Genomic DNA, 119192 nt, shown 5'->3' with positions numbered 1-119192 from the left:
GAAAAAAATCCATATCTTCAATATGAAAGGTCAAAATTTTCAATTGACCATCGGCTTTTCCTCCCTGCTACATACACTTTAAGAATATGTCATTAGATTTATATAATTTACTTCGAGGACTGTTATATATCAAAAATTTGAAAAATATCAAATTTTTATAATTTGTCATAAAATTTATATTATATTGTGATTTTCAAAAATGAAAATTATTTGATATCAGAAAGACATGCTTCAGTATTCAGAATGCAATTCGATAGGTCTGAGGTGCTCTCATGTCTCACAAAAAATACTGTCGAAACGCAATAAACACTCATTTTAGATCCCTTAAGTTACTTATTGGTGTTCTAATATCAGCAGATAAAATTGTCCTGGCTAGCTGATTTTGTAACACTTGCAGCCTTGCTTGAGATTCACAAGAAAAATTACTCCATACAGAACTACCATAATCAAATTAAGGCATAACAAGTGCATTTGATAACATAACAATGGTTTGACGAGGCAGGAACTATTTAACACGCCTAATGACACCAATTTTTTTAGAAACATTTTTACATAAATAATCTACATGAGCTGACCAAGAAAGTTTAGAATCAAGTTTCACTCCAAGATATTTAAACTCGTGAACTCGTTCAATAATAAAAGTATCCTCATATATGTTAGATTTATATCATTAAACTTTCAAGCATTTTCAAGCATAATTACAGTTTCATTGTATTATCATGCGAATTGCCCTGTGGTACCTTCCGGATGCCTGAATTTTTTTTTTAAAGGAGGATGACACTGTTTAAATGGCAAGAAAAGTATAAGCTTACTTACCAAAATCACTGTGAAGTATTCCATCCATCAAATGCTTATAATCACATGAAAAGTTCAAACATCAAAACTTAATTCAAGTTTCATCAAAGTTAAAAGTTTCATGGGCAATCCAACACCAAATTTCAATACAAATGGTAAAAGCAATTCCAACTTTTAAAGTCAAGTCCCAATGAGTGGTAACATATTTACAAAGTACAAAGTAGGTTTAGGTCTATTCCTATTTACTTGTTAGAAATGTTTGAACACCCAGTGCTGGAAGTTATACTGTGTTGTGTTCTCTTCCATTTGACTGTTAGTGGTGATGATGTTGAGTGGAATTGTCATGGGTTGGGGAGAATTGCTAATAACTGGTTTGTCAAACACACACACTTTCTTGTAGATGGCTTTTGCAGGATGTGTGTCCAGTGCTTACTTAGCTTCTGGAAACCTGCCTGTAAGACTTTGTGGAAGGCTGAAATATGCTCATTGCCCGGCCATGCTCTCAGCATCGCGTCCATCGAGTCTCCAAAAGTGATCTTGTGGCAGCCATTGAGTAAGAAGGTGCTGCAATCCTCAAAAAAAAGTTGTAGGCCTTGGTCGCTATCGTCATTTGCGTGGCTTCCATGGAGGTCTCACTGGTCTATGTTTGCATTAACTTTGGGCACGTATCTGCTATGAAGCTCATGTACAGATTGATGGTGTTGTATTTAATTTCGCGCTCCAATAGGTCTATCATCCGCAGGACACTCTGGGTTCACTCTCTTCTGCCATGGAAAACCTGTAGTAGTGCTGGATATGGGTTGAGTGTTACAACACTGCGGCAAACCAGGCAAGCAACACGATGCTATGTGCACTGGTCATAGCGTCGGAGACTCGAACCATGCTCTGCCAAGTATTGCTTGTACCTGAAATTAAAAGATAATAAGATGTAAAATAAACAGTGTCTACATGGCTGGTTTCTCTTCTGTCAGTTGTTTCCCCACCTGCCATACCGTTGCTTTGGCAGCTGCTTCTGCTAAATCTTCTCTTCTAGGATGCAGTTTAAGCAAACTTGCCAGGCGACCATGTTCTGTAGATGATTTTGCTGCTGTTCCTTTTTAAAGTTTTCTTAAGTTGAAATTTATTAAGTCTTAATGCCAATAGCTGTGTCTGCAAAATTGTTTCCACTACTAACATGAAACTTTTGCCCTTTCACCTCCACGCACGACTTGCAGGTCATTGCCCCCTTTTCATAGTATAACCACAGGAACGCCTCTTACCATTTTTGAAGATATTTATCTTGCTTTGGCTGCGACAATTCAGACTACCTAGTACCTCTCACCCTCGCTCTGCTACTGGATGGTTGGTATGGTGGTGTCCTTTGCTGATTACTACTCAGTTCCTCCTTGATGCTGTTTTGACCCACCTTGAGCATCTCTTTGTCTTCATTCTTAAAAGTCTTCAAGGTGGTCCACCTTCAGTGTTGCTGCCTTTTTCTGTGGTTGATACTCTACAGCACTAACCTTGGCATTCTGCTTCTTCTGTCGTTCTCTTTGCATCTTCACAATTTGATTCATCTTGTCCATCAAGGCTTGGTCAGATGGAGCTGACTTCAGATCTCGGCGCGAATGCCATCATCTGTTAACCCAGTCAGAAGTGGGTGGCAAAACATGTTGCTTATCAGGGGCGGATCATATTTCATTTGATTATCCTGACCAGATGCGATCAATTACAGACAATACTTTCTGACGCAGGTCCAAAGTTCTCATCAGGAAATCAGATGCTGTTTCTTTTGAATCTTGCACTGCCATGTATGGATTATGGTGTATTCTCACTGAGACATACCGCTCACAAACCCCACTCCTGTCCTGTAGCTGACATTTAAAGCAAAACCAATGGTGAAATAACTAAAGTAATGTTGTCATTGAATAAAGCTGGTAACAAAAATATCAAAGACTTTCCATATCCTGTTGGTAGAATGCCACAAACATCTTTCCCTTCGAAAATAGCATTCAACACTTCTTCTTCTTTATGTTTTAACTCATCAGGAGACATCGCTGAGACATACGGATCGCACATCCCACTCCTGTAACTGACATTGTTGACTTAACATAAGCGAAACCAATGGTGAAATAACTAAAGTAATGTTGTCATTGAATAAAGCTGGTAACAAAAATATCAAAGACTTTCCATATCCTGTTGGTAGAATGCCACAAACATCTTTCCTTCGAAAATAGCATTCAACACTTCTTCTTCTATTTATGTTTTAACTCATCAGGAGACATCGCTGAGACATACGGATCGCACATCCCACTCCTGTAACTGATATTGTTGACTTAACATAAGCGAAACCAATGGTGAAATAACTAAAGTAATGTTGTCATTGAATAAAGCTGATAACAAAAAGGTCAAAGACTTTCCATAACATGTTGGTAGAATGGCACAGACATCTTTCCCTTCAAAAATAGCATTCAACACTTCTTCTTCTTTATGTTTTAACTCATCAGGAGACATCGCTGAGACATACGGATCGCACATCCCACTCCTGTAACTGATATTGTTGACTTAACATAAGCGAAACCAATGGTGAAATAACTAAAGTAATGTTGTCATTGAATAAAGCTGATAACAAAAAGGTCAAAGACTTTCCAAACATGTTGGTAGAATGCCACAAACATCTTTCCCTTCGAAAATAGCATTCAACACTTCTTCTTCTTTATGTTTTAACTCATCAGGAGACATCGCTGAGACATACGGATCGCACATCCCACTCCTGTAACTGATATTGTTGACTTAACATAAGCGAAACCAATGGTGAAATAACTAAAGTAATGTTGTCATTGAATAAAGCTGGTAACAAAAAGATCAAAGACTTTCCATATCCTGTTGGTAGAATGGCACAAACATCTTTCCCTTCGAAAATAGCATTCAACACTTCTTGCTTAGGTTTTAAGACATCAGGAGACATTGCTGAGACATACGGATCGCACATCCCACTCCTGTAACTGATATTGTTGACTTAACATAAGCGAAACCAATGGTGAAATAACTAAAGTAATGTTGTCATTGAATAAAGCTGATAACAAAAAGGTCAAAGAGTTAACATAACATGTTGGTAGAATGGCACAGACATCTTTCCCTTGAAAATAGCATTCAACACTTCTTCTTCTTTATGTTTTAACTCATCAGGAGACATCGCTGAGACATACGGATCGCACATCCCACTCCTGTAACTGATATTGTTGACTTAACATAAGCGAAACCAATGGTGAAATAACTAAAGTAATGTTGTCATTGAATAAAGCTGATAACAAAAAGGTCAAAGACTTTCCATAACATGTTGGTAGAATGCCACAAACATCTTTCCCTTCGAAAATAGCATTCAACACTTCTTCTTCTTTATGTTTTAACTCATCAGGAGACATCGCTGAGACATACGGATCGCACATCCCACTCCTGTAACTGATATTGTTGACTTAACATAAGCGAAACCAATGGTGAAATAACTAAAGTAATGTTGTCATTGAATAAAGCTGATAACAAAAAGGTCAAAGACTTTCCATAACATGTTGGTAGAATGGCACAGACATCTTTCCCTTCGAAAATAGCATTCAACACTTCTTCTTCTTTATGTTTTAACTCATCAGGAGACATCGCTGAGACATACGGATCGCACATCCCACTCCTGTAACTGATATTGTTGACTTAACATAAGCGAAACCAATGGTGAAATAACTAAAGTAATGTTGTCATTGAATAAAGCTGATAACAAAAGGTCAAAGACTTTCCATAACATGTTGGTAGAATGCCACAAACATCTTTCCCTTCGAAAATAGCATTCAACACTTCTTCTTCTTTATGTTTTAACTCATCAGGAGACATCGCTGAGACATACGGATCGCACATCCCACTCCTGTAACTGATATTGTTGACTTAACATAAGCGAAACCAATGGTGAAATAACTAAAGTAATGTTGTCATTGAATAAAGCTGATAACAAAAAGGTCAAAGACTTTCCATAACATGTTGGTAGAATGGCACAGACATCTTTCCCTTCGAAAATAGCATTCAACACTTCTTCTTCTTTATGTTTTAACTCATCAGGAGACATCGCTGAGACATACGGATCGCACATCCCACTCCTGTAACTGATATTGTTGACTTAACATAAGCGAAACCATTGGTGAAATAACTAAAGTTATGTTGTCATTGAATAAAGCTGGTAACAAAAAGATCAAAGACTTTCCATATCCTGTTGGTAGAATGGCACAAACATCTTTCCCTTCGAAAATAGCATTCAACACTTCTTGCTTAGGTTTTAAGACATCAGGAGACATTGCTGAGACATACGGATCGCACATCCCACTCCTGTAACTGATATTGTTGACTTAACATAAGCGAAACCAATGGTGAAATAACTAAAGTAATGTTGTCATTGAATAAAGCTGGTAACAAAAAGATCAAAGACTTTCCATATCCTGTTGGTAGAATGGCACAAACATCTTTCCCTTCGAAAATAGCATTCAACACTTCTTGCTTAGGTTTTAAGACATCAGGAGACATTGCTGAGACATACGGATCGCACATCCCACTCCTGTAACTGATATTGTTGACTTAACATAAGTTTTAAACCAATGGTGAAATAACTAAAGTAATGTTGTCATTGAATAAAGCTGATAACAAAAAGGTCAAAGACTTTCCATAACATGTTGGTAGAATGGCACAGACATCTTTCCCTTCGAAAATAGCATTCAACACTTCTTCTTGCTTAGGTTTTAATACATCAGGAGACATCGCTGAGACATATGGATCGCACACCCCACTCCTGTAACTGATATTGTTGACTTAACATAAGCGAAACCATTGGTGAAATAACTAAAGTAATGTTGTCATTGAATAAAGCTGGTAACAAAAAGATCAAAGACTTTCCATATCCTGTTGGTAGAATGCCACAAACATCTTTCCCTTCGAAAATAGCATTCAACACTTCTTCTTGCTTAGGTTTTAGACATCGGGAGACATTGCTGAGACATACGGATCGCACACCCCACTCCTGTAACTGATATTGTTGACTTAACATAAGCGAAACCAATGGTGAAATATCTAAAGTAATGTTGTCATTGAATAAAGCTGGTAACAAAAAGATCAAAGACTTTTCATATCCTGTTGGTAGAATGCCATAAACATCTTTCCCTTCGAAAATAGCATTCAACACTTCTTCTTGCTTAGGTTTTAAGACATCAGGAGACATCGCTCAGATTCTACCATCCCTATCCTATTGGTAGAATGGCACATTTAATACTTTTTACAATATACCTTGGGGATATCTCCTTTCTGAACTTAAGCTTGTTTGATCTGCTGGGAACTTTCTTCAGCTGAACTAAGTTTGTGGGCTGGAGATATATTAGATCTTGACCTCCCCAAATCAGTAATTCGGTCTGATCACCCACATTTACCGGCAGCATGGTTGCACTATGGAGTGGGTGTAATGTTTCTCCTGAAATGAAATAAGAAAAAACAAAAATCAAATCACTTAAAAGGTTCAAGAAAATCGAAACATTTTTCAAAAGTTAGTTAGTAATTTCATATTAATTTATAATGAATGTTAATAAATTGAAGCAGTCTTACCTTTTGTATTACATTCCTGGATGACCAAATCATGTGGAGCCACCTCCAGCGACAGCTGGACAAGTTGAGCTGCAAATGGCCAAGTAGCTTCTTCTGTATGTCATGCACTGCCGTAAAAGATGTATTCCTTTATTATGTTACCTAAATTAAAAATCTCATTAAAAAAATCCAATACCATGCAGCTCAAGCTCGTGTTTTTTTGCACTTATTTTCCATGAACATGAAACATGTTATTTTACCTTTTCTGAACTTTGGATGCTTTCTTCTTCTTCATCCAACAACGATACCACGGTCTCAATAAGGACCCCTTCCTTTTCCGTTAAGATTATTACCTCGTCATGTCTGTTAGGCCTTCATCACATGGGTCTGGGAGGTAGTTGATGTTGTAAAACATTTCTCCAGTTTCTCGAGTTTTGTTAGCTTATTCTAATATAGTTGCCTTCTTCTTCCAAATAACATGTTATTTTACCTTGTCTGAACTTTGGATGCTTTCTTCTTCTTCATCCAGCAACGATACCACGGTCTCAATAAGGACCCCTTCCTTTTCCGTTAAGATTATTACCTCGTCATGTCTGTTAGGCCTTCATCACATGGGTCTGGGAGGTAGTTGATGTTGTAAAACATTTCTCCAGTTTCTCGAGTTTTGTTAGCTTATTCTAATATAGTTGCCTTCTTCTTCCAAATAACATGTTATTTTACCTTGTCTGAACTTTGGATGCTTTCTTCTTCTTCATCCAACAACAATACCACGGTCTCCTTAAGGACCCCTTCTTCTTCCGTTAAGATTATTACCTCATCATGTCTGTTAGGCCTTCGTCATATGGGTCTGGGAGGTAGTCAATGTCGTAAAACATTTCTCCAGTTTCTCGAGTTTTGTTGGCTTGTTCCAACCTGGCTGCCTTTTCTTTCCAAATTTTTAGTTGTTATTGTGCTAAGTCAGTGTGAACTGTCTGGGTGCCCTATGGGTAAGGAATGTGGAGGGAATAATTATATAATTACAATTTATTCTCCATAAACTTTATTAAAGATAAAGTTGAGCATGGGATGAGAAAATCAATCTTCACCATCTTCTAGGATTTAAAGTGTTACAACATAATGTTGATGGAGCCATTTGCAGTAAAATGGCTAACAACAAATGCCAAATCGATCAAAACTGTCTATCAGTTAACCCTCTTTTTAAAAGAAAAAATGCCAATGCTTAATAAATAAAAAGACCTGTGATCAGTACTACATTGTACGCATACAAATTTTGGGCATTTTATGTTATTATAAATCAAGGCAATACATACCACTTGTCAACTCTTTCATGGCATCTCTGCAATCTCATTAGTATTCTGGCGTATACCGGTTGGAGCATGGCCCACCTTCAAAATATTTACATTAATTTTACATTGATGTCTTTCATCAGCCTCCAACTCTAGCTTTCAACTGTTGGGTCCTCATACTGGTGAGCATTTTTAAATACATGCTGCTGAGGAAGTGGAACGTCTCCACCGCCATTCGCCATGAGTGGCTGGACGACAACTTCAACATGCTCTTCTTCATTATCAGATATGTCCATATCTTCCACCATGTCCACTGCATTTAGGGTTTGTTCATGTTGTTGAACGTTGTTGACATCTTCAAGGTCAAATTCATTGTTATCGTCTTCATTTTCTTCGTCCGAAGAGTCATCAGCTGGCGACACAAAGTAAGTTTCCACAAGTTGTTGCAGTTCAGCTTCGTCAGCAATCCTACCAAGATTCGCATCTTGAATAAACCCCAACACTTCAGCAACTTCTGCCGCATGATTAGATTTCGACATGCTATCGTTTAGCAACAACAAACTTTAAAAAACTTCATAGAAATTTGACTCCAAACACTAGCGTGATGTCAACAATGAAAACACAAAATTTCTGACAAGGACAAGGTTTCTGAATTTTGAACCGCACGAATGTACTGCACCATACGAACAGGCTATGTTTTTTTTAACCTTAAGTGACATGTTGGCAGAGGACTCCAGGTTTTTGTATGTTACGCCTGTCTTTGGGAATACTCTGTCACCATGATGTTGGTACACTCATAGTTTTACCTTCGATGTTGGCTGGTAAGGTGCCATTCCAGATTTTGATGTAGTCTTGGCCATTGAAAAGATGAAGAGTGAGGACTCACATCTTCACTGTATGGGTGAAGAACTGATCAAAAGGAATCAGGATGAGCTCAGTTATGCACAAGACACTAGGAAACACAAATTACATCAGAAATGAGACCAAGAATCTGTAAGGCTATCTTGGAATTATGAACTCATAGTTCACAGTTAACCAGATCTCCAAGCTTGCTGAAGAAAAGAATGCATCCACGCTCTGCATGCATAGTCAGTGTTCCTTTTCCGGACAACTGGCACCTCTCTATCATGTCACTACGTACACTCTGAAACAGACTCTCTTGTGTTCTAATATCTAGATATAAATCTAGTCGTAATAGAATTGCAGCATTCTCAGCTTGGCATGGATAGATGGGTGGGTAGATTATGCTTGATTTTGGATTTGGCCATCTCCACTTTGTAACATTCATCTGAAACGGGGGTAAGATTGCAGAAAAGAGTTTCGTTGACCAGTTTGCTGGCTTGAGGAAAATCAACAAGTTTGATATTGTGATGCTTGGATTTGTTTGAAATGGTTTTCCCGTAGGAAGAATTTCCCATTAACTTCATGGTGTCAGCAATAATAGATATTGAAGAATCCGAATCTCCGGCTCTTCGAGCATCCAACACATTATCAACAAATTTGGAAAAACAGGGTATGGGAGTGTATTCAGCTATTTTGTACACATGGGTTATCTCTAAACCATGTGCTAGATACCACTTTACCAGTGGTGTAGCCAAGAATATCTTCTCCCCAAACATGATGCCAATTAAACTCTTTCTGGGGGTACCCATAATGTTGTGCTTTTCCGCGTAGGCTTTCATAGAAGGGACAATATTTTGGGGAGAAATTTCTACATTGTTAAAAATTTGTGGCATATTTTCGGCAAAGTACGACTTCAGATGCTCGGGTACACTAATGTCGCACTCTATGCATCCGAATAACTGGTCTGATTTAATTGCATCTATTATTTCACTTAGAGTCAATTTGGACTTGTAATCTAAGGGGTGTCTTCTATCATGTAGGAACCTTTGAAGTTCTTTGTTTGATCTCTTCATCTCATTGAACTGACATTCCCACATTTCTACAAATTTGTACCCCAAGTCCTCAATGTATTCTTGTTTTTCTAAAGTTTTCTAGTACCGTATTTGCATTTCTTCCTCTTCAATGACTTTCCATCCAAAGTCACTTTTGTCTGCCAGCTTGATATGTTTATTCCTAGTATATCTTTCACTGCCGCCTCCAGCTCAGCTACTGCGAAAACTCCTTTTTTATTTTTGACTATAGCTTTGTCTATAAGCTCTTTGACTCCAGTGTTAAACTCAAACTGTATCTTGTTTGCTTTGTATTTGATCCCAGTTTGGGTAGACTCCAACACAAGTATACGGGTGACTGTGATACCAACAGCCTTGCATCTCAAACACCGTGTCTCCATAGAAACCATCCACTGGAAACATTCATGGACCTATTCTTTTCTCCGTATTATTTCCCTCGTGTCTTATAGGAATACCTCTTTGGTGGGCTTCCCAATCGAGCCATTCTTGAGCGATAACAGAGAAATGCTTGGGCTCCTTTTTGAAACCAGAAGTCTCTTTTCTACAAGTTGGAAATCTGGTTGGCATGTCTTGCTTGAGAGCGCAGAGATACCAGGCATTGGCATCAAAGCCTACAATTTTTTCCACATCTTACTAGTGTTGGTATCGGCAAGCATTTTCATTGTTGACAATCGACAAAATTATAAAGCCGATGTCAACAACTTTCGACAATCAGGCCTAATTAATAACCCCCAAAATCGTCCCACAAACCTGGCAAATATTGAGACTATCCGGGTGCAAAATTCGGCAACCTCCACAGCACCACATGCTGCGGGAATAGTACCATGAAAGCGATACGAATTACGAACTGACGTTATTTCATTTTAATGAGTTAAATATGCTCGATTTTAAGCTGAAATATAAAAAAGTGTGCCTATCTGTGATACCAAACATGATCCGCAAATCCGATGATTTCCCGTCCCTTCATTCACTTTTTTCAGTCAATTTAAAATGTAAACATCAGAAAGAAAGAAGTGCCGAATCACAAATTTGTTATTACCGATATTAATCAGCTTCAACGCGCAACTTGCTCCGAACTCCGCCCCATTTCCCCAAATATGGAGAGCGTGTGCATTATTCCGAGCACGTGACTGTTTTTGAGTTGAAAAATACTTTTGTATTCATCTGTCATGTCACGGTGTTAACAGGCTAACAGCCAATCACTGCACTGCAGCGCTGCATGTTGCTTATAAATTATTATTTGCATGTGACGTGAGGTGAATGACTGACTCGAGTGAGAGAAAATCTGCCGGGGAAATATGTGGAATGTGGACTCACTGGACTGGGATAATGGATTACATCAAATATCGTACAACAAGTAGAAGTAACAACATTCAATCAGCATGATCAGCATTGATATAAAATGAAAATGTATTTTCTTTTTCTATGCTATTCCTTCAACATCAAGTAAGGCCAAGAAAAAAATGTTTGCTTGCTCTCAAATGAATTTACCGATTGGGTCGGTCAGTCTGATTTTTTTTCTTTGTATATGGCATTTTTACCACCTTTCCTGCTTTTAAGCAAATCTTGCAAATTGTGTTGTTATTATCAACATGCCGCCCCTGTTCGTCAGATTTCATGGGAAACCACAATGTTGCCAAACCCAGCTTTTTTTCCCCTTTCCGCTGGGGGATATATTCTTTAACTGTAATTTCTCCCGGGTCTTCTCTAGGGTTTTCTTTTTCTCCCCTTGCGGCTGTAGAAGTTGATGGGACGTCCATGTTGAAACAATACAATGCCTCTTATGCCTAATTACCCACAATATACCCTTTTTGTCAATGCCCATCCAGACATCCTAGCTTCTCCTTTGCCACAGGATCTCCCATGGATGACTAACAGTAGCACTATTGCTGCAATCACTTCTGGAGTTAGCCAGTACAATTGCAATCAAATATGTACCCATTTTGCCAATACCCATCCAGACGTTGTAACCTTTTCCTTTCCATGGCATTTTCCAAAGATAACTCACAGCAAACACATCACTGCAACCACTTTTGGAGTTAAAACCAGTATAATTACAATCAAATATATACCCTTTTTGTCAATGCCCATCCAGACATCGTAGCTTCTCCTTTGCCACATGATCTCCCATGGATGACTAACAGTAGCACTATTGCTGCAATCACTTCTGGAGTTAGCCAGTACAATTGCAATCAAATGTGTACCCATTTTGTCAACGCCCATCCAGATTTTGTAACCCTCTAATTGAATTGGCATCTCCCATGGATGACTCATGGCCACACAACCACTGCAATCACATCTGGAGTTAGCCAGTACAATTACAATCAAATGTACTTATTTTGCCAATGCCCATCCAGACGTTGTAACCTTTTTCCTTTCCATGACATCTCCCAAAGATATGGCTCACAGCAACATCGTTGCTGCAATCACTTCAAGAGTTAGCCATTACAATCAAATGTGTATCCATATTGTCAATGCCCATCCAGACATCATAGCTTTTCCTTTGCCACAGGACCTCCCATGGATGACTTACAGTCATACTATTGCTGCAATCACTTCTGGAATTAGCCAGTACAATTGCAATCAAATACCATTTTGTCAAGATCCATCCAGACGGTTCCTTTCCCACTTTGAATGCGCATCCCACTGATAACTGATCATGATGTAATGTGATACTAAACATTTCATTCATGAGCTCATTATCTTATCTTGTGCCAAAACTGGTTAGTTTTACCTGCAATAAATGCTGTTAAGTTTCACTGATGACCCTGAAGACGATATTATGTCATTCCTTGTATCTTTTTTGGAGCATTTAAATTGTTCCCGGAAATAGCCAGCTTCACAGGCAAAATTCTCAGCTTGCTGTGAAGTAGGGGGCCTGAGACAGGTTATGTCTTGTAGTTTTTTGACAACATTTGTTCAATGGCTGAGAATGGATTTGTTTGCACCTCTTGTGCTTTGAGTGGAATCCATATGAGTCATGTGCCTCAAGAATTTTCTCCCTGCTCTTGAGTAACATGATCAGCATACTTGAAGCTAATTTTCACTGATATCCATGTTTTCTGTTATCAGTGCTCAGTGCTGTTGGTTAGTTGTTCTTTGCTTTTTTCCCCCATCCACTACACTTTTCACCTTAAACAGCAGCTCCCATGGATGACTCACTGCCACACGATCACTGCAGTTGCTTCTGGGGTTGGCCAGTACAATTACAATAAAATATGTGCCCATTTTGTCATCATCCATCCATGTGTCGAGCCCTTGATGTTTTGATCGCCCTCTGCTGATGGTCCCACTGATAGCTTATCATGATGTGAGAAGCCCATGCTAAAAAGATGTTCATGAGCTCATCATCTTATCTGCTAAGAAGTGACAAAACATGCTCATTTTACCTGCAATAAATGTCAGTTGTGAAGTCAGTAAGAACTAAGATGAAGCCACTCCTCCAGCCTGGGAGTCATTTCACTTTCTTGAGCTGCTTGTTCCTCACCACTGATGACCCTGAAGAGGATATTTTGTTATTCCTTGCATCTTATTAACCATCCATTAAAGCATTTAAATTGTTCCTGGGAATAGCCAGCTTCATAGGCAAAAGTCTCAGCTTGCTGTTGAAGTATGTATGTATGTAAGTAGGTGACCTGATACAGGTTATGCCTTGAGCAGTTTTTCTGAAGAAATCAATGGATGCACACTGTTTCTGTAGTTTAGCCAGTACAATTACAATGAAACATGTACCCATTTCGTCACCGTCCATCCAGACATTGTAACCGTTGCGTTTTGGTTCCATTGATAGCTTATCATGACGTGAGGAGCCCATGCTTACAATGATATTCATGAGCCCATTGTCTGATCTTGTAACAGGTGCCTGTTTTACCTCCAAATAAATGTCAGTTGTAAAGTCAGTAAGACTTGTCCTTTTCTTTAACTGCAGCTCCTGTGAGTCACAGCCACACTATCACTCTGATGCTCTTTGATCGCCCTCTGCTGACGATCCCACTGGTAACTTACCATGAGGTATGAAGCCCATATGGTAAAAAGACTTTCATAAGCTCATCATCCTGGAGTAAGCCAGTGCAATTACAATCATATATGTACCCATTTTGTCAATGCCCATCAGACTTTGTAGCCTTTGTGCTTTGATTGCCCTCTGCTGACGACCCCAGTTGTAGCTTATCATGAGGTATGACCTGCAATAAATGTCAGTAAAGAACTCTGTGAAGCCACTCCTCCAGCCAGGGAGTCATTTCACCTTGCACTGCCTGCTCTTCACCACTGATGACCCTGACGATGATGTTGTGTCATTCCTTGCATTTTGTTAACCACCGAACTTTGATCACTCTCTGCTGACGATCCCACTGGTAACTTACCATGAGGTATGAAGCCCATATGGTAAAAAGACTTTCATAAGCTCATCATCCTGGAGTTAGCCAGTGCAATTACAATCATATATGTACCTATTTTGTCAACACTTATCCAGACTTTGTAGCCTTTGTGCTTTGATTGCCGTCTGCTGACGATCCCAGTTGTAACTTATCATGAGGTATGACCTGTTTTACCTGCAGTAAATGTTAGTAAAGAACTCTGTGAAGCCACGCCTCCAGCCAGGGAGTCATTTCACCTTGCACTGCCTGCTCTTCACCACTGATGACCCTGACGATGATGTTGTGTCATTCCTTGCATTTTGTTAACCACTGAACTTTGATCGCTCTGCTGACGATCCCATTGATAATTTATCATGAGGTATACCGTATATGTGTAATAAAGTGATTATCCCCCTCATTTTGTCACCATCCATCCAGGTATTGTAACCGTTGCGTTTTGGTTCCATTGATAGCCGATCATGATATGAGGAGCCCATGCTAACAACGTTATTCATGAGCCCATCATCTGATCTTGTAAGTGGTGCCAAAACAGGCATGTTTTACCAGCAATAAATGTTGTCCGTGTGTAAAGTCAGTAAGACTTGTCCTTCTCTTTAATTGCAGCTCCCATGATGACTCATGGCCACACTATCTCTTCTGGAGTAGACAGTGCAATTATAATAAAATATGTACCCATTTTGTCAACATCCATCCATGTATTGAACCCTTTGTACTTTGATCATTCTTTCCTGGCCATCCCATTGGTAACTTATCATGAGGTATGGTGTAATAAGTGATTATTCCCCCCTTATATAAATACATGTGTAATTAATGATTATAAGATTCATGACATATCTTTGATGCTGGTTTTACTTGAATGATTTGTTTCTGTTGTTTTCTAAAACATTTGGCACCTGTTGCACCCATTAACTGTCTTTGAGCACCCTCAATGTATCTGGAGGCAGCCCCTTCCTGTGATTCGAGCTTTGTCAGCTGGTATCAATTTTGCTGTGGTGACCATAGAGCTTTTTATTCAAAAATTTGGTTGGTCCTGGTTGTCTTTACCTCACTTTGGGGAATGTCACAGTAGTCTAGCAATCTCCCCCTACCATCTCTCTTAGTCATTTGTAGTTAAGCTTAACTGCCAGCTTTCTCTCTGCTGCTGATGACTCTTTTACTCCACCTTTTGGGGCCATAAAAGGGCCATATTATTTCTTTCCATTACTCTGCTTTTAATAAACTGCTCAAATTGTAAACTTACCTGAATTGTTGTGTGGTTAGTTGTGTTCAAAGACAATGCTTTGTGAAACTTTTTATATCTCGCCAACATATGTGTCATGATGACACTCTCCCCTGTCTTTATCAGGCTGTGTGCTGCTTCATTCCATAATGCCACAGGCATCTCGCCTGTAGCATCTTGTATTGTTATATTCTGTACTTTTTTGTCAGGTAATGCCAAATAGTTCTGGCATCACCTGAGAAAAAGCATAGTGTAAAGATGATGATAGAGAAAAGCAAAATGATTATAGCTTACTTCGTTAACTAGTGGTAATTTGTCATCATGGCATCACAGCAATTTTGGACTGTATTTTACAATATTTGACAATTCATTTCTTTTGTATCAGTTGATAGACTATTTCATGGCATTGACTTGTAAGTGATGTACAATCATTTGGTTCTTATTACATGTATGTTCAAACACTGCGCTCAATTCTGTAGAAATTAACTAGCCATGCAAGTTAATATGAAACATTAGTAAAAACAAATTATTAAAACTTGTTGAAACTTTCTTGTTTGCATTGGAATTTTGTGATTGTTTGGGATTATGAAATGTATGGTAAAATTGAGTAGACCTAAGAAGACATCACATTCCTCTTCACCTTGTAGAAGGCAGAATTCTTCAATATTTGAAAGAAAAGCCTTGATTCATCTTTTTCAGATAATCTTCATTCTTCACTTCCCTCAAACATTTGTATGGCACGCATGCCCATTTCGTCTTTTCTTTGGACTGGTTTGTTGCCGTATCAACAAGTAGCAAGGTCTTCAATGCTGACAAGCTGAACAGCTCACTACACCCAGCACCATCATATTTACATCTGACAACAATGTTGTTTTTTACTTTCTTTGCCCCTGGACATGTTGGTATCTTATAGCCAGGCTTATGACCAGGGTTGTGACCAGCATCGTGAGTCACAGCCAGGGGTCCAGGGGCCGTTGGTACATGCAGTGAGACCAGGAAGTTTGTTTAGATATTTCATATCACCGACAAGGAAATATTTAAGTTCTATCTCTTGATTTGAAATAGTAACATGCTAGGGACGTTCTTGTATGATAGGTGCAAACATATCCTTGAGGGGATCATATCCAGGGCCCCAAAAAATGTTGACTCTTTCTGGGACCTTAAATTGTAATGGCAAATATTTTCTGTCAAATATAAAGTGCTTGAAAGCCTTTATCACGAGCGCCAGAAGCGCTAAGTCCCCACGTCCGGGTCCAGGGCCCGCCTTAGGGCCCTGGAAGCCAAAGGTATTTTGATGCTCTCTGGTGCGATCTGGGCCTAGTTTTGGACCATTTTGGAAATGTTTAGGACTTTAAATTTCAAAACACATTAACACATATAGCATAAAATGACCTGCTATTGATAAAAATTGTGTGAAAATATGTAATGTTGCACCTTTAAATGGGTACCTTTTGTATTATTACAGTATGATATGAGTATAGTATTAGTAATACATAACAAATTTTATATAAATTATACATGAATGGATGGTCACCTGCACCATCACACTGTAATGACATTCAGACATTGTGTCACAATTTGTGTGATTATGTCCTCCTATGTTAATAACTTATAAAATTTGTCAGTCAATTGACTGATTGAGGCAATAAATAAAACATGCCAACTGGCAAGTAGTATCAATCCTGTGTGTAAAATGTGTATTTATTACCCGTCTAGCATTAGTAGCATAGTTGTGTGTGAACAGTGTTATGCTGTCATAATCATCTCAACTCAATATCTCATACTTTGTAATATTACAATATTAATTTACTGTATTCATGTACAATGAATGAAGTACAATGAACTTAAGAAAATTTAACATGTCTATTGTGATGTATTAAGTATGAGATAATGAGACAGTGAGACTACAATTATACCAACATTGACTAAATGTAGTATATACTCATTATACTGACTACTACTAGTACTCACCAGGGACACCAGATTTAATTAGATAAACTGATCCGCTATGGTGCTACTGGCTACTGCTACTGACGCGCTTGATCCAGAAACGGAAGTTTTGAGTTTTGTGAGGCAAGTCTTGTAAACACCTTACTAGAATCAAAGTACTTCAGATGTTCTTTAATAATGGATCCTGTGCATTTTAGAAAATGCCACGAGCTGTCCTTCTTGCTCCCCCAGTATTTGTCCATTGCCTTCTTGACAACGCCACTGCACTGAGCCAAGCAGGGTCCATTGATAGCAATTTCCATCTCCGCTTGAGCCATCTCCTCACCAAGTGTCCGTGATCTATTGAAGTGGTCTTCATACACACTTATTAGTGATTCAACAACTGACTCCACCGAATACTTTACTGCTGCAACAGATATAGCCTGTAGGATCATCTCCATGTCTTTGAACAGGCCACCGTCAGTGGCAAATAGTTTCATGATGAGAAATCTGGAAATGGAGAGATTGGACTTGGACCCTGGCCGTTGTGAATCGGAATGAGGCAGTTGGATTTTAAGTAAGTTGTGAAGAAGTAATTTGAATTGTGATGCCAGAACTTCATCACTGACTTCTTCTAAGCTGCGGACAGGTAGTTTTCTGAGAGCAGCAAGGTAGGTTTCTGTTTTTGTTGCAGCGGCTTTAATTGGTCCCTCTGACTTTGCTGCTTCTCGCAGTTTCTCCAAGTTGCATAATATCTTGCATATGTCCATGAGCTCTTTATCATCTTCTTCGAATACTTCTTCCTGCATCCTATCACTTAGATCTTGTACTAAACTTTTTAGTTGAGTCTCCACCATTTCCTTAACATCCCAGTTATTGTCCTCTGCTTCCTGTGCTGTTTGTGCCCTTGTTGCATTAGCTCCTACAGCTGCCCTGCTGCTGTGGGCATCGATGACGATAACTCCATGTATCTCTGACTTCTCGCTGAATGACTCCAGTGCCTGATGGTAATAAGGCCAGTAACAAGATTCTCCACAGGTCTCATGGTTCATGCTTTCAGCCATACTGGCCATATGCTGTACTGCACGTTGAAACTTCTCAAGTCTTTCATGGGGCAGTAAGTTCACGGTTTGCAGAATGTTAATAATGATACCATATTGGTTGTAGATATCTGCTTCTCCACTCAGACGTAACATGAATTTCACATTGTGTATCTTTCCTTTAAGTGCTGCTGCTTCAGATGCTTTTTGTCTCTCCTTTGACTTTGCTCCTGCCTTCTGACCCTCTTGGTGGGCCCTTTCCAACGTGCTAAGTATTACTTGTATATCTTTCAAGAAATTGATAAAAACAAATCTCTTACTATTGGCAAATCTGGTGTCAGAGGTTTTGGTGAGAGTATATAATTTTTGATCTTGGTTTGCAGCTGCAGCAAGCAGCTTCTCGTAATTTTGCCCCCAATTGTAAAGTCTGTAGATTTCCATACAGATGTCAACATCATCAGAGAGCCACTTGTATAGTCCAGTCTTCATTAAATGACTGTCCACCAGCCCACTTCTGTGCATTGGGTCCCACCCAAATCTAATGGCCCCATGCGGCAATCTGTACAATTCTTCAAGGTGTTCCTCTACATGTAGGTGAAGATATTGTCCATCCACACTCGCTCCTTCAACTTGCCGCCCATCTACCTTTCTTGCATCTAGTTCATGCTTCCAATTCTTGGCAATTTCTACCCCTTCATGCTTCTCAACTACTGGTTGGCCAATAAATATTACTTGGAACAATTGAGATGAATCTGGCACAATTGTTGTTGCTGTCGCAAACTGTCTTGTCCTATGCTTATAAGTCGCTTTATCTGCCTGTATATTTAGCATTGGCCTATGTCCTGTTTGCTGTAATGGAGTCTCAATGAATGCATTCACCTGCTCTCTCACTGTCTGAGCAACATACGGCATGAATGACCTTGCAAATTCTCTGCTGTGGTTCATGTGCCCTACGTCTACACCATTCATGGACTGAAGATATAATAATTCTTCAAAATCCTCAAAGGGTCTCCCTTTCTTAAACAACATGTAGGCTGTCCTTCCAATATTCATTCCTATTTGGTATTGTCTTAGCAGTTCTGCTACTGTTTTTGCTTCATTAGCTTCTTTTTCAAGCACCTTTTCTTGATGAGCTTTTCTTTGCAAGTGCCTTCGTAAGTGTTTTTTTAAATTCCTAAATTGTGGTGGTACAATTTCACCCTTATTGAAACAAACACCACATTTCTTATCATAACTAAATACACCATTGAGCCCAGAACTTCCATAAGTTTGTGCAATAGGTGTACTATCTACATTTACACAAAGTTTGCAGCAGATTATCATTTCTCCACCTGTGCAACGTACATCAAATGAACCTTCATTTTCTATGTCTTGGATTGACCTGACATTTTCTAGTGGTCCTGGTAGTGGACTTTCTTCCATTTCTTTGTCATTTTCATTATCTAACTCACTTTCTGTTATCACTTCTAATTCTTTGCCATATTTTGTGTTACTGATTTTTTTTGATTGTCTATTAACTCCACTTCCTTCTTTGTTTGTGTTTGCCTGTTTTGGATAGTTTTCTGGATTTTCTCCATGTTCTTTAGAGTTAAGTTTCAGTTCTTTAATATGTTGTTCGAGTCCTTCAATTTTTTTCAGTATCACATCTACTTTTTCTTCAACATAAGCATTTTTAGCATCTTGGGGAACTTGGGGAAGTATGGGACCTCTTGCTTGTGCCTGCTCAGATATAGTTTCTAATTCAGGGGCAGGGCCTGGGGATCCAGATGTAGTCTCTAGCTCTGAGTCAGTTTCCAGGTCCGACTCTGGAATTGGGCTATTTGGTCGAGTAGTTTTGGCAGATGACTTTTCTGTAGCATCACTGGCAGCAGTACGTCGTTTCTGTGCTTGTTTGTTTAAAAGTTCAGCCAAGGTTTGCTGTTCAGCAGGATTTAAGTTAGAAGAATCTTCAGCAGGGTGTTGACTTTGCAAGTGTGCTTTATAGTTTTTTCTTAGCAGACTTTCTTTGCAAACCCTGCAGCGAACTTTCCCTACAGCGCTGATGTATGACATGGTTGTTGTCCTTGTTGAATGTTGAGTTCCTGCAATCAGTGAAATGGGAAGAAATGAAATGAAAGTAAAAAGGCGGTTCTCGAACCATTTAGTCTCGCTTGCTTTCGCAACAACCTGCTTTTGTGATTACTTTTGGTTGAGGTAAATGAATTTGGCGGTTATCGGCTAGGCACAATTATCTGGCTGATGGTGACTGTGCCCACCAAGTTTCATGCCCATGCAACAGTTTTTACTAATTTGACCCCTGGTGACCCTGAAATTACCTTTCAAAACATTGGCTCTAAATGTTGACTGTATCCACTAAGTTTCATACCCACACGACAGTTTTTACTAATTTGACCTCGGATGACCCCTGGTGACCCCGAAATGACCTTCCAAAAATTTGGCTTTAAATGTTGACTGTACCCACCAAGTTTCATGCCCATCCGACAGTTTATACTAATTTGACCTCAGATGACCCCTGGTGACCTTGAAATGACCTTCAAAAAATTTGGCTTGAAATGTTGACTGTACCTACCAAGTTTCATGCCCATCCAACAGTTTATACTAATTTGACCTCAGATGACCCTGGTGACCTTGAAATGACCTTCAAAAATTTGGCTTTAAATGTTGACTGTACCTACCAAGTTTCATGCCCATCCGACAGTTTTTACTAATTTGACCTCAGATGACCTCTAGAGGTCCTCAGTGACCTTGACCCACTAACCAATACAAACCGGTTTTGTCTCGGGTCAAGATGCACCCACCCACCAAGTTTGAGAAACGTGCAACTCCTAGTCTCCGAGAAAAAGCAAAACTTTAATCAAATTTGTCACACACGCACACACGCACCCCCACACACACACCCCCACACCCCTACATACGGAAAAGTGATTATATAGTCTCCTGCCTTATCAGGCGTGACAAAAAAATAATGTTAGAAAAAAAAAAAAAATTTATGCATCATGTAAATTAAGTAATACAATACAATAATACAGGATCATGTTTTTTTTTTTTTTTTTCATTGTTCAACTTCAAATAAATAAGTTTCTGTAGCAATATTTTACTTAAGTTTACTAAAATATTAGTTATTACTGAATTACCTGAAAATGATTTTAAAGTGGATACACTATACAGCCTCCCAGGATAAGAGTTCAACTACTTGAGCTTGATAAAAGTTGCCAACAATGCCTCACCACTGTATAAATAGGGAAAACAAAGTAGGAAAAAATAGGACATAGATAATATATCAAGTTAAACATGAGAAAAAAATAGATCTTTTATCATCTTTAACTATAACTATAGCATGATTAGACTTTATAGTTTTAATAAATAAATTGGATAAATAAATAAATAAATAAATAAATAAATAAATAAATAAATAAATAAATAAATAAAACAGACATAAACTTTGGTCAGTGCTCAAAAATCAACTTTCCTGTAGGCTGCTTGCAAGTCACATTATTGCATTTTTCCTTTCTTTTGTATTTTTTCTCTTCATTCTTTTTCTTCCATTTTTTTCATTCTTTCTTTTATTTCTTTCTTTATTTGTTTGTTTATTTAAATTAAATAAAATTTTATTGCAGCTCACATTTTCAGAGGCATCCCCGTCACTGACCAATCAGAGGACTGGAAACTTACGTCACCACCAATGACGTCACGGAAGCGTCGGAAGGATTCCCCATTCCCGCATATGATTACGATCACTGCGTGACTGCGACAGGCCAGGACGCCGGGTTTTACTCATCAAATGACGAACTGAAAAGTCAAAGAATACGAAGATGCTACACCTTAATCACCCATCTTCTTGTCACATTACAATGAAAATAATAAATCATACTACAACAAAACTGTTTATCATTTGCATCTGATTTCTTCATGAGTTTCTGCAAAATTCGGCAGCCATGCCAGCCATACCAATGCATACAGGCCCGGTCCCATCGTTGAATATTGTTGAATACGGCCAGTTTGAAAGTTGTTATTTGATGGAATCAAGTTCAGTAATATCCAGAAAATGATAGATAAATAATGAAATCATTCACTCACCTTGGTACGTGATCAATCATTCGATCCGTGACAATATAATATGACACTGACAGCATGCCTTCCGGCTGTGTTTACGTTTATTTTCGTTTCACGAGTCAGCATTGCCTCGTTCAGTAAAATAGCTTGACAATAAAACCCTTTTTTTTTCAAAAAGGACTTAAAAGTTGATACTAAGGCAGAAACAAAATGAGAAATATTTCTTGATGCTGGGAATACCATTTTCATACGAAATTCATACCAAACAATAATTAAATTAAGCAAGATAATTATGTCTAAAAATAGCGTGTTGGGTGTCTGTCATTTAATACTGGTCTCTTCCGCATGCATCGTATTGTGTCAATCCGGTTACTTGTTGTACGTGGGCGAAGTAGTCTCACAAAGACTGTACAAAAGACTAACGTTGTCCTTGCAGAATTTTAATGAGCACCGAAGTCGCTGACGACGGCCACGACGCACTGAGTTTATTTTATGGATAATAATGACTGAAATTGAACATGGAGATAGGGAACGGAAGGGAAAATGGACAAAGAGGCATATAATAAGGTGGAAAACAATAAATAATAAATCTTGAAGTTGAGTTTGAGAGTTTGAAACTTACAATTTTTGCGATTTTTTTTTTGTTTTTTTTTTTTCATTTTTTTTTTCTTTTTTTTCTTGGCTTAAAAAATTTTCTGCAGCTGTTAATTTCTTTCTGGGACCGCCGGTCCCGCGGTCCCGTGGATTTTGTGGGCCTGATCATATCGCTCAGGAGCATGTGCCGTCCCCAAAATAAATTGTTCACTGTGATATTCACCATATATATATCACATGTACAGTGATATTCACCACATGGCTTCTTTTCCCAATCTATGTTCCATCTCCACTCAGTTTGATACATATGTGTGGAGGAATGGGCTCATTTGGGAATTTTGATTTCATGTATTTCACTGTAGACTCAACTCTATGATATTGCTATCAATGTTGAGGGTAAAACATTCCATGCTCACAGAGACTCCCTTGCAGCTTTGTGCGACTATTTCTCAGCCATGTTAATGTCTGGATTCAAAGAACAACTCTAGAGTGAAATAACAATAGATGGCAGTGCTGCAGCTTTTGAGGTGCTGCTGGACTTCATTTACAGTGGAAAAGTGAATGCACCAATCATATGTTTTCATAAGTCCTAATTGAAATTTTTTCATTTGCATCTCTTTCTAACCTCTTTCAGTAATGGGAGTTTCTCAAATTTCTGGCAAGTGCACAATATGTTGGGTCTGATATGGAAAGTGTATTCAGCCTTGTCAATAGAAATTTTTTTTACCGTTTTATGTCCCACTTTCCCTTTCACAACGACCTTATTTCCAAACTCATCTCCGAGACGCAATGTATCAACTGAAATACCCAGAACCTTCAACAACTCAACTGTGGCTTTTCCAGTTTCATTTAAAGTTTGCCTGTACTTATATTTTGACTGTTTGGACTGGCTGCCCCCTGATTTTGGATTAGATTTCTCTCGGAGTCTTGTTTTGTTCAGTAATCGTTTGACAATGTTATTACATTCCCTTTCCAACTTCCGTTGCTCTTCTTTTACTCTGTCCTCGTACAGTTTCCTTTTCTTACGCTCTTGCTCTAGCTCTTTTTCAAGTTAACGTTTTTCTCTCCCAAGTTTGATTTTAACAAAATCCGATTGTCATTTTCAATCTTTTTTATAATAGCCAATCCCGAGCGCTTAGGCCAAAAACAATTAATTGTTCGCTTGCCCACAGGGCCTCTTCAAGTGGAAGGGTCGATAGGTCGGATATGTTTTTTTTTTTGCAGTTGCGAAGCCAAGGTTTTTCTCTCAGAAAAATTTAACCGCATCATCAAACATCTCATCCTTGGTAGAGTAGCAGTGTCACTACCAGCACTGTTCTTCAGCAGGGATAGCTGTTGTGATGCTTGTACTTGAACTTGTAGGCCATTGACATAATTGATAGACTCACATTTGGTTTGGCTCCTTTTGTACTTCATGGCTAGTACACCAGATCGTGATGTACTTAATATTAAAAGACAGCATTTCCAATCTTGTTTCCGATTCCACACAATGCAGAGATGCCAACCCTCCCTATTTATTAGGGAGGTTCCCTATTTTTGTGAACATTTTTATCCATTTTCGCACCCAAATTTGGTAACCTCCCTATTTGTGACAAGTTTTGTGCCATTGAAGTTGCATGTAATTTTGAAAACCTCCCTATGTTTTGTTTGAAAAAAACTGAATCCTCCCTATTTTCTGGATGCTGATGTTGGCATCTCGGACAATGCCATGGCCCTTTCTCTTTCGACGAAACCTCAATCCTTGACAAGTCCATTTGTCTGGTACACCACCTTTGCTTTTTACTGTTAAATATTTCCTGAAGAGATTGCAATTGATCGTAGTTGCTGATGTTGTCGGAATAAATTGTATATACTGCCATGTCAGCAGCACACCGCCACTGGAACAGAAGCCATGGCATTGTTGAAACAACATGAAAAGGTTTTCTAGACCTCTCAATTGTATCAGATGGAGCTGTCAGATACCAATCATATGACAAGAGAGAGTTAATTGCCATTTCTTCATATATTTCACCTGGATCATTGTTGGAAAGCAATTGTTACAACACTGTTTTTCCACCTGGAAGACCTAGAAATTCATACTTGGAATGAGATGAACTTAACTGTACTTTCCTTTATAAATTCATATAAACAAGCTTGTTTACTTGTAAGACCCAACCATAATGATCAACTGGATGATTGGCAACAATGGTGAGTGCTAGATAAACTACATATAGTACTGCCAATACAGAAGCGCACTTACATGCCATTATGTTCATCAAGTCTGTTCTATTTCCCATATCCTTAAAACAAAGGTAAAAACCAAGATGTGTATGAGTTTTTTCTTAATTAAATCACCACAAATCACAAAATTTGTCAAAGGATGGCACTTAACAAATCTGAATTTAAAAGTGTTCCAGTTCACCCTAGCAAAGTCTCCAGCCTGGTGCCTGATTTATAATCTGTGTATTCCAATCTTTTCCTAGGGAGTTGTCAAGTATCTCTTTGGTTCGGACTCTGTGATATCCTTTACACTCCTCCAAACCCCATAGGTCCTTGAGAAGATCGAAAGTCTCCTTCTGGATTGGTACCTTTATACGAACATTGCTGTCAACTTTCCTCCATTCATGCAGCTGCTCTTTAATCTGTAAATATATGACACCTTTCAAGCCCGGTTCCCCCAATATTAATTCATAGAGCTCAGACAAATATGGACATGATTTCTGAAGATTTCCAGAGAAGTTGTCAGTGTCTATGCTGGATATCTTGATTCTTCGTTGTTAAAGGGGACCAAGTTTTTGATAATGTAAAGTTGGAGAAATTAACCTTTTAAATTGGTTAGGTCTTTTTGGACCACCCTGTATTGGCCAATTCTTCCTGCATAAACTCCCTCCTTACTGCCGTCAACTCCTTCTGCAAAACATCTTGGCTACCCCCTCCTTCATCTTGCCCCTCTCAAGCTCCATCTCCCCACAAGGACTCACACGTACACACTAGGGTATTCATGTTGGGTCACCACCCCAGAATTGGAGTGGCGGCCATGTGTCTCACATACCCTCCGCCTCAAGTACTGCTGGTCGATGCCATTGACCAGTTCTGCCTGTCTTGTCCCTTTACATCTTCTGTGCGCAGCCCATGCTCTTTCAATTTTGCTACTAGTTCAATATGATTAATATGTGCTATGTGGCCACCAAGGTTTAAAGTTTTGGCGGAGCTCTCCAGAGCGCATGTGAGCTTCTTCCCACAATGAATATAATCCTGATTGTTCACTTGAAGAGCTGTGGGGATATCTGTGTTTGTGTTTTTGATAACTCGACCTGACAAAGTTAACTGAGCATCCTCATTTTCCCCTTAATCCGTATCCCCAACCCATTTGCCAGCTTATCAAAGGTGAAAACAAGGTCAATCAATCCATTAAGCAACACTAACGCCAGACTTCTCTTTTCTGATGTGTTCTGTACTTTCCTTTCAAAAAGCGCCAACTGGAGCTGATCAACATAACTGCGTGTGTTGCATCGATCATTGGATCTGTGTCCAAAAATGGTTCTTTGATAAGTAAGATCCCCTCTGATAAGATGCTGTGAATTGTCGATATAATTCTTGCTGTTGAACATACAGTTCTCATGTTTTCGTGTTATGGGATACATTTGCCCACATTTGCCCGTTCTCTGCTTAACACACAATGTGCAAAACCAAGTATTCCTTCGCCATGCGTAACAGTTTAGTACATAGTCCCATAAAAAGAAAATGTAAATGATATATTTCCGATCAGCAGGTGTTTTATGTCTCTTTTGACAGTTTCAAGGAGGTTTGTTATTCCCTCATCAATTTCTATCGCAATGTCTTTGAATGATACAGCCAAAGCTTCATCATAGAAGTACCGATGACCGCTTACATTTGGTGGATCCATTTCTGGGATTGCTGGGAACCGGGGGGGGGTTCTCAGTACAAATGACCATACGGGGACGTGCCGCAAATATGGGTAGCATTTTCAGCCTTTTGGTATATCAATGACCCCTTTTTCAAAGACTATTTTGGTATATAAATGGGTCCTTTTTTCAAAATTTTCTCAATTTTTTAGGAAAATAGCCCAATTTTTCCTTAATCTAGCCAAAATATTCAAAATTTTCCCAAAATTTTGGGAAAATTTGTAAAAACTAAGACAATTTGGGTTAAATTGGGCCGAAAATTTAGACTTTTGGTATATAAATGGGTCCAAATTTCTTGAAAAATTGGTATATTTATGGGTCCACTTTCAAATTCTCATGATACGTCCCTACCAAAACCAAACTTGAGTACCCCGGGGCAGGAAATCCAGTATATAACCTCATTGGCCCCAGTTTGTGTCCTTGTGGCAAATCTTTCAATCCGCGCCTCGAATGTATATGCAACACTTACTGGTAAATTCTTCTTTTCCATGTCAGACAGCTGTGTCAGCGGTACAAATATTATAGTGCCACATGAAGTGTTTACTGTTCTGTAAATCTTTTTATATTGGGCACAAGATGTAAATGTGTTGATACGTATGAAAACTAAACACCCACTCCGTGAAACCTATATTATCATGCACATTTATCTTTGTAGAGCCATGAAAACTTGTCAGATTTCAGACAAAACTGCTGTTAAAATAATAAATAACAATAAAATTCATACCTTTAAATGGTGATTTTGATGTCTGGTTTGGTTTCAACAAACAGGGCAATTTTCAAAATGCATGTCAAACTTGAGCTGCCGATAGGAATCCTCATCACTGAATACATGGTAAATATCCAAGTGATCTCCCACATCCCTAAAGTTCTAATGCACAGCAGGGAGAGCCTTTTTTGGTGGGTCTAAAACATGCAGTGCATCCTCATGCATGTCTTTTAACTCAATGACTTCTTCATTTCTGTCCTGTGCAGATATACTAGCTCTAGACTCCACAGTCTCAACATTCATTTTTTAGGCCTAGCTAATTCATGTTTGTTTTTCGTCTTACGTGAACACTTCCTCAAAAGAGACAGCAAGCATTACATACATATGGTGGGAAAACATGTTAAGAGTCATTGCTGATATCATTCTTAATCCACCCAAAATTGCTTTCTTGAAATTTCTTTTATATGGCTAATTACTTACAGTCTGAAAGTTTTGCCTTTTCCTCTCCACACAACCTACAAAACTTCCTCATATTTTCGCCGATTGACTCAAGAAGTGACCTGTTCACTTTAATACTATTTGGATTGATTGACATGTGTACACAGTGGCAGTTTAGTCCTTCAAGAATGACTATCGACAAATGTCACAGCAGTTGTGCTTCTCGCTTTCAAAATCCAAAATGTCATCCGTAGTTGAGAAGTGTCGTAAGATTTGTTGTCGCCGACAAACATCACTGTTCTTCGCAAAGTTCTTCATGCCATCATTAGCCTTGCTGTCCTTGAACATCCCCGGATATGAACAGCTCAGCTCAGCTTTCCGTCGCGTCCTGCACGGCCACTCTCCTGGACAAAGGATTCTATATCAGAAGGGATGCCAAGATGAATAATGTTGTGCAGGCCTTTGACGTCCACTCCCATGCCAAAGGCGATTGTTTAAAATAAGACTCTAATTTCACCATCTTCTTGGGCAAAAGAAGCGACAACTTCTTTTTGAATGTCAGGAATTATCTCACTGTGGTACATGGCAAATGGCTTTGGATGGACATGCACCTCTGCATCTAAATAAGCATATAGTTCTCTGCACTGTGTGAGAGTTCTACAGTACACAATGAGTCTATCTGCAGTAGACCCTTTCTGGTTGAGGTAACTTGGCAGCCAGTGGAATACTTCCTCGTAGTCCCTGGTGGATACTCTCATACAACTGTATTTTATATTTGGGCGATTCTGTCACATATGGGATGTTGTACATCGCAAGCATTGCCACGCCGATAGACTTGTCGAATTTCTCCATAAATATCAAGTTTGAATCAAATTCAAAGTAATTTCAAACAAACCCAGATGACTAGATAGATAAAATACTCTAATGCTGCTGAAGTTGTAGTTTGAATACCAAGACATGAAATGCCAATTGAGTATGAATGAATGAATGAACTACATACTAGTGAGTCAGTTAATCGATAACCTTGACCACAAGTCGGGTTGTTACGTTGATTTACAGCATGAAGCTTGTTACCATGGTCACCCCCGGTTTTGTGGAAATATGAACGGGGGCTTTTATGTCATTGTGATACCGATCGATGTCACTTTTGTCTGGGAGGAAAAGTCAAAGCTGATTGGTTGAATAGTGGTAGACCAGTTAGTGGTTTCTTATTACACTTGCGTCGACTTTTCAAGGCATGGTTTGATGCAAGTTGAAGGACCTCGGCCTTGCGGCCTCGCTTCTCGGCCTTCGGCCTCGTGCAGTCTTATCCCTACCTTCTGCAACAATGTTTATTATGTCAAAGCCGACAGAAGGCTCTGAGACTTATTTGTTCAACCATGTTTATGGGCTTTCAGTTTCTTCGGGCATCCTCCATATCTTTATTTCCTACTACATCTTCCTTTGCATAGTGACTGGGCAAGTTAGAAATGATAACAAGATGAAAGGATCTTTCTACTTTGGATAATAACTCAATTTTCAAAATTTCTGACTTACGTCAGGGTGTACCATAATCATATCATTTTTTACAGCACAATTTTGACCTGCCTTAATATTTTTTCTTTATATTTTAGTATTAATCACAATTTTTTTACAATTTTATCATTATTTTTTTTAGCATTCATGTCTAGGTGCATAACAACAAAATATATAAAGCATATTGGAGGGAATGTTGGTTCCAAAAAAAGGGTACAATTTTCATTCAATTTTTCAAATTGATCAAATTTCATGGAAGTGGGGAAATTAATTTCTGCTCATGAAATGACACATTTTGCCTGATTACACCACATTTATGTGAAAGAAGTGAAGCATAAATACAAACAATTCTGTTATTGATATTCTATTCAGTTTGAAGTTAATTGTCATTTATGCCAAAATATACTGTGCATCACTGCATTGAGTGGGTAATTGTATGTCATATAGTGTAATGCAAATACAACTCTACCAGCGGTTGACTACTGGTTCCATCCAGTTTCTATTATTCTAAACAATGGAAACCGGATGGAGCCGGGCGAAACCACCGGTCAAGTTTTGATTTTATTCCTAATGGTCCTATTATAACAAAAAGTACTACTTGTATGTCTCTTGTAATGAACAAATAGAATGACAATTTGTAAAATGAGTAATATGTCATCAACTAACATTGTTCATTCATTTATATCACATTGTTTTCCAATTGTACCGATTATTAAGGGATCTAGAATGAGCGTTTATTATGCGTTTCGACAGTATTTTTTGTGGGACATGAGAGCACCTCAGACCTATCGAATTGCATTCTGAATACGAAGCATGTCTTTCTGATATCAAATAATTTTCATTTTTGAAAATCACAATATAATACAAATTTTATGACAAATTATAAAAATTTGATATTTTCAAATTTTGATATATAACAGTCCTCAAGTAAATTATATAAATCTAATGATATATTCTTAAAGTGTATGTAGCTGGGAGGAAAAGCCGACGGTCAATTGAAAATTTTGACCTTTCATATTGAAGATATGGATTTTTTCCCAAAAGACCTAATTTTTTTTTGGTGTTTTGGGAAAAAAATCCATATCTCCAATACAAAAGGTCAAAATTGTCAATTGATCGTCGGCTTTTCATCCCACCTACATACACTTTAAGTATAAATCATCAGATTTGTAAAGTTTACTTCAAGTACTGTTAAATATCAAAAATATCAATTTTTAATGATTTGCCATAAAAAGTGTATTAAATTGCAAATTTCAAAAATCTAAATTATTTGATATCAGAAGGACATTCTTCGTATTCAGAATGCAATTCGATATGTCTGATGTGCTCTAATGTCCCAAAATAAATACTGTCCAAACGTTCATACCCTTCCCTTAAGTTCAATAAATTTGGATCATGATTGGAGATAAAATTGTTTATGATACTATAGTATCGCAACGTGATGAAATTGAAACAATTCAATATCTTCTTTTATTCCTGACTTGTATCATATTTAAATACAGGTTATATGCAGGTTAAACTGACTACCAGCACGACAAATTCAACTTCACAAATTTTCTTCATTAGAAGCAGTCCTATGATGTTGTGATGGACTTCTTTCGAATAAGGGTGTTTTATAAGGTTGGCAATTCCTGTCCTTGATTGCGATTTAGTTCTGGTGATTTCTTCTTGATCTGGATGGCCTCCCGCACTAAAACGCCAACCTTTAGCCTTATACAGTGCCCGCATTCGACCAAAAGTCGCCAGTGGTCAACAAAAGGCCAAGTCCGTCACAACATCATAAGACCTCTTCTGATGAAGATGTGTGTCACACATTAGTTGAATTGGTTGTGCTGAAGTGAAAGTCAGTTTGAACTGTTAGAAATTGTTTATCACCAGCATGTATGAACTTATATTGAGGTTATATGCATGTAATATTATTGAACTGCATAAACTCGTATTAAGGGATTTATTGAACTAGTAGAAGTAGTATTATTATCAAACACAATGAGTCAAGATATTGTGATAAACAGATCTCTTTTCCATAAGCATTGAATTGAGCAACCTAAAGATTGCTGTATCTCAGGAATTGAAGTCCAATCTTGTTAATATGACTTTCAGAATTATGTTGCCTGTGGCAAGGGCAAGTAATTCAATTAATGAAAAAAAAAACCTCACTTGACTAATTTTGTTTATGTGTCTTTCATATTATAATTATTTTGTACATATCTATATCATGTATTGCCAAGCTAATGATTTAAGGCGCTATCTGATTATGTGTTTTATGATGAAATTATTTATTATTATGAAATAAAACTTGATTTTACATTAAAAAATAATTGTTTGTGTTGTTATTTGAATTTTAAAGCTTAACATTAATTTTAAAAAAAACAGCAAATACCACTTACCTTGAGCTGCAAATAAGGAGGATGTTCTGATCTGCCATCATTCACACCCTGTCAAACTAAGAATTTGGTGAACTTTGAGTAATTTGCTCATTTTCTAGATTCTTTTGGTGTCTTAATTTTTTTATTTTGCTTCTCATGACAACCAATTTCAAAAAGTGTATTTATTGGCCCTTATTTGCTTGGGCCAATTTGAGTTTATACAGAGGTTGAAACTCAAAAATACTCAAATGTTGTTTAAAAGAAGTATAGTTAAAAGAAGTATAGTTTTACCTATTTGTAATGTACCATTGTGGAGTTTTAGGCAGAAAGGTCAAAGGTTAGAGTTTGGACCCCACATGGGACAAAACTGAAAATGCTCCTATCTTCACCAAAATAGTCTCAACTGAATTGTTCATGGAAATTCTGAAAAAACTAGTTTGGGTAGCGTTGCAATTGCAAACTAGGACGATGTCTACCGGGGATGTCTAGACATTTTTCACCATGTTACCAAAGTAATGTAACATTCTATGGAAAACAATTCTAGACTATTTTGATGATAATCAGTGCATAATTCAGGTTTTGGCCTTTGACCTTTAACTCCAGAGCAGTACATCACAGATATATGTGATGTGATCAAGCAAAATGAGTCGGATGTCGGGAATATTGATTTTGAGATATAGTCAATAATAATGTTCAACTTCCTTTGTATTTTATTGTTCTGAGCAACACTAAAATGGCCATATCTTTGAAACCGTAAGTTGAATTATGATGAGGTTTTTAGCAAAACAAAGCTCTGTGAATGGCCAATGTAATGACATTGAAAACTGAATTCTGATTTTGATCGACATCAGATTCATTTTGCTTGATCGCATCACATATGAAGAGCTTTGTTTCAAAACCCCTTACATCCACTTTTGGCCGAAATTGACTTAATATTGACATGACATTATAGTGTGGGTAAAAATACACATTTTGGTGGTTGTTTGACCTTCATACCACCTTCCCTTCCGGAAATATCGTATATTTCTCGTTGGGGAAATCTTAGGAAATTTCCGGAAATCTGAACATAAAATGAACATAAAATTTCAGGAAAATTATTTTCTGATGTATAATGATAGCCTTGAATGTTCTTCAACTATTAAAACCAAAAGGAATTGTTTTGGGGTCACTATGGTTGAAAAAAATCATTGTAATTAACGAAAGCTGTAGCTTCTGAAATGCTCAAAAATGATTGCAAAAGTGGTTTCTAGAAAAGGGGTAAATTTATTTTGTTGCAAAAGCCCTTACATCCACAAAATGCACAATATTAAAGAAATAATAAAATAAATAGGAAGGCTTAAAAATTGTACCAAACCTATTCTTTTAGTTTCTATTTATCAACACTTTATCCGAACCCAAATTGAATCAAATCGAACAAGCCATACTTGCACAATTGAAAAAAGCTGTTTCAAAATGTCAAAAATGGATGTAAGGGGTTTTGAAACAAAGCTCTTCATATGTAGGTAAAGGGGGTATACTTTTTCTGGATCTCTAAAACAATTGGGAACACTTTCAGCAACAATTGGAGCAGTTTTGCTTTTTGAGCTCCGTATGAGTATATTCAGATTCAGATTCAACTTTATTATAGCCACAGAGGGCCTATTTCAACCCTAGGTTGTAGTGGGCCCTCTGTGGCTAAATGCACTCCCATATGCCCAAGCCAGTAAAATCATTCTTAAAATTTGTGTAGGCTGTATTTCTGTAGGTTGTAAATTTGGCCAGTAGCCAGGCTGCATGTGATGGAAACAATCACAAGGTTTTAAACTTTTACGTCCCCATTCAAAGCACCCAAGTAAGGGGGGATCAAAATACCGGGATATACTGTCCTCTGACTCAAATTACGAGGACTTAATATGACCAAAAGTTTTGAATGTGCATCTTCCTTTGACCCGGTTCTAGGTTACAATTGTTCTCATTTTGGTCCAGTTCAGCATTAAATTGCACATTTTTGCACCCATTTGAGGAGGAAGGGATGGTCATCTTTCTAGGGTCAAAGGGAAGCAAACCAGAGCAAGCTTTAGAAGAAAGGAAATAGAGAAAATAAGCAGTAAATGAAGAAGACTGCAAAAACTGAAATAGAAGACCACCAAGAAAGAGAAGCTGAAGGAAACAGGGCAGACAAAAGGAAAGGAAAGGAACAGAACAGTTGAAAGACAAGGTAAGAAAACTCACTTGCTTTGTTCACTCACTTCTACGGACACATAAAAAGGAATATTTTCAGATTTGTCACAAAATACTGGACATTTTTGACAATTTAGTTATTATTCTGTACCATCAAAATAAGGTCAACATCAAATGTCCACAAACAGTTTCAAATAGATTTCTAATCATCCGCGATGTTGAGGCTCTTTTCAAAAGTCACAAAATCCAATTAAATCTACAGTTCAGTAGGCGAAGGCCTTGCTTGTTATAACTGCAAGTTGTATTGGGACAAGGAATGGGACTGGCCACCTTGCAACTCACTGTGCTGTGCTCTGAACCAAGTAGGGGATGTGCATGGCTTAATGATCATGAATTGATTACACATGTGATGATGTAACACGATTAATTTAGGTCGTGCTGTTCAGGATCAGCTCAGGATAGAAGCTGGAGAGTCAAAACGTCAAATAATTTTCTTTTAACCAATCAATGAACAAAGAACATATTAATGAAGTATAGACGAATCCAACGAGCCAAGTCATGGTCAGGATTTGGTCGGCCATCTTTGGTTTCCGCTAGCACCAACCTGGGGTATTGAGCGCCCGATTGTGCAAATAAAAGCCGCCTAACACCTGGACTGGAGAAGATGCAAAGACAAGGAGGGTTAATAGAATGATATATACAATAGAGGTAATCCTGTCGCATCTATTCATACATAGTCCTTTTGTTCATCCATTTGTACATCTTTGAATACATGCGACGGGATTTACCTCGGAATTATCTCTATTGTATTATTCTATTAACCCTCCTCGACCTTATCTAGGTGTAAGGCGGCTTTTATTTGCACAACTGTTGGAACTGTATTGTGTTGTAAACTTAAATCAATCTTTTGTCTACCTGTGTTTTCGCGGAAGGTGTAAAACGGGTGATGGAATGCAGTTTAAAATTTCCGCCAAGGCCGAATCATTTCACATTTTGGATGCATTGTAGCCGGCGGGGACCCAACTAAAGGCTGCTAGTCAGGTGTAGGGATGCGTGTATTTGGATTCGTCTATATAATTTAAAACAAATATATACTGCCTTTATTCGAAGTTCTGGTTAAAACTATGGTCCCTCGTTGAGATCAATTAATACTATTTTCTAGTACTATTGATCTCACCTCGGGCCCATAATTTTAACCAGAACCTCTCATGGCAGTATATATTTGTATAATAGCCATGCATAGCTATGTATAGCCATGCATAGCTATGTATAGCCATGCATAGTTATGTATAGCCATGCATAGCTATGTATAGCCATGCATAGTTATGTATAGCCATGCATAGCTATGTATATCCATGCATAGCTATGTATAGCCATGTATAGTTATGTATAGCCATGCATAGCTATGTATAGCCATGTATAGTTATGTATAGCCATGCATAGCTATGTATAGCCATGCATAACTATGTATGGCCATGTATAGCCATGCATAGCTATGTATAGCCATATATAACCATGTCATAGCCATGTATAGCTCGATGGTCCAATGGTTAGGGCGAGCTTCATAATCGAAAGGTTGTGGGTTCGAACCCCACATGCCAGTGTGTTGCGGCCCTTGGGCAAGACGGCTTAATTCCCAATTGCTTCACTCCACCCAGGTGTAAAATGGGGAGCTGCTGGGGGTAATCACAATCTAAGTCAGCGGAGAGTACCTGCGCATCAGTTGCGGACTTGTGGAAGCGGAAACGATTCTGATATATCCTAATGGCAGCGGAATAATTGTTGAAGTGTGCTGGTACTTAGGTGTAGCGTTAAATCACCGACATTTATTTATTTTATTTTTATAGACATATATAGCCATGTATAGCTATGTATACAGGGCTGCCAACTTTGAAAAACACATTTCAGTATTCTCAAACCTCAAAATTGCTTGTCGAGTATCCTTTGATTTTATTTTGTTTAATACAGTTTTGTTTGTATATTTAATGTCTTGGATGCACCATCGGATAGATGAGTGCCACTGATGTAAAAGCAATTTCCAAATAAAAACTTGATACTTAAAAACTACAACACTTTCATGGTAAATGCCATGCATAGTTATGTATAGCCATGCATAGCTATGTATAGCCATGCATAGCTATGTATAGCCATGCATAGCTATGTTTAGCCATGGATAGCTATGTATGGCCATGTATAGCCATGCATAGCTATGTATAGCCATATGTAACCGTGTCATAGCCATGTATAGCCATGTATAGCTATGTATAGCCATGTATAGCCATGTATAGCTATGTATACAAGGCTGCCAACTTTGAAAAACACATTTCAGTATTCTCAAACCTCAAAATCACCATAGTGCTGTGATCAAGCACAAATCAGCATTTTGAAAATATACTTACGGTTGTCAAGATATTTATTTATTCAAGGCATTTATTTATTTGTACCTTTTGCTTGTCGAGTATCCTTTGATTTTATTTTGTTTAATACAATTTTGTTGTCTCGCCTAATTTGCATAATTTATGCGCAAATCAGCGCAAATTGATAGCGGAGTTTGTGGACAGACTATCTCAAGATCTGTCGGGCGCATGGTAACGAAACCTGGTGGCAGCTATGATACACATCTGCTGATCACCTGATTAGGTTTTCGGCGAAAAGTATGCGCATTTAGTTGTTAATTTGCATAATTTATGCGGAACGATTCTACAAATATGGTTGGAAATCTGAAGAAATCCGCCTTGTGGAGCTGTATCTGGGGGAAAAAGTGAAGGAAGCATTTTTTCAAAAAAATGTCTAAAACGGGTTTTTATGTCAAAAATGGTCTATCATACAATGTAGTCTTCATGCACACTAGCACCCCCCCTGTGGCCCCCTCCCACACACTCGAAGTTGGGGGGGGGGGCAAAAATTTAATGAAATATTGTTTTTATATTATGCATTACATATATCAATTTCGGTCATGTAGGCCAAAGCATTAGGCCAAAAAAAGACTTTGAAGAATGTCTCTCATGTACAAAAGTATAGGAAACTGAAAATTTAAAACCACCTTTTTAGAGTGAAGGAAGCATTTTTCAAAAAAATGTCTAAAACAGGTTTTTATGTCAAAAATGGTCTATCATACAATGTAGTCTTCATGCACACTAGCACCCCCCCCCCGTGGCCCCTCCCACACACTCGAATTTTGGGGGGGTCAAAAATTTAATGAAATATTGTTTTTATATTGCGCAGTACATATATCAATTTCGGTCATGTAGGCCAAGTTATTAGGCCAAAAAAAGACTTCGAAGAATGTCTCTCATGTACAAAAGGATAGGAAACTGAACATTTAAAACCACCTTTTTAGGGTGAAGGAAGCATTTTTTTTTAAATGTCTAAAACGGGTTTTTATGTCAAAAATGTCTCTGTTGGGGTGCTACATCGAGTCAAATGTTCGGAAGATTATTTCGGGGTCATCTGAGGTCACCCAGGGGTCGTCTGAGGTCAAATTACTAAAAACTGTCGTATGGGCATGAAACTTGGTGGGTAGGCCTACAATCAACATTTAGAATCAAATGTTCGGAAGATTATTTCAGGGTCATCCGAGGTCACCCAGGGGTCATCTAAGGTCAAATTACTAAAACTGTCGTATGGGCATGAAACTTTGTGGGTACAATCAACATTTAGAGTCAAATGTTCGGAAGATTATTTCAGGGTCATCCGAGGTCACCCAGGGGTCATCTAAGGTCAAACTACTAAAAACTGTCGTATGGGCATGAAACTTGGTGGGTACAGTCAACATTTAGAGTCAAATGTTCGGAAGATTATTTCGGGGTCATCCGAGGTCACCCAGGGGTCATCTGAGGTCAAATTACTAAAACTGTCGTATGGGCATGAAACTTGGTGGGTACAATCAACATTTAGAATCAAATGTTCGGAAGATTATTTCGGGGTCATCCGAGGTCACCCAGGGGTCATCTAAGGTCAAATTACTAAAAACTGTCGTATGGGCATGAAACTTTGTGGGTACAATCAACATTTAGAGTCAAATGTTCGGAAGATTATTTCAGGGTCATCCGAGGTCACCCAGGGTCATCTAAGGTCAAACTACTAAAACTGTCGTATGGGCATGAAACTTGGTGGGTACAGTCAACATTTAGAGTCAAATGTTCGGAAGATTATTTCGGGGTCATCCGAGGTCACCCAGGGGTCATCTGAGGTCAAATTACTAAAAACTGTCGTATGGGCATGAAACTTGGTGGGTACAGTCAACATTTAGAGTCAAAGTTTCGGAAGGTAATTTCAGGGTCATCCAAGGTCACACAGGGGTCATCTGAGGTCACATTACTAAAAACTGTCATATGGGCATGAAACTTGGTGGGTACAGTCAACATTTAGAGTCAAAGTTTCGGAAGGTAATTTAGAGGTCATCCAAGGTCACCCAGGGGGCATCTGAGTCAAATTACTAAAAACTGTCATATGGGCATGACACTTATTGGTTACAGTCAACATTAAGAGTCAAATTTTTGGAAGGGCATTTCGGGGTCACCCAGAGGTCATCTGAGGTCAAATTACTAAAAACTGTCGTATGGGCATGAAACTTGGTGGGTACAGTCAACATTTAGAGCCAAATTTTTGGAAGGTCATTTTTATGTCATCCAAGGTCACCCAGGGGTCATCTGAGGTCAAATTACTTGAAACTGTTATATGGGCAAGAAACTTGGTGGGTACAGTCAACATTTAGAGTCATGTTTTTTGGAAAGTCATTTCGGGGTCATCCAAGGTCACTCAGGGGTCATCTGAGGTCACATTACTAAAAACTGTCGTATGGGCATGACACTAAGTGGTCACTGTCAACATTAAGAGTCAAATTTTTGGAAGGGCATTTCGGGGTCACCCAGGGGTCATCTGAGGTCAAATTACTCAAAACTGTTGTATGGGCATGAAACTTGGTGGGTACAGTCAACATTTAGAGCCAATTTTTGGAAGGTCATTTTGGGATCATCGAAGGTCATCCATGGGCATGACACCTGGTGGTTACAGTCAACATTTAAAGTCAAATTTTTGGAAGGTCATTTCAGGAACATCTGAGGTCACCCATGGGTCATCTGTGGTCAAATTTCTAAAAACTGTCACTGGGGCATGAAACTTAGTGGGTACAGTCATCATTTAGAGCCAAATTTTTGGACAGTCATTGCAAGGTCATCTGAGGTCACTCAGAGGTCATCTGAAGTCAAATGACTAAAAACTGTTGTATGGGCATGACATGTACAGTCAAAATTTAGAGCCCAATTTTTGGAAGGTCATTTTGGGGTCAGTAGGGGTCATCTAAGGTCACATTAGTAAAAATTGTCGGATGGGCATGAGACTTGGTGGGTACAGTCACCATCAGCCAGGTAATTGTGCCCAGCCGAGACCCACCAAAATTTAGGGATCAAAGGTCAAATTCCAATATTGGTCCAATCAAGCTCAAATTGAACAGGCAAATCGCCATGGGTTGTTGCAGGTTCATTTACTTCTACCAAAAGTAATCGTAAAAGCAGGCGATCGCGAAAGCAGGCGAGACTCGTGGTTCGAGAACCGCCTTGTTTGTATATTTAATGTCTTGGATGTACCATCGGATAGATGAGTGCCACTGATGTAAAAGCAATTTCCAAATAAAAACTTGAAACTTAAAAACTACAACACTTTCATGGTAAATGAAATTATTTAAAACAAATAAAATAAAATTTTGCACACACATCTAATTTTCCTGACTTCATATTTCGAACGAGTGCCCCCTTCAATCTTCAGAACAGGGAAAGGCCACTAGCCTAGTGTTACCCCCAGCACTTCCCTGTTCAGACTTTCTGTTCATCTGTTTTGTAATGTCAGAGAGGGGTCAACTGTAGTAAATGTTTACATAACTGATTGGGTTTGGTGACTTTTCAAGATGTGTGATAATAGGCCAAAAAAAAGTTGTTTGTTTGTCCTCCACCGCCTGCTCCTCAGTTTAAGGCCTGACCAATTTATTTTTTTTTTTTTCTATTTTTTTTTTTAATAAATAAAAAATTCAATTTTTTTTCAGATTTGGAGTATCTCTGGACTTAGCTAGAGCTAAATGCTAGGATCTTTCAAAGTTGAAAATAAAAATCCCAAAAAAACATTTTGTGTCTTCAATATGCAAAGTTATAATTTGTGTTCATGTCATAGTCTGTTATTATTAATGACTTCAAAATACATTGGATTTATATCCATTTTGAAATCATTAAAAGACTATGACATGAACACAAACTTTAACTTTGCATATTAAAGAAACTAAATGTTGTTTTTTTAAGTTACAGTGAATGATTGAAGCTTTTAGATCTAGCTAGATTCAGGAATATGCCAAATCCGAAAAAAAAAATTTAAAAAAAAGAAAAAAAAATCCGCCCACCTGCACCTCCTCTTTCAAAGCTGTGGAGGACAAACAAACAATTTTTTTGGCCTAATAGGTGAAAATGAGTGAGATGTTTGTTCATAGTCAGGGTTTCCAACCAACAATTTGGTAGCCCCATTAGTTCTGAATATGCACTAATTGGGAGAATTTGAGACACTACTTGCTAATGGCTCGTGCACAGAAGTAAGGGCCTATAGACAGCACGAGCCCAATTGGTGCTGTATCTATATACTTGACGAATGTAAGGCAAAGCAACACTGAAAAGCAAACATTGAAGTAACAAAATTCAACATCTCTTTTACAAAATGAAACAGCATCGCCAGATCAAGGAGTTTCTACAGCAGGGCTGTCAACTTTTCGGAATTGCTTGGCGTGAGACAGAGGCGTACCGGGATTTGCCGACTCCAATGGTCATTTTGTACCACGATTATTGACGCTCGAGAATGTGATAAGCCGGGGGGGTAGGAGCAACAAATTATTCATGAAGATGCGTGAGATTTTACTCATTTTCCAGCTTTTTGTGTGAGATTTACTACCTAGGCGTGAGGTTATACTACCTTGGCGTGAGACCGTGAGAAAGTGACCCAATGCGTGAGACTCACGGCCAATGCGTGAGAGTTGACAGCCCTGTTCTACAGTGTTTGTAATATGATCAGCACCACAAACAGTCTGCAAAGGAGATTATTCTATGAAATTTGGTAAAACATACAAATTGCTCCAAAAATCACACTTTCCGTCCGAATTTTCCTAGCTAAATAAGTAACAATCATGAATGATCATGCAAAGATCGCTCCCTCAAATTACCAGATCCATTGCTCAAACGATGTAGCAAGAGAAAGTAATAAAAATTCCCTTTAAAAGGGAAAGACAGCAGAAATGTAGAAGTGCTGTTGTACTTAGATAGGGTCACCGTGAAAGGCATTTTTAGGATCACGCTTACATCCATGTTACATGACAGTTCACCAAACCATCAATGGTGAGAACATGCACACTGAAACAGCAAAAAACATTAACTCCTATAACTCCTGTCAATCTTTAATTCATTACTCCAAATTGTTCTGTATTTTTGTCTTTACTGCTTTTTACCCATGCTTATTATTAAAATCAAGAAATACACTGCAGTTGTTAGTTAATTCGCTATGTTAACTCAACTTACATGCACATTTTATTTTAAAATAATTTTATATTATTTCGCAATGTATAGTTTACTATAAAGTAGATAGTGGCAAGCACGTGATAAAGGACTGATCATTCACTACAATATCCACTCTTAAACTGTATTGTTTGAATGTGTTGATTGGTAGACCGAAACTCCTGCAAAGCTATGGACATGGCATCTTACCTACTCCATTCTGTAATAGTCTGCATTGTGTGTTTTCTCAGTCTTCAATCATTTTGTTGAATGTAATTTTATGAATCAAATAAAAAGATCGAAATTGGCCTCACTTTAGTTATGTGTCATTTTACAGTATTTATAATTTATAAAGTAAGACAATAATTTATTTATTTTCTATAAGTGCATGTCAAAATATGGGATATATTGTTCAATATTATAGCTAGCCCTAAAACTTTATTTTCAATCGGATTTTTCCCGTTGAAAAGACAAAACTGATGTTAAAGATAGCAATAATATCATCAATAACATTTTGAGTCAATTTTATCCATAAAACGATACAGGATAGGATAGATAATTACTTTGACATCAATGTGGTCCATATAATGAAGATTTTGATTCTACAACATTATTAGATCTGTTATCAACATATCAATTATGCACTCACAGGCAACCAAACATCATGCTATGCTCAGTAGTCCAATGATATGACCTCGTGATCATTCCCCGCTTTGACCATGTCATTTTTTGATATGCTGATTGCTGAACAAGTTTATGTTTATATGTGTAGGCCTAACCTATGATAACTTTTTAAGTCATAATTAATTCAAACATAACTTCGGCAATACTCAATCGTTTTCGTTCGTTGAAACGGCAAAACATACTTTCTTTTCCTTGCAAATCGAATTAGCAGACATCAAAAACATTTCCACCACGAGAAGTAAAAAAAAAATTCATACCAATAGAAGGCTATAATCTTAGCTAATCTTTAGTGTACACAAACCCCATCTCAGAATTAGGTACAAGCCCTATGGGCTGGCAAAAAACATACAGAAATCTGGATCATGCCTATAGTTCATTGCTTGCGCAATGAGCTAAAAACAATTTTGTATTGTTGTGCAATTGATGCATTCTTTTGATTTCACAAAGGAACTTTTGATAAACTTGATGCTATCATTGATTTACATGTACAGCCCTCTTCCATAGTAAAAGTGGCGCAATTGTGATTCCACCCTTTCGTTGTTAACTAAACATATCTCGAGATTAAAACAAGCAAATTGAACAGAACAAACGGCATTTGAGAGGTAAGACTACGCCCTTGACGTTAATGTAAGCATCATGTTACAACGGTATTTTGTAATTGCCAAAGAGGGCAATTTTTACTTGCACAATTTTTTTAAGACGGGCTGTATTTTGTGGGAAAAGGTTATTGTTTACATGGGGGTCAAGTTCAAAATTGCTCTAGTCTACTGTAGTAGACCATTTTTAATTTATCACATTTCCCTCTGACCATCCACCATTTCTGTTCTGATCCAGCAGCTAGCTATAAATGAGAAAAATGGTCTACTATATTTAGAATATAAAATGAACTATGCACTCTAATAAATGGATATGATGCTACCTCGTTAAAAATGCAGCCTTGGTTGTTTACCACAGAGCATGTGGTTTATGTTACCTGACCCAGATACAGCTAACCAGCTGTACAGTGGGTTGGGTTACTGCATAAACATGTATGCTTGCCTATCTGTTTACTGGTTAAGATTGGCACCCACATTGATTTTTACTTTTTACATTCATCTCAGCTTCGAGATGAAAGAGGTCGAGTCTATGTGTTGATATATGGTGGGTCACAAGTATATTCCAATTAGAGCAGTCCCTTTCTTCTCTGGGCAGGGCAGTCACTGGGGATGTGTTTATGCATGGAATGGTGGTATGAATTGTTTATTAAAATGGGAAAAATTGCTCAGACTTGGTTAAAAACAACAATAATGTATTCATCTAGTCATAAGGATTTGGACAAATTATTATAGTTTGACCTATCTACGACTTATGGTTATGGAGTTATGGGCAAATAAGTAACATTGTGACGTCATATGCCGAATTTTGGCTCCACAGGGGGCGAAAAACAAAAAATTGCTCCGATTTTGATGACAATGGTCTCAAACTCTGTTTTGCCACGAGAAATCAGAAAAAGAATAGTTTTCCCTACGTAGGATGTTTCGTTACCATGGTAATAAAGCAAAATGGAACAATATCCACTAAATCACCAGGGTATCACATTGAATTCTAAATTGAGTCAATTTGACCTTGACAATTGTTGTTACCTGGATAAGAAAGCACTCATTGAGAGTTATAACTATTCTTTTTCTCATTTCTTGTAACAAGATGAATAATTTGAGACCATTTTCAATAAAATCAGATCAATTTTCATTTTCGCCCCCTGGTGAGCCAAATTTAGACATTGTTGCTTTTTGTTGTACATAAGACAAATAAGCACACAAAGAAAACACAGATAATTCATATTTTGTCAAAGAGCAATGCTCCCTTTTAAGAGAACACTTTGTTGGTTCATTTATTGTGAGATTGACAATACCATTTAATACAGTTGATAATCTGTATGTATGAATGTATGCATGTAAACCAATCATAGACCTAGCCATGTCATAGCTAGGCAAAAACAGACAACAAATGAAAGACCAAGATGAGATCATGTACAGAATGGGTTGTTGAAGTCTTTTAACAATAACATTTTTGCCTGTTTTAAAATTAGTACCTGTTTTTGGTTTAAAAATATAGTCCTTATTGCAATCAACATTTCCATGGTACTTAAAACTGCAGAGATATATGCAGAGGTTTGGACCAATCTGAATAAATCCATTTTTATTGATTTTGGGCTGGTGATAATCTACTCTTTTTGCCTTGTGCGTTTTATTATTGGCTCTAACCTCGTATAGTATTTACCTCAATATTGGCATGCTACAAATATTGCAACCATGATAACACGGAAATCAACATCACTGACAAAATTATATTGGTCTGCAAAACATCCACATCCTGCAGGGGAGTGATCTGTGACCTCTGGGATTGTGAACCAATATTTATATAAACCTCATTCATTAAGGGATCTGGAATGAGCGTTTCGGCAGTATTTTTTGTGGGACCTGAGAGCACATCAGACATATCGAATTGCATTCTGAATACGAAGAATGTCTTTCTGATATCAAATAATTTAATTTTTTGAAATTAACGATATAATAAAAATTTTATGATAAATTATTAAAATTTGATATTTTTCACATTTTTGATATAAACACAGCCAAAAAAGAAAGTCTCCAGTAGTTCCATCACTATTTAATCAGATTCGGATGAGTTTATGGCAAAATAATTTATATAATAATTTTCTATACACTTTCCTGCGAAGATTGATACCAAATTTGATATCAAAAGTTTAATCATCATGAGCAAAGAAGCCGTTGTTTGGAAATTGCGTGCAATTTTAAAATGACAAATTACGAATTGACCACGCAAAAATCAATGCATGTTATCAGCTTATTATGTGGCCTGAAGCATGCCCTTACAGGAATCATTGTACCCTTGCCTGCGCACAATTGAAAGAGCGGGTATTTGATTTGCATTTTGACATGCATGGGCAAACCTTTAACCTGCCGGCCTATTCAGGCGACGTAATTCTTGGCACTCACGCTAGCTCTGCACGTGATACAATTCCTATGTCATTTTTAAAATTGCACGAATTTCCAAACAAATGTTTCTATGCTCACGATGATTAAACTTTTGATATCAAATTTGGTATCAATCTTCAAGGAGAGTGTATAGAAAATTATTATATAAATTATTTTGCCATAAACTCATCAGAATCTGATTAAATGGGGATGGAACTACTGGAGACTTTCTTTTTTGGCTGTGTTTATAACAGTCCTCGAAGTAAATTTTATAAATCTAATGATATATTCTTAAAGTGTATGTAGCTGGGAGGAAAAGCCGATGATCAATTGAAAATTTTGACCTTTCATATTGAAGATATGGATTCTTTTCCCAAAAAGACATAATTTTTTTTGGAGTTTTGGGAAAAAATCCATATCTTCAATATGAAAGGTCAAAATTTTCAATTGATCGTCGGCTTTTCATCCCACCTACATACACTTTAAGTATAAATCATCAGATTTATAAAGTTTGATAAATATCAAAAATATCAATTTTAATGATTTGCCATAAAATGTGTATTACATTATAATTTCAAAAATCAAAATTATTTGATATCAGAAGGACATTCTTCGTATTCAGAATGCAATTCGATATGTCTGATGTGCTCTAATGTCCCACAATAAATACTGTCCAAACGTTCATACCCCATCCCTTAAGTACAGATGCCAATTTCACAGCATTATGCGCACAGAGATTGACATTTGTCGGTATGACCCATGCCTTACGCCTATATAGAGGTTATCCACGTTACTCATGTCTGACTTCTAACAAAAGGCGCTGGTTCCCGTAGTATTCCTCATTCAAATCAATTCAATGCATGACCTTGGAGTTACCTGCATGACTTTGGCGGGCTATTTTGAAACAGTCATGGTTGCACATGCAGGTACTTCTTTTGAAAGTCCTATATCAGTCGCTGATAGGATATGCAGCTTATAGAACACGGATAACCTCTATTGCCTTAAAAATTTCTTCCAAATCCAGTTATGACAGTGATTTCCAAAACAACTAATGACTAATCAGTAAGGCTTAACTATTGACAAAGTTGTGTAACCTCTTGCCAGCTTTAAACATAATAAAAGGGCCACGAGCACATACAAGTTTTTCCTGCCTATCGACAACATGTTGGAAGTCTACTGTCCTCAAAAGGCCTGTGATGATAGATCCAATCATTAAAATTGAAAACAAAATGGGAAGGCAGGCACTTCATTTTGAAGTCCAAGTAATTGTCTGTACAGTAACCTAATTTTGCATAAAACCCAAAAGGAAACCTCCATGTGATATAATAGTGTCAGTGAAAGAGATACCTTCACTGTCTCAAATTTGGTTCAAATGTTTTCAAAGCAGAAAGACATACACAGCATTAAGTAAAGTGAATCCAACTCATATGGGATCTGGCATTCAATGCCATTCAATTGATCCTGAGAATACATTGTGTACCATTTTGGTCAAAAAAATACACCTATTAGCATTTCCCCCTGCAAATGACTTGCATTAAGTAATTTGATAAGAACTTGCATCACAGTTCAAGAGAGTAGACTATCACACAACCAACCCAAAACATTCTTAACATTACACAAAATCATTTTTGCTTTGCATGTACTGCATAAAAATGTACATAATTTTACAGGTATTGCAAACAAGTTTTACTACATCAGGTCAGTCATCCTTTTGACCTTGGATGATAATGGACGGTTCAAAATAAATATCTGTCAAACGAAGTTATACTTCTTACAATTTCTTTGCTTACCCAACATGGCTAATGAATTCACATTTCATAGTATAGTAGCAGATAATGTATTTCATTAGCAGGTGCTGGTACAGGTGGCAAGGAAGTAGATAATCCGTTTTCAACAGCAGTTTATACTCTTGACCTTTATTTGCTGCCACAACAAATGTAGAGGCATTTTTGCAGTAACAAAAATTGTCTTTACAACTTTCATATCTGCCGGGATTTCTGTATAGTTTTCACTGAGCAGAATATTGCAGCAGATAAAGGAATCAAGGTCCAATGGCAAAAACACTGCTTGTTGCAACATAAAAACATCAGAGTGTAAACTGTTGGCACATTCCTCTTTCAAGCAAGAGTGTCCAAACTGAAGTCAGATTTCAAGAGCATTCAAATTTCTATCACACAGATTTTTCAGATAATGCACAGTTCTTTGTTTTCCTTTTGCAAAAGACCTATCCTTTTGAAAGTGGCCCCGATTTTATTTTCCACCTTTTTAGATGTTCTATCATGACTGACTGCATGGTTTTTGCATCCCTAAATGATCCCAGTAATGATTTGCTATGCATAATGAAAAGTTTCAAGCTCAATTTGACTGACATTCATGTTTTCAATGGGAACAACTTCTTTCTTGTAAGAGGAAATTATTTATGCACTAAGTAAAAAGAAAATTATCTATCTTCCTTCACCACCTAGTTTGAGATTCTCTCTCTCAAGAATCGATGGTCCTGTTTGGAACAAAATGGCATATCTCATTATATTACTCTCCTCATCATACATTCTATCACTCTTGGTTCATCTCAAGTTCAGTAGTGATATCACAGTGTCACTGCAAGTGTGTCAACAAACCGTCCTAGTACATATGCATGTATGCTCTGCTAGATTAACTTTACATGTGCAATTTAATACGGTGGCCAACAAAAATGCACCTACGTTACTACCGAACTTGAGGCGAACCAATGTACAGCAACTGATTGCTTGAATCTTGTTTCAAGACCGTACCATAGCTGTGATGACAATGTGGGTATAAATTATTGGATCAACCAGCTTCTACACCATGCCCATGTATATTCCTGTAGTACATTGCACATACTTGGTGTGTATTAATATATGCATAAACCAATTAATAACACAGGATAAGGAAAAGTCCACCTATGTCAATTATTGAGGGGGGAAACCTGTTCCCCTTTTTTGACTGTCTTGCCTGAGTATACTTCTTGTGCTTATTTATGTGTAATCAGATTCTGTTTACAACACACTGAGCAGAATATACAGAACATTTCATGCTCATGCTTATTAAATATCAATTTATGCTTAACCAGGAAAGATTCAAGAAGCCCAGGATAAACTATTGTGACCATGAATACCAATATGGTAAGTTTCACAAAACAGGTTGGAAGGGGCTATGTGGACGCAAACTTATCCTGTTTAAATTATTTGGTACACACACATTATACCTGTATATCTTGACACTGCTAAAGTAGGTACGCTAATAAGAGAATGCCAATTTGCCACATAGACCAGCCAGCTCACCAATGTGATGAATACAAATTCTTATATAACCATTTTTCAAGATACAAAACATCAATTAACATTATAAATACTCAATGTGGGCATTGAAATGTCAACATCATCAAGAACTTGTTCTGTAATTAGGCTACAAGTAGCAATAACTCTTGATTTTGGACATACATAAAATGCATAAACTATCATTGTTCAAAATTTTGACTTGCATGCTTCAGTTTAGGCACAAGTGCCATATCCAGATCCAACATGATGTAGCATGTTGCAACCTTTTTAAAACACAGTTAAACTTTGTCCAACTCATAATAGGTGAAAACGATTTGGTTTTTGTTACTTCGCACATAAATTAAGTCACAAAAGTGTGAGTCAGTCACACAAAATACGCTAAGTGCACTTGGTGTATGTGCTGCACCCAACTGTGTGTACACCGATCTTTTTTACTCCTTGTTATGAGTCTTGTGAAGTTGTCTATTACGAGTTGGACAAAGTATAATTAGCGCACACTGCCAACCTATTTATATCTGAAAGCAACCCTCCAGAACATTTTATAGTAGATTTTTTCAAAACCAAACCAAGGATGTGAAAGAGCAGACTTTAAAAGAAATTCAAGCAGACTAGGATTGGCAGCTACTGTGTTCATTGATCAAGTTCCTTGCCTGCCTGCCTGCCACAGATATTTGACTGAATCAGTGTAGGATGAAAAGTTTAGAAAATGACCTTTTGTGTACTTATCATCACATCACTGAATACCTATGCCTAGTACTCAAGGGCTCTGCATATTCTGCCATTCTGACACTGGATTCCGCAGTTATCTATAAGGCATCACTAAAGACATAAAATGAATATATTGGAAAACAAAACAGTTACCTTATCATAATATTAAGACAAAAACAGGGTGTAATAATTCCCATGAATGAACTCAGGAGGTGCTTTCAAGATAAATGGCCCAGGTAGCAGAATATAGTATCTCAAATACCAACAATTTCTAGAGATAAAAAACATATGTCCAGCACTCTAAATTCAAGCCTTACCATATAGGCCTATCTCTCTGCTCTTTTTTTTTTTAGTCCTGCGTGAAATAACCAAAAGCCCATATTATAAAAACTATTTCCTGCTGCAAAAATGATTGTTGGTGAGCAACCAATTCTAGCAAAGTAAGTCAAAACCTTGAACAATGTCCTTAAATGGGCTATTCCAGTTGAATTCCATACACCCCCTATGGAAGACACAACTTTAATCTTCTACACAGGGTGTGTGAACCTCAAATGGGGTTACCTGAATGGGCGACTACACCTTTAATCTACATTCTCCAAGTAGAAAATTACAGTCATGTCTTCCATACAGAGTGTAAATATTTCAACTGTAATATCCACATACAATCACTTCCATCAAGTACTATATAAGTATGTTTTACTCTGTGCCCTGTTTGCTAAAAAAGCCAACCTTATCAAAAGTATGATGAACAAATGTCTGGAGAGACAACAATTGCATTGCACCTTTAATGTAAGAGAACACAAGATGCAACAACTCATCTGATCAAAGGTCAATATATTCCAACAATTTTTGTTGATTAATGATCCCAATTGTGACAGGATTACATGACAGTTGGGAACATTCCTTGGTCACATACATGTCATCTAACCCAATCACAAATGATTTTTAGATTACCTTTGACAACTTTATCTTTCATAAGTTCTGAAGTTGGAAAACAATTTTATGAACAATTGTTTAGGCTTTGAAGTTGACCTAAACCAACAGTAACTGGCAAAACCATTTGTACATTTACACACATCTTCTGTGCACAATGTTGTTCTAAACCTTCTCGTTGTCCAACAAATGGGGTGAACATCAATAATGGGCACAAACTTGTTAAATTCTGAATCAATCGCAACAGTTATTTGTCATTCAGAACATGTGAAAAGTCCCCATGATTGCAAATAAGCAATACAAATACAATACTGAAGTGCATTAATCTGAAAGCAAGATTTCAATTTTGTTTTATCAAATCAAGTGAAGATAGTAGATCACTACACACATGGTCGAGTCTAACTCATGTCCCCGTACTGTCTACAGATCTGTACACCATTTGTATGGGCCATAATAGCAGACACTTCACCAGGAACTTGGTTTGCAAGTTTATATTACATATGCGGGGACATAGGCGACACAATCTGGTCCATGGAGGCCAAAGGAGACATTTTTGATGAGTTGCTATTATTATTACCTTATACAAACATTAAGTTATCATATACTGAAAACACTTTAGGTTCTAGCATATGTGATTCTAAAGTTTGTGATGTCTATTTTCTTTTGTATTTTATTGGTTTATAACTCCATTTTTTTTTTTGCCTTTATCTCAATTTCAAATTAGCTGCCTCCATGGACCAGACTATGTCACATATTAGACAGTTAGATCTTTAGCCAGCACTTATTATATAATGCTTTAATAGCATATCTTGGGAGACTTTACTTTGTATGGACTCCCTGAGTAAAACAATTCTTATACCAGTATGTAGTATATTACACTTTTAGCATGTGTGGACCCAGTTGATGCAAGTACAAAATACACAATTATATCAGTGTGCAACTGATGAACTGCAATGAGGAAGCCAAATGAGGAGATTTTATTGCAGCTTTTTGATCACATGTGGATCTGTTATAATTTTTTCCAAGGTTCCTTTGACAGCGTTAACCATTGCGTATACGTGCATGACGTCAAGCGTGTGCATTGGACCTTGTGCAAAATAATACACGCTGGCCGGCTAGCAGTACGCTTAATTTGTCAAAGGAAATCTGAATAACATTATAAATATCCCAGGACTGCATAATATTGGGGCTTCAGATCTACAGGAGTGATGCGCAATATGACTGGCATCGGGAAAGGGCCACTACAAGCACTGACCAATCATGCATAAAAGGAACATTTGAACAGAATGTGTTACTTGCACTGAAGGCAGTGGGAATACCTACATCAACCACTTTTGAAGTACAAAGATGATGGGTGCATTCATACCAGTACACATGTAATTCAATATGGACATTTAGTTGAAATATACTGCATAAAGATGATTATCTTCATCGCTGCAAGTCTAAAACTTCACTCTTCTGCTATTCAGAAATCGAATGGACATATCCTACAAGCATGGGTACCTTGAAAAGCATAAACAAGTGGTTTAGCCTTAATGACCTGATCCACTCTGGCAATACTGAAAATATACTTAATTGTTGTCAATATGAATGCCCATTTTCTTGTTTTCATCCTTTTTAATAGTCATGTTTTACCGATATCTAAACTTCTGACTTTGGCTTTAGTAAATCAAAACATGTAAAATATAATGCAATATTACATCATCAAGCAAACACCATTTTGGAAGTTATTGCATTCAATCCACTTGAATAGGCAATCCATGATAACTCGCACTACATTCCAGTGCCGGTGATCAAGTACATGTAGTGTTCCTAGCATGACTGATAGATTACAAAGGGTATCCCAGAATAGCACCTGTCAATTCAATTTCTGAATAGCATACATCTGTCTTTTGAATAAAGTTCATGTTCAACAGTAACCATCTGTCAAAATTGCATCAGAAAACATTGCTAGATAATCATACCAAATACCATCTTAAACATGAATGATCTTGGGCACTTATTTTCATGCATTTAATGAACCAACCAAAACTACATCCTTTCAAACGACCAACCTCAGAAAAAAAAAGTTGGATCTTGAAAACAAAGCACCAAAATTTAATCTAAAAACCATGTGGAAGGAGTTCATGGATCAGCTTATAAAATATGAATAGACATTAAATTATAGAAAACAGTCTGAAACTTTGAAATGAGGTTGTTACACCATGTCAAATAGAGCAAATCGCAACCAGTAGCTGAGTATCCATGAGAAGAGGTGTATGGACATGAACAACTTGCGCTGTGCATTACCCGTCTACATAGATTCAAACATCTAGTATGCATTCAATTAACGTAGACACAAAAATGTAATTGTTTATTTGAAATCTAGACCATGTTTTTAATCATGAAAGAAATCTTTTCATATCTAGAGCTTAGAGGGTTTTCTGGCAGAATCATCAATTTGATAATGCAGCAAAATTAATCAATTTTGGTAGCCCCTCAAGGTCAGGCACCAGTTAGTTCTGTTTTATATAAGTCTCTGTATCTGTCTTAACTATTTCCAAGCTAAAATATGGTGACATTGGATAGCAATAACAGTCATAAATATGTTGTTGCTTACAAAATATCAAATCACGACAGGTCAAAGGATACCAAAACATATTTCTTTCGTGACATTTAACAGCAAATCATGCTTCAATAAAAGAATTACAATCTTGTGTCTATGTTAATTGCATGCATAATAGTTGTGAAACCAAATATTCAAGAAAAAAGTGATTGATCAGTTCTTTGAGGTTGATCCACAGTTACACAGATATTTGATAAAGGAAAGAAGCAACACCTATAATAGTTTGATCAGCAGCACTAAATAGAGAGGAATTAGTAGGCTTTTTAAGCCTGCAAAGTAGATCCTTTTTACTGCAACAATTGCCATTTTTGGTACAGTTAATGTGTAAAGAACTAAGCAAAAGATACCATACGCCATGTTTCTATCTGTTTCAAGTTTATAGCTGTTGTTTCACTACACAACTAACTTTAAGGAACATTGACGTAAATGTAATGAGGCTCACCAATTTGGTGTTAATCAAAGTACAGTTGATCACACATGAAGGAACCACACATGTAACTATTTTCTTTAACTTACTTACAATTAATATTTCAGTGTTGCCTGCACTGAGGCTGTGAGGCTGTACTGCCAGTCATTTTTCCTTTTTAAAATTTCTTTTGGACAATTTCTTTTTAAGATGCCCTGCACACAGTCAATTGCATACATACTTTGGCAATTAAAACAAAACAATGTGACCTGTACATTGTATGCATTTTCAATTCAAGGATGCAGGGAATTGTCTTTTGTATCTGGTATAATAGAAGGAAACACTGATGAAGTAAGTAATCAATTCATTGATTGACTTGAATGAGACACTCATATCATTAATCTTTCAATCAATTAATTGATCTGGGGTGGATTTCACTAGGGGAACAAACCAAAAACTTGATGATGTCCTATAAAGTGCTTTCATTGGGAAACTTACCCCATACCTCCCTCCCTCTAACGTAAGTTTGAAATGTTGAGAATTCCAACCCAACTGTTACCGATATTTTAACCGTAATACTATTGGACCATACAAATCAAAACAGCACAAAGCAAGACCCAGCATCTTAGGTGATCAGATTGTGTCACCCTCTCAAATCACATGCATGAAACTGTTGACCAGGGGATGGTCAAACACATGGCTTGCTATCCCTGGTCTGGTCTGATGAATGGTACCTAAAGGGTCTGTGGTTCATGAAACCTTTCTCTTCATCTTCTTCCTTCCACTCCAACAAGCAGGAAGGACATTGTGATTAATTAGTTTTTTTACAAACGTAACTTTTTGACCCCCTTACTCTGACAAAAGGACTTTTGTTAAAATAGGTCATCATCAAACTTTTGATTTGTTCCCTAAGATGCATGATGCATCATAAGCATTTGAGTCTAATCCACTGCAAGTCCAAACCCATTACAAGTCTTAATCCTATGATATAGGCCTATTGTAACTAATGTTTGTGAAGTTCTCTCCTTATCAGATTACTCAGATCACTCAAATCAGATTAGTTGGCTGATCTGATCAACTTTATAACCTAGATGAACTGATCAATCAAATCCTTGAATACACTGGTAACCTTTTCTGTCCACTCAAAGATTCAGCTTCCTGGGTGTTGCTTGCCATCACTTTCATTATCATTTCCAATGACAGTAACCATGGTAACTCACCAATGTGGTGATGAATTACATAAGGTTTTCTTTCAATTTACATCAAAAATATATATATAAAATGCATTTGTCTTTTTTTGTTATAAAACTCACAGTATGTACCGACCTACAGTACATTCTTCATACATGTTTGCATGGTAAATACAAGGCTGCTCCATTTAAAATCCACCCTCCTCTGTAAAAGACAACACTGGATATCTTCCATACATTTCCACCGTTTACATATTTAAACACTTATTCTTGAGAAAAGGAAAGCTGACATACAATAAATATTGCATGTCACCAACTTTCTTTGTTCTGTCCAATACTTGTAACTGTCCTTAGTTACCTTCCAGTTTTACAAGCATCAGTTCAAGATATTTCACTGATAATTCAATGATATGAAGCAATTACAGAGGGAGTGTGCAGATTTCAAACAGAACAGCCTAAATCTCACAACAGAGTAGCCAACTTTTTTGTGGTATAATAATATAAAGCCCACGCATAAATTTAAAATTGAGTAATAATAATAACAGGAATTAAAACAAGCTATGATGGCAATTCGGCTATGTACAATGACTCATTTGAGTAATTTGAATTTTTATCACCGTAAATGTTTGTTAAGTATCACAGGAAAATATATGTTTTAAAATATTCCACAAAAAAACAACAACCAAAAACACTGCAGTGAATAATAAAAATACACTTTTTAGTCATCAACTAGAACAGTTTGTCAGAGTTACGTCAGTTACAGCAGAATTCAACCAGTACTTCTCACTTAAATTCTAACATACCATCCTAACACCAACTTAAGGCCATTTGGCTTCCTTGTGACAGTATATCCGCATGTGATACACCCAAATCGGTGGTGCATCTGTAGCCTGCGATGCAGCATGGAGCAACTGTACCCTATGAGATACACAGCCTTTGATAGCGAGTGTATCCCACACAGACGCTACTGTCTCCATGAAGCCAAATGGACTTACAGTTTTATTTCTCCAGTATAATATCATGCTTGCAAGACCCGCAAACAATTACCCATAGTCTAAAAGAAAAAAATCCCATAATTTCAAATCCAACAAACAGAGCCTAGTTGCTGGTGCTTGGAAGTCAAATTTCATCTTCCAACTATTCACCCTACATACCACTGGTGTACCCACATATAAACACAAAGTTCTGCTCTCCCAGCCATAGTGCCCTTATGCGCATACATGCAGGGCTTGAATTTAGCACTGGTCCTTCCTTTGGACAACTCCAGTTGTGATTGCCTCAGGCAAGTAAATGCAGGTGGGCAGTTATGAAACATAGCTAACTTAATTGCGAACTTTCACAGTTGTTAAAAAATGAAATGCAAGTCCTGTATATGTTTTCAGCAAACAATTCTAAAGACAAACTTCATATCTTTTCGTGCATGTGGTTGGTACATGTAGGAACTCTTTTTATGTAAATGTGATACAGTCATTCAAAGAAGTAATGCAAAACTCATATAAAAAGTGAGAGAATCCAACTATGGTTCAACACCCTGTATTTTTGTTTCAAGTAATTTCGATTTTCACACACTTCAGTATTAGATAATCTGCTTACACAGTTTAAGCAAACACAAAGGTCCCACTAACTAACTACAAAGAATTGCTATAGATAAGGCCAAGGGAAAAAAAAAGTGTTATATCGGTGTCAGCCGACCCTCGGGTATATTAGTCTCAGCCCGACCTACTCCATTTTTGGAGGGAAAAAAGCATCTAGGGTTGGGAAAAGCATCCAAATTTTCCATTTTTGATGCATTTTTTTAAACAAAAACTTGATTGTGAAAATACTCCCCAAATCACACAATTTTGATGTTTTTTTAAATCTCCCAACCTACTTACCCTATTTTATTTCAGCCTGTTACCTCAATATAACAATTTGAGGCCTAAGTTTGCACTGGTTGATCCTGCATGCAACTAACTTCACTTACAAGTCAAGTACTAACTCTGACATAATGACCCTTTCATGGCATAACAATGTGCTTCAGTCACTCTCGTATTCAATCCAATGATGTATACACGGGGGAAAAATCTAAATCTAACCATAAAACACAAGGCATTATTTGAGCTTATAAGAAAATAATATTGTCATTCAAACTTCCAGGTTGTAAAAGGTCAACCTAAGCAATTAATAAACTTTGCTAGCTTCCACTAGCAGAAATCCTATAGACCATTCCTATTATTGGCACCTTCCTGCCATTAATGGGGTGAACATCAATATCACATACTATAAAACAAAAAAAGCAAGGCTAAGAAGGGGTATCACATGATTATAAATCAGGGATATTCTTCCTGACCTCGCTTTCATTGCTTTATAGTTTGTGATATCTATGTGATATAATGCTCACTCCCTCAAAGGCAGTAAGGTGCCAATTATAAGAATTGTCTATAACTGATATGCTGATGAGTCCTCGCTTGATATTTTCTTGGGATTTAAAGATCGAAATTTGATAGCTTGGCACTGTATTCTAAGTAGTATTGCTATGGTGCAAAAAGGTCCTTGGTCCAATCATTGCAAATGATAAGTAGCATTATCAGCTACCTGTATGATCCCATTAAAAATAGTGGGTCATACCCTAATTACCTTTGTGGATAAGACAGTCTTCCAAGCTAGTTCCATTAATGATAACACCAAGCCAAAAGAACACTCTACCCAAGAGTGGACTTCACTTAAATTTACAATACATCATAACTAACAGCATCCTAAGTTACAATGGGTTGGCTTTACAAAGGAAAAGTACTATTGGTATGCATTGCAAGTAATAGTTATTGATAACATGAATTATAAAGTTATATTGGGTTAAGACTGCTTGTATATTTACGTTGCGTGACTTAGTATACAACAGGTTGAAACCTTAGTGAAATCCACTCCTGCGCATCAACAGCACAAATCATATGTCAAAGAATACCAATCTCTGTAGAAGTACATTGTTTTGTCATGAAAGGACTCAACCTGTCTGGTCATATCATACTACAACAGCAACAATGTGTTTCATTTCACATACAAAAAATAGGGTGATGATATAAAGGTGACCAAAAAAATAACAATACCACTCTTGGGGTTTTGCCAGATCATTATTATACTAATAATAAAAGATTGTATCTAAAAATAAAATTAGTGTATTACAGGTAAATGATTACAATATACAATTACAAAATAGCGAGACAAAAAACGTCGTTAAAACATTTTGTGACTGAGCAGCAACAGCAAAGTAAGAAACTAGCTCTCAATTCTCTGCAATATATGAAATGGTACAATTCAGCTGACATGTGGAGAAGAATTTTGTACATGGTTTGCTCTATTAATGCAAAGCAAATATAACGTACATCATACAAATAAAATAGTTCGGACTTAGGTTCAAAGGTTCACTTTTCAAAACCAAAAGGTAAACAATTCACTTTTACTGTTAAAAATCTTTATACTCCATGTTGGCAAATGTTCTTCAAAATAATGTATGACCCAATTTCCTTTCAGGAGAACTTTCACTTAAGGGACGCCATTCCACTATTTTGGAACAGAGGTATGGAATGTGAGTAACCACTACTATTTCCTCTCGTTCCTACATGAAACAAGACAGACTTATCATTATCAAGCCAAGGACAAGACCCAAGGCATTAGCATGACAATAAATACTGTTTGATTACTCAGGTTACCTACTTTTGTCCCGAAACAGTGGAATGACCCATAAGAGGAAAAGCGCCAAAATGAGGTCAAGTAATGAATCGCCTATACCTTTGTACAAGGAAAAAAACACAAAAAGAGGAATTCTTCTTAGCATCCTTGACTTGCAACCACAGGTGATTACTCATTAAATGCTGTTATACTATTCAGCAAATTACTTCAGCGGTGTCTGTCTGCCCTGTCTGATTATCGCGTAAAAAAACAAGGTCACACGTTGCTACGCAGCTTGTCCAGCGAATGAGGTGCCTATGTGATGATGACGAGATTCAATTAGCCAATCCCACTCCCATATACGCCATTAACTGCGCCAATTTTACAGACCACTGAAGTTCTCTGCTGAAAACTATTGTATGCATCTACACCTTGGACTTAACACGACTTTATCATCAATATCCAAACTAATCAAAGTTTACCTTTTGATTTGAAATAATAACCCTTTTAAACTAATCCCACTGCAACCTGATGAATCTTTTCAAGAATGATTTGTGATTTGTGCTAGAGTATCTCATGAAAGAATAGAAGGTTTGACTCCCAAGCTTTGTAACCCCCCTTTGCATAGCCAGGCTCCATCTTAATGGGTACCCAAGATCAATCTACTGCAAATGAACTTCTCCCTAAACCTTTTGTTATTGGGTAGGACATTGGTATAACACAGCAAATACCATGCATGAAGTGTCATACCAGGCCAAGCTGAAGGCCAAGCCTAGCTTACAAGTGCAGTGCACTTCCCATAGCATACTGATGCTGCAATCAGCAACAATATTTATTACACCAAATGCAGGCTTTCATTTATTTTACCTGATGATCAGCAGGATATATCACAAGCTTGAGTCATCTGGTGTATTTAATCATTATCACGTTACTTTGTTGCATCACTTTGCTGGAATGATATTGCATTTAAATTTTAGCAAATTTGGAAGAGAAGCAACCCATGTTATACTTGAAAGTGAGTAATCTGGTGTAATTTGTTTCACTTTTGGGTATGGAATTCATTATTATATAAGCATTCATCAAGACATGGAGTAGGTCCTCCGAGGGGTACCATTTGCTTGACTACACAAGTAAATGTATATCCACTAATCCCACCAAATGTAGCTACTCCTTGACATTTGTCACTTTAGATAACCCTACCCTACATTATAATGGACTATTCTAGTTGAAATCCATACAACCTATGACCTTCATCTCCCACAAGGTGTAGATTTCAGATGGAGTCACTCAATTCAGGTAACCCTATAAGTAATCTACACTCTGTGTGTGAGATTCAGGCCATGTCTTTCATATTGTGTGTATGGATTTCAACTGCAATAGCTCAATAAATACTCCCTGGTATGTGTCACTTGAGATGACCCAAAACAGGAGATGCCTGGCTATCTGCATTTTTGCATTTGTATGGCAAAGCTATACTTCTCACAATTTGGAAATATCATCAATAAAAACTTCATGGATACTTTGATCAGAGGTAAAAAGCAAACAATTAATCACCCTGTCACTGTTGGAATTATTTCCAATATATACACCACACAGGGTCCTGTGAAATACCCCAACCTCACTAAGGGTGTACAACAATGCCATCTTTAAAACATGAATTGATGGTGCATTTTGCTATGAGCTCAGATGCATATATACACCATTTTCCAAAAAAAATGTTTGAAAATTTGCCAATTGCCTCTGATCAAAGTGTGAACCAACAGACACTTCATTCGAGCATTCACAGGACCACAGCCATCTTTACAAATCCCTGATTCATACGTGATAGTGCTTTGCTTAAAAGATGTACAATACTAAAGCATGGAATATAACTGAAACACAAGCTTTTTTTTCACTTTGTACATAAATGGGCAGAAATATGTGATAAAATTACAGAGCAAAACTCCGAAAATTTCATCATCATAGATCATTAATTTTCTTTTTCATCTTCAAAGTAAGTAATTACCTCCATAAAATCATGGAATGGTCTTAATATGATGATCATCAGAACTATTGCAAATGTTAAGGCACAAAACACAATTGAAACACAAAACAAAAAAATTTGCTAGAAAACATGCCGCTCTTTTCTTGGTAGACACTTCATAGAAATTAAGAACAATCGCTGTTTAAAACTAAATGTTGCTGCATCAAATCCTAGTCGTAAAAATTTCACTTAGAAGACACCTCAAAATCAAATAAAAAAGGAAAAATATTCAATCTGATTGACATCAAGTACTTGAGTCCCTGTAGTAATTAATAACATTGATTCTACATTCTAATTACAAGCTATTTCACATAGCCTCCATGTCCGGGGCAAAGTTCATATCACTGTAAGCAAACATGTCACTCTGGACTTGCATGTGTGTAACATCCAGAGTGCATGTTGGAACAAGACTTTGCAGCTGATGAACTAAGCCCTGGAATAAAGTCAGTTGGACTCCATTCACACTGGAAGAGTACAAGAAAAAAAAGGCATTCATGTAGCAATTTTTAGAAATGGCTGATTTGCCAGTTTTATGGTCATATCATATCATACTAAGCAGTTAATATGACAGTAACATCTTTGGTGTAAAATTTTACACCAACATCCACTAGCTCAAATGGCAAAGTGATTAGCTGATATATCGAACGGAAGTCGGCACCATACCAAGGGTCAAATTGCTACCAAATGAAGCAAAGTCAAGTATGTAGCAACGCAAATTAGTCGATACCCAGACTGAAATGGTAGTAGCATTTGCTCAACTGCTACCAGCATTTTATCACAAGCGATGTGAATTTTTGAATGCTGCCACTGCTAGTATGATATGGATATTAAATGTGATATTTTTCTCAACTAGTGAAATATAATACATACCCAAAAGTAAAATTGGGTACATTCGATAATTGATTCATGACACAGCATGTACTGGGCATGTCTCTCTTTCCTTTACATTTGGGCAAGACTCTTCAGTGTGTAACTCACTGGGAGGTATTTGCCACACTATCTTTAAAAACAACTTAAATTGGAAAACAGATTTGTCTCGAATGTCTTCACTATATTTAAACAATATGATAAAGCAGCTTTTTAAATTCAAGCAATCCTCCAGTATGAACAGAGCCCAACGTAACCTCTGAATCTTGATCTTTGAACCCTACAAAATTACATTATTTACAAATCCACTGTCAAATATTTGCAGTGTCTCTAGGATTCTATTTTTCCATATCAACTCCCTGATTACATAAGACAAAGAAACAAGCTTTTCTAAACCAACTAAAAACTCCAAACTACATAGATAATTATTAATTTTCATTATTCATTTTAGGTACTGACTTGACTGAAATCTACTGCAAATGCACACATTAAAGTCCAAGTGATGACCCCAGTGTAAGACCACTACCTCTAGAACTCACATAGAAATATTAACTTTGCCAAACTATATATATTCAGTCTGAACCAGACTAGATCCAGTCTGGGCTTTTATGGATTCACTAAAAGTGCCTGCTTCCACTGGACTAAACAATGCTTTACTTCATTATAATCAAAACTGCTATGGATGCACAATCAGTGGAAGCTAAAGTCAATTTAAAATAAATGATTTTCAAACAAAATTTGCGATTGCTGCCGCTTTCTTTCACTCAGCATATCATGCTTCAGAGAGCCAAGCACTTAAAAATTCAATGCAGGATGCAGGATAGTTAAGCTATTATATAAAACAAATGCTTGGTAATTGATATTTTTCATTATCATCACCTCTTCACCAAACGTGCAAGAATACAATTCATGATGGCCTCACACTAGGGCTCTCACTTGCATGTCATCCACATTAACATAAATGTTCTTAATATAATAATTTGTTCCTAACATCTCAACTAAAACAATGGGTAGCACAGGAATATTGGCATCTAAGTGTGACCAAACAGAGATATCATTAATTGACACTTGTTCTCCAATTGTTGCTTGAATCAATAACAATTGGATTAAACCCATTCTGTCAGAGACTTGTTGGGTGGATGATGACCAGTGGTCAAGTTGATTTCCAGTTAAGCAAGCTAGTGTGGACATTACTTGATGCCACTCATATATGTCTTTGTTGCATTTCTTTGTTGCATTATGATGGCTTTCCTGCAGGCATGGAAATAATTCGGGACCACCAGGTTTCTACTTTTTTACAAAAAGAGTCTAGGTTCACAAGCCTGTGCTTGTACCCAGGGGCTATATTTAAATTCTGTATTTGCTCTATTCACGTAACAATGGCCATGCTGCTCACAAAATTTTCACACATCAAGTACAATCAACAGGCAAAATTATTATCAATATGCAGAATCAATGAATCAATCAAACAAACATTTTGATTGGGTAGCCAATGGCTTTTTCTTGGAAGCCTGTGAATGGCTATATCACACAGAAACCAGCAGCTTTTTCAGATTATATCGGAGCTAAGATCCCCCTGGCTCCTGCTTATTTCCAAGCCTGCTTTCTTGGTCTATCCAAGTTGACATCTTTGACAACATATACTCATAAAAAAATCCAAATCTGAATTAATAATATCTCTGTTTAGACTACTCAGATGACCAAGTGTTATACACAATATTCATGTGTATTCATATTGCACAGGACTATGTATGTATCGAATACACAGACAGTGCTCCAATCAACACACTCAAAATATAACACAAAGTATAAAGCTGACAATCTTCTTTTTGCTAACAACAGATTTGTCGCATTATTTCATACCTACTAAAAATCCAAGCTTATAAAGCCATAGCTATTTTGGTTACTTAACACCCGGCAAAATACTGATAATATTCTATCAATGCTACTTTGTGCATAATCCTAATTGGTCAATCACAAAATATACAATTAAATTCCTCCTGCATGAGGTACCACAAAGCCAAGCTACTCCATGGGTACTTCTACATTTACACTGGCCTGTTGCAGAAGTACTCTAGAATACTTGTGTTCGCCCAGTGCCACCTACCACTTTTCACAACCTGGTGTAAGATGTAAAAGTCCAAAAAGTACCACCATGCACAATGCAGACACTTATGAGGTACACTGTGGGTAGTCTACAAGTACATGAGGTACCTCTTGTGCACATCAAGACCTCTAGCTGTCCAGCATTGGTGCTGCAAAATTTTACTATTAGATGCATCTCCTCAGGTACTCCACAAGAGCTCTTGGTAAACATAGGTAGCTTAACAATGTCTATATTTATATATGCAAATTTGTTTTTCATGCAGGAAGAATCTAGCTGTGTAATAAAAATCACAAAATTGATTTGATCTAATAACAACATTAGTACAAGTTGTTAAAACAACAACAATAATCTCCAATCAAACTATCACCTCGGAGACTGACCTATGACACCTTGACCTTCAACCTCACTGTGTACCAACTGCTGTCCTTCGCTGTTGTAGAGTGAAGCCATCTGGTGTGGGGCGTAGGTGGGTGTGGCGTATGGTAAGACGGTCGGCTTGGGGTGAACATTGATGTGCGTCGGTACAGCTGCTGTGGATGCTGTGCCCCCAGGGAATGCTGGATAAGTGGAGGATGTTGTAGCAAGAGTCACTGCCTCCCTGCATCAATAACAACAATAAACCATATGTAATTTATTTCCATGATTGTTATGATTCCAATCATGCATTTATTAAAGTGTACTTCGGTCATATTTATTTTATGACAATGTAAGCCCATTAGTCAGGTTGAGAGTCCTCTACAAACAGCTGATACGTTTTGTTCTTTTTGCACAATTCCAAGAAAAATGAAGGTGTTAGACTCGCATTTATAGTGACGTTTCACCACTATTACATTTAACTGCTTCATTTTATAGGCAATGGTAACTGAGTTGGTCAAAGATATTAATGAATGAATAGGCCCTCTCGTCCCTGTTTAGAGTGTATTTTCCTTTTCGGCGGATCCAGATGGCTTCTTTGAGCCACTTGGTCTTGTCCACTTCTCTGTCAATAACTCAGATGTGAAAAACCACTAGTGTAGAGGTGAAATGTCACTAAAAATGCGACTCTAACATCTTCAATTTACTTGGAACAAAATTTCTCTGTTGAATGTAACATTTCAAATGAGCTTGTTTGAAGCTGGTAAGTATACTGTTAACTTGTCCTTCATTATCACTAATTGCACTTAACAGTGGGAGTCAAATGATGCATAACAATATTTGAGTGCTCTTCAGTCATGTTGATTTTATGACAAGTGCATTTTTAAAGCCAGGTTGAGGGTCCTCTTTAAGCAGTTAAGAAGTTTTGTTAGATTGTTTGTCACTATCACTCACATACATGTTCCCCCTAATATGAGTAATAAACACTCTTAGGTTGAAGTATATATGGATTTAATAAGCTTAATCTAAACCTTTGTTTATTCATGCACCTAATAAATGTCACTCTTGTTTAACTTACCGATATAATCTGTCTCCAACGCTGCCCTGACTACTGCTCTCATTATTTCCATATCCAAGCCCAAGCCCACTGTCATTGGTCAACATGTGCATTGTTGCTGGCGAGCTCGTATATGCTGGACCACCTGCTGGACTACCAATCACACCTGGTGTGCCAAACAAATTGCTCTGAAATAGCTGGGTGTTTGGAGGACTGGGTGACACTCCTAACTGTGATGGGTTGTTGGTGCCAAATGCTTGATGCAGTTGGTTGCTTGGGGGACTTGGTGGCATGCCACCGACAAGCTGAGATGGATTACTTGCGTAAGGGTTCGTCTGTGCTGAATAGTTCAAGAAAGGAGGTGTACCTGGACTTGTGTTTAAATTACCAAATGCTGGCATGTTATTTGTTGCTGGATATCTCATTGACATTGGGGTCTGGCTAGTAGCGCTACTCGGTGCCAAGGTGGTGTACTGATGCCATGCGGACACATCCAAGCCACCACCTACTGCAAACTTGGCAGGGCTCATGCCCAATCCAGAGCTTGTGGCGAGAGATTGTGGCTGATTCCCGGGTGCTTGCCGTTCGGGGTTGAATCCTTGAGGGCTATCTTCACTGCTGAATCTTGCCATGGCAGCACGCATTCCAATAGGGACAGGCTGATTACCCATCATTGCGTACGGGTTAACATCCTCAGGACTTCGACCTTGTTGGAACATTTGCGCATGGAAGTCTCTCGGAGATGGTTTGGCTGTATCTTGCGCTGATCCAGGCACACTTCCTTGTCCAAACTGTAAGTGTTCAAACGGGTAGTTCATACCCATCATATGGTGCATTGAATGTGGTTGCTGATGTGGGTGCTCATCTGCATTACTACCACCACCACCGCCCATGAACCCAGGTGGGGATCGTTCAACATTCACTGCCTGCTTCGAAGGACTACTGCCAAAAACAGGCAAATCTGGTTCTTCTCTGGGCATCTGGAATTGATTGATTTCTACTGGTGATTGTGTGCCACCTGGGAACCTGGATTGGTTATGACTCATCACAGATATGCCACCTGGTGGAGAGATTTCTGATTTGGGGAAACTGGAATACCTCATTGGTTGGTAAATACTGGACGGTGGCTGGGACATTATATCCGTGGCATTCAGTCCTTGACTTGGCATCCTTTGGTGTCCGATGCCTACGGTACCTGGGGAATGCTGGGCAAATGGCTGCACAGGGAATTTATGTGGACTTCTACCGATAACAGATGGAGAAGACCTCTGAGGACTTTCATAGGTTTGATATTTAGGGGATGTAAAGCTGAGATCAGCCGGTGCTGGTTGCTGGTTGAAGGAGTCTCCAGCATTATGGCCTATAGGTAGGTTTGACTGAAGAGTAGCTGGACCAGGAGCAGATGTTACTTTCCTGGGACTACTGGCATTGGTGCTTGTTGGTTGAGGAACATGTTGCGGTATTCTGTAAAAATAAACATTTCAAAAGATGAATCATTCAATTGTGAAAAACATTTATTCATGACTTGCCAAAGTCAAACAATGTGGTACTTTGCAGTCAAGATTTTCAAAGTAGTGATGTGAACTGCCAGGCATGTAAAGCCCAAAGGAATCCAAAAGTGTTTGATTTTACCCTCATATGACTACAATGTTAAGTTAATAAACTATTGTTGCTAATTTTGTTTACTTTCAAATGGAGAGATTTGGCTGGATAAACATACCAACTTGAAAGTGCATTAAGGCATAGCACACAATGGTTCGTGAGGAAGAAAAAAAAGGCATATTTCTGTTATGTGTAAACATTTTAGTGTTATTTTGTGTTTGTGCTATAACTGTGCCTTGAGGCACTCTCTGCACAAATTTACCCCTAAAACATTTCCCCACTTTTTCCCCACTCTGTATCTGGGATCAATGACCTCATGAAATAGCATCATTTTGATCCAGTTTAAGTATATTTGTTACGTCAAACTTTGTTAGCTCAACAATAATAATGAATATAAAAATAGTGTAACACAAAACTATGCAATTCTAGCTCATCATGCTGAATCAAGCAAATCCACTTCTGAAGCACAGCTGATCAATGGCTCAAGCAAGTTCCTACTCACCTATTCAACTGGGTAAATCTCACAAGCCCAAGACAGCATTGTTGGGGACAATCTTGTGATCAAAGCATTCTGTCATTCATGAAACCAACAATCAAAATTATTTGCCAAAATACCAATTATTTGATGGGCAATGCCAAAATACCAATTTGATCTACTTACTGTGGAGGCTGCACAGGGTATTTCTGGAAAGCTCCTCCTCCGCTGCCACCACTACTACCAACAGAAGCCTGCCCTCGCTGATCTCCCTTGTTGCTAACCGGATGTTGAGCACTCCTTGCTAATGGATTCACGCTATCTACCTGCTGATGTAAATCAGCCTTCTTGAGAGCGCTACGCTGTGCCTTGTCAGCTTGAAGCATCTGCATGAGACCTCCACCCATTTGTTGCAGTAATGCTCTCCTGCTCTCCTGTTGTTCCTCTTGTGAGAGGTTTGGAGCTTTAGGTAAACGCTGTAGGGGAGGCAGAATTAAGACAGGTATTTGATATCCGATTTGACAATACGTGGCTTGCTTGATACCAATACTACGGTATTAAATATCTTGTTACACATAATGCTCTAATATGGTTCATCAGGCCTTGTGTTTTAGAATGTTCACCAAGTTCTTAGGCCTTGGGTTTTCTGTGGACCCCGGACATACCCTACACCACCAAAATCACAGTTCCTGTGTGCCACTGTTACACACCCTGATTCACAGTGTGTACAAAAGCATGCACAAAAGTATAACCAATGGCAAACATGGAAGTGACTAACCCGGACACATACATTTGAATTTTGTTAGCCTTACCAGACTCTTATACTACCCATGCAGAATGAGTCCCCACAACCAACTGCGCACATTGTTTACAATGTGTTTTTTATGCCACATGCGATCTATCAACACCATCAGCGACCATGATTTTCTCACGTATGTCTCCCATTGACAGGTGTTTATCAAACTCATACCGTGGAAACTTGGCATGTTGCCCATGGGGATCGACGCTAAGTCAGGTACCGTGTGAGCAAACTCAAAAAGAACGCAAATAGCGCGAGCATGCACAAAAGAAACTTCGCGTGATGTCGCCAGGTCTGAACGATGTACCGGCGTCAGTTGAATTCGAGTATGCTTAGAGGGCACAGGCATGGACAATTCCTATCTGTTTATTTATTAATCTGTGATAAAACTATACAAAGACAGTCAAAAAAGATTAAATATAACCCATTTACCTTTTTTGAAAATGGCACATGCTTCTGACCAATTCCCTGTGCTAATGATGGTACAGGAGGATCTCCAGGCTTTAGTGCAAGTTTCTGTGCATTCTTCTTCTGACCTTTCTGATTTGTGCCTTGCTGTTTCTGCCCTTGCTGTGTTGGCATCTTTTGTGCCGACTGCTGAGGGGTTTTCTGGTCTGCTTTCTGCTGGGGGTATTTCTGATTAGGGTTAGAATGTTGTGTCTTCTGAGGTGACGGTATGTTTTGATATGGTTTCTGGTTTGGAGTGTTTCCGCTTAGACCTTTTTGTTGTTGTTGCTGCTGCTGCTGCAGCTGTTGGATTCCCTATAGAGCAGATATAACAGAAAAGGGGTCAGTGAGTCAATATTCCACATAGATTTAGTATAGGTAACACTTTGGAAAATTTACTATATAGGATTGTCACCTATGTGTACCCAAATAATTTACCACCAGTAATTTCCACAAAGGCTGAAATCAAATGATAATTGGAAGACATTGCATTACACACATATTGCATATAAGCATGTTCTCAAATACTTGTCAAAACATATTGAGATAAGGCTTTGTCCTTACTACAGTGCAACAGAGCATAAATGCCCAAAACTGAAATTTGGACAGATTGACACATAATTTAGATTAAAGTGAAAGATGTCACTTACAACATTTTTTGATCAAACTCTGATCTTTAATAAGGTTGCAAAATTTGACATGTTTTCTTTCATTTTCATATAATTAGCATAATAAAAAGGAATGTATGAATTTTTTTTTTTTTTTTTCGTCAAAAGTAAATATGTTATAAAAATAAAACTTACAAGAAAGATTGACTCTTGTCAAATCCTACAATTCTGTCAGAGAAAATTTGCATATTTGTATTTATTTTTTTAATTAATGGACATAATATTGATTAATTAATTTGCGATAAAAAACATTTTTTTTTATGATTTACCATAATTCCTAACATGTCAAGCAATATGTCAAATTAAAGCTAATAAAATGCTTTATGGATTTGTCAGAGCACATTTTGCAAAATGCATTTAGTATTCTAGTTACAAAATTCCAAACATTCTATTCCAATTTTTTTGCTATACACACACAGGAGCTGTTCTTTTAAAATCCGCGCCTAATCAATAATGAGTCTTTCATTCTATTGTCAAAGTACTGTGTTCCCTGTAGCATTATGGAGTGACCAGGTCCTTGAGTGTGATGGTTTTGTAGCAGATGACAGTGCTCATTCAAGCCTATCAAGGTCAGTTAGTAGCAACTTGCTGAATGGCTGGGCATTATCAGCTATCAAAGAGATGCCTTATGCAGCTGCCAATCACAGACACAGAAGAGGTTTGATAACATTTTAAAAACCCAAAAGTGATATAAGGACAAAACTGTGCATGTTAGGATTGTTAGGATTCTTATATGTTGAAAACCCCTTGTAGTAGTATTTTTTATGTGTAGTGTATATTGTTCATAAATTATATAGCTTTTAAATTTTGCGCATTAATGCTCTGTTGCACTGTAGTGCCCCTCTCTAAAGTTTGTTCGGCTTATAATTGGCGAATATTCATTTTTTGTTACTGCGTGCATCAAAGTCCAAACTTACGCTAGGGTAAATTCACATAAGCTTGTGCCATATCTCGCATTACGCAAAGCACAACTAGCGTAAGTACTACGCTCAACTGCGTGCAGGCCATTCTAGACAATACATAATGTTAAAAGTCTCATTTTTTTTGGCCAATTATAAGCCATGCAAACTTTAACATCCATCTTTTCTGTGCACTAATTGACCAAAATCGTTTTACCATAGCAAAATCCCAATATTGAGTTGCAATGCCTCTGTCATAACATATGATCGATAGGTATCCTGAAATTCAACATTACCTTGCAAATAAAATATCCAGTTTGACTTTTAGAAAACTTGCAAAACAAAGTAACTATGCAGATGACTTTTAATATGACAGCCTATGGTCCTTTCAGCAGTCTAATTCAACAGTGTATAATCCAAGTGAATTCAACCATCTCCAAGTTTATATCAAACAAGGACACCTCCAATATCCTATCATTGTGTTACCATCACCAGATGGAAAAGACTTCAAACTTTGTCCTGAATGCAAGAACACCTACCTGTGGACCCTTCTGTTGTTGTAGGATCATTCCTGGCGGCATCCAAGACAATATTCCTTGAGGATTCTTTTGCTGCTGTTGCTGCTGGATTCCCTGTGGGGCCCTTCCCTGCATTCCCTGCTGTTGCTGGTTTCGTTGCTGAGCTCCCTTCTGAGCTCCAATAACTTGTTGCTGCACACCTTGTTGACCTTTTTGTGGAGTTCCTTGAGGGCCTTTCTGTTGTTGCCCAGCTTGGGGTCCTTTCTGCATCCCCTGTAACAAAACGCATTTTATTCACATGAATGAACAGTAAATAATTAAGGGTGGTCTTAACCCTGGACATCTGGAACTTTGGGGGTCTCATAACTTCTAAATTGTTGGTCTAAAGTATAAAAAAGTATACATATTTTGACTTTATGAATCCATCTGTGAAGTCAAATTTGGGCAAAAATGATCAGTTTTGGAGAAAAAAATTTTCGATCACAGAAACAAAATGTTCTTAAATTACCTCTTTTCTCTTTCTCCTAATAAATATAAAAGATATCAATCAACTTAGCAATGAATACAAAGGGAAAATATGTGGAACAAATGACACCAACTACTCAGAATGACACATGTCTTTACCCAATAGAGTGACTTTATAAATCTGTAATTTTTTTAACAAATTCAAGTCACAACTGCAAATTATTCTGGCGAGAAATAGTGGTTTTGGAGAGCAAAATTATACACCAATGCCATTAGAGCTTGTAATGAAGCAACAACTACACTTTTATATACTTTTCTTAAAATTTAATGCCCTCAAAATTTGTTGAGTTTAATGTAAATCCTTAATTTACAATCTTTGACAAAGTAACCAGTACCTGTTGCCCTTTAAACGGCTGCTGCATTCCTTGTCCTTGCATTTTTGGTTTCCACCTCCTTGGGATATCCACCTGGTGCAAGTAGGCTTATTAGCCTGATTCAAATGATTGATAGGGAGTATCCCTGCCCTCTGATTGGTTGATGAGGCTTGTACAGCAGGTTGGCTAGTCTTTTGCGCAGGTGTTTTCTGTGCAGATGCTTGTGTTGTAGCAGGAGACGCTGGTGTTGTTGGTGTTGCTGCCTGTGGATGAGTCGCTGACTGCGAAGTTGGAACTTTGGTTTGGTTATCAGTAGCTTGCTGTTGCGGTACAGATTCGTCCTGTGACTTTTTCTTCTTCTTCTTAGATGTCTTCTTGCCAGTCTTTTTTGATAAACACAGAAAAAAACAAAAACAAAAAGAACACAGTAAGCAAAGTGACGTTGTGTTGATAAAGGCCTCTACAATTACAGCATTATACCAAATATGATTGACATTGGAAATATTTATTTATCACAGTTAGGAATAAATATAATGTGCAACGGATACAAGTGTGTTTACTTTTTAACAAGCAAGTCTTACTGATCCAACACAGGTCTTCAAGTAATATTTTTGGAGTAACCTGCCTTTGCTCTAACATTCTTTATCTTATTATACTCCATGCATTCCTTCAAAGTAAACTACAGCATTGGTGACATGTATTATGTTCATATTCTTTGGATATTGAACACTCAACTTGTGATTCACTAAGTTTTGCAGCTCTTGAGGTATTATCACAAACATTTACTACTGTGCATACATTCTAATGAATACTGACAACTATACACATTTTGCCAAGACCATACACTCTAATGGTTACTGATAACTATAAACACTTTGCCAAGACCATACACACTCCAACCAACCACTTAAAACACACCACTTGTACACACCTTGTGTTGTTCCCAGGTGTCTCCTATACTACTTGTCCTTTGCTTCTCTGAGGATGTTGTCCTATCACCCGCCTCCTTCCCAGCTCCCCCTGCGCTACCTCCCTTATTACCAGCGGACGCTTGGGTTGCTCCTGTCGTTGTGACAGAGACTGTACTAGTGCTGGGCGGTATGAGTGGTTTAGTAGTAGGAGTTAATGTTGCTGGTCTGGTGTTGTGAATCTGTGCTGCCTTGCTGTTGGACATTACAGGTGTTACACTTACTGGTGTGGCAGCTGCTTTCCCATTAGAAGTCTTCTGCTGTGATGTGTCCCGTTTGAGGATCTCTTTTTCTGGGGCAGCTTTCTTTGGGGTTTCTTTGTTGGACTGTGTATTGTCTGATGGCACTTTCTGTGGAGTGCCCTTTGGTTCAGGCTTCTTTGGACTTGCATCTTCAAGAAAAAAAAGCAAAATATACAGAAACTGTAAAATCACACAGAATAAAAAGGAAGGATAGATAAAGCAGAAGTCACTAGGAGAGATTGTGCGTTTTTAAATTTTTGCCCAAATGTTGTTTTATGGTAATCTTACATATGTTTAAAGATACATTTGAGTTTAAAATCATTTCACAAGTCCAATGGATCATTTTGTCCAAAACAGTTTACTGGGATCACAATTATATTTATAAATTTGGATTTTACTGTTATTTTATCTAGAACCAGAAGGTGTTTGCAACAGAGAAGCTTGTGATGACATAAAAGTAGGCCAACAAAGTGGACAATCTATGTTATATTACATTATTTGAAATGCTTTTACCTCTTGTATGTTTGAATGGTGTTCCTCTTGCATCCTCTTTCTTCTTATCATTGGAATCTCCACTCTTGGGCCTTCGTCTTGGGCATTCCTTGACAAAATGACCAATCTTTCCACACACACGGCAGCCTCTATCATTGGGTGGTGCCTTGCCATCACTTAGAAACTCTAAATCAAAGAAGTAGTCCTATATAGAAAAAAACCAAGATAATCAATAATTATAAAGTTCAGAACAAAAATGGTAAGAGGGAATTAGGAGCAGGAGTAAGTTCAGATTTTCACAATATTCAATGCCCTTTAACCAGTTTGTGCACTGCAGTGGTAAGTGGTCGAGTTCACATGAGTAATCCTAATCATACAATCATTAAATAGTGGTGAGAATTGCTTGTCTGATTCTTCTTACAGCAATGCATCAGTACAAAAGGAAGCGAATTACATACAAATTTTTGATTTAAGAAATAAAGGGTAATGCATTATCCTTTATCACGAAAATAATGTGTCCGAGGCAGTAAAAACGTATATAACGGGTGAGGCGCAGCCGAACCCATTATTTAAACATTTTACTGCCGAGGACACATTATTTATGTAAAAAAAATGCTGCACCCTTTATTTCTATTCTATTACCACAAAATAGTGCGATTTAAAAGAGAAAATATCACATTTTTTGCCCAAATATTTCAAGTTGTTTACCTCAAGGTGGAGAGCCTACGCGTAGCCAAGTCGTAAGTGATAGCGAGTATTGCAGAACGCGTAACCAAGCGTATTGCTGCGTAGAATGCGAACGACGCTAACATACTGCATCGCGCTTTGCTGTGCGCTGTGATGCGAGAAGAACATAAAGTTTGTTGCCCCGGCCACTTTATTGCTAATTAATGGGCTTTCACGTGACGCGTTTCAACTAATCACAGTGCGCAATTTTGAATAATGGGTCATGGAGGTAATAGAATTGATGATATTGTGTGACCATTTTTTATATAAAAGTATAATTTTACAGCATAAGCACAATAATTGGATAAGGGTTTTTACACCTGTATCTGACTGCCTCACATCTTCAGATATGATAACAATCTTCATTAGGGGACCAGAACTCCAGCAGCTTAAAACACTTTCCATGAGGGAGCTATCTTATGGTTCACTTCCACTTATTCCAAATGACCACATGAACAACAGAATCCAAGTTTGGTTTTATAAGTGTTACAGTTTCATATAAAAATCTGTTCTCAGTCATCACCCATCCACCCACCACTAGCAAGTATTCTCTAACCAACACATCATATTCTCCAAATTGCATGTACTTACAAAGTCATCTGTATAGGGTGGTATTCTCCTGGGCAAGCCAAATCTCTCTCTCGTCTTCCTCAATACTTGCATCATATAGGTTGCCACTACACAAAGTAAGAATAATCAAGAAATAAATAGGTAAAATGAAAATGTAACAAACTCTTATTAAAAATCAATGAAGGAGATAATATCTAAAACAATTGTATTTTCTCCCTTTTCTATTGCATTCATGAGAGATTTTACTTAGGGCCAATGCATATTTACCAGTGGACAGCTACAATGCGTAAGATCACATTGAATGAGGGAATCTGCAGACAAGCTGGGGAAAGCTGCGCACTGGTATTTAGGTATGGGCCCATGACACCATATCTTTCAAAACAATATTCTGTGACTCACTTTTACGTGACACTCCACCGCCAAGATTGTGATCCAAATCAAAGGGGTCCTCAATAGCAAAGCCACGGGAAGGAGCTGTCCACATCTTCTCAAATCTTGTGAGCGGCTTTATTTGCGTATTGTGATGACATGCTTCTTGAAGTCAAAGTCTTCAGTATAGAAACTCAGCATGCCCAACCACAGCTGACCAACTGACTCACGATTCTTGCTGTAGCCTTTCCAAACTCTTGACTGCAATCATACAAACAAACAAAAAACAAGACGGCTTAGTCATGAAAAAAATGTTAACATGTTTTTGGTTTTAGATGAGTTCATAGTTATCTAGCACGGTGGTGTTCTACCCCAAATAGCATTCATTATACACTTCATTAATATATTCTTGTTCATTGATTGGTTAAAAGTGGATCACATGACCAAAAATAGTTCTAACATCAGTACTCCTATCCGTAAATAGTACCTCTAAGCCGTAAATAGTATTTTCAATGTCCCGGATGAGCCGTAAATAGTACCTCCAAGCCGTAAATAGTACTTTTGACAATGCCTTCCGCTTGCACGCATTTGATGCGACGGAACAGTTCATGCACGCGAAACTGCCATAGCGTGATTTCGTGCTGCTGTAATTGGTTAGCCCGATTTTAGCCTATTCGATTTTTTTTGAAGGGCAAATATAGGTTGTGCTTAAATTGGTCGTGCTGTTCATTCGTGCTGTTGGTCGCGCTGTTCATTCGTTGAGATCAATTAATACTATTTTCCTTCGGGGCTGCGCCCCTCAGGAAAATAGTATTATTGATCTCACGTCGGGCCCATAGTTTTAACCAGAACCTCTCATGGCAGTATATCTTTGTATACTATTCTCTGGGTTACTGTGATACAGTTTTGAATCCAGTGTACTGGGGCAATTTAACTTCTTCTTGTGTTCAAGGTCCATCAGCTAGACAGGTAGGTACTTGCACACCCTGCTGATGGTGTCTAAATGTGAGGACTTGTACATGTAGTACTAAACACATAAACTGTTTGAAAGATGGGCCTACATTCGAGGTGAAACATCAAAATCAAATCACAAAAATAAATTGCAAAAAACAAAAGAGAGGAAAGCACTACTGGCCATTAACGGTAATTGTCAATACTCTGTTAGGTAACTTACCAAGTTTCTCACATCATCATAGAACCAAGCATTACGTCCTTCCATCATGGCTTTGGGTTTCTCTTTGCCTGTGTATAACTACAATCACAACAACAAATATGCAATTGGTTAATTCATGTAAATTTATTAACAAATTAACTTGATTTAGATGAGAATACTGACACATTTAGCTTCAAAGTACACAGTATTTATATGCTAGCAGACATTGTGTGAACACGTGTTTCCAAGAATCCAGTTAGAGTAGAATTAGGTTACTATACCATTTTTGACTTGGCAAGGCAGTGAAGTCACCCCGTTGAGGCAGCTGATTTGTGTGCGCAGTGCGCATCTATGAGGCATCTTTAAAAGTGTGGATGTGTACGGCAACTATTTGAAGCTGCACCCAATGATATCTGCACTGACTTTATTGCCTCCCCAACATGAAAAATGGTATAAGTAGAATAAGCCCTCGAATTAACCCACGGCACCGACGGCATATTGCCGTGGGTGCCCACCCCATTGCCGCAATGCCCTCAAAATATGTCCTTTACCGACGGCAGTCACTTGTCCGTGCCCTAAATGAAGTTGCGTGGGTGCCCTAGCCGCCAGCCCTGCCCCTTTAATCATTAACAAGTACTGGTTAAATCCCAGCAAAATTGTGGAAAATTAAATCGAAAATCTTGAACACGATCGCTATTTTGAGCATCGTAACCCAGCTATCAATCACAGTATACACAATAGTTTGTTGTGAATTAATATTCATTACCCCTACGTAAGCTTACATATTCAGCCAATCACATCGGCTTATACATTATCTGGTTACTAGAAATCTGATTTCATTTTCTCGATTGGTCAGAGAAATACCTTCAACGTACTATCGACCAATCAGAAACGCTGTTAGTAACTATAGCTTCCTCGACCTCGTGTTGTGAACAAAATCTGAGCGCTGGGCAAATCAATTATTCTCTCGATTATCAAACATTGACTTCCCATTGCAAACCGATGGCGATACCCTTCCGGTATCGTCTTATCTTGTACATGTGAGCCCATCTCTAGATATGTTTTGCACGAAATAGTTTTTATCCCATGAATTTGATCAATATTATTACCAAAGTTACAGCTGTTTCATCGCTACATTTCGAGTCAGTTTTGCAGCTCAGAACTAGGGATCGCAAAATTTAAGTAAATTAAACTGTATTATAAAGCAGGTTTTTTAAGCAATGGGGTTAGTTTTAGTGCAAAGTTGTGAGTCGAATTTTACTTTGGTGTCGAATTCAGTGACGGTAATGCATCTATTCACTTTTGAAAAATTGCCTTGGTGCCCTTCTCAAATTTTCAACAGTTGCCTTGATGCCCTTTTGAAATATTACAAATTGCAGTGCTGCCTTGCCTTTTCAGTGAAAATCCACGGCAATTATCAACTTGCCCTAAAAAAGTTGCCCTGCCCCTTCAGATCCTTAATTCGAGGGCTGAGTAGAATAACATGTCAGCTGTGAGTTATTAAAAGCAACGAATGAAATACTATCAACACATGATGCATCATTTGTCGCCAAAATCCATTTCGGGATATGGGCTAAAAGGACTTGTTTGTATTCATTGTTTTAAAAATAAAAATAGTCATACCTAATGAACCAAGTCCCACTACCACAGAACTTTCAGTATATTCAAGCTGTTTTAAAGGGCTAGGGTAATAAATACATGATAAACAAATAACTTAATTTGCTTAATCATATCATATGTTTGGAAGTCTTACCTCCTGTAGAACTGGAATGACAGGTGGTTTCCTCTGCTGTAGGAAGAACAATGTCATCAGAGTGTATGCATATGAAGATAAACTGCCTTTAGATGCATCACCAATATCACAGATCTGAAATAAATGTATGAGGTAGCCATGTATCATACATAGAGCATTGTAATTACTGACCTGAAACCAATAGTAACAACTATGTAACACTTTGTTTCATATTAATAGAATACTTCCTACCAAAAGGTGACCTCCAATGTCAAGAAACTTTTCGGTGTCTTTGTTGATCTGAATGAATATTTTTTTCTTCATCAAATGATGTGGGTATTTTTTCAACACAGTATGTTCCAATCTTCAACCTACCCAGAATAAAAGCAGATCAGCTCTCAAAATTCTACTGTCATGTAAACATGAATTACCACAAAGCAAACATGCTTGAATTGGTACATCAAAAAATTTAAAAAAAACCCTGTGTGTTATGAAGCTTCAAATAAAGGCACTTAATTACCATGGTACCACCTGCATCAACACACCTGGACAATTTTTTTTGTCAAAAAGAGATTGTAAGGTATGGACCATAAGAAAACGAGTTGATGTGTTGACTTGAAACCATAGACTAATAATAATACAAACAGACACTGCACCAAGTGGCAAAGTCCAGCATCATCTGTTAATGAAGAAAAGATGAAAATGCTACACCAGAACGTTCAGCCCTCATGAATATGCGAGAACTGTCATTACATACAAAGTATGAGGACTTCACCCATTGGTGCACTATCTATACCTCTTAATTTATGCTTGAGACATACCTTAGCAAATAGCTTGAATGCATACACCAGCTGTCTCACTCTTGTATCAATACCTGAGTAACAATACAACATTTTTGTGTTGACCTGTGCTAGCATATTGTACAAGCTGATGTCTCCTTCCAATCGGCTCGGTCTGTGAATAAATTTGACGATGGGCACTTTGGCTGTTGGTATTGGAGTGATGCCGTACAGACTGCGATTCTTCTTCAGGATCTTGGCAAGTTTCTCAACGATGTCTGGGAAGTTGAGGCTCTGTCAAATTGATGAAAGTTTTGTAACATTAGGTTTTAAAAACAAACACATTAAGCAAAATACCACTGTACTTCACTGATACAATACCTTGATGGTATTTTAATACGACAGAAATATACCCTATGCTGTTTTACCTCGAGTTTGGTAGTGATGGAGTGTTGAATCGTGCACGCTAACCTACTCCCGCAGAGCGTATGCACATGCATATTAGGGCGATATGTCTGCACCTTTATAGAACAGCCACATAAAGTACTAACATCACTACCATACTCAACTTTAAATTTCCCTGTGATGTCACTTAATTGATATTGGGGTCTTATATGTAAACAAACAACATTTGCGTTCCCCACATGCCAGCGATGTGAAAATACCAAATACTGGTAGTTTCTCCTCGATTTTGTCATCTTTCACTTCAGCTTCCACAAAATAATTGTTTAAACAGGGACTGTATACTGGAAAAACTGTGATGCTATTTGAAAATCATCTTTGTTTTGTTTTACTATTTTGTTTACTTTTTATGGCGTGACAAACTAAACACGTACTGTGAGCTGACAATCTCGCGCAGGACACCTTATAAAAGTGTCACGCAAAGTTGATCTCACACGCTAGCACGATATTTGTGTTTGGGTGTGGATGACTAGAAGGACTAGACCCAATATCGATTGATTGGTAACGTCTGGGAAAAAGGTCTATAGATGGTCTGAAATAACAATCCAACTAAATACAATGCCTACGAGTACGATACACAATACTACAGATTTGTTCTGGATCAAGCAAAATCAATCATGTACCTTGGGATCTCTAGCACCTTCCAATGTCATACAGATATCAAGATCACTATGATGGAAGCCAAATCCATTCATGGAGGAACCAAACAGTCTCAGGTTGGTATCAGGAAATCCATTGCGACGTATGTGGGTTTGTAACTCCCAGATGATGTTATCTCTGGCCTCCATCTCCCACCTCTGCACTTGTACCTCTTCTGCAGGAAAATAAATAAGAATTGCATAATGAAAATATATGCTCAATTCCCACTCTTTAGTATCAAGCGGTGCTACAGTTCTCTCACCACCACCATCTGACTTGATTTTATGCCAATATGTGTACAATATCATATGTTTCTACACATTTTCTGATTGAAACCAAGCTTTATATCATCAGCCCAACCAATGTCTACCTTTCCAAACAAAAATCACCTAAATGAACACTTTATTCTCTTAAAATTACATAATATACCCTTGGTAAATGGCATTTTGAATGCCTTTGTATAATTTACTAGGGACTATGTTAACCTGCCTACTGATATTCTTGTACGAAATTACATCACAGTCTGTTTTGTTCACTTTCTTTGATTTGCCCAAGCCATTTACATACAATCCATGCTCTCTGTTAGCTCTATTTGATAAGTATTTCATATTTGTATCAACAGAACCAAAGCCAATGTTGCCTTAGCCAAACTTACCACAAATATTCACACACAACACATCAATCTTGTGCATGAAATTTGGAGGCATGGGTGGTAATGGTATCAGGTCTATCAGCACTTCATCTTGGCAATCCTGTAAAGAAATGAGAAACATTATGTTTACACTTTCTGGAGTGAAAGAGCATAGAGTTTTAAAATAGTCTTGCATTTAATTTTTCTGGACCAAGGTACTATAATAGTCTTCAACAGAAGAATGAAACTGATTGTCTTCCTTTTTTAACACACAGGCTTTAAGTGCAGTTTATCGGGAACCTAGGATTGATTGCAGATACCAGAACCAGGAATGGTTCCCCTACTCTTTTAGAATAGCTGTGACACCTTTACACAGGGATGACTCTTCCTGTACATGGGACCAACAGCTTTATGTGACTTCCAATCCACAAGACGTCCCACATACAATACCTATTTTTGCATGTGTTAAGCATTGTATGGGTTGACAAGAAATTCTGCAAATTATATTTTGTAAAGTAACTGCACTAATTGCAAGATTCCCGACCTTATAGGAACATTTTTGGAGAGGAAGAGAATTCTCACCTAATAAGGACAAGGCGGTTCTCGAACCACGAGTCTCGCCTGCTTTTGTGACCGCCTGCTTTTGTGACCGCCTGCTTCAAGACAAAAACTCAAGGCTCAAACTCTCAAAGATCGTATTCTACCGGCTGACAGCACAACACCTTATCCGCTCACCTTCGGGTTTTTTTTTCAGTGAATGAGAGAAGAAATATATATGCCCACATTATTTATTCCTCACCTTTTCTACATGACCTTCAAGTCCGCATCCAGAACAAATCAATGGCACTTCTTCCCCACCTGTCAGTATCTGTTTCTCAAACACAAACTTAAAGTCTGACACTGCTGGTCCAAACTTCTGACCATCTACTGCATCTTTGTTACCCTTCTCAGAGGTCTTGCCTGCAACTGCCTTTGAATCGGTCGCATTTTGGGAAGGAGTTCTGTGTGTCTCAGTATGCTCTGTGACCAGCTTCTTGCTAAGATCCTTTGCCAAATCATCCACACTTGTGCTGTCCTTTGTAGAGTCTGTAGCTTTTGTAGAGTCTGTAGCTTTTGTAGAGTCTGTAGCATTTGGTGTGCCCTTCTCTTTGTCTCCTGATGGGGCGCTTTTACTAGTTGGGCTCTTGCTATGTACAAACCAGGAGTAACAATTAGATGCTGTGGGTTCCTTCCCAGGTAGGTACTGGGGTAAGCCAAAGTACTTGAGAGCTTCTCGCAGACGCTCCATGATATACTGGAATACAATGCTGGTTGTCAATGATTTGGTAATGTTCTTTTTGCTGGTTGCAAATGGATCTGAAAAGTCAAGGATACAACATCAGAAGTCAAGGGTACTCCATAAGATGCATCATCAGAAATTTGTTTCTAAAATTTATGGCTTTATAAACCTTAAAATCTGTGGTTTTATAAACCTCAAAATTAAAATTTGTGATATTCTAAACCTTAAAATTCATGGTTTTATAAACCTCAAAATTTGTGGTTTTAATAACCTCAAAATTTGTAGTTTTATAAACCTTAAAATTTGTGGTTAATAATTGTTTAATCAACCAGCAAGCAATTTCAACTATGAATGCCACAATATTTTTAATATAGCTTGTGCATTGGCTCTCAACTTTATTTGTTTGCGGGTCACACACATTTGAAACATAGATGCTTGTGGGCACCTCAATTTCTTAAGTTTCTTTTACATTTTAGAATAGGTCAAGGGCCATATGTCAGTGGTTGGCGAGCCAGATTTGGCTGCCTGTTGAGAACCCAGAGGTAGTGCCACAACTGCTGAAAGTTATCCCAATAATGCACATAGCACTTCTCAAGATTCACAGAAGAATGGGGCTATCACATATTTGGCAAGACATTCCCAGTCAATGCCCATCACAAACTTATGATAAGGCCAAATCATATGATTAAAACATTCATTAACATGGAAACTCACATCCATGTAAATATTTTATGAAAAGGTAATTCAAATCTTTGACATTCAACATATCTAAACACTTAAGGTTATACTAAACTTTGTAATGATCGATCCAGAATGAGACTGCATGTAGCCCCCTTTAAAATTATCTATTTCTGGAAATAAATATCGAGAGAGAAAATAAACTACGTCTAAAAGCTGAAAGTGTAAGGGTTATTATTATGCTTGAATTTTCCACTTGGCTCAAAAAAGAAATGTACTTTTCAAACATTTCAATTTTTTTCAATATCCGAGCATCAAGATTTTTGGGAACAAGGCCATAATTTCTCAGTGGAAGTGGCGATTTTGTTGGGAACTACGACAAGACATTACAAACAAGTCAATAAAAGAATGTGCATATTCATTCTTGATATTGCTTGTCTCGATTTGTTTTAGTAAGCTTACATGTTGGCGAATTTGAAGTAAAATGGCCTCCACTTGTATGTCGTTTTGTAACCAGTAATAATAATTCCGTGCACGATTTCATAGACAAAATTCTGACCTACATTATTTCTATAAACCCTCTTCTATATGCAGGTGCTATTTAAATTTTTATTTCGATAGCAGAAAATTGAGATATTTGCTATTTTTCCGACTCGCTGCTGTCAAATTGTCTAGTTTCGCGATAAAAAGATACAGCGAAATCAATATTTTTTAGAACCATTTCACCTCGTTTGCTTGTGCTTTGAAGTACAAACTTCAAAATTGATATAGTGATTCTATATTTCAAGCTGCGTCATACTGTGTTTTTCTTACCTCTGATTGTCGCTGCTCAAGGCCAAAATTCGAAATTTTTTGGACAAAAGTGGCACTCTCATTTTTTTTTTTTTTTTTTTTTTTACGTACGACATGTACTACGGGCTCTTTTTTGCCGGGTGTTGCCGAGTTTGGATTTTAAAATATTTAGGTATTTTCTAGCTTAAAATCTAGCGCCAATGAACCTGGAATGTGTGTGTGTGTGGGGGGGGGGGGTAGTTAGGGCGCGAAAAAAATGTGCACATTTTCATGCTTGCTGCGCTTGCAACAGGTAGATATTTAGAAATCCATTTAAGGTATGGGTATGGAAATTGGGGATCCCAAAAATTGGCATATAGGCCTAGGCATATGCAAAGGGGTGGGGGCATTTTGGCAGGCCAAGGGGAGGGGGCCACAAAATTTGGCAGTCCAGGGGTGCGGACAAGCGATTTTTGGCTGGCCGAGACGGGAGGCAAGCGATTTTAGCGTAGTCGCTTGGAAATTTTGGCTTATAGGCCTAATTAGTAGGCTAATACCGGTACTGATTGCACAGCCTTTCGAGAAAGCAATTTTTGGCAAGCGGGCCGGGGAGGGAATAAATTTTGGCAAGTCGAAAGGGAGGAAGAATGACTTTACCTAGCACACATTAAAGGGGCATTTCGTGATCCACAGCCTCATACAACCCCATAGGCCTACGCCCTTTCTCACAAGTTAAGATTTTTATACCACTCATCCCGCTCTGGCCACATGTTTAGGCATTTTCACGCAGATCAATTCGTTAAGCAATGGAAAATATTGCCAAATTTGAATTTCGTTTTAAAAGCCTACTCCCCATTAAAAAAAAAACCACTAATTTTGGGGATTAAAAAAAGTTCTGTAAAATGAAACAAAAGGCTGCCTCAATCCTAATTATTCATTTAATAGGCCAGGCCTTCATTTCTGAAAATAGCGGGAGCTCAGTTAGTCACTCTCCTATGTGTACTGAGGAGCTTGACAAGGAGCTCAATTGTATAATATCAATATTAAACCATATAATTTTCAAGAAGTGAGCAGCTCAATAAATGCCAGTGGTAAAATTATTAGGCCTACGATATTTTATTTGACTGTGATCCGTTTTAATAGGCTATATACCCTGTATATACCTTTAAAATTTCTAAAATTGGTGGAATTGAACAAGCTCTAAATTTCTCATACGTCCAGCATAACCAAGGGCAACTGGGGTGGGGTGGGAAAGCCCCTAGCTATGGCTATACCCGTAGTGGCGGAACCAGAATTTTTTTCAAGGGCATGGGGGAAGTGAATTTGAGACGGGGCAGGCTTGGAAATCATTGCACTAAATTGCCATAAAAAGTGGAAAATTACATAATTGTGGGGATTTTGCCTAAAAACTGAGTGGGAAAGAAAAAATATTGGGGAAATACTGCCCCCCCTAGCGGCGCCACTGCATATCCATCCATGATGCTAGAATGACGGAAGTTCTGGCGCTGAAATTCAATTTCAATATCACGAGTTTTTATCAGGGATTTTACCAAGGGAAGGCGATAGGTGTAGGATTTTGCTGATACCAGGCAACCCGAGAAAGGAACAGAGGTGTGGCTAAATAAGGGAGTGTTCATTATAAATATTTTCCATTTTCATACTTTCGACGCCGAGAGCATAATTATTTGAAGCGTAGGCCTACATCGTGTCAGTCACATGGTCACATATTTTCTGTTGAAAGAGAAACGCACATGTCTCTGATTAGCTCGGGGATTAGCTACTATACTGCGCGCTGCGTGCTGGTATGTTGTTGTCGAGTGGAAATGGGAAATTTATGAATGAACTTCCGCAACTTTGCAACATCATCACGCAGCGGCGTAGCTGGGATTTTTTCCAGGAGGGGCAAGACTGTAGGCCCTATGGGGCGGGGCCCAAATCCACCAAATTTCCAACTGGGGGCGGGGGCCCAAATAGACAATTTTTGCCAGGCTTATTGATAAATAATATATGGTAGGCCTATTGAGCTGTATTGCATATCGTTTGGATTCCCCATCTCTGCCCCTCCTCTCACCCTCTCTTTTTTTCCTTTTCCCCCCCCTCTTTCCCCCTTTTTTTCCTTGCACTAGGGGGGGGGGGCCCAAAGAGGCAATTTTTGCAATTGCCCCCCCCCCCCGCAGCTACGCTACTGTCATCACGGTAGACATACGCGGTAGCCTACAACTACAAGAAAGGTTTACAGACAAATATAGGCCTAGTAGGCCTATCAAAATGTTATATTTTTATATTTTCTGGTGGACTCATGGAGAATATCATGTCATGGAGGTCCCGGCGCTGGGTTGGGGGGGTCTCAAGGCATTTTGGTATGCCTACCCATGCTTGATTCCGGGAGGTTTTTAGCAGGCCCGACCATTTTTTTTTTTAAAACACCTCGGGCGGGTCTCTTCAAACCATTTGTCCCGCGGGGATCAAAGTCACCCACATTTGGCCTAATTTGACGCTTTTTTAAGGGCACTTTTGCCAAAATGCGCCCAAAAGTTGGTCTTCGCTGTAAACCCACCCATCATAGTCGTTGAAAAGGTAGGCCTACCCCAAAACTGTGGCACATCCACGAACCCGAGGGAGAGACCTCCGCGGGTAAAAACACACCTCTAGCGGGACCAGATTTATAATCTAAAATAGGCCTACATTTTGGAAGCCAGTCATCACGACAAAACGGGCCATGGTAGTGTTAATGGTATTAACACTTTGATTTTAGGCTTACTAATGATGAGTGTAGGCCTATAAATTGCAAATTTGCACACACCCCGGGGGAACCTTCTCAATTTGGGTAAGGATGCGATTTTAAACCAAATTTGAATAAAACAGACCCAAAATTGTATCAACTTTTGGACTGAAAAAAGTCGCAAATTTTTACTTTTTCGAGAAATTTATTGAAAAATACCCTTCTTAAACCTAATTTTCATGACACTGAGGGTCAATAAAATCATGGCTAAAAATACAACAGAGTCTAAACTAAATGGCTGAAAATGCACCCCAAATCTGCCGCACATCCCCACGACACATTTCACCTTATAGATTTTGAAAATTGTCGCAATAAAATAGGCCCGAACTTATCCCAAATTATCCGCCCCGAATGAAATATTTTTTTTGCAGGTGAGGTTGGAGTCTTATTATTTTTATTCTCATAGAGGATAGGGGTTGATATTTTAGCAGGGTACAGTTTGTCTTGTTTTTGTTTTGTTTTTGACGTTGAAGTTCCAGATTCTTTTTTCATATATTATTATTCATTTATTATTTATACCCTGTACGTGGGGAAAAAGACACACGACAGCTACAGAGAAGCCACGAAAAAACTCCTGTGAAGTGCATGAAAATGCCCGAAAATGTGCCAACCGAAACACCGAACAGGAAGATAAAATAAAAAACAAAACCAAAAACCCAGGACATTTCCCGAAATAAGTTCCAAATTCTTTGTCCCCACTAAAATATATTATGAACACTCCCTTATGAAGTCTGCCCTCTTCCGGCTATTCTGGTAGTAGGCGTTGACAATTACCTATATTTTTGAAGCATGTTTGAACCCGATTTGTTCTCTATTCACATTTTTAACGTTGCAAGTAACATTTCAAGACCTCTATTTGTGACAGGTATTTAATTATCTTGCTAGAGATGTGCCTAAAGTTGAAATTCAATATTTCGGATCGCAAAGATCGAGAGATATAAAGTTGCTGAATATCAGTTTAACACCATGGATCATATGGGCGTCTTATATGAACGATTATGATAGCTAAGCAAAAATGGCTGGGATACAGGTTGTATAAATACTACATGAATATTCATGAACTATACAGATTCCATTCTTCTCTAATAATAAAGATGTCAATCACTCTCCTTGACGACAGTTGCTTGGCGCTTGTAAACAAATCGAATAATAGTGTTTTGACAAGAGCTAAAAAATAGGCTAAAACACATTTTCACACATTTTTTTCCGGATTTTTTTATTTCACATGATAAGTAGACATATTTTCTTACGTATAAGGTAATAATATATTTTTTCTGGAGGTAAAGCCCTTCAACACTTTGTTTAACCTTAAAGTCAAAGATAGCATCCATATGTGCAATACTATGGGGAATCTGGCACATTTGTAATGTCCTACTTTTTTTTAGCAAACAAAGCATATCTATTACAAAGGTTAACAGAGAATGACAATATGTGCATTGTGACACAGCAGCTTAAGTCGATAATAACATTACCTTCAACAGCCAGCCTTTTGTTGGGTATCTTCATGTCTTGTCGGCTGATGGGTTTACGGTTACGTATAGTGATCACCCATTCTTCTATTGGCATTTCTACTACATAGAACTTCAACAGATCCAACCACAGTTCACCTGCACATTTGGTGTTGCGCTCCTTCAGAGTTTCTTTCTGTAATGGGGAAGAAACAAATTGTATGAAAATGTGTACCCATGTCTAGAAAATATGTGGAACCTAGGAGGCTTCTTCCAGTGATATTTTGGCATTTGGGTTGGATTTGATCATACAGAATATGTCATTGCACCGCCAGATCCTACCCTCCAGAACTCAACTACTTAATTATTCATGATCTTACTTGCCATAATAATTCACTCAGTCTGACATCCATGGACATTGTCCCGTGTCCCCTTTGCACAAGCGTGTGCACAGCAACCAGCTTGATGGAGGGGAACTGCACATGCGCACATAGGTTTTACAAGGTTTTTCCTCCTCTTGTGACATCAGCTTGGCCAAGGAAATGGCCATATTACAATTTAAATACTGTAAAGCTATTTAATTTTGCTAGTACTTAATTTCGCTAATTGCCAATGACCACCATTTTTCAGGCATGAGACTGCACTTTCCTAAAAAAAACTGAAAAAACTGAAAATGCTTGGCGTGAAATTGGGCAAAAAGTACCAAAACAGGCTGAAATTAAATAAAGTTGCGGAAATTTTGACTATAAAAAAAACTGAATTCAGTTTTTAAACTGAAAATTCTCATGCCTGATTTTTGTGGGTATTTAATTTTGCTAATCCAGCAATTCATATGTACAAGTCAATGTAACACTGTTAAATTTGCGAGTATTTAATTTTGCGAATTAAGGATTCTAGCGAAATTAAATCCCTAGCAAAATTGAGTGGTTTTACAGTATAAAATTTCAACATATTATGGGTACATAAACAGGGAAGTTATTACTTTCACACATTGCATCATATATAGTGTTTGTTGATCTATAAAGCAGATACCCACATCTTCCAACTTCTGAATCAGTAGTTAAGAATGCTTTACACTAAATCATCAACTGCCTTACCTCTTGAATAACAGGAAGCACAGGTGGCTCACACTGTTGTAAGTAATGAATAACCATTATCACAAATGCATAAGCAGGCATGCTACCATCAGCTTGCTGATCAACTTTACACAGCTTTGCCCAGTACCTAAGGGCAAGTGCCAGCACAGGCACTCGTGCATCAAGTTTGTAGTATTCCCGGAGTAACTTGGAAGTGTCTACTGCAAACGCACTGTTGGTACCAACTTGACATTGCAGCCCACTATGGATGAATAGAAATGAGCAATGTATTAATGACCTGTATGACCATACACCAAACTTGCTTCACAAAAGCAAACACTTTTCACAAGAATTTTGAAAAGACCCACCTTAACGTTTTTCATGCCAAATGAAAGATTTGAAATAATTGAGTTTAACTAAGGATCAAGATATGATAATGCTTACAAGTTTCGCACTAATCACATTTGCTATTATTATATCTGGTACTATCCGCTCCAATCAGACCAAATAATGAATAATAATAATAATGAAATGTGAGATATAGGCAAAAATAAGGAACAAAACAAAACAAGAGCACCAATGGCGCTGTGGCTCTGTGCTTTTTTGAATGTGAAAGTAATTGCAGTCGAATGTGCAACAGGTGAAATCATGTACATTGTATGTGCCAGATCACATGCAATCATACATCTTGCTGGTTGGTAGCTATATCTTATTTGCAGAGCATAATACATCCATCAATAAGTTTCATATCCACATGAGGTTTTAGTAATTTGACCACAGATGACCCCTGAGTGACCTTGGATGAACCCAAAATGACATTCCAAAAATTTGGCTTGAAATGTTGACTGTACCCACCAAGTTTCATGCCCATGCGAGTTTTAGTAACTTAACCTCAGATGACCCCTGGGTGACCTCGGATGACCCCGAAATGACCTTCCAAAATTTGACTCTAAATGTTGACTGTACCCACAAAGTTTCATGCCCATACAACAGTTTTAGTAATTTGACCTCAGATGACCCCTTGGTGACCTCAGATGACCCCGAAATAACCGTCTGAAAATTTGACTCTAAATGTTAAGTGTACCCACAAAGTTTCATGCCCATACAACAGTTTTTAGTAATTTGACCTCAGATGACCCCTTGGTGACCTCAGATGACCCCTTGGTGACCTCAGATGACCCCGAAATAACCGTCTGAAAATTTGACTCTAAATGTTAAGTGTACCCACCAAGTTTCATGCCCATACAAGTTTTTAGTAATTTGACCTCAGGTGACCCCTTGGTGACCTCGGATGACCCCGAAATTACCTTCCGAAACTTTGACTCTAAATGTTGACTGTACCCACCAAGTTTCATGCCCATACGAAGTTTTTAGAAATTTGACCTCAGATGACCCCTTGTGAGCTCAGATGACCCCGAAATAACCGTCCGAAAATTTGACTCATCATGTTAAGTGTATCCATCAAGTTTCATGCTCATACGACAGTTTTTAGTAATTTGACCTCGGATGACCCCTAAGTGACCTCGGATGACCCCAAAATGACCGTCAGAAAATTTGACTCTAAATGTTAACTGTACCCACCAAGTTTCATTCCCATACGACAGATTTTAGTAATTTGACCTTAGATGACCCCTGGATGACCTCGAGTGACCTTCACCCACTAACCAATACAAACTTGTTCTGTCTGGGGTCAAGATGCACCCGCCCACCAAGTTTGAAGAACGTCGACCCCTAGTCTCCGAGAAAAAGGTTTTTGCATATTATGCATAAATTATGCAAATTATGTAGGTAATTACCATATTTTGCGCTGAAAATCGAATCAGGTCGAGATCCTCTGGTCATGCTACCCCCACCACGTTTCATCATCATAGGGCTTAGCATTCTTACGGATCCCCAGAAACAGCTTCACAAGGCGGATTTCTTCAGATTTCCAACCATTTTGTAGAAGCGTTCCGCATAAATTATGCAAGTTAACAACTAAATGCTCATACTTTTCGCCAAAAACTAATCAGGTGATCAGCAGGTGTGTATCATTCCTGTCACAAGGTTTCGTTACCATGCGCCGCTATCAATTTGCGCTGATTTTTCGCATAAATTATGCAAATTAGCTATGTTAATTTGCATTATTTTTCACCAAAAACATACAATTACGGAGCAAACTTAGATACCCTTCCTCCCACCAAGTAGCGCCCCGTAGGTCTTACAGTTCCCCAGATACAGCTCCGGACGGACACACGGACATCCACACCCCCGGACAGACAGAAATACCGAGGCGAGACAAAAAATGAAATTTTATAACAAATTTTTGTGACTTGAGATCATTTGCATTTTTTTGTAAACACCAAAACTGGTCTGTCCTGACATGTCTGTTGTGTCATGTGTGTTGAACCCAGTCCAACCGAACAATCGTAAGTTCTGTTCGGATCTGGATCTGCCTGGATGCTGTACTCTGATTAAGCAGGACTATACTAAAATGCAGCAAACCTTTGACGAGCGCGACTACCGTGATGTTGCAAATTCGGCGCTAACAACGCGTACGGCGCACAGTTCATTCATAAATTTCCACTCAGCAACAACATATCGCCTTAGCAGCCAATCAGAGACAAGTGCGTAACGCAGTAAATCTGCGATGTATCCTTACAATACGGCTTTCGTAAAAGGTTTACTGCATTTTAGTATAGCCTACATCACATCAGTGTTTATTTCTGATAGATTTCACTTCATGATTTTTTCTTCAATTTCATCACTTACGAAAGTACAAAAGTAGACAATCTAGTAGTCAGTAACAGTATAGTATAACCTCGGAGCAGTTCGTGTGAGACCTCACGTACATGGAAATTGGAATAGTAGTACATGGCTTCCGAATTTGGAACTTCACATGTTCAACTTGTCATGCCGGTCGAGTCCCGCGTTTACAACTAAAATCAAACCACTTCTAGATTAAGTCCATCGCTGAATTTTACAAATAACTTAAATAAACATCTTTATATTTAATAAAAAAAATATTATGGTATGCTTGAATGACATTTACCAGAAGCTCATGAGCTCAGAACCGGGCTCAGAATGGTAAACAAACTAGCGTATTTTCACCTCGATTATGCACCGTAGCTCTCTGTGGTTGAGTTTGCAAGGTCAATGGGTCAGTGAACTTAGTCTCCTATGCAGCCAGTTTGGTTACGCTCCCTCCACAAAAATGTGGAACCAAACTGGCTGCTGTGGAGACTACTGCAAGAATCGATCAATCACACAAAACTGTTTGCTGATTGGTTCAGAAATGGTGATGTCATCAATCAAGAAAAACTAATCGATTTATTGGTTCAAAATAGCCTCATAGAAAAGTACGAAGTTTGTTGAGCATCGCAGCTTATCGGTAAAAACGTGACCTTTAACAAAAAAATCGGCACAGTGCTTCCGTACTGCACTTGCATAAGCCAAATAGTCCCCAGAAAAGTCATTTGTTCAGATTTATTCGGGATTTATTCAAGATTCAGACATATTCTTGACTATTTCTTGACATTCCTTACCTATCTCTTTATTTAAATTATAAAGAAATAGTGAAGAAAAGTTAAGAAGTAGTCAATTAATTTCTGATCTGAACTAAATCTGAAGAAATATACCTCCATTGGTTTCCGTCTGTATTACGCATCTCAAATTATACAGACCAGAATAATCTCTAGCACACACAGGGAACCAAGATATAACTCGATTATCGTGACTAGTTTGGGCTTGTTTAACCAGAAATAATACTTTTATCGCCTGAATTTCAAGAAAATCTGGAGTGCAATCGATTCAAAAATAACTTAGCCAAACTTTGAAAGCGAAACTTAAGTCTTCATATCAGTCATTAAATGATCCTTAGCATAAAAACCAACAGCGTATTGTGGCCTGAAAATGAATGCTAGTTAGTTGCATGACAAAGGCACTGATAAGCTCCGCTCAGAGCCAAAAACAACAACAAAAAACATTGAAAAATGGATATGGACTCCGAAATGTTTCGACTTTGCTCCATAGGCCTCTGTGCTGTAATTTTGTTCAGTTACAAGAACATAAATACAACTTTGCAGCCATGTAGGCCAGGGACTCAAGGATTTCAATAATAGTAAGTTTATGTACTGAGCAAGTTAGTGATGGTACATGTAGTAATTCAGTTTTCAAAATATCCAACTTTGGTCTGATGGATCAGATTTGATATATTTTTACAGCTCAAATATTTGGTCTTTTGGGCATGTGATGCAAATGTAACTATGAAATGGCAATGTACACAGATGCGATGTTGTTGCACTAACATGATGAGATGGGATGGGATACATTTTACTATATTCAAATATTTACAAGGAAGTAGCCAAATCATGTTCTAGTGGAGACCTTAATGAATTTCCTCCCTTCATTAATTAATCAATTTCAGAATGCTGAATGCACAATTTTCATTTGTGTGTACCGTAACCTGAAGAACATGGGAGATTTTGCAACACTGGAAATATTTACTACTAGTTATCTTACCAATAGACCAGAGAACTTACGTTTTCTTATCTTTGAAATTGATACATGGGAATTTCCCTTCAAAGTCGGTTACTACCTCGGTAAAGACATCACCTGTAAATGGAAGACAATTAACAAAACTTACTGTTGGTACATTAAAATGCAGATACCCGACTTTACTTTCTGTAAGTGTCCTCTGAACAGGTTACATTGTTCCCTACTGCAAAGTTCTGATCTCTTCAAGTGAAAACACAAAAGGGAATTTTAATGGGGGGGGGGGCTCTGGCAAGGCCATAACATTTAAATGATGTGGGTCAGTGTTTTGTTTGTTGATTAGTTGTTGTTTTTTTATTATTAATTTTGCTTTTCAAATAATGATGAAGGACACTACAAAAGCAACAACATTTAGGAATTTAGAATCAGAACTTGGCTGTGTAGGGGTGAACACACTTTCTTCCTTTACCGTAAAACCTTGTCTACAAGCATATAGAGTGCTTCTGATGAAAGCTAAACTAATCCAGGCGCCATTATGGAATTTGAGCAAATAAATTACAAATCCGATCATATACAAACAAGTATTATTGTAAGAACAATCTATTGTATTGACATATTTATGCATGTATCGTATTAATTTAGCTTTCATCAAAAACACAATATATGCTTATAGACGAGGTTTTACGGTATCTGATGACAGGGCTAAGCACTAGCAGTTAATCACACAAAGTTGTGACAAGTGAAACAGACCCAGTATGATATCACAGTTCCTGAAGAGACACACCATTGAATTGAAGGAGGAGCATGGGAGGTTTGTCGAAGGTAAGTTTGCCCACTCAAGGAGTACAAAAAAAAATGTTTGAAGAAAATCTCACTTTTAAAGGAGAAAGGCAAATAAGAAGACAAGACTTGCCCTCACCTAAACTTCCATGCACCCCTTGATATCTAATGCATCCCTAAGTTCAGATTATATTACTTACTACTGTGTTTGTGCATTGCTTTATCAGTCCCTACAAGTATCTCTGCTGGAGTGACATCAGGTGGCATCTGTATATCCAGGTTTACATTGCTATCTTTGAAACCAAATCCACTCACTGAGGAGCCATACAGATGAACTTTACATTCTGTTCAGGATAAACAGGAAGTATAACAAATAATTTATCCACATGGAACATGACCAGGAAATACAAAATTTGATCGACAAAGTTCCCGGTTTATTTCAGGTTTCCTATGATACAGAAATTTATGAAAGCGATTACTGAATGATTTTTTTTACTTCACCATAGTAACAAACCAAGAATCATTGGCATGAGGAAAGTTATTTTTGTTTTTCACAAAAACCTTACAGTTCAAGTTCATCAATGAAATAAATTCACTAGCATTCTATTACTCCCACAAGAAATTCAACACTATTCTGCAATTCCAACAAGAATTTATGGCACTCCAATGAAATTCAACCAACATTTTGATATCAGGAAACTTGCAGTTAACATTATTTACTTTATTCCGATCATAATATTAGGCTCAATTTCTTAGCATTACCTTACATGCTTGAAATGGGTATTTTTTTCCCTGGTAAATTTCACTTACTTGGAAGCTCTTTCTGGAGGACTTGCTCCACTCTTGATACAATCTTAGCTCTCTGGTCAAGCTCTTGCTGGGTCAGCTTATGCTTGTCCACTACACTTGTTAACAGATTGGTCAGTGCTTCATGATGAGCATCGGATGCTGGTGGTAAGGTCCGTAGAAACTCCTGGTCTTTCTTGGTCTGCATCAGAAAATACAGAAAATAGATAGAAAAAGACATGGATTTATTAACTGGATCTTAACAACATGCACTCTCTGGAGTAAAAAAAAACTGGGATACTCCATCAAAAAGTATGATACTGCCAGAGGTAAAAGCCGTTTAATGTCAATAGAAACTGACAGGGTTGTGCATTATTATTATTGCGCATCCCCGTAAATACACAATACATGGACATATAAATAGCCTTTCTCGTCTAATTATGCTGAGGTTGGCAGATTGTCATCCCGGGATTGTCATGCATTCCCCCAGTACTTCATATCACAATAGAAAACACTTTTAACAGGTATTTTCTTGTTTGCATCTCTCATCTGGAATACAGTATTGTTTATAATAAACGCCCCCCTCCAATTTTTCTGTGAAAAATTGACAAAAATTCCATGCTATATCGTGTGAGTAAGCTTAAAACTGGCATCAGTTAGTCAGTCTTGTCAGGGACGATCGGTAAATTGCATGGACAAAACCTGTTATGACTCACACTTCCATCCATTCCATTGCCTAATCATGGTAGAATTTCACTAGATTCTTGCTTGATGATGTACTTACGGGTGTAATTTTGATGTATTTACCACGAAAATGATATTTTCCATGGGTGTCATGTCGCCATTAGTATAGCCGTAAATCCCTCTTTTCTACAGGAGCACCATTGGGAAATTTAACCTGATTTGTAAGTTTTTCTCATATTTTTCACTGACAATTCACAATAAACGCCCCCCTTTAGGAAAAATGCAACGCCCCTGGGGCGTTTATTACAAATAATACGGTAATACCGTATGAGCAATAGCAAAATGCTGTCTGTCAGTTGGGATCATGTTCATTGTTCAAGTACTTACCATAATCAATACACTTTTATGATTCAAGACCTGACTTTCAAATTAATCTGTGTCATCATTCACAAAGTTTAGGGGAGTAGGTTAGTACATGTAATTCCAACAAACACTTTTTGGATTTATAATTGAATACATGTACATAAACTTCATTGTTTACAAACAAGCTTCTGGTCAGGATCCACTCTATCGTCTGACAAAAGAGTGTAAAAAGGCACAACTTGTTTTGTTGCTTTGCAAGCAAAAAAAGTACACTCACCTTTTCTAGTTTACTATGTCTTGATTCATCCACATGCTTGAAGGCTAGATCCACAGTATCCAGGTGATAGTTGCAGTATCTACAATAAAATTTGGCTTTGGGAAAACGAAGGCTTTTCTGTTGGAGCAAAGTGAATGTACAAAAAACTTCATCAAGTATGATAAAAAAGATTTTTGATACATCTTTACCATTTGAGTAGAAAAAGGACAAACTTTGAGCAAGTCCACTTAGAAATCCACTTATTTTCTTGAACTAAACACTTTTATATTAAAACAATTATACATTTGTAGTTACCAAACAAGTTGACTGTTTTTGGTAGCCTAACATGTTGAACATGCAGATTTGGCAGAGGGATTTGCTAGCATGCAAAAGGATCCTCTCAACACTTTCTGGAGTGCTTAAATATGGTCCAACATGTGACAGGTCTCCTTCAACTTTCCAGTTATATCTTATAATGTTATTATTTATAACATATTATATAAATCTAAAACATATATTGCAAGTTGGTGCACAATTTAAATGTTCAAACTGAAGCTGCTTACCTTTGCTAATCTGAATATCTGATGCTCTTCCAGTTTCTTCTCTTCCTCCGTCAATGCCTCTCCGCCCTGTTTTGTTTCTGGTGCTTCAATTGCATTTTCCCCCTTCTTTTCAACCACTGTCTTCCCATCTCGTTTCTCTGTGACAGTTCGTCCTTCGCCTCCCACTGTTATACTCAATCCCCTGAATCTTTCTTCTCTTCTGTCTTTGGTGTAGCCTTTTGAGCACCACCCTCTTTGGCTGCATTTTTGTTTTCTCCCCGCTGTATCTTTCTCTGGTATCGTTCTTGCTCTTTCTGTCTTCTCTTCACTTTTTGTTCCTTAGATTGATCATTTTTGCCCTGGTTCCCTGCACTTCCCGCTCTTGGTTTACCTCCTTCCGAGCTGGTCTTGTTGATATTGTTAGCCACCTTACTGTTGTCGTTCTTCTTGGTAGTATTTGAGTTATCATTCTTCTTATTTGTTTTATCTTCATCATTTTTCTTGTTTGTCTTTTCATCCTCCTTCTTTTTGCTAGTTTTGTCAATCTCACTTTTCTTATTTACAGTCTCATCTTTTTTCTTAGTATCATCACTTTTGTTACTTGTAGCATCAGCCTTTTTCATATCAGCAGTTTTAGCCGCTTCATCTTTTTTCTTATCTGCAGTTTTATCATCTTTTTTCTTATTTATCTCATTTGTGGCTTGATCTTCCTTTTTCTCACTTGCATTATCTTTCTTCTCATTTACATTTTTGTCCTCTTTTTTCTCAACTGTGGCATCTTCCTTCTTTGCCTCTGTTACATTTACTTCTGTCTTGGTTGTATTATCTACTTTGTCACTCTTGGTAGCACAATCCACTGTACTTGATTTTGATGTCTCCTGCTCCGTTTTAGCCGGTTCAGACGTCTTTGGCGCTGTGTCTGCCATGGTTAATTGGTTTGTGCTTTACAGATCATAACTGATGACAAAATATGAGGTGAAAGTTCCTAAATAAGAAGAAGAAAATATTAAAAAAAGATTTGGTTACTCTCAAGGTTGATTTTTTTCCATTAGCATGTGAATAAATATAGCAGTACCACACATGCAAGGCCAGACCTTATACTTATAGTATGCTTGGAGCAGGAGCTAAAGTGAGCCTGTGGTCCCGAAGATGGTCCTATAGTTAGTAACTAGTGTAAAATATTGGACACACCAGGAGCCAAAACTGGGCAACCAACCATGGGGTAAAAAAAAAAAAAAAGCCTGGGTGCCTGCTTAAAGACCCATTCAGTGATCCCAGCGAAAGTGTACAAAAATTAGAATTGTTAATAAATTGCTTGAAATTGAAGGGTAAGTCATTCAAATTGTCATTTGGTATTTTTGAAGTGAAAAATTTGGAAAAAACAAAAAAAACAGCAGTATTGATGAAGTTGAAGCCCCATTCAAATATGTAGCTATTTATATACAGTACTGTCAGTATATAAATTACAGATTCATGTAAATGCCTTATTTTCATCTTAAATATACGGCTTTCGGCTGAACTACTAGCAGGCTATGTTAAAACACATTGATAATGACATTATGACAAAGGTACCAAAATCTGAATTTTGATGATTTTTACGACCGTCCAGATGAGCAAATCACTGAATGGGCCTTTAATATAACATTGACATTGTAAGCCTTGTGCAAGGCTAAGGTTAGAATTTTGGAAGCTCACAACATACTGCCAGAATCCATTTTTTGTGTTTTGGTTCCACTACCCTTTCAAATTGAAGATTTACAAATTACAAAGTCATTTTGCGTGGGCGCTTATTTTTTATCTGGTTTACCTAATTAACCTAGGCGTTCTAGTAGCTTTTCTGATGCAGAAAATGTATTGCAAGTTTACACAGGACTTGTAGTCCTCCAGCTATTTCACTGTATCGACGTCTATCTGTCACTTCAACATTAATGGTACCCTTTAGCAAACTGAAAATACCCTGGGTGGGCGCTTAATGGGGCATGGGCGCTTATTGGAATGAATAGTACGGTACCGTACTTGCATTTGTGCAGGTGACATAGAAAATCTACCTGCACAAAGTGAAAGTAACTTGCACACAATTTTTAACCATATAAAATAAGAAGTTTGTGCCGTGAAACTAATCATCTTTTTACAGATGAAAAGTAAAAATTGGCGTCATTTGAATTTTGTAAAGGATATTTATATTAACTAGCGGGATACCCGCGCTTCGCGCGGGTCCCCGCTAGATGAGTAAATGGGAGCGTTCACTATATAACAGGAAAAATTACTGAACAGGTAGAATATTGAAAAGGTACATTTTTATTTATCTAAATCTGTCTCTTCTAACATTTTCTTTTTTAGTTTCCTCTGCTTAGTTTGTGATTTTCCGTTTCCATGTTATTTATTTATTTATTTAACCCAGTTCCCATTATTTTCTAAATCTACTCTTTCTTACATTTCCCTTTTAGCATCTTTTTTTATTTGCTGCTTGTGATTTCCCGTTTCCATGTTTTTTATTTAATTCTGTTCTCATTATTTTAGCTTCTTTTTTTCTTACATTTCCTGAATAGTTTCTTTCCTTCTTTGTTTCGTTCCCGTTTCATTTGGTTACTTTAACCCGTTGGTCTAATTACTCGTACCTTTTTGTCCTCATTTTAATTAAATTTTTCTTTATAGTACCGCTTCATCCCGTGACCCGTCCATGTACCTTTTTGTCCTTTATTATTTTTCCTTCTTTCCGTATTATCATGTCCACTGGTCTCTGGCTCGCGAATCGTGTGGCTCTGCGCCGCGTTCTGCAGCGCATTGGCGTATCGCGCATTACACGACGCTGACGCGCTGCCGGCCAGCTGCAGTGACGCGTAGGCTGGTAACCGATTGTCATAACAAAATCCCTGTTTTTACCCATATTTTCACTGTTTTTGCAGCCAATTCTTGACCGTTTTCAACCAAATTTTCGCATTACCGTCTCGGTATATTCCTCGATCTCCCGTATGAATTTGGTGACATTTGGATTGAAACTGATGGAGCCTTTATACGCATACATAGATACATAGATAGATACATAGATACAACATTCCCCTATTTATAGTAAGATTATTTCTTTGATTTAGAGGCACATTGTATGTTTCTGATAATTCCAACTGTGTAATTTGCTACTAAAATTCTACATGCACTTGTGCAGGTACATTTGAAAAGTTACTGTGCACAGAAGCAAAGTCACCTGCATATGTGCAGGTGGTAAATCGAACACTGAAGCAATATAGGGAAGTTCAGAAGTAAACACAGCTGAACACGACAGCAATCGCATCAAAAATGTTGCTAAAATTGCACTTCAACAAAATATTAGACTGATCAACAATCCAAATTTTACAGAAGATACAGTTGACTTATCAAAATAAACGATAGCACATACTCTAGCATCTAATGCATACATGCAACTATCATGCATATGTGCAAATTAGAAGCTTGAGTTCTCAACTTAAGTTAGGGTGTCCCGGTCAAAATTTTAAATTGTTAATTGTGTATTTTTTTTACTATTATCCAAACGAGTATGTTAAAAGACACTCATTAAATTTTTTTTATCAAAATCGGACCATCCGGTCACCAGATACAGCCGTTTTAAGGCGTCAAAAAAGCGCAATTTTCGTCGCTTTTGTAGACAATATGTAAACAAAATTACTGTTTCTTTGACCCGTAATGTTTGTTATTGGAAGTATTCATCCCTTGTCTAACTATATTCCAAGTTTTATTCAAATAGCTATTGCCATTCTTGAGTTATCGTACTTTGAAAAACATTGTTTTGCCTCATTTTTAATATTACCCATAATGCATTGCTTTCATGGCTCCACCTGTGAATCAAGCCTGTACAATCTCTATGGGGGAATAACAAAAATTGTGCTACATATTGTACACATTTTCTAAAGTACTGTCCTGAAGTTATTTGAAATGCAATTCTTATGTAACGACTAACTTGGCATGTTGGTATTTCATGTTAAGTGTGCACTTTTCAAAATGGTGCTTCAGCATTTCTGGTTGCCTGAATTTGGAACAAATGTTATATAATTTGGGTGATTTCATTAATTAGATGGGTGTTATGGAGGAGAAGCTACAGGAGCATTTTCATTAAATTCTGACAACTTTTTATATCAGATTTTTGCATTTACATGCATTTTTAACACATTTCTGGAGTCCCACTTCATATTTTGAATGTCTTGTGAATGATTTCTTAGGAACATAAATAAGCCTCCTTGGTAGCTATTGCTTTGGTAACAAAGTATGAAGCATACACAATACAATGCAATTTATTTGGCACAAATTGGTCCAGTATTGCGAAAATTATGACCATTTTTGTAATTATGTAGATTCTGTGTTAAACAAAAAAAGTGATGTCCTCTCCAAAACAAGTACCGTATTGGTCCGAGTATAGTCCCACCCGTTTTTTATGTGAAATTTTTTCACAATTGGGGGTGGGATTATACTCAATTTCAAAAATCTAGACCTAGATGCTAGGATCATTCATGGTTGACCCAGTTGACCTAAAAAAAAATTTAAAAAATTTCAAGATATTTTGTATTTTAATATGAAAATTGATACTTTGTATTCATGTCATACTCTATTAATTTGAAATCATTAATAGAGTATGACATGAATACAAAGTATCAATTTTCATATTAAAAATACAAAATATCTTGAAATTTTTTTTTAAAATTTTTTTTCTAGGTCAACTGGGTCAACCATGAATGATCCTAGCATCTAGGTCTAGATTGTATCTGATAATAATCATGGTCAAATTAAGTATTTTAAATGAATACGGGAGTGTGTTTTTTGTGCTCAGAGCATACATAATTATATGGTAATACTTTGCGTATCATGTACATGTACAAGTACCCTTTCAACATACGGGTGAAATTTACTCACGGCGATGGCAGCCATTGTTTACAATTGGGGAATTGGTAATCGGTGATCGAATCGGCAGATCAAAGAGGGAATTGATCGGTCAATCGGCCGATTCAGATAAGGACCCGATCGGTCAGACACTAGTTGTGATATTTTACACAAATATCCTCAGAACTAATTGTCCTGTTTTATGATTGCGTAACACCCTGAAGATTCTACAGTTGCAAGTTTTGGCAGGAACTACCAATTTAGTTTCAATTTTGATAGTAGGCCTACCGTATTCGTCCGAGTATAGTCCCACGTTCGAGTATAATCCCACCCCCCATTTTTCGAAAAATTTCAGAAATTGTAAAAAAAAAAAAAAATCGGTTTTGGAGTGTCCCTGGACCTAGACCTAGATGCTACAATGTAGGAGCATTCATGGTTGACCTAAAAAAAAAAATAAAAATAAAAAATTCAAGATATTTTGTATTTTTAATATGAAAATTGATACTTTGTTTTCATGTCATACTCTATTAATGATTTCAAAATGCATCAACCATGAATGCTCCTACATTGTAGCATCTAGGTCTAGGTCCAGGGACACTCCAAAACCGATTTTTTTTATTTTTTTTTACAATTTCTGAAATTTTTCGAAAAATGGGGGGTGGGATTATACTCGAACGTGGGACTATACTCGGACGAATACGGTAGGCCTACTATCAAAATTGAAACTAAATTGGTAGTTCCTGCCAAAACTTGCATCTGTAGAATCTTCAGGGTGTTACGCAATCATAAAACAGGACAATTAGTTCTGAGGATATTTGTGTAAAATATCACAACTAGTGTCTGACCGATCGGGTCCTTATCTGAATCGGCCGATTGACCGATCAATTCCCTCTTTGATCTGCCGATTCGATCACCGATTACCAATTCCCCAATTGTAAACAATGGCTGCCATCGCCGTGAGTAAATTTCACCCGTATGTTGAAAGGGTACTTGTACATGTACGATACGCAAAGTATTACCATATAATTATGTATGCTCTGAACACACTCCCGTATTCATTTAAAATACTTAATTTGACCATGATTATTATCAGTTCAATTTACCTTTTCCCCTGATGTCCGAGTCCGTTGAATCATTCGGATCGACGCCCCATTTTAATATTTGTTTACGTTCAAGTCAGTGTGAGTTTGCACGGCCCGTAGCTCTTCAATCTGACATGCGTGTTTAACCGGAAGCACAGCACTGTGACCCGAAGTAAGAACTACTTCGGGTCACAGTGCTGTGCTTCCGGTTAAACATGTGCATGTCAGATTGAGAGAGCTACGGGCCGTGTGCAAAACTCACACTGACTTGAACGGTATGATTATAGGTTTATCGCCGACAAAGCTTGGTTCTTTTGCTAAATTTCGCTTGATTTAACTAGTTTATTTCGAAGAAATATACCAATAAATGAATACTTGTTAAGCTTCAACAGTTACTTTCATGATATTGGGTGATCGGTGCATTACATCGGCGGATGAAGGAAAAATCGGCTGATGCAGATCACTACCGATTTAAAGCTAATAATCGGCCAGATTCGGAAGCTACCGATCAGATGGGTCAGTCTCTAATCACAACCTGACAGTTTTGGTGTTTTGATTAAAACTGTGTCCCCTCCAGATCTAGAACAAGGGTAAATCAGCAATTGACACAAAACCAAGGGTAAATGCTTTACTTTATTTTTACAAAATTAACCTTCTCTTTCCCTCTAACAAGACAAGGCATTAGTTTTTAATCACAATACTCCAAGTAGCCAATATCTGATGATATCATGTTGTTAAACAGAATGTCCTCTCCAGAACAACAAAACTGTGGTCCTTTTCAAGTAAGTCTTTTCAAGATATGTTTTGATGATGAAAGTGTGAATTTCATGCCTCACCAAATAGCTGTGACCTGTGTCTGGATTTACAGGAGTATAAAATACAAGAGATGGTCATGCTTTTTAGCAGTATTTGTGTGTAATAACATCTGATGAAAACTTTTAGACTGATGAAGATAAGTTTGCTGCTTGAATATCAGTAGGCCCTACTTGAAAGAACACAATTCTTGTCTTTGTCATTTTTATAATAAATATTTTTGTAGAGTAGGCCTGCTCAATGCATGCAACAAGTTTGGTGAATCAATCCATGTTGAGGGATTTTTGTAACTTCAATTTAGGTTCGCATGCATTTAAATGGGGGGCTTTATGAATTGTTTTGATTATATTTAATGTACATTTGTTTCCTATTTGATGTAAAAATAGGATGGTTGAAAAATAAAATAAAAATCATAATACAAATTTCATTCAATTGCAAACTGAGTGGAATATTCCATTTTGTTTATGGGTATTTCAAAGTATAGGCAGAGGTGCAATTTAATTCTTGCAAAATGTGAACCAAAAATTAGAGTAAGATTAATATGAAACAAGAACATCAACAAACAATTAGTTGACTTGATTGAGCATATTCAAAACAAGAAAAAAACCTTAAAGATAAGGTCCAGTATCCCCCTCATATTCTCCCATTTCATGAAATTACTAGTAAAATTTAGACCTGTTATATTAATATGAAAATATTAATAAAAAAAACATTTGTGAACAATTAAAGTTAAAAGCATATCTTTATTTGCACATCTACATTTCACATCATATGGCCCAATCCCCTCCCCATCCCTCTTTTCCCATCCCCCTCCACCCAATGTTATTGTTAGTGTGTATTTTTTAATAAAAAATATTTTTAAAAAACCAATAAAAAATCGGCCTTTAATTCTAAAAAAATGTTGTATATAAAATAAATATACTAAATAAATAAGTATGATTTAACAAATGAAAAACTAAATCTAAATTAAGGACTTTGAAAAGTGCCCCTCCAATATGATACACATCACCCCGGGACATCACCCCTATTCCAATCAATGCAATTAGCCCAGCTAGACCTCAGCGCACGACCGCATACCGGTACTTGGTCTGTTGGGTGATACCATTATTGACTCAGCAATCATAGTAGACAATAAGGGGCAAAATTTGTGTGTCGCGTGGTTGCATTTAAAATTATTGTTAGAAATATAAAACATTCTATTCACCATCTGCATACAAAACTGTACCACGTAACTACCTGGTTTTAATGTATAAAACACGGGATAAAAACCTCTGAAGTGTACTAGAAGATAACAAAAAATAATGAACAGTAATTTTTTAAATTCCAATCACCAACACAGAACCGGACCCAACTGGCTTCGAGCGAACAAACACGTGTTTGTCCAATAAGGCAACACATGCAGACTTGACAGCGCGCCATTGTCTTGTACAGGCACAGGCCTTGTTTTTGCACGTACGCCAGTCATGTGCGCTAAAAGCGGGGACAAGATTGTGTAAAGCTATCTGGCAACACAACAGCTGATTTTCACCTTGTTTCTCATTAAAAACGGGCAGTCATGGTATGACGATGTATGGAAGAGAAAGTACACATGGGTGATTTACAGAGATTTTTTTAATGGATCTTGTAGCCAACAGAACAAGCTTTATTTTGATACCACACATAGTAATATGTTGGGTCACGGGAACCACAAGTGATAAATATTTCAAAAAAATATATAATACTTTCCCCCAATATCAAAAAATCTATCTGTGCATTTAAGTCTGAACTTAATATATAATTAACAACAATAATCATTTATAGGCCACGTGTAGTTTCTATTTTGAGATATAAATCACCATTTCAGTCAATGCATTTTAAGGCGTGCGATCGCACTCGCATAGAGCTCACCTTAAATCACTTTACCGAGTGCGATTTATAGCGCACCTTGTCACCTGAAGGAGTTTCCAAAGTTGCAGCGGTTCCCGGAAGTGATTTGCATAAAATAAATCGATGTCATGGCCTTCACAAAAGTGACGACCCAAACAATATCTTTTCTACTCGCTGATTGGCCGTTTTGTCAATTTAATATGTAAATTACCTGACCTTTCTTGTGAGGTCACGCTACCAAAATATGATAACGTGCGGTTCATGTCACAACAAAGACGAGACATGCCATTGACCACCTTAGTAAATGTGGTAATGTGCATTCAACTGAACTGTATAATTATTTAGAAGCTGAACAAGGCTGATTTAATATTTTGACATGACCGACACACGTGCGATCTGTCAGCGGTGAGTGTAGCGCTATGATAAAATTGTACCGAGGTTTGCCGATAGAAATATCAGTCTATACTACTCATCATGGCGGACATAAAGAACAAATGGGTCCAGTATAAGACATGGAAAACCTACAAGCTTAATGATGTAATGGGGTTTGAAAAACCGAGGCAGACGGGACAATATTCGTGCTGAACGTTTGGGGTTTGAGTTAGCCCATCCCACGAACGAACTTCAGTTCCGTTCGGAAAATGTGGCCGTTTGTAAAGTGACTTTTTTCTGGCGTCAAACGAGCAAAAATTTCGATGACTGAAGATACTCAAATTTCATTTATCTGTAATTTTGGTTATAATTTTTTGTTGGACATGGTATATTTTTTCTGACTTTGCTGGAAGTTTATTTCAAGTGGTCATGGTGGATTTTACTGCGGAGGATCCAGTTTTTCAACGGAGACGGACAATATGCACGAAGTGTTTCTTACCAAATTTTACAAAAATTTCACCGATCCTACTCACACGATACGTCAGTTCTGTGCACGTGATCAGTGTTCTGTGCACGTGATCAGTGGTCTGTGCACTGGCTGAACACGATGGTGACGTTTTCATTAACATGCCGTTTGTGATGGGGTTTTTCAGAAATCAGATAGGCCTACTATTATACGTAATTCTGCAAACCAAAAAAAATCAGGTCATATCACAAAATACATGTAGCAAGAATTTTGTGCAATTTATGAATGCTGGGAAGTTTGTTTTTTTCAATTTGGTCACATGATGATGATCATGAAAAACATATTTTTTTGCTCAATCATCAATGAGTGCGATTTGTAGCACACCTGCTTTTTTCAAAATTCATTGACTGCCATTTTGGCTCAAAAAACTGGAGCCACTCACAAAAAACGGGATGTCCGCAAAGTGCGGGGACGTAAAAACCTTGACTTTGAAAAATCGTTGACGCAAAAATACTCATCCGATTTCAATATTTCTTGGATTTCTATTTGATTTCATCACTTTTTAGTTGTATTCCGAAGTTGTATAGCTCTATCTTAACAAATGAGAGCAATTTTAAAACGTTTGCTTTTTGCGTTCGACGGGCTGTATGCGTACGTGTGCATGGAAAACAACAGAGTGGTCTGTGCACTGGCTGAACACGATGGTGACGTTTTCATTAACATGCCGTTTGTGATGGGGTTTTTCAGAAATCAGATAGGCCTACTATTATCGTAATTCTGCAAACCAAAAAAATCAGGTCATATCACAAAATACATGTAGCAAGAATTTTGTGCAATTTATGAATGCTGGGAAGTTTGTTTTTTTCAATTTGGTCACATGATGATGATCATGAAAAACATATTTTTTTGCTCAATCATCAATGAGTGCGATTTGTAGCACACCTGCTTTTTTCAAAATTCATTGACTGCCATTTTGGCTCAAAAAACTGGAGCCACTCACAAAAACCGGGATGTCCGCAAAGTGCGGGGACGTAAAAACCTTGACTTTGAAAAATCGTTGACGCAAAAATACTCATCCGATTTCAATATTTTTTGGATTTCTATTTGATTTCATCACTTTTTAGTTGTATTCCGAAGTTGTATAGCTCTATCTTAACAAATGAGAGCAATTTTAAAACGTTTGCTTTTTGCGTTCGACGGGCTGTATGCGTACGTGTGCATGGAAAACAACAGAGTGGTCTGTGCACTGGCTGAACACGATGGTGACGTTTTCATTAACATGCCGTTTGTGATGGGGTTTTCAGAAATCAGATAGGCCTACTATTATGGGCCTGTTTCAAAATTGTCGTAATTAAGGCTGGCATTTTCGGTCGGGTAAACGGGTACCCGCCGAGATTACATTACCGGTAGGAAATACCCTCCCGGTACCAAATTCAAAAAAAAAAAAATTTTTTAATTTTTATTTTTAATTTTTAATTTTTTCGGTTTGTAGTGTCCCTGGACCTAGACCTAAATGCTAGGATCATTCATGGTTGACCTAAAAAAAATTCAATACATTTTGAAATCATTAATAGACTATGACATGAATACAAATTATCAATTTTCATATTAAAAATAACAAAATATCTTGATTTTTTTTTTTTTTTTTTAGGTCAACCATGAATGATCCTAGCATTTAGGTCTAGGTCCAGAGACACTATAAAACCGAAAAAATAAAAAACTTACTGGACTGGTTTTATTTTACATGGGTATGGATATGGTACATAGCTATCATGCTATGGCAGTATTGTCTGAAAAATCCTTGATGGCTCCGTGTAGGACGGGAAAAAGTGACCATGTCGGACGGAATCGATAGAAATGGGGTTCCCAGGCTTTTGACATTCAAATTGATATTCTATTGAAAGTTACAACAATATCTTATAAAGTCCTGCCAAATAGTCAAAGGAACATTCATAAATTAAATTTCTCATACAATCTTTATTCAACAATCATTGTCATGGAAACGGCAACATCTCAAAAATGGGCCATGTCGGACGGAATGCATCATGTCGGATGGAATGAAATGTTGACTTTTTTAGCAACTTCTCAAAATTTAATATTTTTTACCTGCATTATAAAGATAAGGTCATGTACTAATGCTGTATACTTTAAAAGTATTGACCTCTATTTATTAAATGTAATAATGGAAATATTGACAAATTCCATCCGACATGCTAGATTCCGTCCGACATGATAATGAATTGAAAATTGGTCCCCAACTTGCTTAATTTTGAAACTTACTTCTTAGAAATGAAGTACTGTAACTTCATTTAGAAGGAAGTTTCAAAATTGAGCAAGTTGATGACCCATTTTGAAACAGGCCCTTATACGTAATTCTGCAAACCAAAAAAAATCAGGTCATATCACAAAATACATGTAGCAAGAATTTCGTGCAATTTATGAATGCTGGGAAGTTTGTTTTTTTCAATTTGGTCACATGATGATGATCATGAAAAACATATTTTTTTCCTCAATCATCAATGATGTTGCCAAATTTGGCTACTTGCCAGCTGCTTGCGCTATATGTCATATGACGATATGTGGCAATCAACCAACTGCGTGCTCATACCAGACTGATTGTGTGATTCATGACAGTCTCATCATCATTTTTGTCATCATTCATCTGTTTCTGTACAAAATTAAATTACAACATGCAACTTTTTTTCAAACCAAAAAGAAATCCTTGCCACTGCTTGGACTTCTTCAATGTATATTTTGCCGAGGACGATTAGCACAGCTCAATTCCTTGGATAAGTTTTCAGCTTCTTCTGGCATTATTCAAGACAATCACAAACTCATCATGATGCTGTGCATGTGTGGATGCATGCCATGGATGAGTTTGACTTTGAGAAACATGGAATCTGTATTTTTAGTGCAAAAATAAAGGCCTCGTTTTGAACATAATATATGATCTGTGTTTACTTACATTTAGATAACCGAAACTATGTACTTTCCTCCAAGTAGTGCACTACCTTACCGTCCAAAAAGAATCTTGCAGGGACGAAAAATTCCAGATTTTCTAAAACCTTTCAGGGCAGGCGGGACAAAAATTCTGCAACTGTTCCTGGAAACGTGACCTCTTATGACCCAACATGACCTATTCACAAATTTACGTTTTTGTTTTGATGAGTAAAAGTCTAATTGTCGTTATAAAAATTGTAAGCACTAAAAAAAAAATTTTATTTGTTTTAAAAATTATTTTGATAGTTTTATAACTATGATAATGGACAATTTTTATCAAAATGTTAAACTCTACTTTTATTTTATGTGATCGAGGGTAAAAGGTCAAGCCGTAATGACCAATTTGCGTTTCTTTTGCGTTTAGCTATCGCCTTGTCTATACACAAATAGGGAAATTAGACCAAATTTATACTTTCCAAACTATTTTAACAGAGATAAACTAATAGATTTAAGTATTAAGGTTTCGTTTATTTAATTTAGGGTTTAAAACCCTACATCAAAGCCTAAACATGGCGACGACAAGAGTGGTACAATGCACCAATGTTTCGCCGTCAGCAACACTTGAGCAACTCCGTACTTTGTTCAGCCATTTGGGGAAAATTGAAGATATTAGAATTTTCCCTAAAGAGTAAGTCGATATCAATAATAAACGTTACTTTAACAATGATCTGTAATATAAATTATAATTCATAAGGTATCCTCATGAATATAAGCAGTGCAAGTTGAGTTTGATCTTGCTCGAGATCCCCGAGACGAGTCTCGAGAAGTCTAAATTTGTCTAGCCCATCCATGGCATGCCATGGCTAGGCATGATCACAAAATTTTCAAGTAGGTTTTTTCACATGGAAATTATTTTGTTTAAAAAGGTGATCATTTAACTTAAAAAATGAGGGGTCAACCATGTCTGTAGCTCAAATATCAACAAAGTTATGGGCAAATGTCCGTTTTTAAACTTTTTCATTTTTCTGCGGCCATCATTGACAATATTTTAACTTTAATACTGTACAAAACTGATCCGTTTTACACAAAGGCGATTTTATTTTATGAAATCTAACTATCACTGCGTGATGACTTCTGTATCAAAGATAAAGGACCAGCACATTTTAGACTATGTCTCCAAGTTTCTGGTGTCCAAATTTCAAAATTTTGTGTTTTCCTGTGTTTGCAATCGTTTTTTGGTCGGTCAGCGGTGACAAATTTTTTGCACTGAATCATTTATTCTGTACATGTATGTTGACATTAATTTTGGATTATTTATAATTTGTGTTGTGCATTTTCTTATTTACTGTTATTTTTTGTTTACTGTTATTTTTTATGTATTTAGGTTAATTCATATCAAGATATGACAGTTTACTGTTGCTTCTTCATTTGAAGTGACAATCTGCTGCCATGCCAAATGATGAATTAACCAATCAAGGGATCACAGACTTTCAGGTCTCTTCTTGGCCTTTCCTGTGATTCCTTCACTCTCACTTGTATTATGATTTTGTATGTATTCTATGTTTTTTGCTATTTGATGAGTGAAAAAAAATGAATGAATGATGAAAGTTATATGATGACACTGTCACTGATAAGGGCATTTTGTGATCCACAGCATCATTCATCCCCCACTTTTCTCAAAAAAAGTTGAGATTTTTATATCTCTTATTTAGCTCAAATTTATAGCACTTTTAGCTATGCATTTTGGAAAAGTGCATAGCAGTTGATGGAAATTACATCGCATTTTGCGATGCGATACTGTCGAATTTGACCGCTGAGTGCAGTCCTTTATTTTTGAGGAGCGCTCCTTCCGCGCACCTCAAAGCATAGTCGGGAGCGTTAATAACAGCGCTCCTTATTTGGAATTACGATCATTTCAAACAAAATGTCAAAAATAAATTGCTCCAAGAACTGTATCACATCAATCACCGTAAATAACAATCTGTTGAAACAACATGCAAGTAAAGGCTCTGCGAACGAAATAGCGCGACAATCGACTTGAAAAACACTAACAAAGCATATCGGGTCATTGGGTCATCTCATTCGAAAATAAAAGTGTGAAGTTTGTTTGTCCACAAAACAATAGGCAGTGCTTGGAGGCATGGTTCGGGGATTGCACATACGACCATTTTGTTTCCCACTTGCGGGCGTGTTTTGAAGATCGGTCGAAGTAATAAATGGCTGGGCAGAGATGTCGCTGTGGAAATTCTGAATTGCACAGTAAACATTGTTATTAAAAACAATTGGGATTTAAACTTAAAGGACAGATTGTTGCCCTTTTTGTTGATACATTTTTGTAGAGTCTGAAAGAGAAATTGCAAGGCATTTAGGAATATCTGAATGAACAGCTTTTATTTTCATGTTTGTAAAATTGTAATTTCAGTATTCATTTCTCAAAGAGACTCAATAATTTAAGTTTTATCAAAAAGTAAGCTTTTGCCATTTTTGATTTGTTGAAAATGTCAATACCGGTAATGACTTTGCACCATCTAGTTTGAGGGTTTACTTAAATTGTTTTGTTTTGTTTGGGCCTGTAAGTAGCCAGTTAAGGCCAGAGTAATGGGAAAGAACATGGACCTTTTCGAGCATCATTATTTCAGAATTGCATGTCCAAAGTACCGTGATATAAAACTATACATTTTTGGAAAGGAAATGAGTCAAGGAATCCCATGGTTACGCCAGATTTGTTCAAAAATCTCAAGTTTTTAGAAAAATCACAAAAATTCACTTTTTTACCCCAATTTTTTTGTGACAACTTAGCAAAAAATCCGTTTGGAGTAAAAAAAATTCGGTTAGCTTTTCATGAAGAAGAGACATTCACATGAACTTAGGGACAGGTTTTTTATTTTTTTGAAATTCGTCTTTTTTTCGAAATATTAAAAAAAAACATGTGAAAAAAGCAATTTTGTCACTCTAAAAAGCTAAAAATTGCACATAATAGTGTATATTTTTGTTTAAAACAAATGTTTTGAAAAAGTGAGAAAACCTTCCCTAGACTTTGATGTACTCTAAACGATAGGGCAAAAAGTTAACCTTTTGCTTGCATATTTTTCGAGTCATCTTGTCACAAAAATCGTGCAATAGTGTCAAAAGTGAACTCTGAGAAATCGATGTTTTAGTAAAAAAATGTCAAAATTATGCACAAAACGTCCGTATATTTTAAACCGGTAAGACTTTCACGCTTGTAAAAGCTGTATCTGGTGCATGGTCTAAATATGGCTCTGTTTTTTTAAACATGTATCAAAAGGCTAAATGACACTTTGGGAGACCCCAGCAGAAACACATGACCTATTTCCGGATAACTTTTTATATTTTTATGTAGTGTAGACCTAGGCTAATCTCCCATAGCTTAACAAAATTTGTCCCAGTTTTCTTTCTTTACTTGTGACAAGACCAAATGTCCAATTGTCAACGGAAATTTGTCAACCTAACAAAAGTGACTAATTTGTTTTGTTTACAAAATAAAACCAGATCAGCTCTGAGTATTCTGTTCAATTTTATGAACACTTGTTAGTACAAGATCCAAGAAATCCAAGATTTACCTAAATAATTTCTAACATGAAAAAATTTTGAGCACTTGAAAATTATTTTTCGGACGTTACATTTTCCGTTAACAATCATGCTCTATTTTTAACATGGTCTAAGTGATTGTTTTATCATGTAAAACATACACAAATACTTTAAGTGCAAATTTTGTATCGGTTGAGGTCGTGTGTCATGAATTGGGGGCCAAATGCGTTACATGCTCAAAATTAGAAAAATAATCACGCTTTCACACAAAAATGATTGTAATTCATCTCATGTTTGTCAGAAACCTACAATTTTTATATCATCATAAAGCTGAAAGTGTAAGGAAGACAATTGTTCAACTTTTAATACAGGGTGCCACAAATATTATATAGGGTGGAAAAGTTACATTTTCGCTCAAAAAGTAAAAAATTGGTTCCTTTCTTACTCACTAACATAAACACCTGTTCTGCTAAAACCTTTATAGATGTGCTAATAACATTGTAGGCTCTCAAAAAAAGCAAACTTGTAACGATGAGTTATGTAGCCTAACTGAGATACAGGGTGTTCAAAAGTCGTACATAAATTTTTATGATTTTTATGACATCATCAATCAAAACTTTTTTCCTTCATGTCCTACACAAAAACCAATGGCATATTTGAATTCCTCATCAAATTTCCTTCTAAAAAATATCAACTTTTACAGAAGTGGGGTAACTTCTTCAAGAAATATGACATTCAGAACATTTTGGAGCACAAATGCGTGCTTAGTACAGTAACGTATAGGAAAAGCCTAGAACCCATGACACAGAATGCAGCACATTAACAACAAATTAAACCAGCTTGGAGTAAAATTGGTCAAGTTACCTACTAGAAATAAATACCAAAACAATGGTACATAATCCATCCTAATACCTTGCTGGGTTAAGAAGTTACAGTAAAAAATTAATTTGAGAGGCACTGAAAATCAATATTCCCTATACTTTAAAGCCATATTATAACATTTCTTTAAAAATAGTATTAATTTTCAATAAAATATTAGCATTTACTGTCAGATATGTCCTCTTATAATTTTGAGCCGAACAAGTGAGGTAAAGCAAAGAAAATCAGAATTTACAACTAGCGCCAATGCATGTCACGCTGGCGGTAGTAATATGGTACTACCCTCTGGCGTGTGTGTGTGTGTCCCATGACGCCGTAACGTAGTACTGTGTTGACATCGCATACGCTGCTCGACTAATATTTCTATCGTAATAATAAAACGCTGATTCAGGCGGTTTATTCAAAATCTTGGATTTTGACAAAACTACAGCACCTAAAGTCTTGATTTTTGCAGAGAATCTTTGTTTACTAAAGTACATTACAGACTCAGTACACCGGTCGATCTTACCGTTTCCGATGTTGATTAAGATACTTCTTGCATCGATCCCGAGATGCGGAAAAACCAATAGTCATTTTGTCCCACATAAATGAATAAATAACAAAACCCCCGATCCCCCGAGTGGACTCACCCATTCGGTGACGTCACACACGATAATCACCCCTTATCCTCCTTGGTTTCTAGATGAGATAGACGTGTGGATTTTTCTTTACCAACGCTAAGTATCATTACGAACCAAAGGACGAGATATACAGTTTGTTTGTTACACTGAGGTAAAAACCAACCAGTATAGTCGCTAGGGAGATAGTTTTGACGACATTTTTCGCTAGAAAAGTGACAAAACGATCCAAAAACTTAGCTTGTATGTGTGTTTCCGCTCATATACGGGACACACGTTTTCAAAATGGCCGCTCTTAGGACGCCATTTTATTTTTGTTCTCACGTAAAACAACTATAACAGACTAGTAAGTTACAATAGATGTTTGTACAGTACTGTGTATACATGTATGGTGAGTGATTATCGCTATGTTTATGGTGTGCTCTATCGTTATATCTTTCAGTACGCGTCTGATGACGAAGTTACTGCTAAGAGTTCGTGGGTTTCAAGGGACCAGCCTGACAAATCTTCCCCAAAAGGTTTTCAGTTTTTCATCCCTTTGTATATATATTTTTATATCATACCACTACATCAGCGCCAGCCACTGTGCGTGTGGGTCTGTTTATTGGGCTTGAGCTTGTGTTCGGGGGTAGTGCTGTACGCTCCCGATTACTACAATGTCTAGGCCTTGTCAATCATGCCCTTCCTTGTGCCAGAGTGGGACCCGCATCCACTCTGCTACTCCCACAGGGATTGCTCTAAATCAAATAAGTGTGCTTCCTTTTGCATAGGCTTATCGGACATCCACTTCGAGGATTTAGAAAGAAGCGCTCGTTTAGGTCTTCGACACAGACAGAAGACGAAGACTAAGAAACAGAAGCCTACAGGTAAGATTGATATGGTAGGTACTAGCGAGGCCGGCAAGGGCCACGCTAAGGTAACCTCTGGGGCTCCGGTCCCGGGTAAGCAGGCGGACCCTCCGGGACTGCTAGCGAGCCCGAAGGCCTAGCAGCCAGAGAATGTACTGACTTAACGTCTAAGCTCGTAGCAGGCAGCAAGGCGGTACTTGCCATAACAGGCTAGTACCAGTCTACCAGTGAGATCTCTAGCGAAGCTTCTTGCAGGTGGACACCCGTCTATTGCTGGCTTAACAGCGGGTCTAGCACCGCGAAGTAGCCGGCGACGGACAGTATGCCAAGGGTACCCCGGCTTGCCTGGGTTGAATCTAGCATACAGCGTGCAGCGGACTTGCCTCGGCCGGTCTGTAGCACGCAGCGTGCCAGTGGAACCCGGGCTTGCCTGGGTTGATCCACGGCACGCAGCACGCCTTTCGCTCCCCGCAAGGGCCGAATGCAAACGTGCATGGGTTTAGCAGAGACGATACCGGGCTAACGCTTCAGGTGTAGTCTTAGCAGAACCAACTGGGGTTGTCACACGGCAGCGTTCCATGGTGGGACCGCCGAAAGTGATTCCCTGGGCCTTGGAATGGCTGCCGGCTGTCCTCCGGGACTGGCTAGCGGCTATATACCGGGTTGGGCTCGCAGTCTCTCACGGGACAGCGACCCAAGTGCAAACAGTGGCAGCTACCGAGACGAGCTACGGCTTGACTTCAGTGGTAGCCACTATGCACGCGCCCATAGCTGCCGTGAGTGGTCCGCCACACACAGCGACCTTGGGCGAGGCTCAAGAGGTTAGGGTAGGTAGTTTGAACAGCCTGGCTGATCAACAACCCACTTATGTCCTCGAGAGCCAGCAGAGCGTGGGTGATCCATTACAGTCAATGGGTCAATTACCCTCTTATGATCGATCACTATCTATTCAGCGGAGCATGGCTCCATTGATTGATACTGCCTATTCAGGTAGCGAGGTGACTGATCGAGGGTATACACGCTCAGCTACCCGTGATACTAGGCAAGCTCCTTTTAGCCAAGGGACAGCCAGTATAGCGGGTACCCATACACACGGCTTGATCCTCTAGCGGGAACGCCAGAGGCATGGGTACAGTGGTACGCAGCCGGAGCCCTACCGGGCACCTACGCTACAACCACGCAGGGACCGAAGTACTCGTCCTGGTTACCACAGTCTCTGTGGCAACAGGGGGAGGCGGTACTGGTACTGCTGCTCCATGGGGTTTCCTGGTGGCGGATCCTTTCAGGGTCAGCTACCAACAGGGTATGCCCCGTGGTATCCGCCGCAGGGTGGTTTCTTCCACGGTCTTCCACCGTGGCAAGTGCCGCCTAGCGTTGGGCAAGCAGTACCACCAGTTGTTACCCAACCCGGCGGCGAGTGGCTAACCCTGATACAGCTCAGGGTAGGCCGCACACTGCTATGGCTAGGGCGACAGCAGCGAGAGCGCGCGGATCCCGGGTGCTATAGCTAGCATCTCGGGTCTAGCGGGAGTACTCCCTCTTCTGCTGGTGTTCAGTTGGCTAGCCACACGGTGGCGACACCGCCCTGTCCACCTTCAGATGCCCGTCGTCAGATCTCTTCCTCATCAGAGAGTGAGTCAGAGTCTGAAGGCGAGGGAAAGGAGTCGGAAGATGAAACCAGTAGCGACTCACAGTCTGATGAGACTGTGCAGCTAGCTTCAGGTATCCTTCCCCCGCTTCCCCGTGAGGAACTCGCTAGCAATGGTCTGCCTGCGGACACCGCTGAGGTGATGAGCCGTGTGGCCCAAGGTTTGAGCCTCGCGTTCTCTCAGGAGGAGTCCGTTCAGGAGGACCAGGGCATCTTTTCAGTAGGATGCCCAGCTAGCTGGTCCACACAAGGGTCGCCGCACTTGCATTCCCGGGCGGACCTCAAGGGTAGGTTTCAGAGGGCTGTCAGGCTCGCTGGAGCTTCGACGCCGCGTGCTTACACGCTTCCACTGCGTGTTTCGCAGGAGGACTACGAAACCTACCTCAGGGTCCCTGACATGGATCCAGACGGTGCCAAGCGCCTGCCGCTAGCGGCCAAGGCGCACGGGTCGTTCTCCCCCAGTGGGAGGAGGAGCTAAAGCTCATCGATAAGCAGCACGCCGCTATCAGAGTCTCTAGCGTCGCTACCACGCTTGCCGAGCACCTCGGTAGGAAGGTAGCGAACCACCACGGGCAACGCCGAACTCTTCCATGAGGTTAATCTGTTAGCGGTGCTAACAGCTAACCTCAACGAGAGTTCTATGGGCCTAGCCCATAGGATGTCATCTCGCCGCCGGAGAATGCCTGTCTGTCCCTCCAGTCAACTTACGGCTCCGACTTTGCTGATGCAATGAAGAAGTCAGACTCGTGGGACAGGGGCTACTCTTTGGACAGGCCTTTTGCGCCACGGTTGAGGACCGGGCAAAGAAGGCCACCAATGAGAGCACTCTGAAGAAGTCGGAGGCTGCCCTGACCAAGGGAAGGGCAGTAAGGCGAAGAAGAAGCACAAGAAGAAGAAGTCTTCTAAGCGTTCTTCAGCGCCAGCTCCGGCTTCAGCAGGACGCGCACCACAGACTACACCCGAGCCCGAGGCTACTCCAGCACCTCCCAAAAAAACTGGGAAGCGCAAGAGTAGTGCTGGACCGTATGGCAAGCCCCCTAAGAAGAGCCGTTCTTCTAAGGGTGGCAAACCAGATCGGTCCTGAGGGCACGGCGGTCGACAGTCCATGCCGGCAGGCCTTGGACTTCCCACAGGGATTCCCCTGTGGGCGGCCGCTATTGCATTACGCCCAGAGATGGCATGCCATCTCACCGGGTGCCTGGGTATTGTCAGTGGTCAGTGGGGGGTACAGGCTGGAATTTACCAGCCACCCCTCGTGCGCCTGCACGATCCAGAGGTCCACGGTAGTGCCGCCAGACGGCCCCCAGCGCCGGGCACTACTGTCAGAGGTCACTCATCTTCTCACGGCAAGCGATTGTCCCGGTCACCCCCTTTCACCAAGGGGTTTTGGAGCACGCTTTTTCTGGCTCCAAAGAAGACCGGCGATTGAGGTCCATTCTGAACCTCAAGCCGTTGAGCGAGTTCATCAGGCCCAAGAGGTTCAGAATGGAGACTCTCGCCGGTGCTAGCCTGCCCCATCAAGGGTATGTGGGCGGCATCGCTAGGTCTCTCGGACGCATATCTGCATGTTCCGCTCGCACCTCAAGATCAGAGGTTTCTACGCTTCAAGGTACAGGGTCAAACTTACCAGTTTCGATGCCTGCCATTCGCTTGTCCACCTCCCCAGAGTGTTTACACTCCTGGTCAGGGCGGTGGCAGCGTACCTGAAGCGCAGGGGAGTCAACATGTGTTGCTACCTGGACGATTGGTTCATTTACGGACGCACCCGCTGGAGACACAGTGTCTCGTGGAGTTAGTAGTCCGACGGTGCGGGACCTGGGATTTCTGATCAACGTCAAGAAATCCAATTTGGTCCCGACGAGACACCACTATTCTTAGGGGCCCAGATCAACCTCAAGGAGGGATCGCGGTGCCCTCACCCGAGAGGGTGACGAACATGGCGAGGTGTGCCCGACTCTTGGCCGAGTCAGAGGGGCACCCGCTGTGGCATGGATGAAGGTTTTGGGCCTTATGGCCAGTATGGTAGACCTCGCACGCACTGCCGCTTTCACATGAGGCCTATACAACTACACCTTCTAGCCTTTTACAGGCCCAGTCGTCACCCAATATCCCTCGCGGTTCCGATGGCGGAGAGCGCGCGAGAGGGACTCTGGTGGTGGACCCATCAGCCCAATTTGGCTCAAGGTGTCAGGTTTCCTGCACCAGCGAAAAAGGCCACGTAGTGACGACCGACGCGCCAAAGCTGGGCTGGGGGCCACATCCACGGGACTCAGTCGGGCCTATGGTCGGCCACGGAGACGGAGTTCCATATCAACCTTCTCGAACTTTGGGCAGTGGAGAGAACTCTCCAGCATTTCGAGAAGGTGATCGGGATCTCATATCGTTGTCCAAACAGACAACACAACCGTGGTGGCCTACCTCAACAGACAAGGGGCACCAGGTCACCACGGTTATGCCTGCACGCACCACGCCTGATAGGGTGGTGCAAGGCCAGGCAGATTACGTTGAGAGCGATGCACATAGCGGAGTCACCAACATCCTCGCGGACGATCTGTCACGAGGAAAGGTGTCGGGACCTACAGAATGGTCCCTTGCTCCGCAGGTCGCCCAGACGATCTTCGAGGTGATGTACCACCCTCGATAGATTTGTTCGCATCTCATCGAAATCATCAGCTGCCGGTGTATTGCTCAAGGGTCGCAGACCCACAGGCATTCGCCGTGGACGCTCTGTCCGTAGACTGGGGAGGAATGACTGCTTACGCTTTCCCCCCGATCTCACTGCTCGCAAGGGTGGTGACCAAGATCGGGAGGAGGATTGCAACGTCATTCTGATAGCCCCGTTCTGGCCGACACACCTGTGGTTTCGACCGATGGTGGATCTACTAGCTGCTCAGCCGCGAGTACTCCCCCGAAGTTATTAAATCTACTCCGGATGCCCGGAGGAGAGGTACCAAGTCTACCACTAGAGCACCTGCAGTTAGCTGCATGGCCCTTATCAGGGAACGTGCTTGGCGGAGGGAGGCTTTTCATCAGAAGCTGCTTCTCTCATCGCCGGGGTAGGAGAGTCTACCCTCCGCACGTATAGTCAGCGTTTGGCTCCCTACTACGCATGGTGCGATGAGAGAAATACATCTCCCACTAGAGCCCCTGTGCCTCTAGTGGCAGATTTTCTGACAGAAAAGTTCAGGTCAGGACTTCAGCAGGCAACGATAGCCAACTATAAGTCAGCCATTCTCTCGATTCATCGGGATTTGAAGACGGGTCGACTATCAATTCAGATGGGTCCCTAAGTCTTCTTCTCGACGGTATGTTCAACGAGCGCCCGCCGAAAGGAAGGTGGTCCCTCCATGGGACCTCAACACAGTCTTGGAGTATATTAAGGGTCCCCTTTTGAGCCCCTGTCAAAAGCGATTCTTTAAATACGCCACTCTTAAGGCGGCCTTTCTTCTGGCGTTATTTGGGACGGCGCTGCTCAGAGTTGCACGCAGTCTCAAGTCAGCCTCCCAGATTTACTAACAACGGAGCGACGCTGTTTCTTCGCCCGGATTTCCTTGCAAAAATGAGCGAAGTACATTCCGACACTTCGCCCTCTTCCTCCCCAATATTGGGCAGGGTTCGTCAATAGCCGAAGACAGGTTGTGGTGCCCGTGAGGCGCTACAGCACTACCTTGGCCGAACACAAACCTTAAGAGGGGCTCATGACCGCTTATTTATCACTCACGAGAACCGCACGGTCCAGCCGCTAAACAGACTCTGGCACGGTGGCTGGTCCAGGTGTTAGTGGACTCGGGGCGGCAAAAGACGCCGCCCCAAGGCCCACTCAACCAGATCTATCTCATCTTCGTGGGCCTACCATAGGGGGGTCCCCATAGAAGAGATTTGTCAGGCTGTGTCTTGGAAGAACCCGTCGTCCTTTTCCACGGTTTACTACAAAAACGTAAACCAACGACCAGGCGATAAGTTCTCCAGGGCTATTCTGCATGGAGATAATATGGTGGTTGGGTATCAGGTGTTTTATGGACAATCAGAATTCCAACATGGTAAGAACCAGACTA

The 119192-nt window shown here is 38.4% G+C and overlaps 4 protein-coding genes across 4 annotated transcripts in view; 1 reads left to right on the top strand and 3 right to left on the bottom strand.

Annotated features, from left to right (window-relative positions):
* Positions 1-5557: 5557 nt before the first annotated feature.
* LOC140143718 (ATP-dependent DNA helicase RecQ-like) lies at positions 5558-6025 on the bottom strand. The gene has a single exon (XM_072165531.1). It carries the CDS (start codon positions 6023-6025, stop codon positions 5558-5560), a length of 468 nt encoding a protein of 155 aa, XP_072021632.1.
* Positions 6026-61048: 55023 nt separating this feature from the next.
* Positions 61049-70584, bottom strand: LOC140143745 (uncharacterized). Its single transcript, XM_072165558.1, has 6 exons — positions 70532-70584; positions 69693-69944; positions 67572-67901; positions 66527-66816; positions 64285-65727; positions 61049-63450 (listed from the first exon to the last, which is right to left on the bottom strand). The coding sequence occupies exons 1-6, from the start codon at positions 70571-70573 to the stop codon at positions 63216-63218; spliced, it is 2592 nt and encodes an 863-aa protein (XP_072021659.1). The 5' UTR covers positions 70574-70584; the 3' UTR covers positions 61049-63215.
* On the bottom strand, positions 70582-96117 carry LOC140143717 (terminal uridylyltransferase 4-like; the record flags this gene model as incomplete). Its single annotated transcript, XM_072165530.1, is given in 20 exon segments — positions 70582-70893; positions 71442-71869; positions 72234-72417; positions 73530-73615; positions 73908-74018; positions 74021-74138; positions 75052-75129; positions 76784-76897; positions 77584-77835; positions 78627-78817; positions 79298-79394; positions 80073-80629; positions 86256-86427; positions 87329-87569; positions 91828-91900; positions 92761-92904; positions 93371-93548; positions 94671-94787; positions 95213-95529; positions 95583-96117. Coding segments are annotated over 20 exon segments (4305 nt in total), but the record flags the coding sequence as incomplete, so codon positions are not given.
* Positions 96118-107980: 11863 nt separating this feature from the next.
* LOC140143738 (uncharacterized) overlaps positions 107981-119192 on the top strand; it is a 54669-nt gene continuing 43457 nt past the window's right edge. The window contains 1 exon segment of the mRNA XM_072165549.1: positions 107981-108284. Coding sequence (XP_072021650.1) covers positions 108166-108284 — 119 coding nt within the window. The 5' untranslated portion in view covers positions 107981-108165.

This window comes from Amphiura filiformis, unplaced genomic scaffold, assembly GCF_039555335.1.
Source record: "Amphiura filiformis unplaced genomic scaffold, Afil_fr2py scaffold_26, whole genome shotgun sequence".
In the NCBI taxonomy this organism is placed as follows: domain Eukaryota; kingdom Metazoa; phylum Echinodermata; class Ophiuroidea; order Amphilepidida; family Amphiuridae; genus Amphiura; species Amphiura filiformis.
The sequence above is the reverse complement of the archived record's forward strand: the minus strand, read 5'-3'. Positions and strand labels throughout refer to the sequence as shown.

Bases quoted from the DNA above. Each gene is read 5' to 3' on its own strand.
- LOC140143718 (XM_072165531.1), bottom strand. From the start codon at position 6,025: ATGTCTCCTGATGTCTTAAAACCTAAGCAAGAAGAAGTGTTGAATGCT.
- LOC140143745 (XM_072165558.1), bottom strand. From the start codon at position 70,573: ATGCAAGGACAAGGAATGCAGCAGCCGTTTAAAGGGCAACAG. The intron at 69,945-70,531 runs GTACTGGTTACT...GTTTTGTTACAG, and splicing joins AGCCGTTTAAAGGGCAACAG to GGGATGCAGAAAGGACCCCA. The intron at 66,817-67,571 runs GTAAATGGGTTA...CCTCCCCTACAG, and splicing joins ATGTGCCATTTTCAAAAAAG to CGTTTACCTAAAGCTCCAAA.